Below are 103972 nucleotides of genomic sequence, written 5' to 3'. Positions count from 1 at the left end.
GACTATATGAATTTCTTTTCTTTTTTTCAAACTAATGAGATTTCATGTGATATAGTCATATTTGTGGTTTTAATAATAATAAAGCAGTTTGTAGAACATCCAGCAAAAAGTTTATTTCCCAAAACTGCTTGAGCTAGCCTGGCCATTGCCTTCCTGTGCAATTCCGCTCAGATAAGCTTTAGATTGCCGCAGAATCTGGGCTTCCCCCCTTTCACTTGGATTCCCTCTGGTATCTTTCTTTCTACATGGGTCAATCGGTAAATAGAAGGAGAAGTTGTAAATGATAATGTACATTTTCTGCAATGTTTTAGAAAACTGCCTGTCATTTTTTTGTCATGTTTTGTTTAACCTCATAATTTATCAGTCAACCACCACTGTCTCCCAACAAATTGTGTGTATTTGTATTTTTTTATTGCTGACATAAAAGGATGTAAGCTAGATAGCAGGACATAAAAAATTACTGAAATACTGGAATTACTGGATAAAAGATATTTCTAATTGCTCATTTTTGACAGTCATTTTTAAGCCGCAAATAATAAGTTCTAGCATTTATATTACATGCCATGAAATATTTCTTTATTACTTGATGCATGAGAACATTGCTCCTCTCTTTTCAAAGGAGAAAAAAATGCTTTCAGAAACCTGAAATTTAGGTCGGTCAATCGTACCACACAACTGTCTTTGAGAACTGGAAAACATTTTGTCTTTATTTACTAAAGTTTAGGGATGGGAAGGTGGTCTAGCTGCGTGAGGCAATATGTTTCCCTCCATAAGATGGGAACAAATTAATTTACCAGTAAGTCTTTAACTGTGTTTATTCCTCTCATCGTGGAGAACAAATCCTGTAGATTTGGGAACATTTGCTCTTTATTTGCCAAAGTCATCTGGGGAGAACAAAATATTTCAGTTTGAAATAATCTGTCGTGAAAATGGTCAGATCCGCGATTGGTTGCACTGCGCGCTCCCGACACAGGGGGAACAGATTGTCGCACGGGAACAGAATTTCGCACTAGACCGGTAAGCTTCATAGCGTCGAAATGGCGTTTTTCTTCATAAATTAGTAGAAATTTTTTAGCTTGTCAGACGCAAGCTAGTTAAATATGCAGTATGTAACATTTATAAAACACATGAAACTGTCACCATGTGGTGTCTGTATGTTATGAGACGGATAACTTGTGAAAAGATCGATCTTATCCCTGAGCTAGCAGCTCAGAGCTACTAGCCGTCTGAAGATATGCACAACTTCCGGCCAGGAGTTTCTTAGCACTGTTGTTAATCCCCTCATGTATTGGCTGCTAAATGTGCTAATGGTAGAGAACTAACTTACCAATACAGGGAAACCGTTTATCCACCGTTATCAGCGGCCATGTCAACTAGCCTACATTACAGGCTTTGCTAGCTGCAGCATAGTAGAGAGCCAAGCAAGGTGGAGCGGGATTGGGGGGATGGAGCGAGACTGACGGCGCTAAGACCCGCCTCCTGGCTCTGATTGGCTGTTTCTAGATAGCACGAGAAGGCAGAGGAGCTCAATTTTTTCTCTGATTATCTGTCTCATACCATACTGTCAGAATATAGTGACAGTTTCACCAAATATGTTAAATATCTATATATTTTTTATAAAAGTTACGAATTTCAGCTTTAAAGTAAGTAAGTTTAAATAATTTTGGAACTGACAAAGTAAGAAATTGACACCTAGAAGTTGTTTCTTTAAAAAGAAAATTCTGTTTTATGATTTTGTTCTTCCTTGAAAGTATTTTTGTTGTTGTTTTTCCATTGAATCTTACAGGATATACAATTCAGCTAGTATTTATTTATTTATACTCTGAATAGGTTTAGGTTTATCATTGTTTTTCATTCAACCAAAACGTTTGTTTGCGGTATGAGACAGGCATCACTCAGAAGTTTATAAAACAATGTAAAAGAAGAAATGGTTTGGAAGAAATCATCTGATCCGTCTTGATTTACATGACTGTCTTACTTATTCAGAGGAAACATGCTGATACAATACAAATAAATACTTCCAAAATACTTTAAAACCTAAAAGCATATGTAAAGAAAAAGTGTTGAAAGGATTTATCGAAGTCCTTTACACTACAAAAAGACTGCTATAAATATGATGCACATCATGTTTGTGCAACTGTTGCTTGGTTAACTATGTGGCATATTTATTATAAAAAACAACCTGTTTTTAGTGCATATGTGACAGAATGGCATTAGAAATAATTACACCCCCTTCCTTTTTTTACTTTATTTAACCCTCCTGTTATGTTCCGGGTCAAATTGACCCGTTTTAAAATTTACAAATTAAAAAAAAAAAATAGAAGCATTTTTTTTGCATGAAACGTTTTCTATTTGTCTTAATAGGTGCACTCTAGACATAAGTTGAAAATTTATTCATTTTACACATTTGTACCAAACCCTAGGTCTACTTTTTACATCGATACTGTTCGGGTCAATTTGACCCGGCAGTCAGGTTAAAGTGCAAAAAAAGATTTTAAAATGTCCAATTCTATATGTTTCCTTGCAGTTATGAACCATATTTCACCACACACACACTCACACACAAACACACGCAACCACACACACACAAGCCCACTTTCTCACTATTCTCTTTACTTCACTAGGAAACTGCGAGAAAGCAGGTGTTCACACAACCTTTGACGGGAATCTTTTCTGTTCCTGTGGACAAACTCCACCCACTCTGAGTGACACTCAGCAGAAGTGGATGAAAACATAAATACTCTCTGCATGACTCATTTATCTTGATTTTAATCAGCGGGTCAATTTGACCCAGAACAGTATGTGTGTCTCAAGTTCAATTATAAAGATCACCCTTTGGTAAAAAAAAAAAAGTATAATATAAAATAATTTACCAAAGGTCAACTTCAAGGAAATTATTGTTTTTTTGTGTCTAGGTTTTTTTCAGTGGACATTAAAAATCTAAATTCCATTTTTTATGTCCAAATGAGTAAATGAGCAGGTTGTCGTCATTGATCCTTAATTTCTGAGAAATAATAAAACATCATTGCACAAATATTGATTGAAATGGTTAGTATTGGAGTTAATAATCAGATACAAAAATGTTTTGGAGGAATTTTTTGGTTTCTGACACTATTGCATGATTAAACACTCCCTGGGTCAAATTGACCCACGAACATTTTTGCTGTACCCTAGAAACGAACATAACAGGAGGGTTAAGGACTGTTGACTATACTCTTAAGCTGCACTTCTACTTGAACTGAGATGCATTAAACTGCAGTTACAGCAGTTCGCCACCAGTTGGCACACAGAGCACGGTGAGCACTCCTGACTCAGCGAGCCAGTAACGGCTGGTCAGCGGAGGTGCTCACTGTTGCTCTTGTTTGTTAACAGGTAAATATCAGTTAGCGCTGCTATTTATATAAATTGTGTCTTATAGGGGAAGTGAGTTAGAGTAAAGTAATGAGATATTTGTGTGGAAGTTTTCAATGAGTATTTGTTTGGCCTATATTGTAAATATTTATTTATGAAGCGAGCCAACGGCAATTTAGCGCAGTAACGGCTGGTCAGCGGAGGGGCTCACTGTTGCTCTTGTTTGTTAACATCGTTCATCGAATAAAAGAACCTGCGAAAACCACACTGACTAATCATTAAGTGTGCAACACATACTTTATGAACACAAGTTAAAACTGTTCAGCCACTCATTGACATTTTACAGCTAGGAGACTACAAAAATCTATTTGTTTTGACTGGGATTGAGATTGCAGGCTCATTTATCATCTACCACAAGGCTTCCTTGTTCAAAAGTTAAAAGGATCTTGTCGTTACCTCCCTCAGTTACCAATGTCACCTAATAAAATATATTTCTTAGCTCTATACCAACTTTGTATCCTCACCTCCAAATCTTTTCTCAGTAAATATATTAAACTGAACATGTATAATAGGATTATATGCAAAAGTTGTATTTTTTAATTATTATTTTTTCAGTTTTTGTACAGAAAATCCTGTATGAGCTGCTTTGAGATTTTTATTTTCTAAAATGTGATTTTTCTTTTTTTGCCACCAAGGGGCGCTAATGAAACACAGATCAGGCGGTCATGTTTCATCCAATTTAACAAAAAAAAGTATAAACACTTATAAATATCATTCAATGTTTAGCCCTGAATACAAATTATTACATGAGTGTAATCTAATCAGGTCAAGTTTGTTCACAATGCTTCATATAAATATATGAAGCATATATTTATATGAAATATATGTTCATATAAATGAGCATATACAGTATATACTGTATATACATACATATATATGTATGTATATATGTATGTATACATGACCTATATGTACCCTCATATACCTCATGTACCTTCAGGTGTACATTGAAAGAATTCTGTCACCTTCTGTCATATCTAGATGATTGATTTTTTTTTTCTGTTCATGAGGAAAATCATTTAAATTAAACATCATTGTTATAACAATGATGTGGCCAAACAAAAAAGTAAAAAATAAATAATCAATGCATTTATTTTTACCACAACTATATATATCTGGATAAGACAAGGCATATCAAATAGATGATTTTTCTTTTTGCTTTTCACAAAAAAAAAAAAAAAATTCTGATGTGATTTCAATACATTCCTGATCAAAATCTTGAGACTCAGTGTTCCTGTTTTTTTCTGGGTCAAAGTCAGGCAAAAATAATTCTAAAAGAAGAAATAGGCGCAACTCACAGAAAGTAGGCAAAGTATTAGAAACATATGTTAACTTAAATCATAGCCTTAAGAAGTCTAAATCGTCACATAAATATTTCCTTCATGCCGTTTTGTGAATAGCGTTCACACCACTATAACTCTAGGCAAAAAGGCTTTCTGGCTTTGGGCATAGCATTATCGTTGGGATTTACAAGCAGGATTTCTGATGGCAAAGGTTGGACGCAATAAGTACTTTTAAATCTCTTAAAAGTTCCTAAGACCTGGTTGTAATTCAGCCGAGCACCCAGATACTTGTCATTTTACCCCAGTCTGAAGACTTGGAGCAGGACTGCATATAGTTTAAGTATTTTGTTGCTGTTTCACTGGGTTTTTCTTTCTTTTTTTAACTATAGACTGCAGGAAAAAAAATGTACTATTTGTATGGATATGTTTAAATGCCACATATTCTTTGCCAGGTGAATATTTTAGTGTCGTCAGATCAAACCAATAATCATTATCATTAATTACTTTGTAAAATACCTTTCTGAAGTACTTTTGTTAGAAATGTTCTATCAACGTAGCTTTTTACAATGGATTTTCTTCAGCTTTTTAACATTAACAGTCTTTGATTGCGTAAGTCAAATGTCAGGTGGATAATTATTTCATCAGGTAAGATGTTCAGTGATAAGATCTCTCTCTGTCTTTCTCTCTCTCTCTTTCCCCTCCTTGTCTGAATCACTGTAGTACAGTGCAGTAGAAATGTGTCATACACAGTGCCCACTAACAAGGCCTTAACAAGCAACCCACTCACCTGTGTCTCTGCAGTGACAACCAACACTCTCCTGTCTTTTTTTTCCCCTCTTTCAGATGACAATGCAATCACGATACAGTCACATGGTGTGTTATAATCAGCAGCCGACTAAGCAGACAGGGTCATGGTTGTTCACTGCTTGCTCAAATATTTGAAGGGCAAGATAGTTACAGTCTTAGGATATTCATCTGTAACAACATATCACCACTGCTATAAATAGTTGCAATGAACAGAACCTGAGATAAAAATGTAAATCAATTTGTTGTAATCCTGCTAACAAAAACAGGGATTTACATGAACAGGAGTAAGACATGTTGTCAGGTCCACATGTCTTATTTTTTTCTTTGGGATACTTCCTATTTCTCCTGGTTCTGTTCCATCTAGGGCTTTTATTCCCTCATTATGTTTGTCAGATAAATGTCTTCAAAAATCTCTGTCAATTGGTCCAGATTGGATGCATTGTTGTCCCATTTTGTTACTATTGCAAGTCCGCAAGCCACTGTTAATATCCTATCCCAATGTCTGCATATATATTACTTCATAAAGCTATCAACAATAAGGATTTTCTTTTCACAGATCATCTGTCTCATATAATACTGTTGCAGCATAGTGATAGTTTTAACAGATATAGAAAAAGCTATTTTGTTAAAGTTACGTACTGCAGCTTAAAACAAATTTCTTACACATTATTTGTAAAATGTGTATATGCATATTGTAATAGATAGATAGATAGAAACAATATTCTTCTTTGTGGAATTTAATAATATGACAACTCAGCAAAAAAGGCTCCAGTTACTTTTATTCGACACTATTTATTTCCAACATTCAACATAGTTTTGCTCACATATACATTGTATGTAAATTAACCGTTACTTCACATCAACAGACAAAGCAACACACTGCATTGTAAAAATAGAAACAGAAGCAAACAAACTAAGAGATTTCCCACCAAACCATGACCTCATGCACCAAGTCAACACCAAATAGAACAAAAGAAATGGCATGGCAGTTCAAATGGTTTTAAGTACATCTTGCAAGTACAGACTCACTTTATTAAAACAAGTACCAAGACTATGTAAAAATAAATAACAGTATAGTCTGTATAAACGCAGGAATTGCACAGACTTAAAATGTCTGCATACACCTGTTTTTCTAATGAAACATCATAAAAAACAAAACATCCATTCTTGCAATCATTCTACATGCAACATAAGACAGTGTGCATCTCTCCTTTCCATAGTTGTTACTAAATGCCTGGATTAATTTTATTAAAACCATTTTTGAACAACATTCAGCAACACTCAGCAAGAGCTTCAGGTTGATCAGTAGTTTCATTTAAATTTTTGCTGAAGGCTACGGAGAAGGAGGAGCTTTGAGGGAATTACAAGATCCTCCTTGGCTACTACTTGTAGTCCCCTGGTACTGTAATAAACAGAAGTGAAAAAAATAAACAAACAAAAATTAATTTATGAACAAGTAAACCAATTAAGAAAAATATATACACGAATAACTCATAGAAACAGATAGATAATCAGAAAAAGCACAACATTTATTTTATATACAAATTTTTGTTTTTGAACATACGAAATAACTTACCACCAGCACGGAATTGGGTAGTAAAACATAGCAGCAAAGTTTAGCCTTTATTCTTTTTTTTTAATCAACTTTCTATTCTGACTGACATCTGCAAGTGAAAGGATGAAATATTTTCAAGATAAAATGGTCTATGTGGGATGTGAATGCATAAATATGCACCTCCAGGTGGGACAAGATTTTTGTGAGAATGAGTGATTTGTGGAAATGAAAATAAAACTTGGGTTAATATTTGGTTTCTACACAAGATTCAAAATACAGCAGCTGCTGAGGATGTAGAAAAATACAGTACTATTTGTTGTGATTCCTAGGATGTCTTAGTTTTTGGTTTTTTGCTGCTAAACTTTGATGTTTTTCAACGGTACAAGAAAGTTGTCTGCATTGAATTGCTGAAGGTGAATGAAACTCAATTATCATTTCTTTTCTTTTCCTACTCAGGTTCAGACTTTATAATCACTTTATTCTCTACCGTCTAGGAGTTCCTACTTCTTTTGTGGAAATGGTTGTTATTTGAGGTAATAGTTTTTTTTATTTTATACTTATTATTCCTAGGGAAAAACAGTGTCTTATTTTTGTCAAATTTGATACATATCTGAACATTAATTTTATGTCGTGTTAAAACTGGAATGTATTTAAATTATGACTTCTCTTCTTGAAAAAGAAATGACTCAATAATATACAAATCTTGGGACAAAACCACATGGTCTAATCATTTGTAGGACCAACGTCTGAGACAACAAAATTAAATAACTTTTTTTATAATGTAATCAGCCTCTGCATAGCAAAACTGTTACAATGTGTACAATAATGTTTTCTTTTATTGCGGTTTCCAGGCATTTATTTTTGCAGATATTTCTACAACCATGGCACTACAGCAACTTTTCTTTATCATACTTTCTGTTGCAGATTTGAAGATGTCCTGAGCGTCATTAAACTGCTGTATGACTGGAATCAGCTTTAGGACAAACGGCCTTGTTTACCTTTACACTTACATTAGTATTCTGGTAAGTGCACGTGGTTTATGTTTCCACTTTGGTCTCTTGTGTCTTAAGACCATTGTTCCAAAGACATCTAATTTATTTAAATACAAACTAAATAACAGTATGTAAAAAAGCATCTTCTCTATGCTTTTTTAGAGAGAAGATGCTTTTTTTGTTCTCAACTTATGTAGACAAGCAAACAGACAACTTTTTTGGTTTTATTTGTGAAAGACTAGGAAGTAGAAATATGTACTTGTTTCATATTTCTATCTTTTTATAAGTTGAAGTTTTAAATCTGTCAAGGTTTTATGGAAGATCCCAGTTTTGAAATGGTTAGTAAAAAACAACTGAAAAAAAAAATCTTTGCGTTTGAAAACTGGTCAGTCGTCCATGCCTGGAAACAGCTGTCACATCCATTATAGAAAAGCCAACTCACCTCAACAAGAGGATGCCAGTGGGCGACAGGTTTCCGTGGATATGTGAGCATTTCACTCCAGTGTTCTCGACCGAGGCTGTCTGCATCATTGCCGACTCGACACACACCAATGACCTCATTATGACCCACACTACAGGCGCAGGAGGAAGAGAGAAGAGAAAGAATGTAATCTCAGCTTGCCTTGCATTCTGGGTCAATGCCATGTTACATTCTTAATGAAAAAATTTCTGAAAGGAAAGTGTTAAGATTGTTAAAAATGTTCAGTCTTTAAACCATAGCTTACATATTCCCTAAAAAAGGTTTCAGTGTATGTTTATCTGTTTATTTTGTTATAATTATTAATGAAAGGTAGCCATATGGTGTAAGTTGTAAGCTAACCGATCATAGTCCATCACTGCTATTAAAAGGCTGATCTGCTCAATGTTTTCTGGAAGGACATCAAAGACAATAGCCTCGTTATAGACTGGGTTCAAGGTGTTTCTTTTCGTAGATGTCTTCCTTTTCTTCAGTCTCCGACCCTCACACATCAGAGAAACCTTCACATACGGATCTTTTTAAAAGACAGAGAAATGTTTACGTTATGCATTTATTTCTTTCCTGGACAGCAACGCAACTTTCTATGGATTGACAAGGTCTTATTTCATTTACCTGATGCACCAGTTATATCCATGGCCTTAAGATTGCAAGCCTGTATCATGGTGATGGTCAATCGGCCTGCTGTCGGCAAGTAGCAGAGGGAGAACATCAAATCCCCAAGATCCACGTTATCCTAAAAGACATCAGAGACACATTTACTCTCACCTCAGTTTGAATCTTCGTTTGTTATTCCTTTTTGCACTGGAGCCAAAGCTGAGGAAGAACAGCAGGAGTGTCTTGACTTTTACTTTCAGTGCTTTTCGTGCTTCTTTTTTTTTTTAAATTAAAAACCGTGTCCTATGCTTGGCTCAGATAAAACCCTCCCATATTTCAGCTAGAATGCAGACTTCTTCTTAGATGCAGCTCACTTATCACCTGCACTGAAAATAGCTCCACCAAGAAGTGAGAACCACGGCAGCAGACAAAATGTGTGGTGAGCACTACTCCTACACTACAATCTCTTCCGGAGTTATTGATGTGTTTGTTTAATTTTATAAAATGTCAGCCCCTTAAACATTTAAATGTTGTGGACATCCATCTACCCATCCAGCCGTTCATGCTGACAATAATGTTACACCTTGCAAATGTTTTAAAATTTCAGTGGTAAAGTATATCCAGTCTGTGCAATCTTATGTGTGTGCATCTTTATGAGAGTGAAAAAAAATAAAAACATAAAATATATTGAAACCAAATATGTGTGACAGAGCAGTGCAGCATTTTACTATGTGATTCCAGAGTTATTGTTTTGTGATCATTGCAAGTTTTCTCTATGCCAACAGGGTTTTCATAAAGTAGAGGAATTTAAACACATGCTCCAAATCTATGCACACCAAATGACCTATACTCAAGGTTTATCATGGATAAAACGATAATCCTTTTTTTTTTTTTGAATTAGCGATAGAGAAGCAAAGACACTATCTGAACAGTAATGCAAGCTTAGCTGGGAAGAAACATTCACATAAAGCATCACTACCAGAGGAGCCTCAAATCTGTGACTTAAACAAAAGTCACTTTTAATTTGCAAAAACTTAATTTACAGACTTGATTTCACACTGTAAAGACTCAAGACTCAACTCAGACACAAGGTCTAGGATTTGAGTCTGATGAAGAATCTTTATTTGATGCAATCAGAGGTAAAACTAAGCCAGTAAAAGTAGAAAATTTGCTTTTCATGAGTAATGCTACCCCCCAGTTACCTGCATACAAATAATTGTTTGACATGGTAATGTTATGCACAGTAAATACGGTTTCTGTTCACTGTTTCTGCCAGGATGTGCCAGTAATTACCTTCAGCATCTGAGTATGTTTGGTTTTACTTATTGATGCGGCTCTAACAGATATGCTTGTTTTCTCCTGTGAAAGTGAAAGGGTTCTTGTGATTTATTAACTTAAGATTGTTGAACATGGTTGTGTAATGGCTTGCTCAATTTAGCTGTAGCTTCACAATAATTACCACACAGATGTCTCTCATACTGAACTCTGCAAGATGCAAAGAGTTCAAATAAACACGCTTCCCATTTGATACAAGTGGAGATTTAACATGAAATGGTGCCATCCATATGCTATGAATACAACAATAGATATGTAATACATATTTATGTATGAAGTGGGGCAAATATCCTTTGTAATTAAAGCAGTTGAAATTTATACATTTCAGATATTTAAATAATATTTTCAGCAAGTATAAATACTGCACAACTGTGTTAAATTAGGCTTTAGAATAATTCATAGCAATTCTTCAGCAATTGATGACCAAGAGACAACCTGAAATGAGGACCAACTGTAAATTCATTATTTGAAACAATAGATGAAAGCATAAAAACATTTTCAGTCCAATATTTACAATTAGGTTTACCTAGGACTGTCATAGCGATAGAGGTTCTTGCGACAGTTTTTATGTTTAATTCGATGGGTGCTCATACAATGGTTGAGATTATTTTATATGAGATATTTGTATTCAGAAATTATAAATATAGTGTTACAATACAAGGCAAGAAAAAAGAAATATACCACTAACGGTACACAAGGGCATATGTCTCAGCATGAATCTTGTATAATCATAAATTAATAATCAAACACAGCCAAGGATTATTTATTTATCTATTGACGTAGTATGGTCCAGATCCCACAAAGGACCTGCGGGTTTTACATGCTTCATGTCCCACCGTCAACATGCATCATCAAAATGCACACAGGTAAACAATTTCAAAATCTGCTCTAGGATCCAGCTTAGAAATCAAATGCAGAAGTTTTTCGACAATATTAGATTTATTGTTGTTCTGAATTTACCATCTGTGGCACATTACCCTTCATTACATGAAGCTGAAAAGCTAAAATCATCAAAAAGAAATCAAATCCAAATCCCCTTAAGCAATAAAAGCATTACGTAGCATTTGTTTTTATTACCAGTGCCATTCTCAATATCAGAAAAATAACACATGTTCTCCCATCAATATACATTCTGCTTCTGCTGTGGAGCTTAACGAGACCAATCTGGCAACAAAACAAACAGTATGGTCCCTCCCTCTGGCAATGCGGCTTAAAGAAAATTCCATCATTTATATCCAATCATCTGTGGTGCAGTAGTTACTGAATGCCCTACCTTTGTATATTGTACCAATTTCTGAGAGACTTCTGTGCAGATTTTGTGGACACAAGCATTTGTGCATGTCTTACAGTCTGTGCTCAGACGAGGCATACAGCCTGTGAGCTGTATCTGGTTTCTCTGAGTACTGGGAGTGTGAAAGAAAAGTGTGAGAATGGAGGATGTTGGATTCTGTGAATCACTGGTTCTCATCATCCACCTTTCTCATGGGTTTCTGCTCTAAATGGACAACATTGACTAACAATTAATCAAGGGCATAAGTGGAGGCATTGATCCACAAAACAACCATAAGCTGGGAGTTTGCTCAAAAATATCAATACTTTTGTCGATATTCCTGTGAAGTCTCTATCTTCAGCATGCCGACAGAATAATGTCTGTGCCTCTTTTTCTCTGTTGATTTGTGACAACTTTATCTATTCCATCACTCTTCTCTTTCACATGGTAATAAATTTTAAATGTTACTGACGTAATGTATAGTATTTATTAATTATTAAGCTCAAACTAGTTTTGTCTGTTTGCATTCAAAGTGAGACCTTCTTACTTCTTATTTGATTGCATAAACTTGCCATTAGCTTAGGGTAATTGGGCATCATGATCTACATTTCTTTAAGGGTGCCCCAAAATCTACAGGATTGTGAGTATGATTCATACACTTTACAAAATACGAAGAACCGTGACTGCATGTGTGCTCTCATTTCTTCACTGCTGCAGTGCAACAACTGTTTCTGCAATATTGTTACAGATAGCAATGTATTTGATAAAAGGGTACAACTGCAGACCATATGGCTAATTTCATTGGGAATTGTGGGTATTGGTAAAGTTAGTTAGTTAGTAAAATACCTCAACAAAATGATCAAAACTGGTTGTTGTAATAATTATAATAGCATCATTTACACATGCTTTCTATAAATTGAAACTATAATGAAAGGTGTATTTTTTCTGAAATCAGGTGAAGATGCTGCTTAACTAAAATAGTATTTTACTGTAGATAACTTCCTCTTTACTCAAAATTGTTAAAGGAAGTTCTCTTAGTCAGGTAGACATCTAGCTGCAGCTCTACTTGAGCTCAGCAAGTGAAATGGGCCTTTCTCGGAGGTGTGTATCCTCAAATCTTTTAATATCGACTCAGACATAAAACTCTAAGTTTACATTGCTCTGTAGCTTTGAAGCAAAACTACCAAACCCAGTTTGTGTCTTTCCTCAAACATGATTTCCTCTCATTTGGATTCTTCCAGAAAATCTGTTGAGGCTCAGCAAGCAATTCACTCTCTAAGGTAGCTGGAGATTACTCTTAGTTATGTGAAGATTTAGGATATTTAGAGTAGAAAAAAAACTTCCTATGTTGACTAATTGCATGACTGGTTAAAAAAAGATGCATCTCTGGTCAACTATTGTCTTTTTTTTGTTATCAATTCAACAACAAACTAGAACAGTTTTGCAAAACTCATTATCCTTTCTGGAGCCCAAAAGAGAGAAATGATGGGCTTTACACAAAATAAGTTCCTTTCCATTGCAGGGTCAACACAAAGACACATAAGGCATACACTTACACTTAGGGGTAATGTTTGTTCTTTTGTGTTTAACTAAGTCACATGTATAAAGACTTTAGGGCATAATCAGAGTACATGAAGAAAGTCCACCCATGCACAGTGGGAATGTGTAAACTCCGCAAAGTTTGTGTTGCCAGCTTTCAAACTGAGACCTTCTTACTGTGAGTCACTGATGTTAAAGCTGAAGCCTGGAGCCCTTAAATCTATTCACATTTTTTTAAATTCAAGGACTTAAGGGACTAAAAGGCTAAGGCCATGGCATGAATAAAAAAACGAAAGTTATATAGCTGATTGGTCATTTAATGCAAATAATAATTTCTCTACCACAGTAAAGTATTTCAAAACAAAATATAGAAACAATAGTACTAATAATTATAACATTACTGTCAGTGAAGACAATTGTGACCCTCATGCTGTATCTCAGGTTGACAAGGAAGCCAATCAATCTGCTGCAGAAAAGGCTCAAGAAAAGATACTTCATTTAAAATATTCTCCAATACTGACACTGTAAGTCTCTTATGACAAAACCTTAGGACAAACATATAATACTGTTTAGGACATTCAAAAATGCTTTACAAAGAAAGGACAAACATAGAAAACATAAATCTCCCCACATTGTCTTTCATTAAGCAAGAAAAAGTTAACTTATTTGTTAGACATGTTTAGTCTCAGAATATTCAGCATTAACCCAAAAATGAAATGAGCCACAAAACCGCAGTGATGATGCTTAGTGTTCTTTTCTATATTTAGATACATGAGGAGTAAGAAGTTTAAATGGAAAAAAATCCCATCTTTGATAATACTTGTCGAATAAAATAGCAGCTGTGATCCTTAAATAATCTCACATTATAATTTTGTCACCTTTTAAAATAGACACAAGCACAACTACAATAAACCTGATGTGGGAAATGCTTTTTAATCCTGTTGATTTTCTCAAAAGTCTTGTGAATTTTTTGTCTTTTGGCTAGTTTCAGCAGAAAGAGAAATAGCTGCAGACCCAGACTAAAATGAGTCATATGTCTGGCAACTGTGAACATTGTAAAAGATTGTATTAGATAGGCATCTGAAGGCTACTGTGTGCTGGTTGTTTTTCCTTTCAAATAGTTATCTTTTCTGTTGTTACAATGACTAGTCAACCTAATTGTAATGCAAAGGGAAAAGCAGACAATGATTTTATGCTTCTTCACACCACAAAGAACCTCAGAGAACAAGTGTTTAATGAAGAAATGAGAATTCAACTGCTTGAAAAGAAAAATATTTTTTTTAAAAACCTAATGAACCAAGATAAAACATAGATTTTTTTTTTTACTTTTCATTTCTATAGCCATGGAACAAAATGAGTACCTGAAATGACTTACCGAGGAGACATATTGGATTTCACGGCAGAGTTTTGTCTCCCTGGGAAAATCTGCCAGATCCAGGAAGTTGTCTACCACTACTTGACCGATGATATCATGGCGTGAAAAGCGGTCGAAGTCGTAGATGCTGAAATGCAGCTTTCGTGTGGGAAGCTCAGAGTAGGCCACAGGGAACAGGAAGACCTCGTCAAACACAGGGTGGAGCGTCTTGCGGTGCACCTTGGTCTGGTGTTTAGTCTTCCGATCAGGCAGCAGGTAGATCTTAACATAAGGATCAGAGGTACCAGAGAAATCCTTGGCTGGGAGGTCCTCTGCTTTGTGGATTTTAACTATTAATTGTTCCAAGTCGCAGTCAAATTTAAGAATAAAATGGAGGCGCCCACAGCCCCCACCTCTGCGACTGCCCTCATCCCCCTCAAGTGAGCGTTGCTTGTACAGCTCGGGTTTGAGGCGGCCAAGGCCAAGACCCATTCCAGTAAGGGAATCCTGTCTTTGGAACTGTGCCACATTGAAATCTGGGTTAGAGAGGTTGATATGTCTGCGAATGGAACCTTGACTGAGGACAAAAAAGGCAAAGAAATAGTTAAAGTCAGACTACATCAAAAATAATCAACGGCAGTAAGATTAAACTTTTTTTCTTTTATTTTGTTAAGAGAGACATACGAGTAGTAACATTCAAGATCATGGAAAGGCTGGACTCTCAGAACAGGAATACGTCTTATTTGTGAATATTAGGAAAAAAAATACCTACCCCATTTCTGAGCAACCACCTGGTGCTGGTTCTGTTGTCTGCCTCTGCATTCGAGGGTTTGTGTGAACTCCGTTTTCCCTAGTTTTACTCTGAGCATCCAGTGGTATGTCCGGGGATGTGTGGCTTATCTTCATAGCTGCCTCTGGTGTGGCCAGCACCACAGGTGGAGGTGACACGGGAGTCATGGGAGCCTCCACTGACACAATAGAGGCTACGGGTGTAGGCTCTTTGGCGACAGAACAATGTGAAGACTTACGGCGGTTGTGCATCGGAGGGTCGACGGCAGTGTAAACTGGCTGTTGGGGTGCAGGCTGTGTGGGCAGAGGGCTCATGGTGGGGTTTATGTGCCCTTGAGCCTCCTTTGTTGTGGGTGAAAGTCCTCGCTCCCTCCATGGTATCCAGCAGAGTTTCCAGGAGACAAAGAGGGAAACCCCAAATAGTGCCAATCCACAGGCAGTAACCACTAGTGAGAGTAGACTCACTGATATATCTGAGAAGATGACAAGTGAAAAGAAATCAAAATTAAATTGAGATTTTACTTGTAATTTTGCTTCTTGCTAAACCTACACCATTGCTATTGTAGAACAATAGGAGAAAAGTAAGAATATTATCAATTCTTAATACAAACACATTATCTTCCGACAGATATTTCAAGATAGTTTTTGTTTCTAAATTACACAGAACAGATACAGTAATGTGCTAATTATGAATTACAAAATAAATGTTCTTAGACTTTAGTTTTATTTGACTTTTTTAAGTGCATTGGGGTTCAGTTTAAACATTTTGACAGGATTTTCTTTTCTCTTAAGACTTTAAACTCTGGTGTATGGTGCATAAAAATGCTTCTATTCTCAAACGATGTAGCAGTGTTTACGTATGACAGTATAATTAACATATAAATTGTTTAAGATTGATTTCTTTGCAGCAAATATTTTTTTTAAACAAAAGTATCTGCAAACATTAATTATTGTCATGAAGTGCGGTGTAGATGGTGAGGCAGGACGCTGTAGACCCAGGTAGAAGTGAATAACGAATCTTTGATGGTGAAAATGTCCAGATACAAACAGTCCAACGACCAGGCAGCACAGCTGAGCGAAAGCTAAGACTCAACACTGGTAGCAACTGGTGATACGAATGGACAACAATGAAGACAGGTTCGATGCTAGACAGAACTGACAAGGACCTGGCAGAGACGCAGAGACACAGGTGACACTAAATACACAGGAGGTAATCAGGGAACGAGACACACCTGGGAACAATCAAGGGGAAGACAGGACAACAAGGAGACTCAGAAGACACAGAAACTCAAAATAAACATACAGAAAAACACAGATCACAACAATTGTACATTTTCTAATATTTTGCACTTAGCACTGTCAAATTATAAGAACCCCTTGAACCTCTTTGCACTTTTTCCATTACAGCCACAGTCTTCTATTCAATTTATTGGGATTTGATGTAAAGGTCAATCCACAGAACTGCACAGTTTTGAAGATGAAAGAAATTATAAGCAGTTTTTACATGGAAAAGTTTGAATAGTATGCCTTATATTTCTATTTATCTGTTCCAGTTGCTACTGTGCAGAACTGCCTCCTGCTACTATAAAAATTATTTAAGACGTTTTGCAAAATAGCTCAGCCATATTCAATGAAGATGATCTATAAATACCACCTTTTAGGTCTTGCCACAAATTCTTAAATGAATTAAAGGATTGGATTTTGAGCAGCCTATTCCAATCTCTTAGTATGCAAATAGCAGTGGGCCTAACCCTTGTGCTCAGGGTTCATTCTCCTGCATATTTCAGATTGTCCCTGCTCCAACAGACCTGATTTGAATGATTGTATTTTCTTATTAGAATCTCATTGAGAACTGTTCATTGCCATTCATTTAAAAGAGGTTTCTGACCATTAAGACCTGGTTTGGCGACCACTGCTCTTAACCGTCCTACTGAAGCTCTAGATATATGTTTAAGTTTGTTGTCTTGCTGGTGGTTGAATCACAGCTTTAATCTCAAGTCTTTTGCAGGCTTTCTTCCAAGATTGCCCTGTATTTAGCTACATCCACCCTACCAATTCCGACCAGCTTTCCTGTTCATGATGAAGACAAGCATCCCCATGATTCTGCCATCAATTATACTTAGGTCTTGGTAGCTTTGCAACCAAGTCAATACAGCTGAAAGCAGATATTTGAGTAAGGTGAGGTTGAAAAAATTCTAAACTCTGACCATCTCACAGAGCTCTGTGAGGAATCCATCAGCCAGTGAGTTTAAAGAATAAAATGGAGATCAAATGTTTTCACTCCCACAAATAATATTCTTCTTAATGTCTGAAATAAAAAGACTAAACATTTCCTGTTTTAAATCAGATAATTAAAAGTGTTATTTGTATTGATAAATACCAGAGTAATGAACAGATTATCTTTTGATTTAACTGCACAGATTAACTCCCATCCTTCAAATCCACATCACACTTTATGCAATTTATATAAACTTTTATATACCCTGTTATCTTTTCATGCCCCTTCACATTAATGCAGTACTTTGCATTAATCTATTACATGAAGTCTAATAGAATACATCAAACTTTGCGGCTACAATATTAAAAAAAAAGGAAAATACTTCAATATATTTTATTCATATACATCCAGTGGGTGTGGGAGAATAAAAGCGGGCATAACAGAAAAATCACGTCACAGTGATTCTAAGCCCACAGTGTATTTGTGGACTTCATTTTATGATATTTGAATTACTGTCAAAACAGATTATTAGTGAGGGCAGACTCCCTTTCTTTGAGATCGTAAGGAGTTCCTACCATCACCCTATTAATTAGCTCTCCACTGATTACCAGATTCATGTCAAGACTCAAACTTGGCTACCACAAAGTAGTTCTAGTCAGATGAAGCATATTGGTAAAATTAAAGGATTATTTTAAACCTGCATCTGCCAAAGGTATAGATAATTTGGTAATATAGGTAATAGGTATGTATGCTTGACTGAACTTCTCTAGTCTGTTGTATTGGTTATTTTGTCAGACTTCAATTGTCTTATTCACCTTAATATTCAGTAAATATACCCCCAGATTACTTGTATTTATTTTTTAAAATTACTTTTTTAAAATACTTTTTTATCTTAAATACTAATCTTTGCTGTTTCCCTGCTTGTATAGTGCTTTTATTTTATTTTAATTGTCAATTTATTTTTTATAAAATTCAAATTTAACTAGAGATTGGGTGTGTAATGAGGTCTTCACAACTGTCATCACACAACTGTGAGAAAAGTCACACATACGTAGAATGGTCTTCAGATAAGCAAATTGTTCTACTGCTACAATCTTGTAATGATAATTTAAAGAAGGAACTTTTATATGAACCATTGTGCATTAATCCCAGACATGTTTGAATGTCTGAATGACACAGCATGTTTACATGCATGTGTCCTAATGCATGTAAACATTCAGAGATCGACCATGAGATAAGCATCTTTCCCTTGTGTATTATTAGTTAGGCTCATTTTTTTTACTAATTTCACAAACCGGTGAGTCCAATACTCTCCCTTGCCAAAGCCAGTGCTCTCCTGTTATTCACCTGCTTTTCCTATTGTAGCTGCCCCTGGTTTTACCAGGATGGATTGTGTGCAATTGGAAGATTCTCAGCTGACATGTATGCTTTGGTATTTGGTAAGACTAAACCAATAATGTGTACAATGTTTGCAATCTGCACAGTATGCAACATTTTTCTATCATGCACAGTGGTTTCTTCTCCTGACAACAAGGTTGGTATTTATGTTGCCAAGCCATTTTGTCACAAATCCCAACCAAGTATTTATGCACTAAACTTATTCTTTTGGTCCAGCCTCTATCTTTCCAGTTGCTGTTCAGAGCTCTACGCTGCACAATATTTTTTAACAAAGCTGATTATCAAAACAGGAAGTCAATTCTGGGTTATTGAATATAGATATGCCAACATTTGTGTCAGAATGGGCAAGATTTGAATTAGAGAAGCAATGAAATGAAGAGGTAAGCAGAAAGTCAGCCACAAAAAACAAGCTAATATGCAAATTAATAGTCCTATTAATATCGCAGCCAAAAATATGAAGTAAAAAAATATATATGAAATGTCAATATTTTCCAGTTTTAGAGAGAATAATGCACTAGAAATGAGACTGTTGATAAATAAGACATTTAGAAACATACCTGACATTGTTCTCTCATTATGAGCTTCAAACAAGAACTACCTTGGAGCAATCCATTTCTTCTAGCTGCAGAGTTCAGATTTCTGTTTATTTTCATTTTCTGAGGGCAATGATTAGTTGAAAAGAAGAGATTTGATGGTCTTGATCTCTAATCTGGTAACCTACATACTACTTCTACTTATCCACATACACTCCCATAGTGACTATGATAAGACATGAATTGGTTTTAAATTAATTAATTTCCGTTGATTTTATGGATATGTCTCTGTCAAGACTGAAAATTAACCAAGATATCCACTTAACGCAAAAATTAAATCTTTATATAATTCATCCCTGTTATGAGGGCAGTAGAAATTCTCATGTTTTTTATTTCTTATACACACTGAGGTTGAATTTTTGCCTCACCAATCACTTCCAGTTTCACAAATCAAAGAAAGAGCTCTTATCCTGTAGTTAGTATAGGTGCAGGTGAAAGCATCAGCCTATATCTGACAGAGCTGAATCTGACAGCTATAAAATCATTATTTTGCAGACAGAACAAACACGCCTTGCTGGTCTAGAGTCTTTCTTTGTTTAAGATCTAGTTATACAGCAGTGTTTCGTCTTTTGCTTGGCACTACTACAACGTCCATCAATGCCCACTCCCTACTTTTGCCACACTGGCAGATTCTTGAATTTGATTTAAATGTCTCTGCTTTTGTTTTCCATTCTATAGTACTTGTTACGTCAAGTTTTTGTTCTTTAAATCAAACAGAAAAAATGTCACTTAGTTTAGAAAGCACTTGTCTTTTTCAAATCATATCATATCATAACATGTCACATCTTCTTGTAGTATTTTGCCATACAACTATCCATCTGAGATATTAAATTTTTTCAACTTTGCAGCAGAACTTTATTGTGCGATCATGTTCATTTATTGAAACGCTGGCCACCCATGTCTGCCTTAGCTTTTGACTGAGCTCCTTGAATTCAGCTATGCTGAACATATAGGGATCTTCTAAAACTCCACCCTCTTACACAGTGTTTTCTAATAGCGGCAGTATCTGCAAATCCACCTGACCATGTCTATTTTTGTATATGTGGTGTCAGTGGTGCATACATTCTGCCTTCTTATGCTGACTCTGCAAGATGCCATAAGTTATCTTTTGTAAAAGAGAAAAGATGGAATTTGTGCCATATATTCAAAATAAATTTGTCCAGGGGAAGACTTGCACAGAATTTTGAAAAAAATACCCCATTAAACATCTCTAGTAATAAGCAGGGTGGTCCTTTTGTTTCTATCCTACTGTGACCTAGTCATAGGAGCTTGCAACTTTTGAAAATTGACATTTGGAGAAGATAGACACTTTAATCAATAGTAATAGTTTGTTTTTTTTCTAATTAACATTAACAAATCATTACGTGTTAAATATTTCCCAAATGTGTCAAAGCCAATGATCTTACTTTTTAATTTTTGTTTTTAGAGATAATACAGAAGAAATGTATCATTTACTTCTGTTTAAGTTTATGCTAATTAGCATTTACAAATATAAACATTGTGTCAACCTTGAGAAACAAAATTAAATCTGGCTATATTTTTGGGAACCATTAATCAAAGACAGTTTTTTAAAAAGTGCAATGAGCACAAAATGATATGAAATTAGCAATTAAGCTACCTGAAATAAGTGTATTGTTTGGCATGAAGATAATGGACATGGTCATAAATTTTAAAAAAGGATAGCTCATTTTTTCTTGTTGCAGCTCAGAAATCAAATCCAGCAAATTAGCTAAGTATGTCTTTGAGCCTGCACTGTTATCCTTTGCTGTATTTTCTACAGTTAAATACCACAAAATGCCCAGTAAAACTACCATAAGACATCTTTACAAGTAGTTACTGTAATTTGCATTGCATTATGGGTATAGTACATAGTATTACAGTAACTTACTGTATGTTTTGAATTTGCAGTAATTTACTGTTTACACATTACAGTAGTGGTACTGTACTTATAATATACAGTAAGAATTATATTTGATTCCCAACGGTCATCATACACTGTTAGCCTTTGCTGTATTTATTACAGTTAAATACCACAAAATGCCCAGTAAAACTACCATAAATAGGGTGACCATATTTTCAGTTGGGAAAACCAGGACACGTTGTAGCGAGGGGGGGAGGGGGGGGGGATCTGAAAGCGGGGAAACTCTTTTGTAAATAGTAGGTAAACATACATTTGCGCTTTCGTATGTTGTTTTCGTACTGACAGCCACGCTATCTATCTTCTGATTAAGAACAGGGCTGCCCGCACTGACGCGGCTCAGGGATTACGTCACACGCAGGGCCGTGCGCAGTGCCCTAGTGCCTGTAAATATAATGGTCCAATGAAGGTAATTTAAAAAACAGGACATTTCCTCACTTTCTAAAACAAACCCGGGACGCCCGGGACAGGACGTGAAATACGGACATGTCCCGGGAAATACGGACGTTTGGTCACCCTATAAGACATCTTTACAAGTAGTTACTGTAGTTTGCATTGCATTATGGGTATAGTACATAGTATTACAGTAATTTACTGTATGTTTTGAATTTGCAGTAATTTACTGTTTACACATTACAGTAGTGGTACTGTACTTATAATATACAGTAAGAATTATATTTGATTTCCAACGGTCATCATAGCTGCTTCATCGTGGTTCCCTGTTTCTGTATTTTTACTCCTTTAGTGGTTAACATATTTTTAAGGCAGAAAGAGAGAATGTACTTTTGTTTTTTTCACATCCTAGCTAACATTAATATGCAGTTCATCTAGCTACGTCATCAAGCGTGGCTTCGCTTCCAACTGTTTTCTGATGACGTTTGTTTTAAACTCCGAAGCTTTTTCTCTCCAAGTGCAAGTGCAGCTCTGTCTCCGTGCTGTGGGCTCACACTGCTTCAGCTCTTCAAGACAGGTAAAAAAACACTTCTTAGAAAACTGTTTGAAGCCAAAGCCTAGTCTGGAAATGTACATTTTAGATGGAGTTAACGTAACTTATAGCATCATGCTATAATGCTATAACTTAGCATTATAGCATGAGCTCGTTTGTGCTGGTTAGCCTGGTAAAATAACGTTACCTTTACTAACTCTGGTGTTTTATATAACTGGCATATTGCAACCTTATAAGTTACGTGTCTGTAAATGAGGTGAAAGATAGGAAAATATGATGGTGTTATTTTTTGAGCTGGTTCGGAGTTAACGTTAGCTAAGGTGCTAATTTTACCGCTGAAGGTTTTAGCTTGACTTTTACCGCTTAATCTTCCTCGGGCGGCTTTGGGTTGAGATGAGCTCAGTGCGTGAGTGTCTGTTAGCATTGTTGTTACATCCTTTGTCGAACAATATAACCTTAACTGATAATTGATCCCCCCCTTCACTTTTTTTTTTTTTTACATCTAATGACTGTTCATTTGTTTAAACCATGATCTTGCAGATGTTAAAAGTGCAGATTAGCTACGTAGGTCAGCAAGGATGAATTTCTAACTTTGTTCTTTTTTTTCTTTTCTTCAGATGACCTTTTTTTTTTAACTCCTAAGCTTTTTCCCTCCAAGTGGCTGTGCAGTTCTGTCCTGCTGGCTGCTAACATAGCTTCATCTCTTCAAAAGACAAGACAACAGGTAAAAAGACAGCTCTTCAAACATATTTGAAGCCACAAAATAGTCTGGAAATGTAGAGGAGCAGCTAACCTAATCTATAACTTTGAGCTTGCTACAGCTGGTTAGCCTGCTAAAGTACCATTACATCTCCAACATAGTGTATAAGAGTCTGTAAATGAGGACAAAGGTGAAAAACATTAAAGTAGTTTCTGTTATTTTTTGAGTTGGTTCAGCCACAGTGGCAGGTGGACAAAAAAGTTAATTTCCAACCCTGGTTACATATAAGGACTGTTCACATGTTTAAACCATGCTCCTGTAAATTTAAAGTTAAGTCAGTACTAACAGGTGCAACTATGTACAGGTGTAAATTCTGCAGCATTTGTACTTCAGAATTTACAGAATTTTGTAGTCATGTGAAGAAACATCAACACACAGCTAATTATCGGTTTGCATGTGGAATAGAGCAATGTCCTGCTTCCTTCAGAACATTTTCTGCATTCAGGTCCCACATGCACAGGAGTCACCGCCATTGCAGAAGTCAGACTGAACACTTGTGGAATGTAATGCTTTAAAAAATGCATTTAGCCCCACAAACTGGCATTCACATCCGCTGTTTCAGAGTGGTAGCAGGATGTAGGAGTAAAATCTAGTCTAGTCTCCGGGATGAGGTTCTCAAAGACCTGTTGTAATCTGAGTGAACTGGCCCTTTAAATATAAATTACTACCAGTAATTCATATTTAAGAGAGTTTTCCTTTTTTTTTTGGGCGTGCCGTGGTGGCGTAGGGGTTAGCGCGACCCACATTTGGAGGCCTCAAGTCCTCGACGCGGCGGTCGCGGGTTCGACTCCCGGACCCGGCGACATTTACCGCATGTCTTCCCCCCTCTCCCTCCCCCTTTCCTGTCAGCCTACTTCATAAAAAGGGACACTAGAGCCCACAAAAAGACCCCCTGGAGGGGTTACAAAAAAAAAAAAAAAAAAAAAAAAAAAAAAAAGAGAGAGTTTTCCTTTTATGTTTTAAAGGTATCTTCCACCAAGATGTCTGTTGAAATGGAAATGACCTTACCCACTACACCAAGGGTAATCATGCTTGGTAAGAGGAATATTTTCTATCACTATAATTTTTTCGTAGCAATGTATGTAATTGTTATGGTAGTCTGTACTTTTACTCACTAGCGTTAGCCTGACAAGGGTTTGTCTATTTTAGGAAATAGCTTGATGTCTGCAACCCGGTGGATGGTCAGTATGGAGGAGAAGGTATTTTTCCAGCCTGAGCAACTACATGACTTTGCCAGCGTCCTTGCTGTCTTTTTTGGGTCATATTCTGTCTTCAATCTGGAGTATCAGGAGTCAGCATCCACCACGCTGGAGATGATACAATGGCAAGTACTCTACACCAAGCCATTTATGAATTAAATTTAATGACAGTTTGACTGATGATGAAGAACCATAGCTGATTGCTGTATTGTACGTCTTCATTAAAAATTACAATTAATATATTTTATTTCTGTTAAAAGATTCTTTGTGAGGATCAATCCAGATGTTGGTACCAAATGCACAGCCAAAGTCGGTACAAGCCGCAAGACGGGAAGTCTTGTCAAGAAGAAAGTAGTCAGTGTCAACTCCCAGATCACCACCTTCTTCCAACAACTTGCTGAATTTGAATGGAGGACTTCCAACTAGGTAAGTATTTTACCAAATGTAAATGTTTATTATTTTGTTGTCTTTTCCTCCTATCTTGCATGCTCTGACTTTACTTTAGCCTTTTTAATATGATTTTAATGATTATTTATAAATGCCATGTGATTCCTACACAATAGCCCTTTAGAGTAGCCTGCATCTTTTCTGTGTCCGTGGTAAAAAGTGGATGTCGCTGCATCTCTTAATAAATCACAGAAATGTATAAGTGTGTAGTCGTTTAAGTGTGGTGTATTTTTATACTATGCAGTTTTCAGTTTATTAGGCACACCTTTGCAGTAATCCGTCAGCACCAACAAAATGACTAAAAAGATTGTTGTACTTCATCGTCCCCTTGGGGACATTTGTAGTACGCAATCTTTTGGATTACTGAAGACTGACTGACTGACTGCTTTTGCCATAAACAATCCAAAAACCTGAAGTGAAGCCAGTCCTGCTCATTCTTTATGCAGCTTCTATTATCACTTCAGTCCAATTGATTTTTTTTTAAAACAAATTATCAACTTAATGCTGCTTTATGACAAAGATTTTATGCATGTGAACATTGTCACTTCAGCTTAATTTGTCAACTTCCTGTCGATTTGAAAATGTAGATAACTTCCTGACCATCTCATGACCTCCCACATTGTCTGTCTTATTCTTTACAGTTCAGCTTCCACAAGATGGATCCCACTGATTTTGTTTGACGAATGGAATAAAAGTTCTTCTGATGTAGGAAATGTGTTCTATGGTTTTGTTGTTTTACAGCACATTATATTGTATTGTGACATTGTTTTTTATGACATTGCGAATATGTAAATGGATTTTATTTCTACAAATCTGCTGAAAATAAATACCTGTTATTCACAGTACTTGGACTAAAATTTCTTTTATGAAATTTTTCGGTTTATGGTAAAATATTCTTATCTTAAAGAAATGTAAACTTTAATTTACAGTAAAACTCTGACATTATGTTGTGAAACAAGTTTACAGTAGACCAGCTTTACTATAAAATACAATTACTGTATTATACTAGAAACTACATTTACAGTAATGCAGTTATAACTGTAAAGCACACTCACAGTAAAAATTAACTGTGAAATATAACAGTAAAGGTACTGTAGAATGGTAATTACAGTAACTTACTGGCAACACTGTTGCCAGTAAGTTACTGTTGCCTTACTGGCAACAGTGTTGCCAGTAAGAGTACTGTAGAATGGTAATTACAGTAACTTACTGGCAACACTGTTGCCAGTAAAGGTACTGTAGAATGGTAATTACAGTAACTTGCTGGCAACAGTGTTGCCAGTAAGTTACTGTAAAATTACAATAAAAGGTCTAACAGTGTGTGTGTAGGCACAGTCATAAGAGTTAGCACAAGAACTTAGACCAACTGTCCTTTCTGTGCTGCGAGATTCTGTGAACACCAGAGTAAGTGTGATCAGGGAGAAACTGAGGGATTTGCCATCTGAGGACACCGAGCCCAGCTTGGCAGAATGTTGAAGAACTGACTGGTTAAAAGGAATCAGCAGACATCTGGAGTGGTTTGGAGGCAGCATCACAATGAAGAAGGTGAACCAAATCTAGAGCACAAGACCTTCAGAGGTGCAATAGTGTAGGAGGTGAGCAAGAGATGGAAAAAGCAACGTGTAAGCTCTGAGATGCTGCTTTCTCAATGTATAATAAGCAGCATTACTTGATTTTTCAGTTGTTAATTAGAAGTTAGTATCCAGGGACAGACTCTTGCATTTTAAATTGTTTTCCTCCTGGTCTTACCTGTTGCTTGGTGTTCATATTCACAGAAGCTTAGTTTTAAAGCTGTAACACACATTGGCTGATGGTTAGATAGAAACGTAATGGAATTACAAACAGCAGCAGTTTGTGTGCTACTTTTAAAAGCAGCAAGAAATGTTGCACAATTGCTGCGTTTTATATAAGACAACCTATTTTGGTCATCTCCTGCTCAGTGTTTTCATTCTGGGAATCTATTATACTTAAAACTGGGTCTCAGAGGCAAACCAAGAAACATTTCATTTTTCCTTTATGATTTGAAATGGAAAATTGGATTGTTCATATTGAAAATGAAATCAGCTCCAGGATAAAAGAGATGACAGCAGGGCATCTTTGCACTGGTATGAAACCAAGAATGACAATGGATATGGTTCTAATAGTTATACCACCAACAATGTGAGGTTATATTTGATCAATTCTGATGCACAACCCATGACTGAAATATTTAGTTTATTTTTGGGTAGTGTCCAAAAACAGATTTTACCTTTTTGCAGGACATTTCAAAACATATTTACCTGCCTTTAGCTATAGTCAAAACAATGCAGGCAGCATTCTGAAGAAGAAGACATGATGTTGTTGTTCAAAAGTGTTTTGTCTGAATGTCAGTGCTCTCTGTTCATATGATCTGTGAACATTAAAGATCTTTCAATCTCTTGTGGTAGCCATTCCAAAGTGCCTACATACTTACTCATACAATGCATCTCCCATCACCCAAAGCTCCATCTTGGACCTTCAGCCCACCCAAATTCCTGCCCCACAGAGGACCCCTATCTGCCTTCACTGCACAGCTCCACCATACTAGCGGCAGCAGTTAGCAAGTGGCATGGAACTGTGCATCTCTTGAGCTTATCATCTGAATTGCTTCTCAGTCCAAACCTCCTAAGAAAGGTTGTAAATGGCACCAGAGAGAAGCACTGTTGTGATGATGATGATGGGGAAGTGTCAGAAATGGTAGGAACTTCCTAAAGAGACAGATGTCAATTTCAAGATGTCAGATATAGCTAGGAAGCAAAGTCAAATTTCTTTTGATAGTTTAATATTGCTGCACCTGTCTGACAATTTGATCTAAATAAGTGACTGGCATTAACTGTTGTCAGTAGTTAGCAATAAAAAGATTTGTATAAAAACATAACTTACATGTTTATGAGAAACAAACTTAGGAAAGTCTTATAACACAGTCTAGTCCAAGCTCTTTAGAGCTGTGGTTGCTCCAATGGCTGTCCACTGACTTTATCATTCTGTTGTTGCATCATACAGGATGAGATCTACCAGATTTTGTGAAAAATAAAATTAAATATCATGTGATTTGAGATCAATAACCTCCCTGTCTGCTTGTTAGCCCATACAAATCCTAAATTTGGGGATGTGAGTGAGTTTACTCAGAACAGAAAATTAAGGAGGAAAATGACTAGAGTAAAACTAATCACAGAAAGACCTAAAATGGCACGATTTCTGTATAATCAGAAATCATCACCCAAACTATATAGACAAAAATAGGCTTGTGGAGGATTGCAGGAATTGTGCCCAGCACGATCTATGAATTGCTTTTGTGCGCACGCGCGCTCAGCCAGCCAAGTCAGGTGAGGTTTGATAGCCTCAAAGCCTTAATGATTTAACCTAATCGTATTTCTTGACATTTGGCTTTGATTCTGATGTGGTTTCAGGCAAACACTTTATTCCTCCAAGGCAGAGACTTTTAGGCAAGAGAGGAAAATAAACTTTTAAATAAGCAGGAGCCTATTAGAACTGCGAATAACAGAGGCGAATAATGGACCTCCTGCTTACTCAACCGAGAGAAAAGATAAATTATGTATAATTAACTATATGAAACAAAGTCAGAAATTAAGTTAGTTTAATACTTTCTTCTGGTGGGTACCAAAAATAAATCGCATAAACGAATTGGAAAAAAACCCAAAACTAAAAACAGTACATTTCTTCAAATATAAAGTGAAATTTCGATTTAACAACGGGTAAATGACTTTAAGGGACAAAATAAAAACCAAGAATGTTGATTAAACATCTACTATGATCAAGTAAATGCTCTAACCCGAAAGCTCGTGCTGTATGCCGGTCGGTTTCAACGAAAGAAGTCACATGCCCGTTCCCTCCTGATCAGCTCCGCCACTGAAGGAAAGCGTGCAAATGATGCCTTACCTGAATCAGAATATCGTGGTCTGGTGAGATCTCGGAAATAGTAGATAAAATCCAGACAGTTTTCATTCTGCACTTCCCCCTTTGAGCAAAGATCTGACAGGAGTTCGAGTGCTTTTTGACAAATCTCGTCATCTCTGTCTCCAGGCATTTCCCACCAGCATCCTTATAAATGGACGGTCTCTCGTCGGCACCTATTCCACGCTGGTCGGCACGGTTTGTGGAGTGAAACGCTCACCAAGCGGCACGCCTTCCGATGCCGGACTTTGTTGGAAAGGGCGAAAAAATCCCAAGTCCAAGTGCTCCAAAAATAAAGCAACCTATCCCACATGTGGAGCACGAAGAGTTGTATTCTTGTGTGTAACAATGAGTGAAACACTCCTCTCACTCTGCTGCTCTGCTGAAAGCCACCGGTTGAATCCACGCACCGCCTCTGCGGCGCCGTGCGCTGTCCAGTGTGCTGAAATGTGCGCGTGTACTCCCGCTGCAATAAATCGTTTGCATCACGCTGACTTCCGTCTCCGAGTCATTTTTATTTGAGCTACGAAACAATGCGAATCCCGGGGAAAGCTGAACACATTAACTCCGAGTAGGCGACAGCGAGAAAGCCGCATTTGCAAGCTTTACAACCGGTACAAAATAATAAAAAAAAATAAATAAATAAAACGATCAGTGCTCTGACAAGCCTGGTGTGGTTTTACGTTCCTGCACATGGCCAATCAGAACCTACTTTTTTTTTTTTCGCTTTGTGAAATCATTTTAGGCTTTCATTGGCAAAACCGCTTTCCACTCAAAACCCATCAAAATCTGCGATACTGTTCGTGTAGATTACCTTGGAAAACTTGAATACAGAATAGTTGTTGGTTATTGAGAGAAATTGTGCTTTTCATTGATGTTTTCATGTTACGATCTTCTGCCACATAAATGGCAAGGTTGTTTTCCCACAAGCTAAACTTAATCAGGAAACAATGTATTAATATATTCCTGTCTTTCTTTCTTTATTTTCAGAATTTCAGAGTGTTGCTTTGACTTCTATAGAAGTCTAATTATAATCAACCAGTAGGCAGCCTTCTATATTTCTCATGGGAGAATTGGTGTCAATATATGCGCTATTACATTGTTGTCCTGTTGTTCTTTATATGCATTTACTTCACCTGTCAGTTCTCATGGGAGCCTAGTCAATTTCACATCCACTGAATCGTTGCATTGATTGAGAAGCCCACTAATTAAGGTATGTAGTTTTAGTGTGCACACTATTAATCTTAAAGAGAAAAAGCAATAACTTATAATATAAAGAAGAAAGCAAATGCAAGATAATCTGATTATCATAAATTGGCAAACAATTTCTTGTTTAATTGGACATCTATGAATCTATTGAGGTATAGAAATCAATGAATAAATGAAGACAGTATGAATTTTTCAATGTATATGCAATTTTATCTAAGAATTTAAAAATTCTAATGTTTTTTTGTTGAGATTTTACAAGACACAGGCCACTGAAGGAAACTATGTTAGAAATGACTAAAACAAGGTAAAAAGCCTGGCCGTGTTTATGCTTTTCACACTCCTTCCATGAAGAACAGAACATCCAGCCTGTTCCATTCCATCAAAGATAAATAAGATCTATAATGAGCTGTGAATTCATTCTGTTGCACTGCAATTTCCCATCTCTTATGTTTGCGGTGTTTGTGTTGAGCTTTTGTCACATGATTGCAGGCTCTGAGAAAAAAAAAAAGTGCTGAAATGAACAATTTCCGACCTTACTGAATACTGTTTGGGCTTTAACTGGAAGGACAAGATAAAAGGTGAAATACTGATATGACAAAAATTCTTTTTTTCTCAGTTGGCCGCATCTTTCTAATTAAGTTGAATTTGGGGAGGTATACATAAAAAACATGGAAATTAATTTGTTAATTTGGACCCAGCTGGGGGTCCTCATTACTTGATCTCTGTAAAACATGTTTTTGCGAGTTGCTGATTATATAAAATGCTTTCTAACTAAAGAGTTAAGGTTGTGTGAGCTTTTTGTGTTGAATGGTTAATGAGCCTAATGTTTGGTTGTGTATGTGGGATTTCATTCAGAGAAAAGTGCTTGCAATGCACAAAATCAGCTTACTTGGTGTCCATGGCAACTGAAACAAGGCACTCTTTACCCATAATCTTCACTCCAAGTCGTTCTGCTTTTCTTCTTCTTCCTAAATATAATAATACTGTGGTTATATGCTTTTCTCCTCACTATAATTACCTTAATTTTCACTTCTTGCAGTCTTCACCATTATCATCTTCTTCCTATTTCTTGGAAGACTGCGCTTTGTTTCTCCCAATCTCCTTCCAATTTAGTGCTTTTCAATTAGCAATGCTTTTTTTCTCTTGCTATCAGCTAATAACATCTGAAAGGGTTCGCAGAGTGATAAGAACCAAAAAAGATTACTGACACCAGTGACTATTAGCCCTCCTTAGCCATTCCCCATTTAATGAGCAGAGTCTCACTCATAGCACTAAAATTCATATCCTAGAATTTAGGAACAAGATGATGAGCCCGTATGAGGGTTATTTATCATGATTTCACAAAAGAGAAACAATATGTCACTAAACGTCAGCAAAACTCGTGGGCTGTTCTGGCTTGTTTGGCCCCCTTTAAATTGCCCTATCTCTCGATGGTCCAGTCATAGTTTGGATTGAAGTTGGTTGGGCATTGAGTGTCCCTTGTCTGATCTGATGGGCTTCTTCATTACTGCAGGATCTTGGTCTACTTGTCTCCACCCTAGAATTAAGGCGACCACCTTCTGAGGTATTATTACCTGGATGTGGAAGTATAGAGTTGGAGCTTCTGCTCGCTGGTGTGTTGGTGGCTTTTGGTGTCTGGGGCTGGGCGCCAGACACCAGACACAGACATGGTGGGGCTTGTGTGCCTTGGCTCTGTCAGGCCCCTCCTTAAGAGGTGGTATAGCCTTGGGCCTCGGGTCTTGCTGGATCTGCCTTTGTGAAGAAAATTGTCATGATAAATGGTAGATGATGTGATAAATGCCATTAAGGAATAACATATCTGCATGAGTAGCTATCTCTTGCAAGTGGACAAGATCTGAGATCTGAGAAAAAAGCACTGTTCCAAGGTAACTATTTGGGGGAGAAAGGGAGTTCAGAGAGAATACTGAGTTAATTGGAGCAATAGCTCTTCCAATGGCTTCATTCTGGTAAGTAACATGGTTAAACAAAGTTCTAGTTGTGATTACTAGGAAATAAAATTTGAGTGCTTTATTGTTTCCTACCCTCTTAAATCGTCTGTTGGATGCTGTATGGTGGGAATGTTGCATTTTCTGTGATTTAGTTTGTTTGGTACTAAATGGGTTTTATGGTATCATATTGGTATAAATATACATCTGAACTGAACAGTATTAAGCTGGAATAACATCCATACAACATCAAAAAGATTTTTGTGAAGGAACAACATTGGCTGTCTCTAAAATCAAATTCACTTTTAAATTAGTAAGTGCCATTTAACACTCATTCTTTAGTTGTCGTCGTCTTGGAATAAAGCAATGTTTAAAGAATAGAGCTCACTGAAAACCAGACACTGTTATACAGTACAGACCAAAAGTTTGGACACACCTTTTAATTCAATGAGTTTCCTTTATTTTCATGACTATTGACATTGTAGATTCACACTGAAGGCATCAAAACTATGAATAACACATGTGGAAATATGCACTAAACAAAAAAGTGTAAAACAACTGAAAATACCCCTTATATTCTAGTTTATTCAAAGTAGCAACCTTTTGCTGTGATTACTGCTTTGCACACACTCTGCATTTTCTTGATGAGCTTCAAGAGGTAGTCACCTGAAATGGTTTTCACTTCATAGGTGTGCCCTGTCAGGTTAATAAGTGGGATTTCTTGCCTTATAAATAGTCATGAAAATAAAGAAAACCCATTGAATTAGAAGGTGTGTCCAAACTTTTGGTCTGTACTGTATGTATCCCCCGGCTTATTCAATTGTCACTCAAAGCAGCCACAGCTATAAAAATACAATTTCATAACAAGACTGTAAAATGGCTAGCCCTATCTGAGTCATTTCCCTTTATAAATATTGTGATGCCACTCAATGCTCAGTATGTGAGAACAGTGACATTTTAGGTCCCACTGCATGAGTTATGACAGTTTGTCTTGACAGTATCGATGATGATTTGGTCATTATTTGGAGGTATGAGGAGGTGGACATGGGTGTCAGTTCACTGACAAGGACCCAAATTCATCCCTCATCCCATTAAATATCAATCATGGTTTTTAACATGTATAATTTGCTTTTAACTACAGGCAAGTAGTGCTATGTTGCACAATAACACTGGCGGTAGGTTATAATATTTTAGTTCTGGAACCACATTATTGTGGTTTGACCTTTATGAATGTTACATCTTTTCTGGTGAAACTGGTCTAAAGTTGGCAAACGGTAAACACAATTTTAAGAAATGGGGCAATGAGCAGCCAGAAAGGCACAGCAGAATTCACATGTGGCTAAAAAAAGACTATATGACAATTATTATAAATTATTCTCATGTGTCCAAGCTTTTCAGCTTGCTTTATATCAAACAATGTGCATTTCTGAGGAGATTCTTACAAGGAGGACAATGGAAAGAAATTCATCTCTCTGCTCTTTTTTGAATTTGCTCTTCTGTACGCTTAAAAGAGAGGCCTTGAACATCTATGATATAAGTGAGGAGAAAAACCTTAAAGTAAATTCACGATGTTGTGAGAAGAGAAAGGATACAGGCCACCGTTTCTTATCTAAAACATCTTATAAAGGGTGTCTAAGTATTATCATAGGTTATCAGGTATCTATCTCTATCTATGAGAGATAGAAAGTTATCCGATTAACGTATTCTTGACTGTGATGAGGTGTCACGCAAATAAACATCTATTTACATAATAAAATTAGAAAGAAAATTTTAAAAAATGTTGGCTATTGACATGACATTCACACCAGATGTTAGAAAAAAACCCAGGAGTAATACAGAAAAACAAGATATGAGAACAGATTAGCCCATGCATTAAGGTATGTCTAAAACAGTGGAATGAATTTTTCAGCAAAAATGCCCTTTTTGTAATGACAACTTCATTACAGGGAAGTAATGTATGGAGAACATACTTGGATACCACATTTAGTTTTGGCCACCTTTTACAGACAGACTGTTTTCAAGCCATGAAGGTTCTAAGGTGTGCCAATATTGAATTTGATATGCACTTATTTCCATAGATATTAAAGTAAGTGACTTCACTGGGTGATTGAATGGCCAATTATAACATCTGTATCACAAGCTGCATTTCAATTGGTGATAAAATTGCACAAATTGGAAATGCAAAAACAAATTTGTTTAATAGAAACAGACCAATTTAAAAAACAAACAAAAAAACTCATGTTTGTGTGCCAGGATGAGGTGGTTTTTCAGCTTGTTTTTTAATGTCTTATCATGTGAAGAAACTTATTCATGTGTGATTTTAATTACATTTTTTAATTTAATGCAAACACCGCAATTACAAAATTGTGGGGGTTTTTTTTCGACATTAGTGGCATATCAACAAGGTTTTGGGCAGATTTGTAATGGAAAAGCAGCTGCTGTCATGCTGAAAGACCCACCTTTGTCTTCGCTCTAGATTCTTCACAAGATTTTGCAACATTAAATGAAGAAACACATGTAATAAATACTATCAGTATATTTTGCAGCAGTAAGGTTGCAAAGGCCTTCCTGGAGCTCTTTGCTTCTATCCATCATGAGATACCTCTCTGATACCTCTGTAATGAGAAATCTATTTACAGTCTGTCAATTAGGACTAAACCAATTTATATTATTTGCATTTATAGGGGATGGGATTGCTTTCTATATGGAGAGATTTCAATATTTTTCTTAGCCTTCATGCTTATTTGCGCCTCCATTTGCTTTCTATATGGAGAGATTTCAATATTTTTCTTAGCCTTCATGCTTATTTGCGCCTCCATTTCTTCCTGTTTTCAATACATTTGTCTGACTCATTCCGCTTTTATGCATACTTTTTGTTTGCATGAACTTGTATGGGCTAATTTTAGTTGACTGTTTTTGAAAGTGCAAGTTACTTCAGTTATCAACTTTTGCTTTGATTATCATGTTAATATACTCATTTGAAATGTTTTTTTTTTTATGTTTAACGCTTACATTTGTTCCTCTTTTATCATCCATAAATGTCAAAGTCTTTAAATGCAAGAACTGACATTTAAATACTTTGGCACTTTACATTCAATCATTTTATGTGACTAAATTGCCACGTTGCATTTTAACATATATATTCCCAAATTATATTGTAGTTGTAACAGGTTAGCACTCATACACTATTTGCAGAACACTGTGATGCAGCAAGACGTGACATCTGAAAAACTGCTGGCAAAGTTAAACAGACGAAGTCAAGTACATCCACAGAAGAATACAATGGAAAAAAATGCTTTGACTTTAGTGGTTAATTATGTAAGCCAATTAAGATGACAGAGACACCAAGACAACTTAAAAGGTGTGATATATCCCTGTGGAAAGACATGGACGTAAGTACAGTTAACATAATGAGTCAGTGAGGGACAGTGTGTGTGGCAGGTGTTGCAGGTCACAGAGGAGCCAGATGATTGGGATCAGGTGCGCACACCCGAGGGAAAAGATTTAGAGGCAAGGTAAACAAGAGAGAGCATTTGATCCTCTGAACCACACTCTCCCTACCAAAAATCACTTTAAATTGCATGTTCACATGCAAATGCAAAATAGCAGTGACTTTATGAAAAAAAATATACAAATATCCATTTAAGAATGGCAGGCAACAAGCAAAACTAAAACTAAATCTTTTTATTTGCAGTTGCTGTCCACAGGGATCGAATTAGAATATAATCCCACTGCGAAGGGAACAGGGGACATGTTTTAACAAGCAGTAAAGGAGTCAGTTTACATAACGGTTTATTTTCAACGTGCAGTCTTTATTTCTTTCCTTTGAAATTAATTATCTTGGTAAAGTGGTACAGAACATTGCTGAGCAGGGGCCACTTAGCCCTTTAGATTAAATGGAGTTATGACAACAAGCAGTGTTTAGAGATTTGCAGAATATCTTTACAGTTTTATCTTCAATTAATGGAATCTTTTGAAAAAAGAACTTTACTGATAATTTTAAACAGAAAGCAACAAATCTGTCCTTGCTAAGCGTAAGCAGTGTGTAGTTGTAAACTGCTTAGAAAAAAATGATTAATGCAAAACCAGATCCCGCACCAAAACACACCCAGAAGTGTGTTTCATTATTTGTCCAAATATAAGATGTTTGCAATCCTAAATCAGCAACAACATTGTTACATGTCTTTCTCCATCAGTCAAAATTTAAAATCTTCTAATTAAAAAAGCAGGCAAACAATTTCAAGGACAATAGCATCTGTTTTAAAAATTAACTTAATTTCATCCTGGACATGGAAATTGAATGTTCTTTATCCTGAATGGGAAAAAATAATATTTAAACAATGTTGAAATTAGCCACAGAGGTACAGAGCATTCTCGAGTGGCAAACAGAAGTGGAATGGATTATTTTTTTTCTGCATCTTTCAGTGCCAATAGCTGCAGGTAATAATCTATGTTGGCTCAGTTGCAACTCCCAGCTGTCAGACCTAGTGTTATGAAGCTCTAAGCCTACCCTTACTTCTAACAAATCAAACACGCCAACCATATTCTGAAGACATTTGAGGAGGATTTGGACTTTTGGACTGACTTTTGGTTAAAATTATGATTTTGTCAACATAATTCATCCATCTGTTTCCTGTTGTTTGACGGGGGTTAATTAATGCAACCTTTTAATTAAATGTATGGAATCTATTCCAATAGTGATGGTCTCCATCCAAAACTCAGACCCATATCTGTATTACAAAAAATCAATGCCAAGTTTTTGATTTATACATATTGCAAAAGGAAATACATAATGCAACATGCGTTTCTGCAGCGTGACGCCTGTATTTATTTTATAAAAACATGTAGTCACTTTTGTCGGGTTTACTGTGAAATTTTTCTGGTAAAAAATATATTTTTTGTGACATTTAGACAAGACATCAAGCACCTACAACTATCTGATTAAATTAACATAAAAGACAGAAAGAGTGGATCAAAAATCATCAATTAAATTAGCTAAGTTTGTACAACTAAAATAAGTTTGTGTGTATTATATATTTGTGAAATCAGAGCGACCTTGGGGATTTTCCCAGCTATTACAACATTGTTGACATCAGTGTCAGGATAAATTGCGAGATTTTGTTTAAACAAGCTGATAGCCTACATAGACATTTTTTTTCCTTATAAGTAAATTTTATTTTTGTTTGTGAACATTTAAAAGAGACAGATCTAAAAAAGAAAATTGGAATCAACTTGTAAAAATCAAGTCATACCAGCATTATTGGATGCATAAAATAAAAATGTCCTCTTAAGACTTGATTACATGACAATTATAATCTTATTTTTACCTACCTCTTAGCTCTTGTTTTTAAATGCATTGCCTGTAGTAAAATAATAATTAGGCTTAATTTGTGTACCCTACTTAATTTGACACATGATTAAAGTATCCATCAACTCTTCTGAAACAGCTGTATTTACATTCTGTTTATGTGAATTGAAGTAGGTTGTATACGAGAATTAAAGTTAAGGTATCAAAAACAATTCTGGAAGCAACGCAACTGGAATCAAATAGTGTGGCTTTATTATGGAACTAATCACAACTCATACATTTCATACTAATTAACAACCAAACTATAAATGCAATTACGAGTTTGTTAAATTATAAATAGAAGAGCAGCGAAGTTATAAGGTATGAGCCAGTGTACAAGCTTGACATAAATGTAAGTGAAACAGAGGTCACCCACCAATCATGGGTTAATTATCTTTGAGATTTATTGTAGAGGAAAAGAACATCCAGATGCAATAAAAAATTATCTAAAGTATGCAGCACTGTAAGACAGTTGATGTGTTATTTCCAGAGCTGGAGCATAGAGCAATATTACTCAGGGAGTGAGGGAGCCTCATCTGCCCGTCCATCATCTCCACTCTTTCATGAGTGGCAGATTGAAAGCCGATGCAGGAACAAGAGGTGTTGCTCAGCTAGACACTGTGCTCCCCTTGGGAGGGAACATCCCAGAGAGAGGTTAGAGACCTGCTAATCCTGGTGAGACTCAAGGGAGAACGCTCCCAGACAAAGCCTTCAGATTAGAGGAGAGGAAGATGAATACAAGCACACCCACACAGTGGTTCCTGCTCCAACTGGTGACCACTGGTGCCAATTAGGAAACAAGAATGCATACTAATCCAGCATTTATACAGTAAGTAAGAAAGTTTTTCAGTCTTTAGATCACAATTTCTTGCTGCCTTCTCATTCTGGTTTTACAATGAAATAACTTTTTTTTTGTCCCATGCAAAAGTAAAAGTTCAAAATGTTTGCAATAAATAGAAGCTGGTACACTTCTTAGATGCACCTTGTCATTAGTGAGTGAGGAAGCACAGTTGTGAAACACCCATAATGATGATGTTGATTGTGTCCTGAAGTGTGCAGCTGAGTGAGCTGTTTACTCCAGGGGTGATGTGAAAGATTTATTCCTGTGTGATAGTCTCAGACGTGTTCAGAGCATCAGAACATCTTTGTGAGAAAAAGACGGCTGGAAAAAGGCTCTTGGGAGCAGGGGTGGGGCAAAAGTTTGGAATGTGTGTGTACATGGTTTTATGTCTTTGTTTTAAGGTGTCCGCTTACATGTTCTGTATAATGCATATTTTCTGGACTCTGACGATATTGAGCTTACAGTATAGTCGCTCAGGGACACAGTGAGATGATGTGTTTGTGAAAGCATTTCAGTAATAATTTATCAGAGAGACTGGGTGAGGCTGTGTGTAAATGTTGCATGTATATCCTCAGAGGTCAGAACACTGAGGGACTCAGACAAGCTCCACTGACTGACTGCTCTCCCAAATACACATAAGTGGAAAAACCATGTAATAGATTGATAAATACTTAAAATATTAATACTATAGCAATGCAATATTCCTGTATTCTGTATGATTTTTCTTGATTAAAAAAGATTATAAAATTAACCAACTAAGACTAATTGAATGTTTTAACGCACATATTACATATAAGTGAAGACGCTAAACAATGAAAGCATTTCTGAGTTTAAAAATGAGCAGAATGCTTCCATTATGGAACATTTTAACATAGTTATTATGTCACTGAATATAAAAAAGGCTTTTTTTTGTTATTGTTTTTCATGGCTTTAAGCAATTATTCTGGGCTTCACTGACTCACATCTGCAGTCTTTGCTGTTTTTGCATCATAAATCCAAGAAGCCTCAGCTAGTTCAAGGTGCACAAAAAGCTAGGCTGAACCATTGCACCAAACAAACCAGCAACCAATCTCAGAGAGCCAACATTGACACCCTCCTCACTGCCATCCCCCACCCCTCCCCACATGGCTTGTTGCCATAGTAACAGTGCAGCGAGTTCCTCCATAGCTCTAATATCTCTGGCTATGGGTGTCCGTTTCCATTTCTAGGTGGAGGGATTGATCACTATTCTGCTCACCAAGTGTCGAATCATGGTGGCACCGGTGCAGAACAAGCTAAAAATGGCATGAGTCGAGACTGACTACTTGCTTCCCACTCTACAAACCAAGTGGGAGGGCAGTCCTGATGGGAGTACGGATTCTTCCAGGGTGGAAATCTGTTTCATCCACCTTTCACTTGGGCTTCAAGCTAATCTGTGTTTATTCTGCTTTCTATTTCTACATAGCTATGCATACTCATTGTGAGTCTGAAAACGTTTTAAATGTCAGTTTAGAAACACAGAATAAGTCCCTCCTAAAGCAGCATGCTTCACAAACACTTCACTCAAATTACCTTGTTGACAGCCATTGGAACCAAATAGTGAAAAAAAAAATTTCTGTGATTAAAATGATTGCTTTCACAGCTTCTTTTCCTGCTGGTGCAGTTGAAATTGCTTAGCAACACTGAAGTAAGCTAATTAAGAAATTATGCGTTTGGGGTATGGCTGAGAAGCACAATGTTATCATGTGATAACAGGGTTAGTCACAAGGGCAGCAGAACCTGCTAAAATGCAAATAGGACTTGACACAACTCTATCTCCTAATAAGGAAAAAAAAAATAACTTCCACTATTTATCATCTAATTATGCCACCTTATGTCAGCATTATTAAGCTGTTTTAATACCACATAATATAAAAGCTATAAAAAAAATTAATATAAAACATGTCAGAATCCATTTTGTGGATGTTTTTTTATTGTTTTGAGAATTTCCAGAAGCCACATCTGGAGGTTGTTTTAAAACTTGGAAAGACTTCTAGGCAACAGCATCAAAAGCTTTCTTTTGAAACTCAGTAGATGTCTGTTGTTTGAGCTTCAACTCATGCTGTTGGTGTGCTCAAGATCTTCTATTGCAAATTAATTATTCCACATAGTCTGCTGAAACCTCACAGATCTGGCACTGTAGTCTCCAGTTCTATTATGTCCCTGCTCATGCTTCATTTACAGCTGCACATCCTCATTATCATACCAAGATTAGTCCAAGACAATGGAAATCCAGAGCAAGAAAAACTGGGATAGATCATTTTAAAAAGGATATATCTTTATGCTTTGTTGTTTAGCAAAAGTCTTCAAGCTCTGATTTGTGTCAGCCTGCATCATTTAGCGCACTAGAACTGGCATAGCGATACCCAATCGATCAATTTGTTCTAAAGACATTTGATGTATTGTCTCTGTTTGATTAGGTGCTGGGGGTGGATAGATGTGTTGCAGTGCCAGATTTACTGAGGCTTGCTAATGAGTTTGTATTCCCAAGTCACTTATCCCAGAAACACTAAGACATTCAAACAACAAGTGAAGAGGTGGAAGGGGTGTTCATGTCTTTCTCTTAAGCAGAAGTATTAACATATCTATCCGAAATACAGATTTTTAAATAAAGATCCTTTAAGTAAAGTCTATTATGAAAGATAAACAGGACTACGCAGGAGCCTATGGCTCCCAGGGATGTATTGGGGTGACCTTGGGCTGGACAGGACTCCATACCTCTCGGTCTCCCAGGGTTTGGCGGTAATGTGCCCTCCCTGTCCTGGTCCCTCTGAGTTCTGGCTGCTTTAGTGGGTTAGTTTCTGCCGGCATAATGGAGGCTTCAGGCAGAAAGCAAGGAAAGAAGGCTTAGTTTGTAATCATTTGTTGTATATTTAAATCATATTACTGGATTGGTTGTGTAAGAATTTTGTCTTATGCTGTTAAAAAGATATACAGTTCCCAAATCATCAAATGTGGCAGATGGAGCAAAAGAAAAACAAAGAAGCCAAATTTGCTGAAGTTGAATGAATGCTGGAATAAATATGATTTTTTCTTTTTTTTCACCAGTAAAGCACATGCTGGGTTATCCCAAATTGTATGACTAAATTGTTCAGTCCTGCAACAAGCTGTCATTTGTTTTTCCACACTATTATTATTGCAATCTGGAAACTTAGAACTTTTTTGTTCGGTAGTTGCAATAAATTCAAAATAATTGTTTATAATAATTACTTTTCCTGGGATTCATATAAGAGAATATGTCCTTGTGGGTTTATAATATTATATAATGCTATGTCTGCTTTGCAAAACACTCACTAGATGTGACATTAAATAAAATACGATCATAGTGAGGTCTGGCACTTGGTTAACATGTGGACGGATTAAATTGGTCATAGCTAAAGGAAGTGACTGAGTTTGATTATGTACATACAGACCTAGATTTTTTTTTCACTGCCTACTCACACTGTAAGCTATCCTCACACTTCCCACATGCTCTTCTCGTCTACATTGTATAGAGATAACCAAACCATGGAGTACAAAGCCCATTTGGTCAGGGGGAATAACACTAAAGTCATTTCAGGATAAATAAATGGGATTGACAAAAACAGCAATTGTATTGGTTGTGATAAAGAATTTCTCTAGAAGGGAGAGGATACTGGAGGAGAGTCAGAGTGAGCACAATGTAGCAAGGGGGTTTCAATGGTGTGAGCAAACATTTGTAGGAGCCATTACATGCTTTGGGACATCTCTGGGAGCCATTAGCTTAGGTAATTCTTCCATGTGGCTCTCTTCATTGATTTGCAGATAATCTGTTTTGCTCCTCATACTTTTAGTAACTAAATGGAACCTGTTTGATCATGGAGCTGGTAGGCGTTCAAATGTAGCTAAAGGTGTCTTGAGCAGCTTTCATTTTGGTAAATTAGGTGCAATTGTTATGAATTTAAGAAATAAAGTTTTTGAACTGATGCATGTTGTGTTAATTTGTAGTATAAGCAGTGGCTAAATGAACCTGCACAGTGTTTAAAAATGTGAATATATAAAATATATTTTATGAATGTCATTTGCTTTTCTCCAGTGATGCTATGACATCTCCTATATTCTCTACTACACAAACACTCTGCATGGAGCCTTTGTGCAACTTGTCATATAAACTATGCTACACTGTAATTTACCAGAACCCTTTTCATCTATCTATGGTTTAAAAATCTGTAGAGACCAAATGAACATTAGAATCTATTGATAGCTAATGTAGCTTCCCAAAGGCTTCATTCTGATGGATTTAATTTAAGACCAGGAACTCTTCTGGATAAATCTTTATACTATGTGCACTCTGGGAACACACAGAGAATAACAACTTGTAGTTTTAATGGACGTAATATGGTATGTTACAAATTATTTTTTGATTTTTCAACATGCTTCTGTGTTTTTTAACAAAACACAATTCTTACACACACACACACACATCACATTTTTTTCTTTTATTAAATATTTATATTCATCCTATAATTGACTCCCACCCAGTTCAATCCACAAAAAAATGTAGATGTAGGTGTTTGTAGTACTTAGTAAGATCATCCTATATTTTCTCATTAGTGAAAGTCAACAGAACAGTTTAAGATATTTGGAAAAGTTATTATTCATATTGGCCTACATGGATACAAGGAGCAAGAAGGTTGGCATAGGAACTATTAATCCCATAATGAATTGTTTCAATCAACCTTCAGTTTAAGAAGGAAGGAATTCATTGCATGAAAATGTTATTGTGTTAGCAAAGAGGAGCCACTGAAGGAAGTTGTTCTCTTTTGCAACCCGAGGCCACCATTGGGGACACAGCATGTACATTTATTCGACTTTGCTGGTGAAGGGAGGACTTTTCTGGATCCAGAATATATGTAGTCTTCTGTCGGCATATCCATTAACTCTATCCCAGGCTAGCCATATAGATAACTCAATATAAATTAGACCTCATTCACAAATTCCTTTTAAATAAACCTAATTTTTCCAAATTTACAGTTCATATTTAACTATGACATCCTTGAATTATTTTATTGATCCTATTCTTTTACTAGTATATTCTTACTGTTTGCCTTTTAGTAGCTTTAGTTTTCCTCATCCTCCACCTTTTACTTAGCATTTTAGTTGAGTGTTACAAAGCAATAATTCCTCTTTTTGGGACAACATTATTTACATATTGTTTTGTGATTAACACCTAGTAAAAATTAGGTTAAAAAGAAAGAGCTCCTTTTACTCAATATGATCGATGTTGAAATTTGACATTCACATGATTTCAGGTTCAGTCCAGAGCATATCAGGAATGTTTATTTTAGCAACCTCCAAACAATAGATTCATTGTGTTTTGGTTTAAAAAAAATGATTAGAACAGTTAATCCAAACTGTGAAACCCTCTACTAATCAGACAGAGAAAGAGACACAAATCCCCTTTCAGAGGCTTAGTCCCAGGTGAGCTCAATATTTCAAAAAAGAGAGTGAAAAAAGAACACTATCAGTTGATTCAGTTTAATGATTTGGTGTTTTATTTGCTGTACTTTCTTGTCTCATGGTTTTTCCTTAATTACCAGATTTTATGTTCTAATTTGCTGGCTGACAGAAATGAGAAAATATATGAGAACAAATGGATGGTCTGGTGGTGGTTTTCTGTGTCTCCCTCTGAGTCATTGTGACCCAGAGCAATCTGGATGGAAGGAAGAAATCAACATCTCTGCTGACATCACAAGGTTCAAGCTTTCCCAGCATGAAGTTGCAGAAAAATACTGCATATGTACCCACCAATGAAAACGCAGACTACTAGATCTGAAAGTGTGCTTGGGTCAAAATCAAAACAAATTAAGTCTGTTTAATTAGAGACACTATTGTATATTACAAAGTTATATACAAAGTTTATTCAAAAGGAAATAGACTTTTTTTTATTTTTAGAAATGAAACAAAATATGCATAGTGTATTTTGAAAATTCTCTTTTTATATATTGATGGCTGAAATTAACATTTTTATTTCTAGAAATTGTTTTACAACAAATGGGGACATAATTTTTTAAAACGTTAACTGCAGTTTAATTTGTTTTGACTTGTAGTGTTAGATTAGGTCATTAATTCTAAAGTTTGACATTGACTGATCTCAACTTGAGCTTTTCATTTAAAGGAAACAACTGGCATTGTTTATTTTTTGATTTAAAAATAGTTACAGTTTATAAATGGAAGGTTAATCTCACGGAAGTTATGGAATTACTCTACCTCACTTGATGGCAGAGATTTTTCTTAACACCAGGAATGAGAAATCACCTCTCACTGCAATGCATTACATATGATGATGGTCCTTTTTTTTCTTTGTGAAACAAATATTTCTCTAAATGCAATTACAGTAGCAGAGAATTGAATGTTTGAATCAGTAAACTTAATGTTTTCAATGTCTCTCTCAAAAAAAATCATATTTCTGTCATGTTTTGTGTGTCTTCTACCATACTCGCAATTGTTTTTATTTTTTTGCGACTATGTGACTATAGCAAATGGGAGACAGCAAAGAAGATTTGTGGGGGACATGGGAGAGAGCTGGGACATTGGGCAGAATAGCCATTGTCATTTTAAAATTAAGGATGCATTAGGTTGAGATAATGATCCGTACCCTGTGGGAGATTATTACCAGTCTCCAAGCTGCAAACTTCACATATCAAAACCCCGACTCTGCCTCACTGACTGTAATTGTTTACAAAATGAAAAATGTTGAAGTCTACTCTGATGCAAACTGAGACAGTCTTCTTGCTTTAAGTCTTAGCAGGTCATAAATTGACAGTATTTCAATTGTACCAGAGGTACATTTGTGAAAAAGAGACGTTGCAGGGATTGCCATCTTCTTGATTTTATAAACTCAAGGTTTATAGATTTATGAAATCCAATATTTCCTATATGTTCATGCAAGGATGTGAAACAAAAACCATTGCTGTACCTGTGCTTCTGCTTCATTTAGGATTACCTTTTTTTTCATTTAGATTTTGTGAAACAGAGAAGTTTCACAAAATCTGTCCAAATTTGGTATGCTCTATATCATTGTCTGTCTCAGAAGGACTTTGTGATTTCGTCTGTGAAAATGACTATATTGATAATCGTACGTATTATTAAAACTTATAAATAAATTAAATGAAAGAAATTACGTACACTCCAACACAAACAAAGGTTTAGTTTTTATGGTTTTTGCTCCAGGTAATACCACTGCAGCAGATCTGCCTTGCCTTTCAGTGGCATCTGACACTGCAGCATGCACAACTTGATATGCAAGTAAGCTGGGCTCTCAGGAATTTTTTTTTATATGGAAAAAAAAAAATCACTCACAATTTTGATATATCTTAAATACCACACATACACTTTGCTGCTTCAAAATCGACAGAAGTTCAACTGAAATCTTTAAGCAGTGACCCGACAATAACATTACTAAATCACATGTTATGCAATCTGATGAAAATTCAACTCACCATGGGGTGTTGAATGCTCCGTGTGATACATCCTGACCTACTTTCTGATTATTTCAGTTAATGATTATGTGGCCACTTAGGGTATTCATAGACTGTGCATTGAGTAGGAAACTTTCATCTCCAGATCATTAATTATGAAAAAAAACGAGGTAACATCTTAGCAAATATCACATGCCCCATCCAAATGCAGTTGAACACCAAACCTGGACGTACAACACAAAATATCAAAGGTAACACTTCGAGACATGACAGGATTCTCCACCAAATGAGAATTTAGATCTATGCAAGACATGCTTTTAGACAAGCAACATAAGAAAAAGTGTGACCAATTGAATGATTACTCAACTACTCACAGACATAATGGTATAATAACTTGGATCACGGTTGCTTTACCAAACTCTGGCAGCAAAAAAAAAAAAAATCTTTGATTTTTCCAACGAATGCCAAAATACGCAACTGTGGCATATGATGCTAACTCATTGTGGGCCACATTATCTTGTTTAAGACGACCTAGGTAAAAAAAAAAAAAAAAAGCTAAAATAGAAATAGGATCAGAATTTGGGTTAGCACTGTGGTCTGTACCCAGTATATAAATATTAATGAATGTGTTCACAGACAGAGGAAACTCAGTATAATATCACAGTATTGTGGAGGGACTCATTACATAATCACTGTATTTGTTTGAGTTGGTTTTTAAGCCACATATTAGAGCAACAAATGGGTCAGATGACCAGGCACCTCCACAGAGCAACTTAGTAGAGCTTAAGGAGTTTCAAATTCTCTCAAAATCTAAAAATGATACGATTCATTTTCTTATTTTCTTAACCTATTCAGCTCTCCTCATACTGTTATTATTACTGTATTACAATATTACTGTACTCTCTTAGGCAGTTCTTTAACATCTCAGTCATGCTTGTAATGGTTCCCTTTGCCATGTCTCCATTGCTTGTGAAGTGTGTAGGCTTTCCCCATGTGTGGTTGTGTTGGCATGGAAACAGGAAAGGGATTGTGATATGCATTTTTTTAACCCCTGTCCCTGGGGCTGCAACATGAGGAAAGCCTGATACTCTCACCCTTCACTTCACATATTCTGCCCTTCAAAAAGAGAGTAGGGCAGAATATGTCCAGAGAACACATTTATAAATAAATAAATAAATAACTTACCATTTCTGGTTGAAAATGCATTTTACTTTTAAGAGAAAAATAGCTTTGAGAAGTCCTCACATTCTGCCACAGTCCTTTGTAAAATTTAGCTGTCTAAAATATGTTTTATATTTCTTTACCTATGTTTTGGTTAAGATCAATCTCCACATAAAAATGTATTAATAATACAGTTGATTTTGTTGGATCTGCAGAGGTATTAAAACTATAAAAATCCAAAAGAAAATCTTCATAAATTACTTAAAAACTTGTAGGAACATATGATATAGATTTTTTTTAAATGCATATGGAGTAGTAATTATTAGAAATATATTTTAGTAGATCAAATTCTCAAGCATTTTCCACATTTGTAATAAGCAGAAAAGTTACAGAGGCTCAGGGCTACAAATAATTCCACTGGATTGTTAAATTGTAGCCTGGTAAAATCAAAACTTTGCTTTGTACAGAGGGTCTGGACTCAGCTGTGAGAAATGATTGCTTCCTGGAGGCGTGGACTGTGTTGAGGTTTTAAATTTTGAGGTTGAAGTTTTTGTTTTAATTACTGAAAAGATAAGATAGAAACTGGTCAGATACTTTGCTAAGAGGCTGAAAAAATATTCTTAAATATGTTGAATGTCTCACAGCCAAAGTAAATTAACTGGGGAAGTTTTTGTTTGTTTGTTGTTGTTTTTTTTGTTTTTTTTACCACATCTCAAAAGTGTGTCTGGCATAAAAAACACCAACATGAGAAAAGATGCAGTCGCAGTATGAGAAAAATATGCCCAAAGAATATTTTCCAAATTTTCTTTGGACAAACATTTGTTCAATATTCACCAATATTGGGGGAAATATTGTGAAGTTATGATGTGATATGCTGACAGACGTCTTCCTAAGATATCTGAATGCAGAAATCAAATCAAAGCTTCACAGACTCTTAGTCTTGTGTAAACTTTATTATTTCTTCCTAACAGATATATTTCTTGCTTAGTTTTATTATTAGGTTATGGGGCAATATAATTATATATTTTTTTATTTGTATGTATCAAAAACATATAATTTTTAAAGGGGTATGTACAGTTGAAGGGAAGTATGTATTGTGTAAATATTTAACATAACTTCACATTGTTTTTTGCTAACCCAGGAATGTTTTAATGAAAGAAGGTAATAGGCCTCCTGTCACCATCTAGTGGCAGCACAAGCACAAAGAAAAAGAAAAAAAAAAACAGAACATGCAATACATCTTAAACGTGTGAACAAAAAGACAGATCCATGTGACAAGTTGTCACATTTAATTTTATTGTAAAGGTAATATTATTCCAAAATATTAATATGTTAGCAGAACAGAAATAATGGAAAAAAGGGGGACACACAACTAGAAAACACCTACACAACACTTTGGTAAGAATCTTGACACATTGTTATAAAAAATACACTGCAAAACGATACATACTCTAAAGATGTTCCAAATTATACAGTCTTCAATCATGATGCATCTAAAAGAACAACCATCAAGCTGGGTAAAAATAAAAAGTCAACATGGCTTCATGGGTCCTAAAAAGCACTGAACAACTAAAAGTGCATAAAAATCACTGGAATGGCTGGACACCTGTGCTTCATCATCTACTTAATTATTTTGGGATACCACAGGTTAAAGCAGTTTTTTTTTTTTATTCTTATCAACAAGTAATTTTATAATCATTTTCTCAACATATATATACCACAATAAGTTTACAGTAATGCTGCAAAAGAGATATATATATGTATCAGAGCTAGTTTTTGAAGCACAGCAGATTGAACAAAGTTGAATCAACAGATTTCCAGAGAGATCATAAAGTTCATTTTCTCTTAATAACAAATGACCTGAGCTCTGGATTCACACGTACAGATTCAAGAAAGTTGTTGTTTCAGCCCTAAACAGAGTGCATTGGATCATTGTGCGACAGTGTGCTCTGTCTTCTTCTTCTCAGACCGCGTCTCTTCCTGTTTCAGCCTTCCTCCCATTGATACATCTTAGCAGGGTTGGACATTACATGCCCTGATCTCTTTTCTGTCCTTGCAACTGGACAGCTGGGTAGTCTTAAACTTCTGCTTCACAGTCATAAGTCGTTCCTGTATACCTCCACCACAGAGCTTGGTGCATTCTGTCCAGCTGGACCAGGGCCTCATTCTGCAACCTAAAGGTAGAAATCCAGAAAAGAAGGAACAGTAGTTCACACAAATTATCATTCTTAAAAATACTTCTATTGTATTGCAACAACTAGAGGTCAAATGCCAACCTGGATGCTCAACGGCACTCTCAACTCTACCCTGTTTGCTCCTCTGTTTTTCACGCTGCTCCTTGCGTCGTCTCTTCTCGTCACTGTTGGCTTGTCCTCGACTGCACTTCCTAATTTTACACTTCTTCCTCTGGATTGTTTCAGTACAGGAGTCTCCACCAAACTGGGGCTCCATGGTGACTATGCGAGTCCGGATAGTGTGACCTTTACCACAGGACTTGTTGCATTCTGACCACTCAGTCCAATCTGACATGATGCAGTCTATGGCTAAAGATAAAGACATAAGCACAGCAAAATGAGAGGAAGGAAGCATGGGGTGTGGAGATCTTTAAGATGCTGTTCTGATGTACTGATCTCGAGATCAATACATATTTGAAGTTAGCTCTCCAATGCCATCATCATAGAAATTATATATATAATTTTTTATTTAAAAAGCAAAATAAATTTAACAAACTGGCACAATTTGCACAACATTTTTTACATGCTTTAGACTGCAATACTATCCTCTGCTAAAACCGCTTTGAGCAGTATACACATATATGTGTAATGTCCTTTTTAAAATGTGTAAGAAATTAACACACACAGAAGCTCAAACTACTTTTTCAAATCTCAATTTACAAATTTGAAATGAATGCAGCAGAACCCACATTTTCGGTGTTGCGTCCTATGAAGTAATACTGCAGCAATGATTGCAGTGTCTTACAAATATATTTTGAAATTATGTCAAATATCCCATGTAAATCACTTGTCTGTTTAAAGTATCCCAGCTAAATCTCCTTTAAAAGTAACTCTTTTTCTCTTTTTGGTGTTTTTTCTCTGCAAAATTTCAAGAACACAAGTTTACAGCATCTTACACCCTAAAAAAGATATTACTCTTTGTTCTGCATTTCTTGCTCTGCAAACATTTTTCACAAGCTGCAATTTTTTTGAAAATGTATAGACTGTTTTACCTGGACTCAATTGGATTTGTACCAGTGTTACAGCTGAAACAAATACAATGTCATTATATTTTCTTGTTTAATACACAAAGTCTTTCAAGCTTTTTTTTTTATTGCACTTGAGCATTTAGTTCATCTTACCTTTAACATGTACCAGCAAATTCTATAACTCCAAGATAATTTGGCAGCAGATGATGGACTAGAAATGTGAACAACTTCATCATTAAAGTACATGTGTACACAAAGTTATCAGAACTTGTTTCCAACAGATTTTGCATAAGCTACTATGAACTGTGAATGCATAGGTTCAGTGTGTGTTGGTGTTCAAACGAGGACGTTTGGTACTTACGACACTCTGGTAACATGCATTTCTCCACCTGTTCCAACTCCTCTGTACAATCTCCAAGTTCCACAGGGGATTTAAGCATACGTTGGCGTGTTCTCAAACCCTTCCCGCATGTAACGCTGCAGTCACTCCACTCAGACCACGGAGTCAACAAGCATGGTATTGTATCTAGTTATTACAAAAAATAAAATACAAAATCATTAAGGCGCAATATACATCTTGGTAAGAACTGCAAATAAAGGCTAATCCCTAAGTTATAAGCGTTGGTGCCAAATGGAGACAGTTTTCAGCATGCTTATGGTTTAACAGGTTGGGAAAGATTTGGTACTACAACTTACGACATTCTGGCATCATGCACTTCTCAACCTCTAGAACCTCTGCACCACAAATGGAGCCATCTGCAGGAGGCATCTTCACCATGCGTTCTCTCCTCTTCATGCCAAGACCACAAGTTGCACTGCAGACATCCCATTCACCCCACTCAGTAACCAGGCAACTGCTGGGAGCTAAAGTTAAGAAGGTTAAGACAGGGAAAGTGAAAATTTTAGATTAGGTCTACAGTGTACATTAAAACAAAATATTACATTCCATGTGCTGAAGAATTTTTAGATATGCTGGAAAGAAAACCTTACAGCATTCTTCATTAACCACACAGTTCTCATTCTCCTGTGTGGGCAAAGTGCACACTGAGCCGTCGTCAGGGAACTGTTTGACATAACGTTCTCGGGAGCGTGTGCCTGTCCCACAGGAAACACTACATGGAGACCATGTGATCCACTCAGACATCATACAGGTGGAGGCATCTGAACAGAACAGGGACAAAGCCAAAATGTCAGTCCTTGAAAGTGCCAATGACTCCGTGTAGGTGAAAAAGAGAAATTAAAAACTTATTTTAAAAATGCTTTTCATCAAATCCAAAGTCAGCACAGCTGTCTCCTAGGAATTTTACTGGACTCCATACTTCTATCTGCAGAAAATCTTTATAGATATGATTTTGTTTTCTAGCAGTCCTTGTCCCTACTTCCAATACCTTCATCCAAAACCATGAGTGAGTTTGATTGGCCAGTGAACAGTCCTGACTTAAACCCCACAGAAAATCTATGCCAAGCTGCGCAGTTGAAGTAACTGATTCATAAACACATACTTTCAGCAGGTCAACTGTTTTGGCTAAAATAAATGTTTGTCCTAATTGTTTTTCCGTATAGTCACATTTTCTGAGGAATTACATTATGGTTTTTATCAGCTATGAACCATAATCATCAAAGTGAACAAAATAAACATTTAAAATGTGATGCACTGAGTTGAATTGATCTATATATGAGTTTCATTATTTAATAAATCAATATTAACAATATTCTAAAACAGCTAAGATTTGATGTAACTCTATGTTGTGGGCAATATTAAATGTATCTTTCTTTTATCTGCTAAAAAAATCAGTTTTTTAGTTGCTCACTTTTCAGAAAACTATTATAAGACAGTGCATTGTGTATGCATTGCATATTTTTCTAGACAATTCACACTGACCTTCATCGCTGCATCCAGGCCCCATACACGGCTCAAAATCTTGAGTATGTGGGCAGGGGACACTCAGGTCCAGCTGGGCCTTCAGCATCCTCTGCCTCATCCGCTTCCCCTTCTCACAGGTGGCTGAGCTGCAGGCAGACCATGGAGACCAGTTGGAGTAGATACAGGTTTCTGGAGTATCATCTGCAACACAGAAAAATTAGAAAACATATTTACACATTTGTCTAACACAACTAAGTTTATTTCAGTGTGTGCTTGGAGGAGACGCAGAGGGGTGTAACAAAAGAGAGAGAGAAAAAAGGTATTAATACCTTCCTCTTTTTCCTCCTGGGCAATGTCTGCTACAATGTCATCAACATTGTCCGGAACAATGTTGCACTGCTCACCCTGGGGTAAAAAAACATATTACTACATAAGCAAACTGCTCTGTGAAATGTATAATGCTCTACACATTATTATGCATAAGATGACCTGTAAAATCTCCCCTCCTGAAAAAACAGGAATGCTTTCTGCATGTGTAATTTGTGTTGATGCCATAAATTACAAAGTAATGTCCCCACAGCTGCCTCTAGATGCCGCTAGAGGACAACAACTGTTGTGTCAGTTTCTGCAAAGCAGTTGGATTTTCAGGTGAAAATGAATTAACAACAAACCAAATTAAAGTAGAATTTTATTTTTTTTCCTGTGAGCATTTTAATTTAAATTCTTTATAATAAAAGATTTAGGCAACCAATTAAATTATCTGAGATATGTTAGGAAATTTAAATATTTTATTCAGTGGTTTATTTATTTATTTTCCAAAGAAATAGGCACAAACAGTAAAAATACAGATGGTTTACAGTAAATAAATTGTTCCCTGCCGGATCTCTAAAATGTTACAATAGTTAAAAACCACAGTAAAGAAGAAACAGCTCATATTGTTTTGTATTTTGGTCAATGACATCACGAGAGGAACAAGAATTGAGCGGATCAGTTGGCCTTAGGAAACACAAAGCAACTTTTAACAGATATTGACAGATTCTGATGCATTTTAAATTCAATTGTACTCAGTTAATTTTAATAGAACCAATTCAGAACAAATGTCTTTTCAAGGCACTTTACCAAAAATATTGAAAATATGTACAGAAATTTGAAGAAAATCAATCCATTTAAACAGGCTGGCAGAGCAGCTATATGATTTGCAAACTTTCATGTCTTCATCTCAATTTAACATTAAATACCCCCAAGCCATTTATTTATCTTTCTTCTTCTTCTTATTATTATTATTAATTTTTATTTATTTATTTTTTGCATATTTGACAGTCATGCGATCATTCAATTTTTGAGAAGGTGCTCTGGTTCTTTTCATGTAAAACTTCCATGTATTCCATTGTTGCCTATTATTTTCTATAAGCAAAGCATTTTACTGACAAAAGTATCAAATGTCAAAAAAGTTTGAATGAGGAATCTGATTAAGGTTTTGCAAATCCATAGGGACAAGAACTAGAAAAATTTAAATATGCACTCAAAACAACTCTGATCATTAGTCGTTTATGAATTGTGTTGTCTCCAGAGGCATGTACTTGTTCTGAGATTTCATATATCATCATATTTATTTTACAAACACAAAACACTGAGCCTGGCATATTTTCTATAGATGAGAAACCATTTCTGAAGTGAGTCTGATTTACCAAAAAGTCTAGCTAGTAGCTTTAGCTGAACATGTTATAATAGTAATATTTTTTTTTAACTTTCAGCCTATATGTATTCAGTTGGAAAGTGGATATTAAAAATGTGCAGTGAAGAACTAAAGTTCTTCATAAATTACACAAAGACAAGTCAGTCGACATAAGAAGCATAAAGTATCACTTCTACATCTTCTATAGCTCAATAAATTGTTTAATTTTATGCAGTTTATTACTTGGTGGTTCTTACAAACTTGAGTGAAAAGAAAGAAAATTGCTGACCCAACATTTCTTTGTTGCCTGAAAGATGAGTAACTGCAGCCCAGCAAAGAACTCCTATAAAATGGAGTTTTCTCACAAAGCTGACATTAACATTACATTAGTCCAACAAAACTGGTTGACTGGATGAGTTAAAATACTGCTGCATAATCTGAGAAAATTGATTTAAATGCATTTATAGGTGATAGCAGATTCCATGCCAGTCTAGAAACTAGAGGATATCATTTTATTTTCAAACCATGCTGCTCTTTTTCTGTTTTTTAACTTTCAAATGCAAAACAAACCTAAAGGTTTTTACAAAAGATTTCTTTTTTTTACTGATTTACAGTGTCTTTCTTTAGAGGTGATATAGTAAAAAGAAAAAACTGCAGAGATTGTAATGCTGAAATTTTCTGCCTGTTAAATCAACTTTGGCTCAACAAGAAAGTCTGATTTCGTTTTGATAATTTCAGTTGAAAATGTCAGTGCTAATGCACACTCTCTATCATAAAACATTCAACAGTAGTTTTTCTGTCTTGACAATACTTCTATAGTTAGACCTACGAAATGAGCAACAGTGGGATGGACCAACCATAAAATTTTTTAAGCCTGAGTAAACTAAATTCATGACTCATGACAAAACTGTGTCCAAAACGCTGTCTAGCCAAACATAAGGACGAAGAAAATCTGAATAAGAGGTGGTTGGGGTGAAGTAGTTCATTCTGCCCCCTGAAGTAAGCTGTGTTTAAAATAAAGAAACTCATGATGGAAAATTGGGCTGTTGCTATTTGGTATCATGGCAAAAACCATGAGATTTCAGGAAATATATCTATAGGGAAGGCAAAAAGACCTTTCTGGCGATACGCTCCACTATGACCCTTGCCACAGAAGTGATGGCACCTCCCTCAGGATCATAAAACGGGCTTTGAGGGTGATCCAGACTGGTAAGAGGGCGGATTTTTTCCGGGGGTGCAGTTGGATTGTTGGGAGCCTGAAACAAAAAGGGAAAAAAAACATTACATGGGCAACAAAGGATTTCTAAAATAACCCACTGTCAGGATTTTGAGAGTAATAATAATAATAAAAAAAACATTTGCACAAGTATAACAAGTACAGAGTTTCAAAGTGACACTAACAAAAGTCACCCAAAGTAAAAGTTTCAAAGTCAAAGAGCAGCAGCAGAAGAGCAGCATACTTTACAGGGGAGATTCTCTTATTAGTCAACGGTAAAGGTCTGCCAGCATGGGGTTGATAGAAGCAATGCCAGAGGCAGTCTGGAGGAATAAGACCAGCCCATTCCTCACCCCCCAACCGAGGCTACTCAGAGGGGAAAAAAAAAAGAGAGCAGCTTTGTTTGGTTCAGTGAGAAGGAGAACGATGGGGGAAATGGTAGTGAGTGGCCACTGATTAAAAGATATAGTAAAAGTAATGACACAAAGGATAGATCTCATTACTCTGTCACAGGCCTGTGCCTTTAATGACTTTGTCCCAGATAGCCAAAGTCCCCACACTTTTTAATAGCCACAACTTCCCAATGCTCTGCTTCACTACGCATTTGTGGATATAGGACTTCTCTAGAATGATACAGCTATGTTTTGTGGTCACCCCGATAAAGGGGCTGCAGCTACGGTTGACATTTTATTTAATATGAAAAAATATAAAAATATTTGGGATGGAGGTTAATGTCACCTTATAGTACTGAGCATAACTCCTGCAATCTGAAAGCCTTGATAATTCTTTAATGGTAACTGAGAATGTCGGAGCATCCTGAATTAAAACTACATTAATGATACCACAATCCTTTGACGAACTGCAACATCTCCCTCACAACAAACATGTGAAAGAAAGGAAGGGTTTCAATTATTCAATTAAAAGTGGTGAAGAAAATTGACATAATTGTGCTCTTAATTTATTAGAATTCTGAAAACAAATACTGGTTCACACACTTTTATTTATTTTGGATCTTTTTTATCTGAAAAGGGTTTACCACACATATTTTTTATTAAACTTGCCTTAAGAAAGTTGCATCTTTGCCAGTTGGTTTCCTTTTCATCATTGGAAACTTTTTTTTTTTTTTAATTAGGGCTTTGGGAAGGTCAGTTGAGAAGCTTAATGTTAGCATGTTTTATTTATCCCAAAACCATTTGGATATGTATGTGGGTTTATTATTCTATTGGAAAATGAAACTATATCAACATTTGAAAAAGCCAAACAAAACTGGATCATGATTCCCAATCACAAATCAAAACTGTATTTTGAAGGATTAAGGCACATTAACAAGCATCTGCAGCCAGTTTTGTTGGCTGTATGTTACATAACTGATTTTTCCTAGCAGTGAACATATAACCCTAAAATCTGAATGTCCGTAAAAGCTGGCTTTCAGCCTATGGCAGTATTCCTGAAAGGTTCCTCAAAGCTGGGAATGTATGATTTTTATGTTCACAAAAAAATAGTTTAGCAGACCAAAGGAATGCAGACCAGCAGTGAAGGTGGACTGGGGGTATACATGGTGACAGGGGCAGTTAGGTACAAATCCACAGTTTTAAGAGGTAAGTGACTGTAACATGGAATCTGAAGTTAGACGTAAACTGTGTCTGTGTTTTAGCAATTATTTTGTCCTTTACACCTGGATTGAAAATGACAGAATAAAGCAACAATACAGATGTTTCTTGTTGAAGTGACTGCATCACTTTTATGGACAAATTACTCCCTCTGGGGGCCTGAGTACTGGCAGTAAAAAGCAATATCAGTGGGTCAAGCTATAATATTTAACTGCAGGTTTTCAGAACACTTGCCTTTTATTATACATGTTTCACAAAGGCATAAAACATTTGAATTTAACAATCAGGACGTAAAAGGTTTTTAGATCCAAAACTGCTGCTCAAAGTAGTGTGAGTGTGTATGGGGTAGCTGGAGTTACATGTGTCTGCCTATGAGCCCCACGGGATCAGCCAGAGGCACACACATGTGGTCACAAAACCTACAGACTAATCTGTAAGTGCTGACTGGAGAGTACAGCTGAAAGCACCTCAGAGTGACTTCTGTGAGGGAGGAGGAGCAGTGCTTACAGCTGTTATGGGTAGACTGGATGGCGGAATAAACTATAATTTATTTTTTTATACCAGAAGTGAACAAACCTTTGCAAAACAACTGACTTTGAATGAGGTCAGACAGACTGATGAAGAAGTAGCGGTCGATATAATGACAAGGTCAAAGTCAGACTTACTTTGTGATGTGAGAGAGGAGGGAGGTTATAAGAAGGGCAAAATAAATGTGCAAAACAGTTTGAGAAAGACTGAAAAGAAAGGCAAAGTGATGGCTTTTTACCTAAGGTGAGCCACAAGTTTGATCACGAGAAATTATTGAAAAACAAACAAATAATTGTTCCCTTTCATTAAGGAAAGATCATAGTTATTTGTTAAAGTGAGTATAATCTTCTAGGTTGTTTGCTTATTTTTGCCAGACAGTGAATAGCCAAGGCTTTAAGTAATAAATGCTAATATTTTGACTGTATTTTTAAGTCAATTGGCTCAGGCTGTTCCTGAACAAGTGCAGCCTTTTGCACTGCAGACTGGAAAAAAATCTGAGATCTGTAATTGTTTCAAATAACTTATGTCTTATATTTGATTTGTTGCAACTTTAGAAATTACAACTAAAAAAACTTTTTTTTTTCATTTTGTGTTCACGGCAAGACCCTTTCAGCAATGCAATGCATCATTCTTGCAATTAACATTCACATAAACAAATGTTTGCACTGACCTCATATGACACACCGCTATCAGTGCCGGCATCCCATGGGATCAGATCCTGGACCACCCTCTGGGCCCAACCACACTCTTTGGTACACAGGTCCTCAGCAGACAGTCCGACGTTCCAGTCTGGACTGGGTCCCATCATGGTTAGGAAAGACATAAGGTGACGGCTTCGGTCCACAGAGAATTCAGCCGAGGGGGCAGCACGCCTGATTAAGAGAGTTAGCACTAAGTGAACCAGTGCAGTTTTTTGGATTTGAGTGGGAGAAAAAAGAAGCAGCAGCTGTTAGCTGCATCCCAACAGAGAGCTGAAATAATTCCAAAGGCATTGGCATAACAAATGTGGTGTCCCTCATGCATCCTGAGGCTATGCTGCACTGGAGCAACTAATGAGAGATGGTTGCCCCAAACAACCCAAATGATGCATTTAGTTAAACCTAATGCATTTTGAAAGGTACACATTTCCTATGTTTGTCACAATAAAGATTCCCTGACATAGACTGCTGGAGTTTTAGAAGTTCACAAACCCACAAATCAAGTAAACAGATAAGACGTATTCATAGCCTAAATAATTTATAAATCAGCTTTTTTCACATAAAGGATAAATGAAAAACGCAATTAAGGAAAATTCCAGCTTAAATAACAGCAATTTTTAGAAGCACAACCTGACTCAAATGTAAAAAAGGCTAAATGACCAACAGAGGTACATGAGACAACATACATTAAGTCTGTTGATCAATTAAATCAATTAAATTAGCTCAGTGGTTATTATTTAATGTTAAACTTATACGTTGTATGCATTTTTGAAACATCAGTAGTAATTAAAGTTGAGATCATTACAGTAAATAAAAAACTAAACAATGCTCTCTTGCAATGTGGAACATTTCAAGACATCATATATTTAGATGCCATATTTTATGCTCCCTGTACCAGACCGCATGAACCCCATTTTGTTCTGTTCCAGCACAAGAGCAAAATGCACACACACACACACATCCTTGGCCATCTGTCTTGCTCAATGATTGACAGCTAAACTAATTACAAGACATTTCCCAGCCAATACAGGATTAATTAGAAATGGGAAGCTTCTTGTTGAAACATAGACAATTAGACAGTCACTCCTTGGCTTTCATCATGCCCATTTACATCCACGTGACCAGCTTAGCCCTGTCCTTGCATAGTCCATTAATGATTGTCTTGGAGGACGTGAAATGGGCATTACTGCCTAGAAACACACTTCTTTACTCCACTCTAGTGAACACTCCAGCTTTATGTCAATCTTAAAAATAAATGATAGAAAAGTAGACAAAAACTAAGCCCTGGAGCAAACAAGTCTGTAACAAATAAGTGAGATAATTAGACAAGTGAGCCCAAATAAAATGGTTCTTAATTTTAAGATGTAATAACTTCAAAAGCTTGCTTAGACTTTTGTGGAGAGTGCTGATACAGAAATTAGAAACTATGATATTCCTATGTGAAAATACAGACAACTCTTGTGAGGATGTCAAAGCTATCTTTTCTTTTTATCATTAATAAAGACAACATTAACTGCATAATGAAAGACTAATTCTGAGGACAACATACAGTATCAGACAAGGTCACTAGTATTGACAATTCTTTATTTTAAAAGTATTTTTGCCATGGCTTAAGGATTACCAAAGAACTGTCTTTTTTATGATAATTTTCAATTATAGCACTCACTGGAAAACTTTTCATTTTTTTCAAAAAGTGGAGCAGTGTTTGATGTACTACTCTGCACAGATAGGATCCACTGCTATCAACCCCAAAACATTGAATGTTGCTCATTAAGGCTGCGTTCTGTTCTTCAAAGAAGATCTTTACTTTGCATTGTTGACAGCTTACTTCCTCTCCTTTTTAGCGGCTAACCACATATAAATCAGGGAACACCAAAGCAGTCTTTGGGTTATTAGGATGACGCCTGACATAGCAGAGTGGGAGAGAACAGGGAGTCAGCATGAGTGTCGGGAAGGCACTCAGGCTGTCAGGAAACTAGTTTAATCGTTAAAAACGGAGGAAGCTGTGGTGCACACAGAGGGTAGATAAATGAAAAAAGCTTCAGTGATGAAACTAAAAGAGGAGAATAATGTTATGATGAGAGAGAAGATATGGGGCAAAAATGAAAGTGGGTTGTCAGAGGCAGTGCTTTCTCAAGATTGAGTTTATCACTCCACTTTGACAAATTTCTGATTTTCACAGAACTGATAAAGAAAAGTAACAAACTGGCCAGATCATTTTTGAATCAACTGTGTAGTCAAGGGAGCTATTTCTGCACTGTATCTGCTACACAAGAATGTGCACAGGTCACAGTGCTAAAGATAATTTATTTAAAACTCAAATGGTTCGGACGATGACTGATCTTATCGACTATTTGGTCAGATTTATAGCTGTCGGTTAAATTTCTGCAGCACTAAAAAGACAAAATGTATTCAAAGCTTTTTTCTGAAAGGAGTCAAATTAAGAAATCTATGACAAAGTTCAGGACAAGATTGAATTCTGCTGTCAAGAAAAAAGGGGATGGGTGGATGGATGGATGAATGGATGGATGGATGGATGGATGGATGGATGGATGGATGGATGGATGGATGGATGGATGGATGGATGGATGGATGACAGGTGTCTACATGACAGTTATATATTTGACAAAAAACATTTTAGTAAATTATTAAGATTGTCTGCTAAACATAAAAATTTAAGAGTTGTTTCATTGTAACCTTTTTAATAGACATGTTGCTAAGAAGTAACTAATTAAATGTTGTTTTGGGGGGTTTTTTGTTTCCAGACAGACTGCTGGGCAATTAAACTTTAACACTGTTTGGTTACATAATTTATTGCAATACATATTGTCATATTCACCAACATTAACACAAATCCCATGTTTTAATATGCAGCCCTAATAACCCCCCCCCCCCCCCCAAAAAAAAAAACATACATTTATTTGTGCTACTTACACTGTTATATACATAAGTATGTCCAGTTTTAGAGATTGCAGATATGAATATGAAACTGAAATTTTAAATGCAGGACAGACAAGAAGGTAATGGACTCAACTGCTTACGACTCAATTTTTTAACATGTTTTTCATTCAGGTAAACAAAGTGTCAATTTGACCCGTTCCTCTGACGTTTGTTGGGGAAAGAAATCCTCCGTTTAATTACAGACACAAAATATTCATACCTTTCCTTGTGTCTAACTAACCTTTCTCACACTACAATCACTTTTGTATGCTGCATACGGTCCCTGTGGAAAGTTATTATTGAAAGCATATGGACCACATCACATAGCTCACTTGTTAGCCCAGGTTTTTCTAATTAGGCTGTTTTCTTCAGATTGGAGACTGATCTCGTGGCCCTGACAGAACCCCCTGCAGTTGAGGAAACAACGCTGTGCTCGCATTCTCAAACTTCTCCCCACAAACTGAGTCAAAAAAGGTTTTTGTTTTTCTCATGAATAAAAAATTAAATGGCTCCTATGAACCTGGGAGAAAATTAACGTGCACCCTGAAAACCAGCGTAGCTGGCAGTTTCAAGGCTCTACTGAGTTTTTACTAATCAGCAAACTTTGGAGGCAACTTTGAAAACAACTGCAGTTTTAAAAAGTGGATGTTATAGATATTTTTGAGGGGGAAAAACAAACCATACAGCCTCAATTTTACTTATAAAGTTTACTTGTTATAGAGTTTTTCATAATAAGACCAATTCACTTAGTAGCATTCTAAAATGTTCTGTGGTTTACCCAGATTCAGTATAAATAACATACTTGTTTTGACCTCAAATCAATTCAAAGTAATCACCTGAAAATAGGCCAGATGTCAAATATATTTTTGAGCTACACACCTCGATTAAAATCTGCATATATATCATTATCACTTTGTTTTATCAAGTTGTTAGATATTTCCAATCAAAGATATGTTATAAATAAGCTAAACATATCCAAAATACTGCTGGTCAGATAGGTAGAGAGAAAGAGGCTTGCAATTTTAATAAAACCTATAAAACCGGAAATAGAGTGAAAAGCAATTTACTTTCAAGGCCTAATTTTACTCACACATTAAGAGGCTGCCAGGCCGGCCACTGAGCCTTCATCTTGATGACTGTCAGGACTTCATCACCCTTTGACGAGAAAGAAATACAAGCTGGGTCAAGACCAAAGAAGTTATTGTTTGAACAAAAGTGACAGTGGAGGACTGGTCAATCAATGTTTACACTTCAGAAGCAGATGGTGTAGTAACAATAGAGAAGGAGCAGAAGAGGCATCTTAGCCATTCAAATATTGTGACATATTATTTAACAAACAAAACTGAACATTAACAGCCACCTGAAACCAGAGAACCATCATGCTGCAGGAAAATAAAAAGTCACATATCCGGTAGATGCATGTAGAACAGTTAAAATATGAACAGATTGTGTGGACAGTCACTGCAAAATCCCTTCAGGGGTCCCTACAATAAAGTATTCTGGAGCTTAACCATGGTTGTTGAAACTGGTGTTACACCTTCCTCCAATCCAAAAAGTTCACTTAACTTTTGTTAAGTGAACCATAAATGTGTGAACAACTGAAAAATAAAGCTGCAAAACGTAGAACATATGCCAAATATAAACATAAACTATGAGTTTTGTTTGTCGGTTTACAATGTTTCTATGAAGCCCCCCTGGACTCAGTCGTGATATAGGTTTAACTAGATCAAAGTAGCAGAAGAAGAAAAGTAAGAATTTTGAAAAACACCAATTAAATGAAGAAAACATTTTTTATGCACAAAGGTCTTACAACTAGATCAAGAAAATCCCTTAAAATGAAATGTGTTATTTTAATTCAGTAGAGTTTGTAATCCTGTGAGCTTCTGCTAGAATAAAATTTACAGGTTTGGGGGTTCCTTAAACTTATGAAGTATTCTCATTCAAACTGGACATTTCATGAAAGAAAAAGTGAAAAGAGTAAAATTCTGATGTATATACCCATTAGAACAAATAGATTAATGCATTAGGAAGTGACTAAAGGATAAAAAAGTTAAGCAAACAAGAAAAAAATCCATCACTGTTTTGTAATAAGTATTAGCTGTAATGGCTGTAATTTTACATATTTACCACCATGATATGAATACATGCAACAGATCATTAAGCTTGTACAAAAGCGAAAACTCACAAATTGAAAAAGATAGCAATGGCATAACCATTATTTTCATCTGTCACTTTTCTTCTTGTCTTTTTCCAAATCTTCTGCACATATTAATTTTTTATTTTTGCTACAAATCTCAATGGAACAAGAGCCATTGTTGTGCTGGCTCCATATATTAATACTACTTCAGGCTTTTTAAAGTCTTCTAATACATTATGCTTAAATCTTGTCTACTACATTTTCTTTCAGGTATTTGTTCACTTAATCACTCAGTGTTGAGTTCGATATTTTTAACTGTCTAAAGTCCTACTTCTTTATCTTGTATCCAATGGACAGATTGGCTAAACTCTTTATTTAACAAAGTTACAGTTAGTTATATTTAATAGCTATCCTTACCATAACATTTGCTTTTAAGTAATAATATAAATGTCACTACTCACTAATTATACTGTAGAGGTTAAAACATTTTCATCAGTTAAATGAATAAATTGTAAAGTGATTCATGTCTATTCTGACAATGAGAAGCAAATGTTTTGCCTTGTATACACAGATGTATTTAACTGTTTTTCAATTAAGGAATCAGGAACGAATTAAGTGATAAAAAATAGCTTTCTATTGTGTTGGTGCATCTTGTAAAGTAGAACCGATGAGTCATTTTTCATTTTGCCATTGACAGCAGACAAACACTGCAGCTCAAATCATTATTTAAAATAGCATCCATATCAATTTTGTACACAAAAGTGATCATCTCGATATTGAATGCCATTTGTCACCATCATAAAATGATTGGTTTAATTCACCTTCTGATTTTAGTGTTGCTTTTTCATTTAGGACAGTTATCTCCTGAACTGACTTCGTTTTGACAGGAAATACAAAATGTCTTCTATTGCAAATTAAACATCCAATCAGATTCCTAAAAATCACATCACCATAGATCAAAAGTGACTTAGAATTAGCATATCCAGATAGGAATGCAACCCATGAAATCCTTCACAGAACTTATGATTTTATTGCAGTTAAAAAATATTGTCTACGTACAAATAGACATAAAAAGCTTGTTTTAGAATGTTTTAGCACTTTTGGAAAATATACACACACATCAGGGACCGAAGAATGAACCTTTACATTTATGTACATGTGTTTAGTTTAAATTATGCACAATTTTGATGCTGACCTTTTTAAATAGAAACACCATGAGCTGGAAGTGAACCTATCGTCAGAGTCCCCCGAAGCCACAAGTCCAAATCTTTCCTGCTGGGGGAGAATTGACCTGTCGTACTCCCTCACACTGGGGATATCAGCCATGAAATTGGCTCACAGTGAGCTGAGGGTAAATTCTTTAAAGGTAATAGCCAAGTAGTGCATGGTTCTCCCTTTGGCACAGAAAACCTTAGCAACCCTCACATATTTTCTTTTTCTGTCATTACCAGGACAACTGTGCATGGTGGTCATACTTTAGTTCCATCAAGAATCCCTCTGCATGGCCAATTCACATTCACCACTCATCTGGACTTTTTAAACTGCTTGTGTCGTAGTTGTGAGGTTGCCTCAGATGCTGCCAAAACATCATGAAAATGAATAAGACATCTGAGCTACATTAGAACCACTAAAGTGGAATTGTTAGCTTTTCAGGACCGCAGTGTCAAGTGTAAGTCAAGTTATTCCTACAAATGTTTGAACATACTAGTAAGTCATAACAAAAGTGGAGTTCATTTTATTCTGCAAGCTTGCAACTTGACTATCTCCTACCCTGTGATTGAGCTCCTCCAGATCTTTATGAAAAAGTGAAAGAACCAAATGGCTGTCAGGCAAATTCGGATTTGTTTTTACATCTTACAATCTTACAAATAAATTAGCTTGATCCTTTAACCTCTTTCAATTTAAAAATTATATTACATGCTATGCATCTTACCTTCACTTAGAATCAACAGACATAAGTTATTGTAAGTGGAAGACTGTTGGAAAACTTAAAATAAGAGCTTATTTTATCAAGAAACACCATAAAAACATATTCAGACAGGGAAGGAACCAGATGTATTTCTCATAACAGTTGTTGGCATTATGCTGCCAATTTGACTGCAAAGCTTACTGTGGACAGACAGAAAGAAATCGTATAGGAACACATCACAATTTCAAACATTTGGCAAACAAAAACAAATCTATCTTTTCTCATAGTTTGAGCATGTACACAAAGAGATTTTTGGTAGCTGAGTCATTTCCAGAATATAGAACTGCTTGAATCTATTAGTGAAGACACATCAAGCAGTGGAAATGGCATCATCTTGTAGGGAACAGATTCATATTGCATGAATAATTCCCATCTAATCTTGACAAGCGCAGTGAACCTTCATTTGTGATGCTTGATTTAGCATGTGTAATTCCCTGTTAGGCAAGAAACTACATTTAAACTGACATCATTGCAAATAAGAAACTGTTAGGGATAGAGTTGAAGTGCTGATATGGTTAATTTTGCCCTTTTGCACTAACTACAATTAGAGGTCTAATATGCATATGCCCTGATTAATATGAATAAAGTTTGTTTATACAGATTTATACCACAAAATTTAGGAGCTGAGCTGCAACTTTTCTGTCACTGTGTCAACAATTTGTAATTCCCTTGTACAACAGCAACATGGATTTTGAAGTCACTTAAAATTTGGTAGCATCCCTTATGTTTAGTGGCAAGATGTGTGAAAAGCCTCAATATACATCAAACGTTCAAATTGATAAAATAAGAAAAATCCTCCTTTTTATTTCTATACACTTACTGGGTAAAAAACTGTGACACAATCAAACATATTTATGTTTGAAAAAAATCACAGGTTACATTATTATTACAATACTCTCATTATTTTTTACCCACATTTTCCACACTTTGTTTGGTTGTAGAAAATTTCAAAAAGTTTGAACTCACAGAGAAAGGGATTTTGACCATTCATCTGTGCAATCTCTCTAGATTATGAATTCACTCATGCGCTTTCTCCTATTCAGCTCATGGCACAAGTTTTCTATAGGATTTAGGTTTGAGAGCTGACACAGCCATGGAGGAAGGTTGATTTTATGTCTGGCTAAAAAGATTTTGTTATACGTTTTGAAAATGTTTTTTTTTTGTTGGTAGATCCAATAATGATCCATTTGTAACTGTCTGACAGAGATCACCAGAGGTCTAATTCACATATTATTTATGACCCATGCATACTCAACAGGAAGCATTCGATTCTTTTCTACATATTCATAGTTGTTTTACATCAATCCACTGCATTGTTTCTTGCTGAAAAGCCCAACCTTAGTCTCATCTGAGCAAAGCACAGAGTTCCTGTTAAAGCATTAGAACTTGGAAAACTGCACGTTAAAACTATTGTAGGGACAATAGAACAGGAGTGTTTTTTTTACTAGCTCGGCGCCCAAGCAACTGGTTTTTAATGTACATGGTGTCTATATTGGTTGCTAGAAAAATTTGGTGACCCAAGGATGACACTGGAGATGGAATAAAATGTCTTTCCACTGTATTCCAATATGCTTTTTCAACATACAACTGCATTATTGTAATTTTTCTAACATAACTGGCCCCTGACCTCTATGCTTTGTTGAGATCTGAGAAAAGTCCAATAATTTGATTGGTATCTTGCCTACAGCATTGTTCTTTCCAAGTGCTTTCACATGCATGGAATAATACAAAAGTACAAAACAGCTGAGATGTCATTCAGATGACTTCTTAACGACTCAGAGAGGATTTCTCATTTTTTCACTGAGCACTTTCTGGGTGGAAATATCTGAAAAACAATATTACATTTTTCCAAAAAGAAAAAGAAAATCGCAGCCGATCTGTCACAACCATTCTAATGTGAAAACATCACAAAGCCCTCGAGCTGCTACCCCTGCCAGCAGTCTTCACTGTGGAAAACAAAAACGGCCACACATCCATATTTATGCTCACTACTATTAAACTGTTAAACATCAAATAGCCATTAGTGTAAGAAATCATTCTAACTTTGCATTATCAGTCAATCAATCAATCAATCAATCAATCAATCAATCAATCAATCAATCAATCAATCAATCAATCAAATTTTATTTGTATAGCACATTTCAGCAGCAAGGCATTTCAAAGTGCTTTACATCATATCAAACACAGAAACACAATGCAACATAGAATCAACAATCAAAACACGACATTAAGTCAGGTTCCATCAATAAATTTGTAATTGATTACATTTCAAATACAATTCTATCGGGATTTTATTACTTATTTGCTTTCCATTGTGTCATTATGTTTGTATTACAACAAAAGATTTAAGGCAACCAATTTGCAAAACTGTCAAGCAACATAAAAGTGTAAGAGTTTGTACAGCTAAAGCTACTCCCATGAATGTTTGACTTCTTGTGTATTGTATTTGGAGATGGTGCATGCATCCATTTAATTTTTTTAATTAATTAATACTTTTTCCTCTGTCTATATTCGAGTCTCTTCTTTTTAGAGCTGAATTTTAATTCATTTAAATGTTCATTTTCTAGAAGCTTGCTTCAGAAAAGAGATGAAGCAGCAAGCCTCCCAATGCAAATAAAACCATATTAGCATCTTTCATGTCAGTGAAGCCTGACTGTCACTGAAGCAGAAGTAGGGAGGGTATTTCTGTGGAAATTGCTCATATTATTCACCCTGTCTCTGTGAAAAAATTATACTAATGGCCATTCCCAGTTCCTGGTGGCAGGGCTGAAAGGAGGAAGGTGAAAGAAACCATGAAACAGTAGCAGCAAGAACTCAGACACACTTGGGATATTAAATAAAATCACCCACTTGTGGAATTTGTTAAAATATAACAAAATAAAAATGTACAATTAAATTAGTAATGTTAACATTAAGCCGGTGTGACATGACCAGAGATTGTGGATTACTTTCACCTTTGTTTTTTACTAATACAAATTGGATAATTTTATAAAAACTTTATCAGCAAGCACAGCTATAAACCGAACAGCCACTTCATTAGATACGCCATTCTATTAGCTGGTCGGATGGCCTTTTGCTCTTAGACCTGCCCAGAAATTTTGCAGCACAGATTCACCAGGGTTTCAGAAAGAGCCTAATGAGATATTGGCCCATATTTAAACAAATGTGTAGATATTTTATTTCTGAATTTAGAAAAGCCCCAAAAGACAGTAATCAAGTAAACACAATAGCAGATTTTGATGATGGAGGATTTGAGGCAGGCAGGGAGAGTAGAAAACTGCAGGGACAGATTAAAAATGTCTAAAAGGACAAATTGGTCAGGACATGAGCTCAGAGTCATTCCCAACACCGTCAGGTCCTGTGGTTTTGTTGGGGTTAATCCTAATCAGAGAAGACGTCAACTGGTTGAGCTGAAGTGTAGGGACTGATACTGCTCCTGTAATCTGGAACAAACTTCCAGAAAATGGCAAAGCTGCTGAAAAACTGAGTTCATTTAAATCAAAGCTAAAAACAAATTTCTTTAGAGTTGCTTTTGGTTGATAGGATTAATTCTAGTCTGGACTGAAACTTTTCAGTATTTCTCTTTATTAAAATATTATGTTCTTTGGTTGTTTATTGTGTTATGTTTTATTATGCAAAAGAATTGCCTTGTTGTTGAAATGTATACAGATAAACTTGGCTTGATTTATGACTGAGTAGTTGTGCCAAGAAAATATACCCCATGTCATTATACCACCAGGAGCAATCTAAAGCATTGATACAAGCCAAGATCGATCTATAATTTCTGTTTTTTGTGCCAATTTCTGACCGTGCCATCTGACTGTCATAGCTGAAATTGAGACTCACATAACCAGGCAATATTTCTTCAGTCTTCAGTTTCCAATTTTGGTAACTTATCTGGTTCAATGTCTGACATATTGAAGCCTTGTTAAAATCCAGGTATTCTATACACTGTGGTATAATGAGTAGGTTTCTTTTGGGTATTGTTACCTTTGTCACTATTTGAGTTAATAAGCAGTGGAGCAAGTGTGCCAAATGGAGTAGCTGGTTAGCATAAGGCGGGCAGCCAATAAATTTTGAACATGTCATTTTATAATAAAAAGTAGTCAAACGAATCCCTGCAGCACAATCAGAAGCAATTATGTGAGTTGTTTCTGCCTGCGAGCCAAAGCCCCATTAAGCTTGAGAAAGCTTTTTCCTAGGTTGCGATAGCAGCTTCTCTGATGTTGTAATCAATGTTCTGCTAAAGAATCTCTGATCTGTCTGTCCTGGCAAACACTTCACACTATTAATAGACATAGAAAATTGCTTCAAAATTCCAACTGGATGCAAGCTGGCTGTTATCAGCATGTGCTGTGAAAGGCTTACACAGCCTTCAGGTGTTAATTAAATCTCCACTGACATTCCCATATCCTGCTCGGCAGAATGGGCTGCAGTTCAGATATTGTGTAGATGAAGTCTCTTCAGTCAGACCAATCTCGTGCAAAAATAGAAAGGAGAACATCCAACGGGCAGGGGAGACAGAGTGATGACAAGAGATTTGTCCATGCTAAAGGTAGATGGGTTTGCAAGCACTGAATACTTCTCTAGAGAGCCGTGAACTGATTTGCTGACCATGATTGTCCTCGGTGGCACACTCTTAGCCCCGCAGTGAAGCCTGGCAGATTCATTCATCAAGCAGCCTGAACCATCATACAGGCAACCAGTCCTGGGTCCACGGCTAGGAGGTATTATTAGAGATGAACTTAGATAACTGTTGTTGATGACCCAGTTCAGCATGACTGTTGCTCTAAAAGTATTTTTTTTCCTCTTTCTATTATGATTCTTACTTTACAACAATGTCGATGAGGACTTGTTATTTTTTGAAATGCTTTGCAGTAGAATAGCTGATGATCCTAAAACTGCCCAGAAAATAACCTTAATCTCCATGTCTTCAGAAAGCAATGTAAGATCCTGGCATCACAAACAGCTTTCCATCAGGAGAAGAAATTAGTCTAAAACCAACTCGACATTAACTGAACTCTTTTTTATGATAACTTTCAAAATTAATGAATAAAAACAATAAAGCAAAAGACAAAATGTCCTTAACAGACATACAGAGGATTTATAGAAACGGCAACTGTCAACAATTTAATGAACAATATGGCATAACATAATGACCAGACAGTGCCAAACTCCACTACAACCAGGAACGTACTAGCTTAACAGCATATCATGTAAGTTCTGAAGGTTGTGAGGCAAGGCTTCAATGAATGGATATGACTCGTTTCTACAACTCATCTCACAATTGACAAATAGGAGAGACATCATTGCAATATGAAGATCAACTCAACACATCAAACTAAATGTTGTGTTCCTAAGAAACAGGTTTCCTCCACTGGCTTGCCTTCTTTCAACAGTTCAACATGTGGTGATACACCATGTGTCTGCTCACTGTAAGAAAACCAAGTTTCTTTATCATTACCCATCCACTCACTCTGTACATCTTAGAGGTCAGAACCTTAATCCAGGTGAAATTAGGAAGTGGAAGAGCAAACCATGGACCATTTGTCAGTTAACCAAATGACTAAAATGAGACAGCAAGCAATGCAAACTCAAAGTAAAGGACGAGGGAAAATGGAGCATGAAACTTAATCAGGCACATAGAGAATATGGTAACCGAACACGGCAGAAAACTTTCAGCTTCAGAACAGGTTGGACCAAACATGCTGCGCCACGCTCACGTTGAAAGTTTAGCATATATACTCATTAAACAATCATTATTCATAAATGCGCATGAAAGTTATTGCATAAATTAACAGACACAAGCAAAAGACAACAAGCTTTGAAAAAAAAAAACTAGCTGCATGTTTTTCATCAGACATTACAATCCATCCAATAAAGGTATGAGCAAAACAGAAAACATAATGTTGTGTATCTGTAAGCTTTTTGTTGCAAAATATTGATGTACATTGTGGCGTTTGACTATGTGATGTGCACATTAACACACTAAGAAAGAAGAGAAAAAGAGTAATGAGGTTTTTAATGCAGTTGTTGTAAAACAACTCATTTTCATTAAAAATGAAAGATGTGATCCAAATGTTAATATAATGAGCATTAACCTGGAATTAGCTAATGTTACTGTCATACAAAAACAGTTAATCTGGACAATAAATCACAACCATGTTCCAGCTTCTTGCAAAACTCTACTGTAGACTAATATTAGAGAAGAGCATAGATAAGAATGAAAATGTTTGCGTCTGACACTTGAAAATTTATTGTTATGTGTCTTTGGGCACAAAAACATAAACCCATAAAATACAAACCTAGTTTCATTTTTGTACACTTAGCTTCTTTTTTAAGCATAGCATTAAAAAAGAGGAAAGATCCCTAATAGGACACGGCAAACGCCTTATGACTTTCAAAGCCAGTGAAAGGTTCTGTTAAGATAAAACGTTGAGACTCACAGTGCTTCTGTAATATGATTTCATCTGACAGTGGTTCTCAGGAATAATAAATATAATTCACTTTTAATATCTCTAAAAAAAACTGCCCTCATCTCACTTATGAGCAAGAAGTCAACTCTAAGACCAAAAACAACTTGCTCACCAAGTGGCACTGAAAAGAAAAAGGAGAAAAAATATATTAGAAATCAATAACATAGGAAAATTGAAATGCGGTGCAACTTTTTCTGGAAATATATTTTACATAATGAATACAGTGTATAATCTTATATACATGATATTGTGCAATTTGGTGTATTTTGATTTCAACCACACCTTTACTCTTAAAATAAAATGGCTTGATCCCTCAACCACGCTTCAGTCTCTTACAAACAGTAGATAAATGTATGCAGCACTTACTCATTTAGAAATAAAAAAATAATAATTTTGATTAATAAATTAACTAAATTATTTTATTTTATTGTTTAATGAAATAATAATTTTATTTTTTTTAATATTCAGATGTTCTTGTAGGTTTGGGGAATGTGTCAGGACCTCACTTGTTAGACGGTGGAGATTCTGGATTTCATTTTTCTCCCTCTTTTCTATTTCTGCACCTGTAGTGTTTATGGTGGAAGGTCACATTTGGATTATGCTGTGAAACAAATAATGATGTGATGGGGGCACCACAACAAGATGGTTGGTTCCAGTCACTGTACTACAACATAGTTTGCATATTTACTGCAATACTCTGCGTAGACACATGACATATTTATATCTATGAATGTACTAGTTTTGTGGCAGATGTAACGTTATCACTGTTTTAACATCAATTGTAATCTATAACTTTTTAGACAACCTATAAAATCTATTTAATACAGAAAATTATTTATACATTATATACTATGATGTAAATATGAATTACACTTAGTTTTTGAGTCTATTAGGAATATGTAAGAGTTTGCATCTGAATCCTTTGTCCTTATCCTACTCTATCAGACAGTGTCTCTTTCCATCTGTTTGACCCTCTCATGAAAAGAGAGCCTCTAGTTCTGTAAGTTACCAAATGATATGAAGATTGTAGTGAATTTCAAGTAGCAGTGCTAGAGTGTTATTTATACTGAGGCAGAAAAACAAGTATCGCCATTTTTGAGAACAGATTTATCAGGTCACCTCATGAATCAAACATTAAAAATATTTATTAAGATGGCTCATTGCATTTAGAGAGCCAGATTAACTGCTCATGAAGATTTGAAAAGATATTGCCTTATGGACAAGGAGTTTATTATTATTTGCAATTGACCATATTACACTTAGAATTTAAACCTAACAGACCAAATCACTGTTAATAAACAGTCTTGTCAGTGTTTGATTAGTCTTGCCACAGTCTGTGAAATAAAAATGAAGCAATTCACAGCTGAGTAATCATACAGCTGAATGAAAAGCAAATAGCTTCATTTAAATTTCAGTATCCACATATACTACACAGCTGCTTGGTGTTATAGATTCTGTAATATAGATTTCACTCAATCTGCTTCCCAACCTGTTACTGACTGTTTCTCATGGTTTGCAAAAGTAGGGGGGAGGGAGGACTCAAAATGTTGCAAATTCTTTCACACACACACTTTAATCTGCAAAATATAAATTTGCAAACTTGGATTCACCAATAAACATAGTCAAAAGCAATCATGCACATCAAAAGAAAAGCGATCCAGCCTTGATTATCGACCGATAAGAGGGGGAGTCACGATCCTGGAGAATACAGATCCAGAGCTTAGTAAAAACATTTTTTGATGTTTAGCATTAATCTTAATTTTAATTTCCATAAACTGTGTCATCTCAAGCTCATAGAGAATAACAATCATTCACCAAGAAGTTCTTACATACCCAAACAAGATAAACAGTTCTGGAGCTAACCTGTAACAAAACCAAATAATATTTAGCCTGGAATTGGCCTCCTACACAATTCCGCTCCATTCTCATCTCCCCTCAGTGCTACATTTAGGATTTCTTCCATCAGCTCAACAGAAGGAAGAGTTGTGAATTAAGATGTTGATTTTCTGCGCACTGCGAGATCTGGGCCACCAATAAACAAATAAATTAATATTACGGAGACATACATTCAAACAAAGATATTTTTCATTGTTTCTTTGGTGAATGAAGAAAATAAATCAGGTTGTGATCTATTTAAGTACTTCGGACTTGTCATATTCTGGATGACTGAAAATCTACACCAATGCAACTTCCCATGGGTACACTTCATTGACTTTGATCTTAACCAGCACAACTGCATCATTGAGGATCAATACCCATGATATCAGGTATTCTTGTTTGCTGTATAATCAATACATACCTACAAAAAACAAAAGAAATGCACAAGATGCAGCTGGATTAACACAAACAAGTATTTAAGTCATTCATATAAAACTGTTTGAATGGAAACACCCGACTGCATTGCAACCTGGGTGTTTAATAACAAAAAGATAATCAATTCAAAATCCACTCAGATAAATAAATTACCTGTGTTTAAAGATATACGCACTTAAAAACTCTCAGAAAGCACACACTAGGTTTCCTGTTGCATTTGAAATTCTACTTTCATATAGCAGTCCTGATTACTTTAACCAGTTATAATAACAGTCCTATGAGCCAAGACAGGCATAAAGGTTTTTGAGAGCATTCTTTTCCAAAACAGGAATAGCTCAGCAGTGCTCAAAGAGCTGACTTGACAGTCTGAGAGAAATCTGCCAGCTAAATTTAAAGAATGATTCTTTTTTCATATACACACATATAAGCTTTCATTAAAACTAAGAAAAAACAGCAAGCAAAACCATAGGCAAACAAAAGAGCAGTGCCTTAAGAAAAGTTGTAATGTGAATCTCTGGTCACTTTTCAGACAATGTAGTGTTTATCTTATTGACCATCATGGCTTGGGAAGAATGAATACAGAGCTAGGGTTAAGATGTCAGGCCTCATTTTAGCATGTGGTATGTCTATGAAACTGAGATAAAAAAATGCAATAGACCCATGGGAAGTAAAAAAGAAATGCAAGGAACATGATAAAATGGTTTCTGAAAGAGAAGAGAGTGGTGACCAAAGTGAAGCCTCTGAGATAAAAGCAGCCCGTAGCAGACGTGGGTACTATCCTGTTGACATGTTGTGCATCTAAGTGTTTTGTGTTTTGCGTCTAGAGGGCAGCATGAGGTAGAAAAAAAAAAAAACAGTCTTAAGAATCATATGTTGAGAAGTCCTACATGGCCCTGAGATGTGTGATTCATCACATTGATTCCTTGATTGACCAAATGATAGCAACATGTTAATGTGGAGATACAGACACAGAAATCTATGTTGCTAGTTTGGTGTGTGTTAGATTGCTAAATACACATTTAAATGTAAATATTTTTCTCTTACAAATAAAGGATATGACACTTAAAAAAACCCAAAAAACTAATAGTGTATTGCCATTTTGAATTCAGATATTGATTAAACAATTTGACCCTTTTAAAAAAAGCACTTGTCTTAGAGGCTTTATACAACGAATTTATAATCCAGTGTGAATAGCTACATTTTTCTTAGTGGGTTTTAAAAGTATATTACAGCATTTTTACTTCCTGCAAGTGGAAGCTAAGTTTACATCTCTTTGTTGTCAAAAGGAGGTCTATAAACTATGTCCTGGCTTGTATTTCACTTTTCAATCATAGACTGAAAACATTTCTGTCAAACTGTAAAATATTTAGGTTGGAAAGTTGACAAAATTTGTTATGACATTACCACTGCATAAACTTAGGTTCAAATGAATCAGCATTTTCTTCACTCATCAATAGGATGCTTCCAGCACTATGTGACCTTTAATATGTGGGGCACTGTGATCTGTTTCAGCTGTGAGCATTTACTGCAGCAACAGTCCATCCAACAGGATAGATATAATGTTTACATGCAAAACATGAGTTTGTGACCAAGAAAATTGTATCCAATAAATACTGCCTTCTAAAAGTGTGAGGTTATTGTTACAGACACTGATTAGTCATAATATTTTTGATTGACTATCAAATAGTATGAGGAACATAATAAAGCTAAGTAACTAAAGAACTGAAATAGGGTAAAACAGGGAAACAATTATGAAATCAAAGAAAATCTTTTGAACACATAAACAATAAGCAAACAACACAATATCCTGACACTTATTTGGTCAAGGAAATTCAAAAGAAATTTAGTAATTTCTTTTTTAGCTCAGGGTATTGCTACCCTGAGCTCATTCAAAATTAGCGCAGGGTACATTTGTTTGGCCATACAAATGTATGGCCAAACTATTAACTTGGTAATCCTGGTTTGCACTAATTTTGCTTGAGCAAATAGTTTTGTGAATGTGTTCCATTAAGAATATTTACAACAGTGAGCTAACTTCAATTTATGGCTTGTCAGCTTCATTTTGCATTATTTCTTATGTAAAATTGCTGTACATCTGCACCGGCAAGTAGTCAAGATGGGACTCTCCAATGTTCTTTACACTGGACTAAACCTAGCTTTATTTTCTTAGAGTTTTAGTGATGCTCTGCAGCATCAACCACAAAAGCATAGGAAGTAGTTGTGCTCATGATAACTATGTTTAAGTAATTTAAAATTGTGTACAGTCTTGTGTTTTTTCTTACTTGTCCTCCTACTACTTTCCATGCAAAGTAATATTTTCTTTTTACTTTATACAGACAATAAAAGAATTAGTAAAATTCACATAATGTAGTGAAAGTTTTTCTTTAGATGTATTAAGGAAGATCACAAGATGATGGCATCTAATAAGATAGCAGACAGCGCTGTTTATTAAAGTAAGTGGTTATTTTTTTTGTTCTTGTCTGTAAGGATATTTGATGGCTTAGAGTGGTGAGCTGCCAGTTTTTATAACTACTAAACAGTCACAAGAATTCTACTAAACAGATGTGGCAAATTTCTGCGTCATCTAATCTTCACAACAAAGCCAAAAAATAGCATTTAATGGTCAAAACAACAAAATGTTTAGGAGTTCTCAAACATAAGACCAGGCAATTTTTAAAAACCAACAAATGAGTCAAAGAGAAAAAATGTAAAACACAGAAGTGTGTGTTTGTGTGTATTCTCATGAACTATGTGAACCACATTCCCTCTTGTAACATAAAAGAGCCTGAATTTCATTGATGTTTCATACATGCTTTCAGGCTATGCAGCATATAGTGCTCTCCTTAAACCAGCAGCAGTGCAAAAATAATTAGTTGGTCAAGAACTTTAATGAACTGTGAGTTGAAAATCTAAATTCTGAATGGCATCAAGGTGAGCAGCAGTTCGATTTCTAATAGTGTGATGAGAGACTGAATCTTTTCATGAAATGAGAAATCTCTTGAAGAACATAAAAGTCAGTGTAAGTTCCTTAGTTTGCATCTAACAGATGTTCATATACAGTGGGAGAAAACTATTTCCCTCTTAAAAAGCCTATTTACCAAAAAGTATTAAAACAGTGTGAGGTTGAAAGAATTCTTGTAATGTGCCTTTTGTTTATATTTTTTTTATTCACCTGACAACAACAGATTTGTACTGTAAAAACAGGGCTGGTAAAAATGTAACTTTTTAACATAAAAACATAAATTAGATCCATTTACACTCCTAGTCTATCACAGATTGGAATCTATAATCTAAAATAAAGTTGTAGTCACCTACATTGTCCTGTGGGTGTAAAACAAGCCAAGCTAATCAACATCTCTACCTTCATGCTTGACAGTCAGTACAAGGGGTCTGTTCTTTTTGTGCTCCTAGAAACATTGTTTCACTGAGAAGTTAAATAACTGGCTGTAGTACAGCAAAATGAGTTTTGCTGAAAGGCCGTTTTGCTTTTTCCAGTTTAACTTTATAAAACTGATGTGCACTGACGTGTCGTTTTTAGAGAGAATATCTTTCTCCTGGCTGCATCCCATACTTATTTCATTTAATCTATTTTTTCATTTTATGAACTTTAACATTTGAATGCTAAACCAAGGTAGTTACAGTCTGAGATGTGGATGAGGAGATCACTTTTGTCTTCATATTTAAAATTAGCAGATAATTGTACAGAATTGCAATGCTGCAAAAAAAAAACTTGTTCAAAAATGTACTCAGACCTATTTATAGATCTGTCTGACATATCAATCTTAAAAATTAGAATTAAGCAAAATACACATGACAATTAAATTTCAGAGCAACAATGTGAACTAATTCCACAGGTATAAGCTGAAACACATATATCTACCTGTTTACTCAGAGTTAAAGACTCAATGTAATCTTCTATTAGTTGTTTTCTGTTTGTGTTAACTGTTCTCCTATTTAAATATGGCAAAAATAATCACACTAATACTAACTGAGCTACACAAAAAGAACAGAATTACTAATTCTGCTCATGTTATTCTGGTATTTACATATAGTTCAACTTTTATCAGACTTTGAAAGACAAAAAACAGCATGGGGCTCAGAGCTGTATTAACGGGCATCCATATGTATTTCCTGCCTTTAATCTGCCATTCTGGCTATGACCTGAGGAGGGTTTGTTGTGCTCTCTAGTGCAGCTGTGTGGCTCGTGATATTAGAGGATTCTGTGTGTGTTCGTACTGTGTAATAATGAAAAACACCCCACGCTGCGAGAGGAAATAGGAGATTTCATAATCCGTCTGAGGCCTTGGCCCTGGTTACTCGTCCATGGAGGGAGTCTCATTAAACTTCTCATTAGTGACACACTGAGCTTCTGTAATGACTAAATGCATATATAAATCACCTCAAACATAAAACGAGGGACGGCAACAATGAGCTCTGGCTGCATCCCGGTGCTGCCTACTACACTGATAAGAGCAATTGTACATGAAAAATGGAATAATATTGGACATCTGTTTACTCTGCAAAGCCTTTTCAAAAAAATAGATGCGTTTCCTATTAACTTTGACAGCTAACCTACTCAAACTGTAGGCATGTAGCCTTTCGACATTTAAAAAGATGTTTCCTCTGCTTACAATTCAAATAAAAGCACCATTTTTAAAAATGTGAACGGTCACTTTATGATTCTTCTTCTAAAGGAATCTGAAAAAGAAAAAAGGTTTTCTTATTAATTGTCTGTTTTATGACTTGGTACATCAGACATGAAACTGAATGACTGAATTGTCAGACATGAGATTAACTTCGAAAGAAAGGTCTAAATATTTTGTTTGGTCGACATGCAAGTCTACATATGATATAGGCATCATAAATCTATCCTACTATATCAAATATTCTTTCTTCTTATTACAATACAAATACATTTCAAGACAATATATATGTATATAGGTGACCCTATATACTCAATGTAATAAACCTCCAATTCTAAAAATATATTGAACCTTGGACATGTATATTCTTTTCTACAACACATCTGATGGAGTCACAGCAAGACAAATTGCCAAGCACACCCTGGTCCCAGGTCTTAAAGAATGACAAATCCAAACACAAAATAAACCCATCACACTCTGAATTGACATAGGTAGGACTTAAAAAAGGCTGTGCTTGTAAGGGTGTGTGACAGCATGTGTGTGTGGTCTGCATGCCTGCTTGGCTTTACAAATGAAACTTTGTATGAACACTCAACAATCAGTGCACCCTGTGGCTGGAGAGAAGCTGGGCTATGAATATCAATTTTGCATTCATCACTAGCTGCTCCCCTTGACGCCTTCGCACAGCGAGTCATCTTTCTGTTTGTGTCAGCACTTCCTAAGCAGCGCTGCACGGCTCAAAGCAGGGACACTCTTTTGCCCAGTCTTCTTACCGCAAGGACAAGGACTATGTTTTATGAGTCAGAAAAAGTAGATAAAGTGAACATGCAAGATGCTTGTTTTAGGAAATATAATTATCCATTTTTAGACAAATGTAAAGACCAACTATAAACATGTTTTAAACGATACTCGTGTTAACAGATTCAAAAAAGGTTAAAGTGCTTTTAAGTGTTTTTTTTATCATTTAAAAAGTACAGACAAGAGAAACACTGGAATTGAAATCAGTAATATGACAATGAAAATGTAATTTATTATTGATCAATCTTAATTTACTTCATCTGGTGGGAAGCCAACACAGTGCCATGTATGTTTGAATTTTTTCTCTCTTATTAAACACCTTCATTTAAAACCTGTATTCTGTGTTTACTTGTGTTGTCTTTGACTACTATAATTGTCTTCGAAAAGTGACAAACATGCAAAAATAGTTAATTAGAAGGGGCAAACACTTTTCACACCATTGCAAATGCCATGCTGTCTTTTTGGGGGATTGTCTCTTCTTGTAAGAAAATACTGAATTCCTCTGACAAAAATCTAAGCATTAATGGAAATTTTTAAAAACTTATCATAGTTTGTGAACTACTACAAGGTCACAAACACTGGAGATATTTGCAGAGGAATTCATAAGGGCCTTTTGTGCTAAAATACATTACTTTTCAGTGTTGTTACCAACTCGTTTTATTTATTTTTTTCTCTCATAATTAAGTATCAACTGACCATCTGGAAATGTAATTTAATGAACAATTAGTAGAGGAAGTGTGGACTCTGTTCAAAGATAATTCTAGTTCTTTTACTAATAAGCATCCCCCAGTCAAGAATCAACATGTAAGAAAATCGCATCAGCGCCTGGTTCCCCAAAGATCGAGCTTCTCTATTACAAATGAAACCATTCTTGTGCCAGTTACAGAGTACAAGCACTTTTATTCACAGTTCATTGTCCTTCATCACATTAACACGCTTCACACTAAGGTCAAAGCAAAACTTGGCTTCCTGTACAGAAACCACTCATCTTTTACATTCTCAGCTAAAAGAGCCATTATTGAAATGTGTACTCTTTGATTATTCGATTATGCTGACAGAACTTATGCCCACGCTTGCAAAAGAAGTCTTTCAAAAATTGGATACAATCTATTATTTCCCCATCCGATTTATTATCAATGACCCTTATAAAACACACCACTCACTGTTGTACTCTCAGGTTAATTGACCTTCATTGCTGTCTCTTTGTAACATTCACTGTCTCTTGTTCATTTATAAAACTCTGCTAGGTCTTTCACCTTCTTCAAATCAGCTACTGCAGAAGATTCCTCCTCAAGATACAATGCTCATTCATTCCAACTTATTAAACTGAAAATCCTTAAATGGTTTCTTTTGGCCATTTGTCTTTTTGTTTTGCGACTGCAATGATTCAAACTTTTATCAAAATACACTACATCTTGACACTTTGTTTTAATTTTCTGCTTTGAAAGACAGACTAAATTACTTTTTCAAGGAGTTATGCAATTGTTTTGCAGAATGTCCTTTATATGTATGCATATATTGGTATCCTCTCCCCTTCGCTTCCCTTTTAGATGTTCTAACACTTTCAGGCTAACATTGTAAATGAGAAATTGTTCTTAATGTTTTGCCTGTTGAAGTAAAGGTTTTTGACCAGTACCCCCAGTAATCATATACTTATTTCCCAAATTAATCAGACAGCAAATTATAGCTTTAGTAAGTCCACTGCAATTTCACTCTCATTTCTAAGGTTAGAGGTAACTTGTATACCTTGTAATGATGTCGGCTTAGAGTTCAAGCCAAATATAAAAGAGTGCATTAACAGCAGTAGGGAAATAGAAACCGACCAAGAAATTCACAGTTTTTACGGTGCTCTCATTATGTACACTAGGTCTTTAGCATCAGCAAAGAATACAAACTCTGTTGAACCATCTGCTCCTCCAGCAGGGGTTATTTTAAGACAAAGTGAGCAAGTCATAAAGAAAAAGGAAAAAGAAAAATATGCCAAACTATTAGCTGGGATAATATAGACAGCGTAAGAAGTATGTGAAGGATGAGAGGTGGAAGGCCAGAACTTTAACAAAACTAAATACATTTTTTGTGTGTTTTTGAATCCATGGCACCTCACAATTTCATACTTAATCAATCTGATAAAATATTAACCCAGCATGTAGAATTTTTAGGGCTCAATTTAATATTTTTTTAGCTGATTTTCATGTAGAATATTTTACTCTCCATAGCAGATCCAAAAGAGGTGGTAGTGATCCATATTCTTTGTAATTATTACTACTACTACTACTACTGTATTTATAAAGCACTTCAAAACAACAATAGCTGTGACAAAGTGATATACAGATAATAATCAATAAACATTCAAAATGTGGAAAGGACAGAAAACAACAATAGAAACAATAAAACGTGATAACAGACGTTATCGTTCAACATGTGTCAAAAGCCAAATAATTAAAATGTTTCTTAAGATGAATTTTAAAACCGGACAATGAAGGGGCACTTCTATATGTCATGGCAAATTGTTCCATAATTTGGGAGCTGCAAGAGTAAAAGCTCTGCCTCCTCTGAGCTTCAGGTTCAACCGTGGTACCTCTAAGAGCAGCTGATCAGCTGGAGGGTAGGGTTAAGCAGCTCAGAGAGGTAAGATGGGACAAGCCCATGTAAGCTACGTATTTAAATCTAAATAGAAGATATGTAGCTAAGATATCATAGATGCTTGACATAACTCAAAGGATGGGATGGGACACTAATCACTGAATAGTGAACTCATAGGGTTTATTTAGCACTTTTACAAGACAGTCTCCTCTACAAACACATAATTCTTACCTTTTGCCTGATCTCTTCTTCCATTTTGACTGGTGAGCCCAGCTCAGCTACCTGTTTAACTCCTTCGCTGGCTAAGCCACCAAATTCCCAGAGCACATAATTCTTTGAGTGGGAGGAACCGATGATGGCTGACCAGTGATTGGTGCGACCTGTAGAGTCAGACAGTAAAATATCTCATTACCTGGATTTCTCAACCATTTTTTTTACATTATCTTCAGTTTTCCTCTTCCATTACGTTTTACTTTAGGAACTCTGGTTAGTAGAGCTCTTTAAATGCCTCTTTTACTTTTAATTGACAGACCAAACATTTCATTCTGAAAAAAAATGTTTGCTACAATTCGCAATTTGCCAGGAGCCATTTGTTTCAATCAAAAAATACTTAATTTTTACCTCCTACAGTTATATAATAAGTGTCACTCGTGCCTTTGATTGTCTTTTATCCAGGACAAAAGTATGTAGGCTTGAGAAACTGTAAAATGTTGGTTTTAGGATCTGTACATGCAGGCGTAGAGATTATGCACCTGTGCTGGTATCAATACTAAGAAACAGTTAGTATTGACAGGATTAATATGACAACATTGGAAACTAAAAATCAGCTGCACCTTCTAAACCAGAACTTCAGAAGATGTGGAGTATTGGTTACCATCTAAGGATTTATTGACATCTTTTTGATGTTTACGGATAAGTTTTGCATCATCCCTGCAGTCTCTGGGATTGAAAAGCAACCACAACTTTATTGCCCAATGCTTTTACGTTCTTTCATCATGCACTCTGCTTTCCTATTATGGCCTTTCCATACATGTGACATGTATGCTGTTTAACTGCTGCAACATCAAGCACTGGCTTGAGTGTGTGAATATAAATCTCCTAGATTTATATTCACAAGACTGTAGGCTAGGGGGGCAGATCAAAGAAGAAATACTGGCTGAGCTATGTTTCCTTGGACTCATGAAAGAAATCAAACAAAAAAAAAGTTACTAAAGTCCAACACTTAATTTAAATGTATTCTTTTGATCTTTTAAACGTAAGCCAATGACATAATAAAAACAAACCAAAACAGTATACCCCCTCCAAGGAACCACGCTAATACATGAAGTTGATACAAAGTTAGATGTTTAGCCAGCTGGGAGGGGGTAAGACTAGAGGTCTAAGAAAAAGTGTTGCATGTCCGACAAACAATTCATAAATGTGGCCACAGGGTGGTGAATCTCAATAGTGCTGCTTTACAATGGGGTGACTGATAGACAGTTTATGAAGGTGGCCAGTGAGCAACCAAACAGGCATATCGCAAATATGAGAACCACAGGAATGAGTCAGTCAGGTGAAATGCATAGCAGGTTAAAACTAGTTATTAAGCAGTAACTTAAGGGGTCAGAGTTTACCTGAATGACTAGCACTTGGGCAGTTGATGACAAAAACAAACTTTAATGTTTGTTATGAAAATAATGTTAAGGTAATTGATCTAATGGATTTTCTGGTTAAAATGAAAATGTACAAAAATTAAAAACTTTTATTTAGTTTTCTGAACAGCAAAATATTTTTAGTTTTATATGTCAAATCCTTGTAAAATAATTCAAATCTACTTCTATTTACAGAGTAACCAAGTGCTGTCCTCAGCAGAGGATTAAACGTTGTTTTTTTTATTGTCATTTCAGTAACATGTTTCCTCTGACTGCAACTAATGACATTTCAGAGGAGCTTAGACAGATTCCTACCCTGGATATTTTTGAAAACTCTCTGAAGAGAACTAAAGATTAAAGTGACGGTAATGAGTCCCTTTAACCCCAAAGACATTGAACTCATTCCAAAGATAAATCCACAAAATACCAGTTCAATCAGGCCAAAATCTAGTCAGCAATTATATGACGGGTTGAACTGCTAAAATGACAATCAAGATTTTTCCAGTTATTATTGAGAAGGGCACATCTGTCTTATCACCTATCATAAACAGAGCTCTTGGATGAAAGAAAATAATTTTGAGCCTAAATCTGCCAGTGATATAAGTCATTGTGAGGTTAACTGTGGTTAAGTTGGAGGTGGCTATGGCTTGGTTAATAAAAAGGTTGCCTGTTTTTGATGTACCTGTACATGTCAAAAAAAATTTATATTGCGTGAAAGTACAAAAAATTTTCTGTCAGTCATCTCAGAAAGAAAAAAGGCTTCCACATAAAGGTGCACTGTGCATATTCTTTATGCACACTTTCTGTGGAAAGTTGTGTATCGATTTCATGTATTTCCCATGACAAATTTGTTAATTTCCACACTCCGAATGGATACTAGCAAGTTTGATGAGCTAGGTGCCAAGCCCTATTTATTCTTCACCAGGGCAGCCTCAGCCTTATCAGCTTGGTATCACATACTAAACAGTTTGATGTGAACACCATTTCCTGCCAAGTATCTTACTGTGTGACACTGAGTACAAATACCCGCCAATAAACATGTTCAATTAAGCAGACGTGTCCAGCAGGCGTCAGCTTTAAGTTCAAACTGAGTCCGCTTTGAGCCCTCTTGGTCACTGGGCAACATAATCATGGGGAAGACTGCTGACTTGACAAGAGAGAGAAAAAAACTCCTCTTGCAACAAAAAATGCTAATTCAAGGTCAGGAGTTGGGAAAGAAAAGGCGCCACAATGGCCATGAGTCTGTGTTTGGTACCACTGAATAACACTGTCCAGTGCAATATGTGCAGTGTTATAATAACTATTTACCAAGGAAATGACTTTGTGCAAGGAGAAATCAATCTGTAGAGCCCCAAGAGTCAGGATGAAACAGCAGCCACACAGCTTGCCCTCTCCTCCTCTAAGTTGATCCATCTATGAATTGTGTGAGTGCACGCCTACACGTGTGAGAGAGTGGATCATACACCAGCTACTTCCTGCCTAGGATAGTGAATTAGGGCTTTCTTCAATTCCAGGGTTTATCTCATTCCACTGTAATCAGTATATTGATCTGACTGGGGGAGAGGCAGATTTAGACAGGAGAGGCATTGTAAGCCGAAGGTCTATTCACATCCTGATAGTTTGGCTGAAGGTTATATGCGCATCACACCCAACTAGGTAGCAATAGCCTGCCACCCATATCATTATTGAAAGGGATGTGCAAAGTCTAAGTTACATGGTTTAACCATCAAAATCCTTTCTTGTGTGGTTTTGGTTTCCACAGAATCATTATCCAGATTTGTTAAGATAAGCTCAGTAATAAAACAAGTTTGGAAAAAAGGCTACCATCTTTTTATTGTTTGGTACAACACAGATTGACAACTGACACTGTAATAGCTCCAATGTATGCCAATTAGTAGCAACAAAACAACATTAAATAAGAGCTAATCCTGTGCAGCTTTTTATCCTGTGCAGCTTTTTATCAGAATACATTTCTTACTAGCTTAGATAATTGCAGGGTTTCCCCACTTGTACTGACGGGCTGCCAGGTTTTACCTGTTCCGCCGCCAGGCTACGCGTTTCTTGTTCTTATTTTAAATAGATGTTTTTGTACACCAGCAGCTCTGACTTATATGACTCTTTGTTGCGCCCTGCTGCACACTTCACCAGCAGAGGGTGATTTTAACAACATTTTTCTTCTAACTACAATATTAATGTTTTGGAGTGATTCAGCCAGAGTCCTCAAAACAGATAGAAAATCTTTTTAGGGAGCTAACGATGGTCGCTAGGTCGGAGAGCCTTCTAATCTCAAACCACTTGAAAATCATCAACAACAACAAATGGTCAAAATACCAGTGGAAAGATGCTGGTCAGTAGTTATAATTAGAGTTTAATTGTTGCCATGCACATAACGATTTTTCCCCTGAATGTAAAGAAGGATCTAAATATTTTTTCAAATGTTAATAAAAACAGATTAGCTACTTATTTTCTTCAATTTTAGATTATATTAAAATACCAGAAGTAAAATTGTTCTTACGAGGAAAGTCTTTGGGGTGAATCTTCTCTGACCAGTTCCCATGGAAGGTGACTCTGTACTTTGCTGTTCCACAAGCACAGCAATCAAGTAAAGGCTTATCTGTGCTATCTCCATACAAGGATTCTGTTCAGAAATGACAAAGCAGAGGACAATGAGATATAGATATCGCTCATAACTATAAAGAGAAGACAATGATGCCCACCATCCAGAAGATGAGTGGTTAAAAGAGTAGGAAGCAAGAGAAGGAGAAGAGGAAAGTGGAAATAGCATAAATTGTACTGTACAGTTCTTTTTGAGGTGCTGCTGCATGGCAACCAATACCATGCAAAGCCAGGAGAATTATGTAGCTATTCATTATAGTATTTAAAACAGCAAACAAGAAATCCCCTGCAATTAAATTAAAACAGAAAGAAAATACACACATAAATAGCACAGTGGGGAAAGATCACTGCCAGTATGGTAATAAAAAGGAAACTAAATGTTTAGTAAACATTTATTCCATGCCAGTAAATTAAGCTTACCTTTCTCACACATTCGCTTCGTCAATGCACCTTCATCCTGAAAATAGATGATTCTCTTCTGTACAATGCTTGCCCTAAAAGCAATCACAAGAAGAAGGAAGTGATACAAAATATTGTTAAGGTAGCTCCAACATTAAAATCCTCTTCTAGCAGAGTAAATAAGTTGACTTTTCCTACTGCATACACCTTTCTTTTTCTTTGCTGTGTATATAATTATGATAAAATTGCTGGTAAGGTGGAAGCCTTACATTAAGTTCAATATAACACAGCTTGCATGTTAGTAAAAACACAAAAAGTGAAAGTAAAAGTATGAAAATTCAGATGAAATGTAAATAAGTTGACTTAAAAATAAATGCACTGCATAGGCAAAGATAAGCCGCTGACAGCCGCTTTTTGGACAGAGCCAGAAAACTGGGACAGAGTGACAGATGTGGGTAGGGTTTGGTTTCTATTTTGTTTCAAAATAGAAACAAAATAGATTAAAATTCAATATAACACAACTTGCATGTTAGTAAAAACACAAAAAATGAAAGTAAAAGTATGAAAATTCAGATGATAACAAAATAAGGAACAAGAGTAAATGTAAGATTGAGCTTAAAAAAGAAAGAATGCATTATATTGTGTGCCGGGAGTTGGAATGAGACGAATGAGAGGGCAAAAGCAATGCTCCTAAAAAAAAGAGGCCTGGCAAAGGGGAGGTTTCCCAAATTGAGCTGTCTCCGAATCTTGTTGCACTCTGTGGTGGGGAACGCAGGTTTAAGAGGGCTCTTGACATGTAAATTGGTCAAAAGAAATTCCCAGAGGCCATAGGACTTGAGAAAATAACAACAGAAAATAAGCCTCCGGAGACCTGAATTCTTTACAAACGCCAGTCTTGGCTGCAGGAAAGTTTCCATGGGGATAAACCCTGACAAGGTGGAACTGATGATGGTACCATGGGAGCCAGATGGGCTGAGTCCAGCTGGAATCGTTCTTCGTGGAGACGAAGTTGAACTGTGCCACGGCGTGTAGAGCATATAGCTATCTATCTATCTATCTATCTATCTATCTATCTATCTATCTATCTATCTATCTATCTATCTATCTATCTATCTATCTATCTATCTATCTATCTATCTATCTATCTACTGCATGTTTCCCATTCAAACAACATAAATAAAATACATTTTTCATATGTTACAAAACTCTCATTTTAAATAATATATGAAAAATAAATCTATATTTACCCATATATGTCACCAGTCCGCCTCAACTGCGCTACTATAAAATATAGTATTGCCGCATGTTTCTATATGCAGTTTATGGTTAGGATGGCCTCTCACACTCTGGATGAAATGGTTAAAGGTAAGCATCACCCGCACCACATCTCTAATTGTTCACGCTTTAATTCAATCTCACTCCAATTTCTCATATCTCCATGAGAAGGAGGAGGAGAAAGCTCTTCCTCACCGCGTGCCCACTTTCCTTGGCTGGTCAGACAATCAGGAAGAGTAATGCTTATTTAACATCCAATTTAAATTCTATCTCACTTTTTTTGGATCCACACTACCACCGATTGCAATCATCCCGAAAGAGTACTGATTTGCGTGTGGGTGTGTGTGTGCAAGTGGTGTTGGGTCTTGTTCCAGAGAAAAAATAGACTAAAAATGAGTAAGAGAAGATAAAAAAGCAAGATAAAGGTCGTCAAATTTGTGTATAAGAACTTGTTTTGTTGTATCTCCTCTAAATATAACCTTCAATCAAATTATTCTCTTAGCTCTTTCATCTTTTACAACAACCCAGGGGAACAAAATGGAATTATTTTGTTAGCTCAGTTAAGTTGAATGAAATAAGTATTTTGGGCGTAAGAACACATTCAATTTCAATTTATATGTCCTTTTGATTATCATGTAATTTTTATTACAATAAACAGACTACGACAACTGTATGTTGTATTATAGAACTCGTGTAATCAATGATGCACTCAGAATGCCTATTAAAGTGCATCACACAAACATCCATTCTAGAGAAGAAAATTACAAATAAATTGCTTCTCACCTACAAATGGAAATATAAAAGAACTTTTAATGGTGACAGCAATGTGCTTCATTCTGGTCGTGTGAAGCAACAAAGAGATAATTAACCACGGGGATTTAGCACCTCTTGACTTGACTAGCTGAATTTGCTCTTTATGCTCTTAATTAGATCTGCTTGATTTTATAGCGTACCAAAACAAAAACCCTATTAAGCACCTTGAGAAATGCTGTTCATCCCACAAGTTTGTTTTATTGTGAGGACATTGTCATTGCCTTAAAATGTTGTCTCTGCATTTGGTATTGGTAGCCTGTCTCAACTCAAACCATGTTTTTAGCTGCTAAAACACATTGACATGTTGAAGAAAAGCATAAAAATTGAGAACTGATAATAACAGGGCGGGTAGCTTTAGAGCACTTGAGTCAACTAACAGTGGATTATGTCATGTCCAAAAGTTCTATGTCATGTTCTAATTGATATCTCTAGCAACAAAAATGCTGAAAAGGTTTCTTCAGTTTGCAGAAATGCACACTAGCCAAATATATCAAGTTTCCTTCTCATAAAAAAAGAAACAATATTTTTGACTGTGAATCATGTCCAGAGATATCTAGTCTCTTCACCTTGAACACTTGCAGTTTCCTTTCCCTCTCACACAAACACATTTTATACCAACTTTTGAAGCCTGCTGTTGGTAAAATTGAAAAACTCAAAAAATATTTTAAAACTGAAGGGAATTGAAAGATATTGAAACTGCAACTTATGCACCCCAGAAGTGTTATTTTTAAAACATAAAAAGCCCAAAAAGGATAGGACTTTAAGTGTGACTTTCAAAGACACTTTCTGCGATAACTAACCAACATCTGTTCTGGGAACCTACAAAAGTTCTGGTCAAAAAATCCTCATGTAAACAGAACACTCATCATTTTGCATAGCTGGCATAGGTCTAACTGTACAATGGAAATATTTTCTCTTAGTCCAATTACACTTCCTTATATAGATGGCCAGCTTTGCACCATTAATATTTCCAGGTTACTATGAGTATGATGATTACTGTCACTCAAACAGGATAAGAAACCAACTGAAAAGAAAGAAACATTTTAGAAGCAAACAAGCTGTTTGCAAGGAAAAAGACATGAAGCTTAAAAAGGAGCTCATTTCTTACCAAAGGCTATCTGATCTTGCATTAGTACATATTATGTACTATGTTTAAGTGCACAGGATGACAAATGCAACATATTCACACACATGTTGACAACTGTGATTACTCTTAATCTGTTTTATATTTTATGGATGGTGTGATCTTTCCCATTAGAGAAACACTTTTAAAAATGTGTATCTGCATGCACTGTTTTGTTATTTAGAAAATAAAACATAAAGATTGAAAAAAATAAAAAAATCTTGAAATTTAATGTCAGTTTTTAGACAGTTACAAAAATATGATTTCTCAATATCTTTTTAATTTTAGCACTGGCATTTGTTTCATCCCTCTTTGGCAGTTTTAAGCTATGTTTAAACATCTTACTGTGGACATGCTCTCTGCCAGCTGGCGTTTCTACTGTTCTGACCCAAACTGTTTAGCCAAAAAGACCAGCGCCTTGTCTAACATTTCTGTTAAACTGTGACTGAACCCTTTGTTTTATGCCTTATCAAGAACAGAACAACACTAATAAAGTGTCAAAATACCCAGACAACTGTAACAGAAAAATTGAAGAAGTGTCCGTATAAGTCAATATCTATAACATTGTAGAGCTAAAGATGATGGTATAGCTGACACATGATGAAGAAAGGCTTGCCCCACCTTACTGCAACACATCAGAGATCTTAAAATAGATTTGAAACTTTTAACGTCTATTCTCTGAGTTTATGATGTAGAATGTGCACCCAGGCCTGGCCCTATCATCATGGACAAAGTCATACCACAAGGCTCGTGTTTTTCCATCTGAAAGCGCAATAACAGCAATAATTATACTGTCAAACAGCAAAGTTTAGGGTACAACATGTCAGTCAGGGAAGCTTTTAGAAACACACAAACCTACTCATTGTGTAGACATTTGCAATTTTCAGTGCAGGTCTTCTGTTGATAACCAATAATATTCTAGAGACAGGCACCCTGACTGGCATTGACAAAGTGCTTGAGATATGTGAAGTAAAATTAAAAACAAACATTTACATGAGTCTTATGTCCTTTTACTAATCTCAAGTCACTTTTTCTTTCGATTTTTGTGTATATGTTGATTGTAAGGTGTTTCTATACAGCTGACTGCTTTAGTCAGATATATGCTGTACTGTATTTATGAGTCTGAAATACCCAGTTTTATTTAAAAACATCCTTCACTTTACAAACACAGAAGATGGACTTTTCTAATCAATGTCACTACTGAGATTTTTGAGCTGTTGCAATGCAGAGTCCTTGGAAAACTTTACTATCATCATAATTGTCTTGCAGGTAAGCGATGAGACAAATAATTACTGCCAGCCTGTAATTATGATTCAGGCAAACTCTTTTTAAAGCAGAGGCTTCTCTGTGTCTCTGTCCCCATTTCTCTCTGCACTCGTATTAAAGCTGAAGCTCTTCATGAGCTGAATGCAGTGTCACACTTCTGAACCATTTTCCCCTCTGTCCTTGCATTTTACTGAATCCATTGCCATCTCCCCACTGGTCTCTGTGTAAATGAGGTGAACACCACAGCAAAAAGGGGTGTGCATGAAAAATAAAGTAAGAGGACAGGAAAAAAGAGCAGCAAGCAAACCGAGGAAAAACTCAGAGGTTATTTATAGGGAGAAAGAAAAAAACACAGAGAACAAAGAAAACTTGTCATACCACAACATTCAAATCATAGTATGCATTAGTAAAAGTGCAACATTTTTATTGTTCCTTTGTATCATCAGACAGCATAACAGAAAAACAGTATGCATTAGCACTTAAATAACGCATTGATCTCAGTCTTTGAGATCCCACGCTATCTTTCCACCACCTGCATTAGTTTTGCATCAGAAACCAAAGGGAAAAAAAACAAAAAAAAACAGGATTTCTGTCATCCAGCTTTAAGCAACCAAGCCCATGAAGGTTTAAAGCTTCCAAATTATTTTATGGCACTCAGTTTTGCAATGAAAAATGGCAATTAGTTAATTTTGCCAAAGAAATTAACTTTTGATTGAAAAGTTAGCATTTTTATGCGTTTTGCATTGGGAGGTGTCCGATTAAAACAGGATCAAAAGTGATAAAAAAAAAACTAAAGAACTAAAGGCCAGAAGTTTAGCAATATTTAGCAGATTTTATTTTACCTCTAAAAACTATTTTTATTTAATCATGAGAAAGATTTTAGAGTGTACAATTGTTATGAGAATGCATATTTTCATTTCCTCCACAAAACCTGAAAGCTGAAATTATAACATTTTTGATAACTTCAATGCATGCAGCACTGGGACAGCATTTCTCTTCTGCTGCCCATACCATTATCACTCAAAACATGTCCATTTGGTTGACAGAGTTTTATATATGCTGTTTTTTTTATCTTTTACAGTTATGATCCTTTAGAGTTAAATGTTTTTTTTTTATATATTTTTTATGTCTATGTACCTTTTTCTGAAAATACTTTTTGTTAAATAGCTTGGAGTTATTCTGAAATTTCAGGAGCTTTAGTTATTATAATGTATTTGTTCTTGTTGTTTATTTAATTATCTGCTCCTAATGCCAGTAATGCAAGAGAGGCATTTTTCCTGCTTTCACAAAGAAAATCCTTGGTACGACATAATTGTGATTTCAGTTATATCTGTCCAGTGTAGAATAATTCAGTTAAATTTTGATTCGCCAAAAAGTCAAAAATTTGAGAAAAATAATATCGAAAGCAACCCAGATTCCCACAGGAAAAGTCTTAACAGCCTTTAGGTATCAGCTTCAATGCCATTAACAACCTGATGTTTATTATTTTTTACACTACTTACTCCACGTTTAACCTGTCCACTGAGTGAACTTACAAAGAGAAAAACAACAAAAGATCCACTTTAGTGGGCAATGACGTCCCTCACAAAAAGGAACTCCCCTCAAGTTCATGAAGCCCTGGGTGGTAAGCCATGCACAACACAATATGGTGAAACTAGACACAGCCTCAACCTGAACGCACAGTGGCTGTGGTTAACTCGCCGCTGATGTTTGCAGCGACACTCAGCGATGGAGAACCTCGAAGTTCTGGTTCTGATGCATTCAAATAAACCCAGATATTTCATCTGGCCTCATAGAAATTCATTGTTGACCCAAAGATAATGACAAAGACTCAGATCAGCTGATTATTTCACTGTACATATATTAATATAATTACATTCTGGCACTTTAACTTTAACTTTTTGAATTTAGGTAATGCAGTCAAAAGATGTAAATCGATGAACTTTATATATATTTTTGCAAATCTAAAGAAAAATTAAAATTCACATTACAAGTTAATATGTAGTTCCGATGTTTCACACTGTTGGCACAAAACTGCAGCTCTGACAGAACTCTGACCATAGCTGCATCGTTTCTCTCTTTTTTTATTGCTGTCCGTTCTTCTGAAAGACAAGCTGATAGCAGGTCTGCTAAATTATGGTCATTCTGCACCAAAACTTAAAGCATGTGCTCCTGGCGCTGGTCACTATTAAACACATAATTATTCTCCTCTGTACTAAGCAGCTCTCTAATAGCAGACGGCATGTCCACAGTCCAAGCTCCAAACTATAATGTTGTATGGAGTTTGCCAGAGGTAATCTCTAGCCAATGAGGGAATGTGGTCAACTGTCAATCAAATCACTATGGTGCCATACCTGGCTCGGTGAGGCTAGTACTACCCCTGAAGCAGGCACAAAAATCTGAGAACCGCCAGGCAGAGCCTCACCAGATCTGCTAATGGAAAATGAATCTGGCCAGGGTGGACCGGGTCCATACCGGTAAGAGGTGTTCTAGTGGAAAAGCGCCTCTAGAGTGCAATGTGTCTGTAAGTATTGGAGCTGAGGACTTGCCTCTGCTAGACAAGCTCAACATCCCCTGCTGTATACATACTTTAGAAGAACACAGCCGGTGCCACTAGGGGGCGCAGTCCAAAACACCTGGATATTGCTCCGCCTACGAGGAGTGCTCTCTGTCACTGCAGGGGGGCAATTGGTCATGAACTGTGTTTCTTCCTCGTCAATTATCTGCAACACAACCAAACACAAATAAATCAGCGATCAACACAAATACACTCAGACAAGAATTCAACAACATCATGTCAGTGGATTTGGCCACTAGTCAGACAAAAACCTTCTGACAAAAGCATTTGCTGCAGGAAAGGGAAAATAATATGGCAATCTGATCAAATAACGTTCTAAAACATTGGGAATTTTTGTTTAGTATAGCATATTTCAGCAACAGGGCAAATGAGTGTTTTAAATGATTAAAAATAAAATGAAGTTACAAAAAAATAAAACATCATTGCCATGGCAAAATAAAGGAAAGCCTTGAAAAGTTGAAGAACAGACTACAATATATAATGTTTGAGTTATTAATAAACAATGACAACTAAACAAATACATTTGAAGGAACTCATTTTTTTCAGCATTTTTGCAGTTTTCAAGACGTTTGTTCCCAAACAGAGTAGACCTGAACCAAAGGAATTGAGTGGTCTGGAAGGTTGATACAGCAAAAGACCTTTAATGTGTTATGTGGTGTAAATTCAAACTGGAGGACTCTCTTCATCTCACCTGGTCAGCCAATCACCTCCTCATGGACCTTCTGCACAGATTATTGAGGAGATGAGAAGGGTTAATTAGGCCAACTTTGTACTTGTCATATGTCAGATAATAGTTCGCATATTTTCTGTCTTACTGTCATAAACATGGAAGGCCAAAATATGTTTACGTTTAAGTGTTGTGAGAAATGAGAGAGTCTCAACTGGTCAGACTTGCATTTTCACCAGTTTCTACTAGTGTTTCATCAATGTAATAGCATGGAAAATCTTGTGTTTTCAACAACACTACTCAGATTTAGCCATCCTGTTTTCCTCTCATTTTACTTCTCCATCTGTTGAAGACTTGGGAATTTTCCTTTTATAGAGCTTTATGGTCATCTTCTGAAACTTTAATTATTGCTAATGGTCAAAGTGGATTACCCCTTACATCCCTAAACTGTGTTGTCTACATTGCATGTACTGAAATCATTTCGTCAAAGCTAGCACAAAGGTAGTCAAAATGTTGTGCTATGGCAGCTGCTCTATGTGATCAGAATACTTTCCCTGCCTTTACTCCTCATGTGTATTAATTATGCTGCTGTGCTCTTGACCCTGTGCTGATTTATTGATTGACCCTGAACTGAGTAATTTCACAGATACTATCAATTAGATACCTGAAAACCCACAAACTATGTGCAGTGATCTACTCATTACAATGCAATCATCATCTATGACACCATACCACTCCCTTTTGGAGTATATTTGCATAAATTTCAGAAACAGATGCCAAGGCTATAGGCATACTTTAGCGATAGCAAATGTAAACCTCCTCTATCCTTGTATAAGTCAGTTGGGAGTATATATGAAAGGTCATGTCAAATCTCTCAATGCATGCCGTCCAGTTTACCCTACATTGCCATAGGCTATGAATTCACATTATGTTTTGTACTTCATGAAAGACATGAAAATGAAACAATTCTCTTTCTTTTCAGTTACATACTATATTTATTGGGAGCAATGTTTACATTGCAATCAAGACAGACATGCATTAATGTAAAAAAACAATGTAAAAAATTTATTAATTTGGCTAATATTTAATAGAAAGCGCTTTTCTATTAAAAGCACGTCTTTGTAATGGATCCATATTTTCCAAATATCCACTCCTTCCTTATGCATTGAACAATATTGAGTTTGAGGCTTTTCTTCTACCCTGACTTGGAGAACTTGCAAGATTATTAGATACATTTTTCACTAAAACTAAGGCAATGCTATTTACTAGAATAATTGTTCATTTTTATTTTGGTGCCAAAAGATACAAGTCAAATAAAAATAAATGTCATTGACCCAAGAGGCCAATTTCTTTTGCAGTTGGCAGGAAATAAAACCTTTTTTTTTTTCCTTTCTGGTATATTAGAACTTCACACTTACAAATGTGCTCTTAGATTGTAATGATTCCTGGCTGAACAAGAAAAATGGAGCCCATGCTTTTAAAAGTCAAACCAAGATGGTCATACAAAAAATTAGGCGCGAGTCAACATAGTCACTGATATGGCAGGTATTTACCGACAGGTGGTCGGTACCAAACATACCATGAATAACATACAACATAAAAAAAACAAAATGACAAAGGTGAGACACAGCAAAGGGGCAAAATGACTTGCATCCTCAGCAGCAGCTTTGTTTAACAAGCAAGACTGCTAATGGACTAAGAAAACACAGATAAGACTAAAAACTTGTTAAATTTGATATAAAACATAGAAATGGATTAAACAGACCAGTTTTCTATGCTAAATGATCTAATCCTTCACAGTTTAAAATCTACATATTGTTCATCCCTATCATTACCCTAGTCTTAAGTCATTTGCTTTTGTTCAGCCCCAGGATAGTGAGGTATTTCAAGGCAGCCAACACATATACTGTCAGTTTTATCTTCTGAGTAAAATATAAAGAAGATATCTAAAAGGTTTTCAAGGCAGATGCTTGAAAACCTCTTCAAAGTGCTTCTGATGCTGCAGATGGCCAAGAACTCCATCTAAGTCATGCCAGGATGAATGAGCTGCTCACCATATATCAATCTTTGAGTCCAGGAACCATTTTGAAAACTTTACTTTTAGTCATCGCATAAGCAACTTCATGAGGTCACTCAGTACAGCTTGTAGTCATAGTACCATTAGATTTGCATCAGCTTTCCTTACCAGGTCAAAAAAGTGCATCATCTAAAATTGCATCATAACAAGGGTTTCCATGATCCCCTGAAAAAAATGGATTGTTATCTTTTTTTGTTTGTTTGCTTTTTATTTGCGTGAGGGCTGAAAGCCAATGGCAGAAAAACGCCACCCAGCCAAGGCAGATAAGCTTCAAAATACATGATGGTCTCTCTTCTAATGCAACCGCTTTATGTGTTGAATTTCTTGCTGATTTTAACGGCACACAAAACTACATAAGCTGTGCCAGTGAGCTAATATTCACTCCCCAGAAACCAAATATGTGTTTGATAGGACGAGACATCAGGGCAGTAGAGATGAGGAACTTTCTCACTCCATAAAGCTGTCAGCAGAGAATTTCTTTTGTCATGCCAGGTTATGAACGAGTTCCCTTCAAAAGTTGGTGGGTGTGTGTCTGTGTGTGTTAGAATAAGTCAAAGGAAGAGTAAGTTTAGCAGTCTGTGAGCTGTGTGAGTGTGTGTGTCCATGCATTTTCTGTGTATTTAGCCTGTCTGGGTCTAACAGATTACACCCCCACTTCTGTGTATGTTCCCATGGTTTCAAAGAGGCATCCTCAACCAGTCTGGTAGAGCCACAACATATGTTAAAACCAGCAGAGTCTTATGGAAAAGTATTGAACAGTATTTTTACAAAGACCCAACTAATTTGCTGTAAAATGACCCATGACTCTTTTATTATTATTACTCTGTTTTAGAATCTTCTTAGTTTTGCTGGTCAAGCCTTAGCAAAACTATCAAACCCAATACGAAAAACCAAATATGGTGAAGCAAAAAGCAGACTTTCAACCCAAGAGGCAAATCTTCTAAAGCCAGATCATGTCAATTATGTCATCCTTTTATGCAGTCACAAAACAATTTTCCTTTCCTTGTCCAATTTTGTCAGCCTGCTGAGAAGTAATGTCTCACCAGACATCGCCAACATTCCGTGCTGCTTTACAGTCTTGCCAAAAACCACACAGACACACACAGTGGCAGCTGACCTCCCCAGAGAGCTCAATAAAAGTGCTTTTCATCAAGTCAGGAGCTGTTCAGAGATGGCTGGGATCGGGCACACCAGCAGATTTCAAATGAGCTGTATGTTAAATAAACCTTGACGTCTTCTGTTGAAGCATCTCTCTTCGTTCCTTTCTTTCCACAACTAAACCCCAGTCAACTCAACTTCTTTTGAAAATAATGAATTTGTGTTTTGTTTTGTTTTTTTCGTATGGAATAAAGGACGTCAAACATGAAAGACTGATTGGCCAGTTGATAGAGAGATATGTTTTTTTTATTTTATTTTTGAAATAAAATAAATAAAATATTTTCTGTCCAGTGACAGAAAAAAAGACAGGTTACTTTGAAAGAGGGCCGTAGCTTCTAAAATCCTGGCAGGAGTATAATCAAAAGCAGGTCCCAGCAATATCTTTTTATACTTGCATCTAAAAAGCTTTGGCCACACATCTGCTTATTTCATCTCACCTTCTCAACACTCCACACTCAAACATGTGTGCAGCAGTATGACTGTTTCATCAGAGAAATCTACTCATTTTTAACCTGATGTTTCTGACATAAGGTTAGGAGGATGTACACTGAAAACTGCCACCACATATAAACAGCACGAAATCTGTTGCAAATAGTAATAATAACTAGATTTTCTAACATTAGCACTGAATAATGAGAAATGATGTGTACATAAAAATAAAATACTCCTCTCCTTTAAGTCAAAGTTCACAGAAGCCACAGCACAGCAGTGAGTTTTACTACAGCCACTGGGGGACTGCTGTGCAAATTTCCACATGAATTATACTGCAGGTTCTTTTTAAAAGGATAGCAGCTAAAAATCTCAAAGGCCCACAAGCTTCAACATGTGATTTCTCCATTTCTCCACTGATAAAAACAATTGTTTTGTATCCATTTAAAAACTGATTTATCTGCACAATAATAAAATCTCAGGTCCCATTGCAATGCCAACAACATTACAACCACAAATGCATTCTTTGCTAGTTTATTGTATATGTTTTTAAATGCAACATATTCACACCCTAGAATTCAACAACATAATAAGCTAATTGTATGGACTTTCACAACATTATTTCATAAACTGAGATTAAAGTGACTGAGATGCTGAAGCTTACAGCAGCGGTTAATCACAACCAGCACCATAATTACAATGTTAATCAATAACAGTGCAATTGCATTTTTCTGATATTGTACAGCCCTAAAAAATAAATTAACGTTCTATGTAGAGGTCTACTAGATTGTAATTTTTTTTTTTTTTTTGCTGTATGTCTAGTAATTCTGTCACTTTTAGAATGATGCAGCCTAAAATATTGATTCAATTCTCATCAAACCCTAGAAAATAACATCTTTATATGAATTTTTTTGTCTACCTAATGATCAAGCTAGAATCAGGAGGTTCTAAGGGTTGATTTACCAACCACCTGACAGATGGACAACCACTCCAAAACCTTGATCGGTATTGCAACACTGGGTCAGTGTAATAAATTCGAGGAACAAGTCATTTTTGTCAAGCTGATCTGTCAGTTATCAAATTTTAATGTTGGAGATGAGCGCTCTAGTCAAATAAGCTTATATTTGAAATGAAATCGACTACCTTAGCAATTTTATCTCTCACATAATTATACACAGGCAGCAAGAAGATATTTTCTAGACCACACACCACATCTTGCACTGCATTATAATTACAAAAGCCCCACGCATTTGTCCAGCAACACATTAGCATACGGTGGCAGCACCAGTTCTCTTCTAATTTTTTTCTTCTTTTTGAACTTCTGGCCTCGCTCTGATCCCTGCCTCTTCCATTTATTACTCAGGCTGAACCTGGTTTCATAAAACTCTAATTATACTGTGGACAGTTCTAATTGTACACTACACCCAATACATCATCACATATGAAAAAAAAAAAAAAAAAGATTTATTAGACTTTACACGCGTCAAGGCCAACAGACCTGGCATATGAGAAGAGCCAGCTGACGGTTGGCTCTTCTCATATTCTAAATCTAGCCTGTTGCAACATGTGAGGTGGAACCATCCAGATCAAACCATTTAAAAGCAAGACAACTGAAGTCAAACACAGTGCTTGCTTTGGAGCGCAAATGAAAGATGGTGCAATTTTCAGTTCCAACATGTGGGTAGCATTTTCAGCCACTGACAGTAAATGTAATATATTACACATATATCTTCCACAGAATACAGTATCATCCTTTAGTTGTGCAATATATTTTTAAATAGTTTCTTTTTTCTTTTTTTTTTTTGAGTACTGTCTATCAACGTCTTTATTTTCAGCTTATCCCATACCTGGAAATTCCCAGCGTAGTCTTCATCCTTGTCTCCTTCTGCACCATCCTTCAGGGCAATGAGGGTAAATCCTCTAAAGTAAGACGGGCTGGTTGCAGTCAGACTCACTTGATGAGAAAAAACAAGAGTAACAGCAACCATCAATTTACAGAGAATTGGGGTAAACGACAGTCTTGAATCCAAACAGAAACGGTGGGCTCAGTCAACAATCTATCTTCTAAGACTACAGAATAACACATTTCCATTATCTGGAGATTCAGATTTACTTTATTTTGGTAAGTTAACAACATTACAAAAAAGATTGTTACAAGCAGACTGGCAGATATGCAAAGCCTTCATGACAAATCTTTGTGTATTTTAAATCAGGGGTAAGATTCTTATCCATTTAGATGTCACTTTCAAGAAATATATTAAGGACACTTAGTAATTTTCATAGTAGGTGGTGATTTACATGACGCATTTTTTACAATTCAGGTATTCTCAGAATTAAAAGCTACAGAAATGATCACTTATGATATGTTCCTCAGAATGGCTTTGGCTCTAACAGTCACAGAGCAGATGGCATATGTTTGCAGTGTGCACTTTGGCTGCAGACAAAAAACAAGCAGAACAGGTCAGATCTGGGGCTGTGTTAAAGTCACTGTCATAAGAACAGGAGTTTGGAGAGTGACATCATTTTACTAGCTATTAAGAGTGCTCAAATTTAAAAGAAATCAACCGAAGTTGATGCAACCGTATCCGTTTCGAGCCGACTTCTTTGTGAAACAGCATCTTGTTATGCACTGGAACTAAATCGCAAGTGAACTTCAAGTTTTGCAGACGGAGTTGTTCTCCGTAGATCACCCACCTCTGTATGTGCTGCCCGGCTGGTACCGCTCAGGCTCCCCCTCAACCTGGAGTTGAAACTCGTTGTTGGTCTCCTTCCGATTGCTCTGAGCCCGTAAAACCCGACTGCAGTAGCTGTCCGCCTTCACGGCTCTGTCGAAGGGCTCTTCGGTGAACGCGAACGTGTTGCAGGTGACGGAAGAGATCAAGCAGAGCAGGAGGACAGCCCGTGGATATAGTCGGGCTACTATCATTTTCTTCATTTTACGACTCCGAAATTAAAGAGAAGACAAAAATGAATGTCTGAGATAGAGTACAGGTCTGCTCTGGTACTCACTCAAACTTGCCACCTGCTGAAGTGGACTTGTGCGCTCTTAGCGGGGCAAATCCATCCTGATATGAATGAGCCCGAAGAGGAGGAGGACTGGCTGGGATGCGCTGTGCGCTCTCTCTACATGAGCGGCACACTGAGCAGGACAGCAGGGGCACGGGCAAGTGGCAGAGCGTAATGAACGTTGCGTGGCTGTCTCTACGGCCACGGACACTTACAAACCTATCGGCGGTTCTCACCAACCAACAGGAGCGCCAAGACATCCACTGAGTTTGACTGACGCGAACGGTAGTCTGTATCACTTGATCCCCTGAAGGATAGCATGAACTCACAAAGCCATAGAAAAGAAAAACTCTAGGTTGCTGCTTTCAGTGACTAAACAAGTCTTCATTTATTGGCTCTTCTGAACCGGCAGCAGGAGGACGGAGGTTTAAGCGAACTTTGCTGCCTCCTTTCCTGTCTCATTCCCACCTTATTTTACTAATGTTGACAAATGTCTCAGTTGTAGATAAAAGTTAAATGGGCAGCTGCTTTCAGCAGCTCCTTTTCCAACACTGGACCTTAAGAAAGTTATCACAACATTGCTACTACATTTTAAAGCTTACAACCATTCTTAGGAGCGTGGAACTAAGGTAGTTCACAATAAGCTCAGCAGATGTGCAGTTCCACCAGATGTTTGCTGATTCCTGCTGCCACTAATCTGATGGATCTGTGTGGAAAAGCTGTGGGGGAGTAGCTTTCTGAGCTACGGAAGACTACAGCTCCAAGCACGTCTTTAGGTACCTCCGAATGGTTCCCTTGGGAGACTTGTGGACTCCTCAAACATGCATGAAAGAATCAAAGCACAATCCCTTGTATGTTTTTGATGAAGGAATAACATAATAGCTTCATATTAAGCTCAACAAAGTCAAATTTTAGTTAAACCCCCTCAGCCTTTGTAATGGCACAGTGTTCTACTTCTAAATTAGGAATATTTATTTACAGTGTAGCATCTCATCCCTGGAAAGCAGCCAGAGAGGCTTCTGAAAAGATAATTTAGTCCAACAGAATTTCAAAACTGTTTGATCACCTTACTTGACATTTTGTGCAGAAATCTGCAGATGAAACCCACAAGACTTGTAATTTCCTGACATTTACTCTTCTGCAACCAATAAATTGACATTTTACATGTAGATGAAAAGATGTTATAATGACTGAGTGCATTAAAACAAAAGTTAATGTTGCACCCATGGGTCCTGAAAATGTGACCAATGATTTTTTTATGCTTTCGGTGAAAACAATGTTTGAAAATATTCATGTTAGAGCTAACTTTTACCTTATGGTCCAAACATTAAAATCACCTGCTTGGCTTCATTTAAACCCCTGCAGGATAGCATATACACACAAAACCACACCTTTTTTTTTAAATCAGAAATTACTTTTGAAATATTCTGTAGTTGGCTTCTATTTAGTATCCACTTTTCCTTACTGCCTTTTTCCTCTACTATTTTAATTTTTCCTTGTCTAAAGCACATAAATAATAAATACTTTCTGTTAGACACTAGCTCTTCAATCACTAGAGTAGCAGTGCAGACAACAAACAAGACACTGTAAGTGCTGAAGAACTTTCTCAGTTACTTTGCATCCTGCTTAGTAGGTATGGCAATATTTATTCCTATCTGACATTTTCCTGCGCCTTCCCTACCCTCCGAGTTTATTTTAGTCCGCAGGCAGGTCAGGAGGAGCATAAAGGGAATGAAAAACCTTCTAATTAACACCAACAATTTGAGTGGTTCCACCTTGTGCATTTACCACTGGGCTGATTAATGAATGAGCCCAACACCAGAAAGCGTCATGACAGGATTCTGTTTCTCTCCTTCAGCTGACCTAAATGTAATAATGGTAGAAAAATTAGGGCTAACGTCTATCAATTCTCAAAACGGTCACTCAACTTGTCCTGAACTCTGAGGATCAGATTAGAAATGTTTTTTCATCAGATGCTGAAGAGACAGACCAAGATGATCTTCTGAGCTCTGTTGTTTAAAAAGCAGAGCCATATAGCCATAGTAGCATCTACAATGTTAGATTTTAAAGAGATGTCAATTTCAAGTGTAGCAGGCAAGAGACCCTTTATACAATTGTGTTTGACCCACATTATAATTTTGTGTTTTTATTGTATATGGCCCACCAGTGTATAACAATCATGCTACATATCCCAATAACGCAACAGCACCGCAGCTCATTGCTCAAGGCAAGAATGCACAAGCTGCACGTATGGGAGAGTCAGATTCAACAAGGAAACATTCGTCATTGCCAAGTCAGCCCTGCTGTGTTCCCAAGTGCATATTATGTACAATGAGTTCACATGGCATTTGCTGACTTTGAAACTCAACAAAAATAGCCTGGAACCGTTTTATAAACCATTTGCTTTTGACGTGGAGAAAGCACCTGGAACCAACCAGGCTGAGCTTACAGAACTGCAGTACAACAACACACCCAGAGAGGGCAAAGAATGAGTCCCGGGGTCCTACGCCATATCCCCCTTTTTCATCCCTGTGAGAATGTCCCGAATCTGCCTCCAAGATGCATGCTCTGCATGTTTAGAAATACCTGTTCAAGCAATTATTCTCTGTGATGAAAACAGCACAGAGAAGTCACCTCACTGATGTGCACCTCTAAAGAGTCCAGTGTTTTCACAGCTTGAAAAGCAACACTGGCAATTAAAGAACTTGTCACTACAGAAATGATTGTAGAAATTCACCTCAGAAACCTTTGGTTGTAAGGTACATGTGTCTACCTTAAAAGCTTATCTGAGCTATTTGTGCATTTTGCATTTACATCATGTTTCTGTATAACTGCAAAAGTCTTGCAAATTACAATTGTTATTTAAAGAAGGTAGGCGTTGGCAAAAGTTTGACATACCTTCTGTTTTCAAGGGCATATCATTCTTCCTGTCTTCACACACGTGTGAAATTCACAACTGCTGCATCAACCTTTAATAAATCCCCTGGGCTTTGTTTTCAGAGAGGAATAGAGGTCAAGAGGGAAAATCAAATTAGGTTCTCATTTGATCGCGATAGAGGAGAAGAGCCTGCTCATTAAACAACCAAGCCTCCTGCTGTGGAGTCATTAGGGCCATATTTACCATGCAATAGGAATATAACTAGGAAGACTAGAGAGGATTTACTATGTTTTTGTCCACGTAATTTGAAGAAGAATTGAGAGCATTTGAAAGATATTGACTAAAAATAAAAACAGAGAGAAACTTGATTGACTTTGTTGGAAAGTTGTGAACTTTGAAGGTTTTTGTTCATTAATATAAGAGTCATACATTTCTAATATCTAATGTATATATAATATCTAACACAATATTCTAATGTGTTCTGGGGAGCCTAGAGCCCAGCACATGAATAACTAGACATTATTGTCTTGATGTTAATGTCCCATGTTCTGTAACGTCACACAGCACAGATCAAAAATCCTAGTGCAGGAGTTCGTTTTTACTTCCACTCTGGCTTCTTGCATT

The 103972-nt window shown here is 36.2% G+C and overlaps 2 protein-coding genes across 2 annotated transcripts; both read right to left on the bottom strand.

Annotated features, from left to right (window-relative positions):
* Positions 1-6262: 6262 nt before the first annotated feature.
* Positions 6263-29436, bottom strand: syt9a (synaptotagmin IXa). The gene is made up of 7 exons (XM_032561367.1): positions 28805-29436; positions 15391-15880; positions 14640-15195; positions 9139-9259; positions 8869-9040; positions 8491-8620; positions 6263-6903 (listed from the first exon to the last, which is right to left on the bottom strand). Exons 1-7 carry the CDS (start codon positions 28950-28952, stop codon positions 6835-6837), a joined length of 1686 nt encoding a protein of 561 aa, XP_032417258.1. The 5' UTR covers positions 28953-29436; the 3' UTR covers positions 6263-6834.
* An 18618-nt stretch (positions 29437-48054) lies between these two features.
* Positions 48055-100899, bottom strand: spon1a (spondin 1a). The gene is made up of 16 exons (XM_032561199.1): positions 100159-100899; positions 99312-99418; positions 93145-93278; positions 86100-86173; positions 85579-85701; positions 81664-81812; positions 61604-61668; positions 57546-57747; positions 54637-54777; positions 52176-52251; positions 51865-52047; positions 50973-51143; positions 50679-50846; positions 50344-50508; positions 49057-49323; positions 48055-48954 (listed from the first exon to the last, which is right to left on the bottom strand). Exons 1-16 carry the CDS (start codon positions 100397-100399, stop codon positions 48791-48793), a joined length of 2430 nt encoding a protein of 809 aa, XP_032417090.1. The 5' UTR covers positions 100400-100899; the 3' UTR covers positions 48055-48790.
* Between the last annotated feature and the right edge of the window lie 3073 nt (positions 100900-103972).

The sequence above is a fragment of the Xiphophorus hellerii genome, chromosome 4 (genome assembly GCF_003331165.1).
Source record: "Xiphophorus hellerii strain 12219 chromosome 4, Xiphophorus_hellerii-4.1, whole genome shotgun sequence".
In the NCBI taxonomy this organism is placed as follows: Eukaryota; Metazoa; Chordata; class Actinopteri; order Cyprinodontiformes; family Poeciliidae; genus Xiphophorus; species Xiphophorus hellerii.
Note: the sequence above shows the minus strand (reverse complement) of the source record. Positions and strands in the feature narration are given on the sequence as shown.

What these genes read in the sequence shown, in the direction of transcription:
- syt9a (XM_032561367.1), bottom strand. Translation starts at nt 28,952, where the DNA reads ATGCCTGGAGACAGAGATGACGAGATTTGTCAAAAAGCACTCGAACTC. An exon ending in GGTGGTTGCTCAGAAATGGG is followed by an intron (nt 15,196 to 15,390) that starts GTAGGTATTTTT and finishes TTTTGTCCTCAG; the next exon opens with TCAAGGTTCCATTCGCAGAC. An exon ending in GGATATAACTGGTGCATCAG is followed by an intron (nt 9,041 to 9,138) that starts GTAAATGAAATA and finishes TCTTTTAAAAAG; the next exon opens with ATCCGTATGTGAAGGTTTCT.
- spon1a (XM_032561199.1), bottom strand. Translation starts at nt 100,399, where the DNA reads ATGAAGAAAATGATAGTAGCCCGACTATATCCACGGGCTGTCCTCCTG. An exon ending in ACCGGCTGTGTTCTTCTAAA is followed by an intron (nt 86,174 to 93,144) that starts GTATGTATACAG and finishes GATTGCTTTTAG; the next exon opens with GGCAAGCATTGTACAGAAGA. An exon ending in GCCTGGATGCAGCGATGAAG is followed by an intron (nt 51,144 to 51,864) that starts GTCAGTGTGAAT and finishes TGTTCTGTTCAG; the next exon opens with ATGCCTCCACCTGTATGATG.